The following is a 117,175-nucleotide window of genomic DNA, read 5'->3' as shown; positions in this document are numbered from 1 at the left end:
GTGCCATGTTTGTTTTTATGGAGCTGATCAATATTTGTACCGTTTTTTAGTTTGGAATCTAACAAAACATTGGAGGGGGTTTTTTGGGGGAAGAGGCAGAACATGTACGTCTTAATTGGTCTATTGTGTATATTTCTCACTGGCTGGTGTTTTGATGACAAATTGGCATCACTCTATTAGAGATCAATGAGAAAACGTGGTGCAGCAACAAGGTGCAGTTTTTTTCGACTGTAGATAATAAAGTCACCTCACTTTGCTAAGACCATCCAAATCTCCACCAAATCGCCGTGGATACGAACCTCAACGGCCTGATGACAGATGATACATTGTGTAGCTATAGCTCTGAAAGAGGGAAGATTCAAGAACGGGTGGAGATTTACAGTATGCGAACTGTCCTTTGTTCTGAAGTTTCACACTTCACTTTTATATAATGTAACACCTTCTGTCCGTCTGCCCCCGTCAGATCTGACCCATCCACGTGTCCTTCTTTATTTCACTGTGTGAATCATATTTAATAAGAAACCAGCGTTTGCACTTTCCAAGATGTCCAGACTCTCATGTGAAGAACCGACTGCTGCTAAAATGTGAACCCGTACTTCACGATTTAAGACACTTCAGACACTGATTTCATGTTGCGTTGATCTAAATGAGAAGCAGACAGAGTGAATTTCACACAGACTGTGAAAGATAAGACCTAGATTGAGTTCTCCATTGTAGCGCCAACATGAAAAGCACAGAAAAAAGGAATGATCTGCAGTGACCCGTCTTACTGTCGCCGTCCAACAACATGTGCGGTGGCTTGTTCTCGACACAACACCACCGCGGAGGCGGGAAAACTCTCCTCCACACCAACTGTGCTCGTTCTGCTTCGGAAAACTGTGGCTGAGGACGATGGTGACGATCGCGTCGCCAACGCTTCACTTTTTAATCCTGCGGATTGTTGTTCTGCGAGCTCATGGGAGCTGCCGGCCGTCCGTCCCGAGCAACAGGTGGACCCGGATGAGAGGGAATTACATAATATCCCCCCCATGATTCCCATCAGAATACAGCGTGTGAAGACGGAGGCAGATTTAGATCAGTGTCTTGTTACCATAGATATGTAAGGACCAAATCTGCCATGATTACTGGGCTGATTTATTTTTACTGCAGCGTGGACATTTGAAGTATTATTATGAGTTTTCTGTGAATGTGAGAGCGAATGCTTGTTTGTCTCTGTGTGTTGGCCCTGTGATGGGCTGGCGACCTGTCCATGTCCAATGTCAGCTGGGATTGGCTCCTGCCCCCGCTGCGGCCCTTCATGGATAAGGCCGTATAGATAATGGATGGATGTCCTCACTGTAGAGCAGATGGTGTAATGACTCATATTTACAGCTGGGCGTCTCTAAGAAAAAAGAGAGATGCGCATCGATTTTCTGCTGAAACCGTCCTGCCGCAGCAGTCGGGGAAAAAAGTACAGTGTAAGTCAACACGGGTCGATGACGAGATGGCTCTCGACGCTGACGTTGACTCCGACTGTAAAAAGTCCAGTCCCAGATAGAGACTGTTCTTCTCCAGGAAGTTGAGTTCATTTCATTTTGACGCACGAGAGGAACAGGCCAGGGACGACGGTGACTCCAACAATGTTGACCGTGTTCATGAAGTACTCGGAGGGCAAAGGTCATTCCGGCGGACGCTCGGAAAAACGTCCTCGTCACCCAGACTTCTGTCTCCTTCCATCAGGGAGGAAAAACTGTAGGTCACCCGGCTGCTGCAGACGCGTTTCATCAAAGACGAAGAGAGCGTTAGTGTTTTAATATGTCATTGTAATTTAAAAGTAATGACTCCCACTTTGTCTTATTTTATCTGTGATGTGTGCGCTGGTTTTGATTACCATAAGACCATCCATCCATCCATCCATCCATCCATCCATCCATCCCAACTGGAAAACTCACATCCCTTTTGTCTGCCGAACACAATCATGCTCCAATCAGCGGTAATTACCCCAAAATTAAATATGTTCCTTTCCCTCCTCCTTCTTAAAAGACCTTTGCTTGATTACATTATTCACAGCAGCAGTGGCCGGATAAAAAGGAATCAGCTGTAGAAAAACAAGTGACGGAGTTTTACTGCCACCCGAAGGACGAAGCGGACCAGCACCGGAACTGAGCCAAGAGGAAACGGATATTTCTGTCCTGCTCTATATTGACAACACATAACGTAATAATCAGCGTTTCAATGATTTAACGGCAGATCGGGTTTTTTTGCGTAATCACCACTGATGGGTGGTTTGTGTGATTTTTTTCCAAGATGCCTTATGCCAATCATGTCCAATTCAAACTTCTTGTAAATGAACTTAGATTTGATTTTTGGAAAAATGATTTACGAATCTGAATTTGTGAGGGTTTGTATGTCATTTAAACGGGTGAGTTTATAGGAAATGGAAAATGTGTGGAACATCAAGATAAAAAACAAACAGATTATAGTAAAAATGGGCATGATATTGTTCATAAAGGAGTGAACACACAAGTTGTGATTTTTTTACACTAATCTGTTTTGTTTTTTTAATAATTTTTTTCATTTTCTTTCTTTGTCTGTATAGTTACTTACACACCAAAATATGTTTTAGGCTTCAGACCGATCACTGCATGATAATGTCGTTGTTTTTTCAATAGAATACGTCAAAAAATATGATAAAGAAATAGTCTGTGATCGACAGTGTGGGGGATTTTTCAAATTCTCTCCCAGGTTTGCACAGAAAAAGCTGAAAAGTGCAAAAGTGCAACTGTCGTCCCCCTTTATATCCACTGTAACAGTGTCAAACAGGTGCGCGGCTCTCTGAAGCCGACAGAATAATCGTCTTTAAACTGCTGCAGGAGCATGAAAGCGCAGGAGAGGCCCCGATGGTGAGTACAGCCCTTTCATTCATGACAGTTTTATATTCAGACGGAGGGGAGGGGGAAGGGGAACGAGAGCAAAGGAGACAAATCTGCAGGAAACGCAACAGATTAAGTTCTGCAGTGTGTGTGTGTGTGTGTGTGTGTGTGTGTGTGTGTGTGTGTGTGTGTGTGTGTGTGTTCCCACAGGAGCTGTACACCACCGTTTTACTGCTCTCACACAAAGTGCAGAACATGTTGTATGGTACATAAAATTAAAAGAAATATCTATTTGTTGGCACACAAAAAATAGTAGATTAGCTTGTGCATTTCCACGGCACTGTTGCATAATAACTCAACAGAGACATAACAGTCCTTTACAATCTTACAATGACCTTTGACCTTTGAGATTTACTGAGACAGTGACAGGTCATTTTAAAGGAAATCAGTCTGAGCCGACTGGGACCCATATGGCTGGTTACACACACACACACACACACACGCGCTGCAGGCCCATGACTCAAGGTCAGTCGTAAACAAGCTCCCACCCTGACCTCCCTCAGTTAATGATAAGTACACTACAGGGTCCAGTCTATTACCTGCAGCGACAGAAAGCACCACTCCTGCTCGTACGACTGCTCAACGCCGCCGTCGTCTTCGTCTTCGCCTCCCCCACCGTGCGACACCTCACAGTCTGCACACGTCAGTGCTTGCAGGTGTCAGTGTGTGGCCCGTATATGTGGCAGTGGGAAAAAATCACATTTATCACAATTTATAAAAACGTGAGGATTTGGACGCTGGAAAGTATCCTGGGGTTAGATACTGTCAAAGAAAATGTCAAAGTGTTTGTCGCGTGAAGCTTCAGGTTTCTGCGCCTGCGGAGATTCGGCACAAACTGCTGAATAAAAGGATCTGACTCAAAAACCAGGACACAGTGAAAGTTTAAGTGCATATGAAAGAATGAAGAATATGGAAAAGGAAAATGTGCAACCTGTCGCTAATATCACCAGAAGCCAGCGCAGAAGTCAAAGTTCCACATTTCAATCCATTGTCGTGACCCAGCAATTTAAACATCATCTAATTCATACACTATAACAACGGATCTACTCTTAATATTATGCCATTTTCTTTTGTTGACATTTCATATTCATTATAACTCAATGTAATAATCTATTTCTACAAAAACTGTAAGCAAAACACACACACACACACACACACACACACACACACTGGTGTCTCCGTGGGCAAATTGAAACAAAAAGGAAAGTTCAGTTTTGTTTCTCCCCGAAGCCCAGAAATCCAGGGGATTTGTCCAGTGACTGACAGATGACCTTGTGCGTGTTCGTGTGTGCGTGTGAGTGTGTTTGCCTGTGGATGCAGACGGAGAGATGTTTGCCCTAAATGGATTATCAGTGAAGTGAAGTGAAGTGGGGGGGGGGGGGGGGGGGGGGGGGGGAGGAAGAGGAGTCGGCCCCTCAGGCTCCTCTCGTCTCTTGTTGACTGTAGTTCAGTTCAGCAGCTCTCCTGCTCACAGGATGTTTGATGTCTGTGGTTGTTTCATTTTCTTTTCCTTTTTTTCATGATTTACCTGTTTGAACTTCATCCAAAATATGCTTCAAGATGAGTGAGTGAGTGAGTGAGTGAGTGAGTGAGTGAGAGCGGAGGGAGAAATCAGCAGCTTGACTCAGCTCTTATGCCACCGGACAGGAAACATCCAGCAGACGTGTGTGTGTGTGTGTGTGTGTGTGTGTGTGTGTGTGTGTCCAGTCAGAGGCGTTCCTCCCCTGCCCCGCGGCTCAGGCCTGTCTTCCTGTACGCCTGTTTCCCGGTGTCCCGGTCTAACCTTGGACCTGCTGCTGCTGCTGCTGCTTCTGGCTCCACATCAGCTATTCATAGCTCCGCTTGTTCTCCGGCCTCGGAGCACATCCGTCAGGGGGAAAATGCCACACTTCGCCCGGCCGGCGTAAATAAAAACAGGCCTGCTGGTTTGAGAAGCATGTCTGGAAGGAAATGACAAATCACTTTAGATCATAAACTATAGGGAGCAGTGGTATTACTACAAATAAAAAAAAAAATATATATATATATTTTATGGGAGCAGGGTGGTGGTTTCTCTCTCGGTGCTTAGTTTTTAATGTCACTGCAGCGCTGCACTTAAAGTCGCAGTTATAGAAATATGAATCCTTCCTTTCTACCTGTTTACTGCATGGGGGGGGGGGGGGGGGGGGGCTGCAGGGACTCACTTCACTGTGCTGTAAGCCACCACCTGTCTGCTGCCTGGCTCAAGGGCACTGACGGCAGCTTCTGCGGGAGGTGCCATCTTGTTTTTAATCTGATTAGTACAATATATATATATATATCGAATGTTTTTTTAATAAAATATATATATATATATATAATGATAATAGTAGTAGTTGTAAATGATCATCGAAATGTTAGATTTCGATGATCTTTCTTTCATTTTAAAGAAACAGAAATTACAATATTTCCTAAATCAGATTACAAATCATCACCTAACGGGCGCCAAGGTTTAAATCTGCCTCTTCAGACTCTCCACACACTCGTCTGTTCTACAGCTGTGAAATCTGTTGCACCGAACACGCGCGTCTCTCTCCCTCCGTTTACGCATCCCTGGTCGGAAATGTTAAAACCGCCCCGAAGCGCGTCGAAGCACTGTTGCTCCCCCTCGCCCCTGTGACCGCTGAATGTGCAGCGAGCAGATCCCGCATTACCCCACGAGCGCCGGAGGGGGTTGGGTGGTGGTGGTGGTGGTGCTTGGCCCCAGTAATCAGCGCAAAGTTGAACTTTAATGGTGGAGCGCCGGAGCGTTTTGTAATCGTGACCTTTGGCCTCCTCACAGGCCGGCGTACGCTCCAGTGCCCCGCGGAGACGGGGAGGTGGAAGATCCTGTTTCCTGCCACTTTGTGGTGCCACGTTCAGACCGAAAAGATTAGAGCTATCGCAGCAGAACCCGACGTTGCCCGTGAACACACGTGGTGTTGGTGGTGCAGATGATGACGATGATGACGACGTGTTTGTTGGTTTCCTGCGAGGCCGACGCCAGTTTCTGGAGATATGAGCTCTGGAAAAATGGGCCAGTCGCGTTGCCAGCAGCGTTTGCTCAATTCGAAGAATGAGAACATTCCCCCCTTCTTACGCGCTTCGTCTCTTTGTTCACGGCCACATTGTTTGAACACATATTTATAAAAGATAACCGTGTTGAATATGCTCCCAGAGAGACGGATGCTACGGTGATGCAGGCTTCTTTTCTTTTCATTTTCTGAGTAATTTGGCAGCTTCACTTTACTCAAAGGAATTATTCCACATCTTGGTAAATACACTTTTATTGCCGAGAGTCAGACGAGACGATCTCTGTTGTTCAATATTAACCAGCGGGCTACTGGATGGCTTGTTGCCTCAGCTGCAGGGCTCCTGTTCTCCAGCTGTGACCTCTGACCTCACACTTTTACCTCGGCGATCAATAAATCATAAATCACATTTCTCCGGCCACGTCTCCCAAAAAATTTGCCAAATTTCCTGCTTCGTGGAGACGAGCACTCGACATGCGCGCGCAGTCGCTTAGGCAGCGCTTCCTAATGAGTCACCTCTTATAATGAGTTTATCGCTAATGACTCTTGTTAATAAATCATTTTCTCCTGATGTACATGACTTGGTTGCCAGGTTGTTAAGAAAAATCCCCCCCTCCTCCCCCGACTCAGAACACAACGCGTTGTCCTTTTTATTGCCTTAAAAAACAGACCGATGTGATGAACTATTCACCTCTGACCTCCCAGAATAAAATAAATCCATTTACAAACTACATGCGTTGACGTTGTAAAGATTTTCTGATTATTTGTTTCAAGTGTGCCAGCGACAACTGACCCTAGCCCGATCGAAGTGAAACGCAGGATTAAAAATCGGTATAAAGTCAAAGGAAAGGTAGTTATGTTCACGTTGTGGCCACTAGAGGGCAGCGGTGTGACCCGGTGAGTCCGCCAAGTTGGTGTATTTCAGTGGATTTGCGTATATTCTGTGATGTCACCCTAACCATGACTCGCTCATCGACGATGCGTTGGTAGAGCAAATAAAGGCCCGCGATGCTAAAATAAAAAGCGTTTGTGGCAGTACCTGCTGTCACCGCTGGAGGCGCTGTTTTAGGAAACGGTTGTTGTCGTTTATTTAGATGTACGAGTTGGAGGACCTGTTGCCTTACACGGTGCTGTCAGTTTTAACTTCATGACGACAAGTTTAAGACGAAAAGTTGTTTGTCTCCACTTTAAGTCGCTTTGGTTAGCTCCAAAATTAGCTCTGGTGCTAAACCAAGTCTTTCATTCCTTCTGGCTGCTCAACAAAAACATGGCTCATTTTAAATGATGGCTAGCACAGAGTCTCTTATGTATTGCTCTCATTTGATGCTTTTATCACGATTATGAATGACTTGTAAGCTCATCTATGATTCATCCACCAACTGTATCAATCAGGTTTCTGCTCACCGTAACCCCAGAGGTGTCTTGTGAGGAAAGGAGTGGGTGTAAATTGAAATATCCCTGCTCACAAATCTGCCTCCTGCTCCTCATCCTCATCTCTCTCTCTCCTCCCTGCTCGCCTCTCCTCTGATTAGTGAGCCTGCATGTACCGGTGGAAACACTGAGGCTCTGAGGCTGGTTCTGCCGGAGCTCGGTCCGTGGGAGGGAGGGAGGGAGGGAGGAGGGAGGATGGAGGATGGAGGATGGAGGATGGAGGGAGGGGTCGGTCAGACAAGCCTCTTTCCTCTCTCTAATTGACCGGGGGGGAGCAGAAGCAGCCGGGGGATGCGAGCAGCCACAGACGGGAGAGAGAAGGTACATATATATACTGATATATATATATTTATATATTTATATATATACATACAGCCGACTCAGCAAAACCGCATTGTGATGCTTGATAATAAGCCATTATTGAAACACATTAGGTGGAATATAGATCCATTAGCGTGACGCGTGGTTACTAAGTGCTCTTTTTTGGGGGATAGAAGCGATTTGAGAGGCTGCAGGAGCCAGAGAGAGGAAACAAAAGATAAAGTGTCAATGAATGTTTACATTGTGGCTTCTGCTTATATGACTGTAAATAAAATGCTTGGGGTAGAGCCGAGAGGGGGGGGGGGGGGCGGTGGGGTGCGCATGGATGCTTTTTTCCTTTCTCTCATGCAAACACTTGAGCTGCAGGTGCAAAGTAATGCCAGGGACTCTGAAGTTGCTCGTGCAGCCGCGACTCGGTGAGTTTCATCCAAAACGTCTTCGTTGGTTTATTCTCTCTGTGTTCTGACAGAGAGGCTCCGCTCGCGCGCCGCGCATGGGCTTTCTCTGACCAAGTGGAGGAAATCTGGCTCAAATGGCCGATGTGGAACTGTTCAAGTTCGACGAGCCCGACGCGAAGGTCTGCGGCGGCGGCGGGGGGAGGTCACTCCATCATCATCATCATCATCATCAGCACCAGCATCAGCACCAGCATCATCATCCCGGCGGCGGAGAGGGTTCAGCACCATGGACAGAGAGCAGCCGGAGAGCAGCGCGGCCGGAGGAGGAGACGTCGTTCACGCGAGGTGATGGAGACACGGACGATGTCCGGCTGACCGGGGGGACAAGTCTGCAAACCTCAGGTCAACTGTACGAGGAGGAGGACGAGGAGGAGGAGGAGGAGGTGATGGAGGAGGAGGAGGACATCCCGGAACTTTTCCTGCTGTCCGACGACGAGGACGACGACGACGACGACCTGTCGTCGGGCGACCCGGGCAAGTCGGCGGACTACGGCTTCGTCGTCGCCGTCGCCTGCCTGGTGACCGGCATCTCCCTGGTCGCCATCTCCTACGCGGTGCCGCGGGACGTGCGCGTCGACCCGGACAGCGTGACGGCGCGCGAGATGGAGCGGCTGGAGCGCGACCGAGCCGGCGTCGGGGCGCACCTGGACCGCTGCGTGATCGCGGGACTCTGCCTGCTCACGCTCGGCGGCGCGCTGCTCTCCACGCTGCTCATGGTCTCCATGTGGCAGGGCGAGATGATGAGGAGGAGGGCGTTCGCCTACTCCAAGCGCGCCGCCAAGTTGTACGGCTCCGTCGGCCTGAGGGCGGCGGCAGCCTCCTCCAGTCCGACCGACGAGGACCTGCAAGTGCTCAGCTGAATGTATGGGACGTGCAGGGGGGGGGGGGGGGGGGGGGGGGGGGACTCAGTGCTCCGAGGATCCTGCCCCCCCGATGCCCTATGATCAGGGGATGGAGGAGGGGGTTCAATTCATAACAGCTTTTGCCAGCTGAGGATTTCTTTTGTCGTAGATCATGGGTTCACTATAGAGGTTCACCTTTTCCCAAGTCTGTCTTCATCCAGTCCTCACATGCCCAGCCCACAGGGACTCTAACTGCTCCTTCTGTTTGTGCAGAAAGTCCATTTGAATGTGAGTGATCGTGAAATCCATTCTGAATTTTGACTCCAGGAGTTCAGGCCCACAACAGCGACACGTAAAGCAAAAAAATCCAGTGTTTTGAGATTCTTCAATTTGAAGACATCTCGTGCCAAAACACTTTTTTTTCCCTTTCTGATAACGTCCTCACAGGAATTCACAACTCTTGTTGTCAAGGCAGCGATTCATCTTTTCACGGCTGATCCGGCTGCACTGGCATGTTTTTGCTTCGTCGCCGCGCGAGTGGCCTCATTGAACTCAGTCGAATCTGACCTCTTACACAGTTCACAGACTTTTGATTTCATTTTTAATACACACACACTTGCCTCCTCACGTTGCTGTCCGTCCACCGCGGCTCAACGAGAGGAAAGGGAATTTCAACCTAAGAGTATGAAAACATTGGGAGGCACCTACTCGTTTTTGTTTCATGATTCATACAGTCAACGCCTCATATTAACTCCTACTGAGTTGATTTTTTTTTCACAAAACAAGGACAGTGGTTTTTGTCCGCTACTGGAATCCGACCGGTAGTTGATCTCTTTAGGACCACAATCACAATTTATTTTGAATGTACATACAGTATGAGCATGTTGGTAGATGGACTTGAAAAATGTGAACCTATCTTATATAAACCCAGGCCTATAACCAAACCTAATGATGATGATGATGATGATGTTGATGATGATGATGATGATGATGATGAGCAGCGCACGTCCTGGTTTCCCCAAGTGCCCTGAGACCAACAATTCCTGCGACTAAAAAGCTGCTTCGGCCAATCAGCGTTTGTGATGTCATCACAGAGCGCCACCCTAACCCCTTGACCCTTGACCCTTGACCCCAAACATAACGTCGGTCCCAGGAGAGCAGCCACTTGGGGCAATCAGGACGTCCACGATGAGCCGCACAGAATTATTAGAAAACTCATTTTGAAAAGGTAAAACATGAACTATGCTTTTTATATTATTTCTGTCTTTACATGGGTGGGTTTACCTCATGACGATCACTGACCCGTCATCCGTTTTTCGTTTTGTTTTCCCGCCGCGTCACGGCTTCTGACGGAGCTGCGATCGGTGAGTTCTTGTGCGGTGGTTTCGTCACTTTTCCACCTCGCCAGAAACCGCACTTCACTGAACTGCAGCTGCAACGAAGCCGAAGAGCCAGATCTGGGTTTTTTTTCTTTGTGACAAAATGCATGAATCCTTGGTTGAGACATTCTAGGTAAATATAACTGGGACGAGCTGAAGTGACGCTCGTGTTTGCTCGGATTTGTTCGAAATGAAAAAAGGCAGACGCGTAATACCACAGGAGGTGTAATTAGATTACGCGGTTGAGCGGAGCGCCGACGTCGTGGCGGCTCTGTTTTTAAAAAAACACGGGGGGGGGGGGGTTTGACTGCAGATGTTCGAAGCGCGTGGAGAAGAAAGAGAAGCACAGAGAGAGAGAGAGAATCGACAAAACCCCTGGAGGGAAGCTCTCCTGGTGATTGGTGTTACTTCACCGCTCGTGGGATTTCAAACAACGACAGTGACAACAGCATCACGGGCTTCATTGGAACACCAAGCCACTTCTGGAGTGAAATGTTTCACCAACATCCAAAAAGGAGGGGGGGGGGAGTAAAGGGATCGCCTGCTGCTCGGACAGAAGATCGGAAGATGGACAATCGCGTAATCTCTGAACTGGACGTGCTCACGAGCAGGGTCACGCTATCCTGCACGCGACCTTCGCCTCAACTCTCACCTCGTTCATGTGACTAGAAGAGGTGGAATCAGCCCCGAAGCCTTCATGAAATATTAAGTCGGATATCTTTATGCTAATCGGTCCTTCGGGTCAGCGGTTTACAATCTGGGGGGGTGTTTGTTCGCGTGAAAGTGAAAAAACTCACCTCTCAGAGTAGTTATTCTGCGCAGCCGACTTTTTAACTCCTCCCAAGGGTTAACGCCTGTGAGCTTGTTGAATTAAAGGTGACATATCATGCTCATATCCAGTTTCATACTTTTGATTTGGGGCGACCCCTTGAAAAGGTCAACATGCTCCTAATGTTCAGAAAAGGCGTCAGTGTTCTCATACTGCCCGTTCCTGCAGATCCTCTTTTCACCCTCTGTCTGAAACGCATGGATTTATCTAAGCCCCGCCCCCTCTCGATTAAAAAAAAAACAACCCAGTCTGCTCTGATCGGCCGGCTGGCCCAGTCTGTCGTGATTTGGTCAAACGCTTGTAAAATGTGTGGGAAATGTCACGGCCCTTCAGCAGAACAGATTGGATGGAGATTCTCAGATCGCAGGCGGGGTTTACCCCCCAAAAGAGTCCGACTGTGACGTCACAGTTGGACAGACATCTAAACCAGTTGTTCAGAGGAAGGCTGTAGATATTAGCCAGGCCACAAAATAACCACAGTGTGGTCTTTTTTTCACAGTTTGTGGGCCACATTAATTCTCACAAATAATGAAAAGGTGATGATTGCATAATATGTCTCCTTTAAGTGACATATTTAAGCACCTTTAAGCGTGTGAATTGAAGAGGGTTGGTGTAGCATAGTGAAAGACAAACGCGAAGGTCAGCACCTCTAGATCAAAACCTGCACCGTGGACCGTGGAGATATTCTCCTTTTCCACCGCCTGTTCACTACAATGAGAATTTCTCCCCGTTGACATTAATTCAAGAGGATTCAGCCTCGAGAGACAACGTCGCTCCTCAGTTATGGAGGAGTTGACGTCAGTATACTTGACATTCACCGCTGAAGTGTCGGACACACAACTTATATAATATTTTGACAAAAAACTTTCCAGCCAAGAGGTCCATTTACAGGCAGAAGTAGTCGTCTATTGAACCTGAGCTTGTTGTGATGGGATGACGTATGTCAGCTTCTGTTTCTACAATCAAGAATGAGGCTGTTATTTCATTTATTGCACTATCAATTCATTTGCCAATTAGCCTTTGCACATATTCACATCGGTGAAGGTGGAAACAGAAGATGTTTGGATTTTTGGTTTCTCTAAAAATGACCTTTGATTAATACAATTGGTTTTGTGTTATCTCCCCGGCAACATAAAAGCAAACAATCCAACGACTGCTTCCAGATTCTGTGTCTACTTTAGCCCAACTAGTATATTCTGACTTCAACGGTAAAACTCTTAACCCACGTGAAAGGCATTGATGGACAAAAAATGTCATCTTTTTGTGTTCATGTAGGAGCCACGTCGCTTGTATCTGATCGAGGAAGTAGCTGAGGTTGAGGAATGAGGAAGAGGGTTGAAGCTGCTGGTTTCTTCCTCATCAGGCGCATCGTTAGTGATGTAAAGGGCCCGGGACGCTGCCGCAGCTTTAATTAGTGTCTCCTGTGCTTGTTTAGCCGGGGAACTCTGCCAGACACAAAATCAAACCTGTGATGAATACACACACACACACACACACACACACACACACACACACACACACACACACACACACACACACACACACAGTCCCACGTGAACTCCCAAAACACCAAAGACAATCCTACGCACACGAACACACCGTGAATCGCTCAGGCTTGTGCAGAAAGTGTGTGCGCCTGCAAACACACACACACACACACACACACACACACACACACACACACACACTGACAGACAGATGGACACACACCAAACACACTCTCGACTGGCACACACACACACATACACACACACACAGATACAGTAGTATATAACCCGCTGCCCCCGCCTCTCCCATGAATGGAGTAAGAGTAATCATTCATGGCAGCTGGCAGCAGGAAATGGAATTGGATTGCTGCAGGGGGGGGTCACTCGGGGTCAAGAGCCAGGGTGTGGTTGTGGACACTGGGGAGCAGGAAGAAGAGGGAGAAGGAGACGAAAAGCCTTTGCGGCGGAGCGTCTGGCGGGCCACTTATCATCAGTTGTCATGACCACTCATCCCGCTGAGTGACAGGGCGCCTGACAGAAAAACCCCTCTCTGGGTATATCACACACTCGGTTCTGTTGGGATTCATGAATTAGGAATACGATCGTGTCTCCGGGTCTGAACTGCCTCTCTCCTTCTCTCTTCCCCTCGAACTATTGCCTTAAGTTAATGACTTATTCAATAATGACTCTCGTTACTCCGATGGTTGCATAGCAACGGTGGGCAGATTCGGTCACAGCGCCGCCGAGAAAGAAGGGACTGAGGAGAGCTCCAGTTAAGACGGGGGGGGGGGGGGAATAGAGGAACTTGTGGGGAAATAAAATCATTCTCCATGTCATTTTCTATCAGCTTTACTCATTCAGCTGATAAAAGCCCAAATCCTCCCAAAGTGACACCCTTCTCCTTTTCAAACTGTCTTCCAGGGGGTTCCATCTACCTGTAGGCTGCATCCTGACCCTCTGCAGGAGGAGGGGGAAGAGGGGGGGGGGGGGGCAGATATCTGCAGCTGTCAGCCCGTCGCTCTCCGTTTAAAGGCGAAATCGTCTTCGTTGACCTTGCGGCGACCCCTGAGCTCGGCGCACGAGAAGCGAGAGACTGCGGATTCGGGAGTTCACTGATCCTGTATTTCTCCCACAGCTCCGCCACCATCTTTCCCTTCTCGCCTTCGTTCGTGGCGAATAAGTCGACCACCTGCTGCAGGTTGAGCAGCACCCACGCACTCATGCGACGCCCCCTCCTTTCTTCTTCTTCTTCGTCTTCTTCTTCTTCTTCTTCGTCTTCCGCCATCGTTGTGAAGGAAGAGGAAAAAAGACAACAAGGGACACCATTACCATAGAAACGGGGTCAGCCTGTTGCTACACGGCGGCTCACAGTGGAGTCGACTGGAGTTGGAGACGCTCTCCCTCTGATTCGTCGCTCGCTGGCGGCAGCATGCCACGACGTGTCTGCGCGTGGAACCTGACACGCTCTTTTGAACTCTCTGCGTCTGTCTCCGCGCGTTTCCGCCCCCCCCCCCCCGTCAAAAGCTTCCCCGCTCTGCAGTCAGACGTGAAGCAGAGGCTTCCTCTGAGGAACCTGGGATGATCAAACGTGAAGCGTGGAAGAGTCAGGGATGATGAACAGACGACTTTCGCTGGTTTTTCACGGCGGCGCATAGTTTTTTTTTCGGTTTTCCGTTACTGCGACACACAGACTGCACTGTGAAGTTCTCCTCCTTCATTTCAAGCTGATGTTCTTTTTGCGTTTTATTTGTTTGGTCGCCCTCCTCTCTCGGATTGTGACGGAAATTGTCGCGGTGTAGGGAACATCTTTTCTGTTTGCATTGAAATATTGAATAAACAATTTCTTGAAAAAGGACTGAGTTGAGAAAAGCGTCTCTGGAAAAAAAAAAGGAAACTCTCCTCACTTATTCCATTTTTTAGTCTCGCAGCCCCGGGGTGTAGGTACACATTGTGCAAATGACATATTTTTTATGAAAGTATAATTTGTTGTGTCATTTGTTGGAACATTATGGAATCAGTGAAACAGCCATGAAGCAAATGCTTTGCCTAAAAAACAAAGCGGGTGAACATCTTCTTTTGCATTATGCTGTGTCCACCTCCAGTGTGTGTGTGTGTGTGTGTGTGTGCGTGTGTGTGTGTGCGTGTGTGTGTGTGTGTGTGTGTGCAGGGGGAGAGCACTGACATGAATCAACACATGCAGACAGGTGCTGTAGTCACAGCACATGCCAGTGGCAAAGAAACATAAAAATACAAAAATAGAAATATAAAGTTAAAAAAAAAATCACGTGTGCCACAATTCTTGGTGGAGGACGTTGGCACCAGGAATTTCTTCTGCGGAGTCTTCTAAGACTCAAGGGGACTTGAGTTCTATTTCACACGCATGGGATTGATTTGAAGTGTCCGTGCGCCTTGTGCTGACGTACAGTAGGTGGACTGTTGGTGAATGTGCAATAGAAAAGGGTCAAACCGTTTAATCACTGCGCTTAAATATCACTGAAGAACGACTCAATGAGAATAAACGCGACGTTGTTATTGTCTGTGCCGGGGCCAATGCCATTCACAAGTTTCGCTAAATCCGGATCGTAGAAACCAAAACAACATTTGCTCCATCGAACAGAGATGCATCGTCGACATGTGAACACTTTGTAAGAATCTCTCTCGGAGAGAGACAGAGAGAAATAAAAGAGATACGTCTCTGTCTGTGATTCCACTGAAAAGATCTCTCCGCCCCTTGGGGGGCGGTGACGTGACGGGAGGAGGGTGAATGAATCTCGCAGCAGGAGAGCTTTGCTTTACCTCGTCTCTGATTTATGCTGCAATTTGTCCCGGCGTGCCAGGTTTTTCATATCTGCACAGATAGCACCTGAGCGAGAGACCATAAAACGGCTTTCTTGCAGAATGCTAATTCCGCCGGAGATGTTCTTGAGGACTGCTGGGGAGGAGTTCTGACGTTATTATTATTATTATTATTATTATTAAGACGTCATGTGTATTGTTGTGTCTCGCTAAAATAAACAGAGTTCTGAGTTTGTCCTAGCTGGCTTCAAGGCTTCACATCAGTTCTCTCTTTTTCTTTTTTGCAGAACTGTGTAAAAGTCAACACTCCTCTCTCCTCTTAGGATGGATGTTCCTGTTTCTCTGTTTGATCCACAGACAGACGTCACTGTGAGCAGTTTCCATGTATGAATCACTTTCCCCTGACAAATAGTCCGCGTGAAAACTTTTGGCAGTGTGTTTTTTGGATAATCTAACGTAATGGACGCTGACTATCTCCAACAAGGATGTGGTTGGTTGGTTGGTTTATTGGATGGTTTGTTCCTTAGTTAGTTGGTTGGTTTGTCGTTTAGTTAGTTGGTTGGTTTATTGGTTGTTTGGTTGGTTTATTGGTTGTTTGGTTGGTTTATTGATTGGTTTGTCAATTAGTTAGTAAGTTGATTGGTTGGTTTGTTTGATTTATTGATTGGTTTGTCGCTTAGTTGGTTGATTGGTTGGTTGGTTGGTTGGTTGGTTGGTTGGTTTATTGGTTGGTTTGTCGATTAGTTAGTAAGTTGATTGGTTGGTTGGTTTATTGATTGGTTTGTCGGTAAGTGGGTTGGTTGGTTGGATTGTCGGTTAGTTAGTTGGTTGGTTGGTTTATTGATTGGTTTGTCACACACACACACACACTTTATTTAGCATTGCACAATTATTATATATTTTTTTTACATTTTCCCCGATTTCCCCAGGGAATAATGCATGGAATTGAAATGTCCCTCACCTGAGTTATTGACAGACAGACAGACAGACAGACAGACAGACAGACAGACAGCTAGATAGAGTCTCTTCTAATTAAGACTTGTGTTTTTGAGCAGAAGTCTGTGAAAACATTTCAGGTTGCACAACAACAACAACAAAACATTCTTGGTTCTTCGGTTGAATCGTGCCGCCTGTCATTGGATTCAGATCAAACTCGGGTAATTCACATCTGTGTCATGAACAAACACATGGCGAAAAAAATAAATACAAAAAATAAAAAATACATGGGCTCCCGAACACTGCACCTTGTTTTCTCCTCCTTTTTGCGCTGAGAAAATAATGAGCACTCACGCTGAGCGGGAGGCTTCACAGACGGGTTCAGTCCCAGGTTCCTGCCTCCGAGTCCCTTGTAGTGCACATGACAACTCTGCGCTCGTCGCCTCTCTCTGATCTGCATCCTGCAGCAGCGGAGCTGCCACATACATATATATATTTTATTTTATTCCAACCCAGTCAAGATGATTTTCTCTGCTGTGTGTGTTAAGTATTTTCTTTGAGGGTTTATCGCAAGTTTATTGGGATGATCAGATATAAGCTGAGCAGATTATAGTGTTTCATTTCAGAGATGTCAACAAGAATTCCCTCTCCGATGGAGAATTAAAAAACCCTTACTGGAGATTTGATTTTGCAAAACATGACACATTTCACTGCTTGTAAAGAAACTTTCTACTGAGCCTGCTCTGAATAATGCGTCCAAAGCTGTTTTGTGTGTGGTCTATGTTCAATATCTGACAATGAGCCTTCAGAAAAAATTGGAGCAAAAGGCTTTTTAACACACGGAGGGAATGAGTTGGAAATGTGACTAGTGAGTTTGTATTTTCCCATAAATATCGGAATCGTGTTCTCTCTTTCATTTCTCATCCACAATTTTTTTTTGTCCACACCACAGACTTAAACACAGATCTTTCCGTCTCCTGCGATCCGCCGGTGCTAACTGGTGTCTGTGGCGGATCACGCCACACTACTCCGTCAGGTTTAACGTCCTTCCTCACACGTGCGCACATGTAATATTCATATGGACTCGTAGCGCGAAGGCCCACAGTAAATGTCGACGGACAGTACATTAGCGGTACACTATTGATTTCACGCATCAGCGTAATTAACAAAGAGTCCATTATGGGGAATATGGGCAGGCCCCTTTTCATGGCCTACTTTGTCCACACGTGGGTCCGATTTTACAGGAAATCTGCGAGATGACATATTGTTTTCGCCACAAATGGAGCCAAAGCTTTCGCAGGAGGAAGGTTCACTTCTAACGTACTCATTTTTTCCCCCCTCTTTAGTATGAAAAAAAGAGAGAACGCATCACCAAAGGAGCAGCTCTTGGAACGGGGCCGACAAAAAGCAGCTAACGTGGTGTTTGTGTCAGGACGAAACGGGGGCGGGTCTTATATTTTTGTGAAATCCTGGCGCTGAGACAGAAAAGGCACAAGAGCCGTTTATATTTTCTAGTTTGTCCTGATTAAATTGCTTAAAATAAGAAGCCGGCAGAGTTCACCGAGAGAGGGATGGAGCCCACAGTGTCTTACATCCTCTGTCACTCGGGGCTTGTTCTGTATATTTTCAGGCCTGGGCACTGAGACAAAGTGCCTCAGCACTGTTGCCTGGTGACTGCAGCACTGTGCCGGCTGCACCCTAACAAGCCGCTGGCCATCGCCAACAGTGTACAACAGGAAGCTGTTTAGAAACTCAATGGGAAGTTCATTTTTGAAGGGGGGGGGGGGGACAAGCTGTTGTTGCTGCTGTTTCACTCCCACCTCTTTACTGTCCAGAGCATTGGAACTTCAGCAGCAAACCACCTGGTAGAGGGCAAATCAATCTCACCAGAAGACACGGCGCCACATCTGTAAGTGGATTGTCGCTTTTTTGTTTTGGTCCGTAATCCATCAGCTTCATTCCTCTCCGTTGCCCTTATGTCTTTATTACATCCTTGGCACCTTCTCTAGGTGTTTCACGCTCCAGCTGGCTCCCGCTCTCATAAAGTGGACGTGGAGGTGGAAGGCGGCCAACCGCTCAGATTGAGTCCGAGATTTGTCCTGGACGGACAGAGAGAGAGAGAGAAAGAGAGAGAGAGAGAGAGAGAGGCAACGGGGACGGGTGCCAGCAGAAAAAAGGAACATTCGCTCCCGTCGAGGTGTTTTTAGTGCGGCCGTTGGACACGAATAAGCTCTTCCATGGAGAGTTCATGAGGGAATTCATTGCCTATTCGAAAAATGAAAATGTCTACACTCAACTGGAGCCTTTGAGAAAACAGAAAGTGATGAGAGAGGAGTTTTTGAAAGTTACACTGTATATGCAGAGTTACTACCTCCATCATTTAACTCTTGAATGCATTATACTCGTTCAGGTAAGGCCAAATGTCCAATGGGTCCAAAGGGCACACGTGTCCAAATGTTTGACCCCCCCAAATTTTTTCGGGGGATGTAAGCTGCCTTTGTTGGGAGGCAAACGTTACACCAATTCATCGTTTCATGGTGTATTTCTTTGTATTTTTTCAGAGTATATCTGCCTTCATCCAAAATCAGACACACTCTACACACTGCACCATGTCCCCGGCTGTCTGGAGGGATAATAATCTAAATCTGTACTACAGCTTTGGAGCTCTAAAAAACAATTGTACATTCATGGAGCTGGAACACAGAGACACAGTGACATTTTAGGGGCTATTTAGGGGTTTATTCTTTAATTAATGCTGCTGGTTCTCAAAAAATTATCTAATCCAGGAACAAAAAACCTCCACTACAGACGGAGTTAGCAAGGACATTCATATAGCACACAAGGACAATCTATCAGTTGTTTAAATAACTTCAATTTAACTGTGATATGAGTGACTTTGTGTCTGTTACAAGTTTGTGTTTTCCTTCTTTTATTCAGATCCTATTCAATTATTATTGTTGTTATGATTATGATTATTATGATTATTATTGTCACTATTCTTATTCTTAGTATTAATTATTATTATCATCATTATCATTATTATCATCATTATTTTTTAATTTTTTATTATGGTTATTATTATTCCTATTATTATTGTTATTATTATTAATATTATTCATATACTTATTATTATGTCTTAGCAACCCCGGGGGAAAGAGATGACGTCTCAGGTCTGTACCTGTCCTCTGGGTGACGTCACACGTCTTTGTTCTGTTGTGTTTTGTCAATAAAGTTTCTTATTGAAGGCGAGCAAAGATGGCGGACTACGACTTGACAACCAAAATAGCACATTTTCTGGACCGGCATTTGGTTTTTCCTCTCTTGGAGTTCCTGTCAGTGAAAGGGGTACAGCTGTTTCTTGCGTCGTATAGCGACAACTTGTGTCGTAGATGTTTATTATTTCATTTTCATACCCCGGAAACGCGATAATCCGCCTCAACCGGCTAGCTGGCTAGCAGTCACGTCAGTTAGCATGTTAGCAAGCAACTGAACTCCTTGTTAATTTCAGTCCGTTACTACTAAATGTCGCTGTAACGTTAATTTAAGAGGCAGCGAGACTAATGAAACAAAAAGAAAATGGCGTCGTTGTTGTGTTCAGGGTTTGGCCAACGTGGCTGTTACACTCGTTGCTATACGTGTTAGCCTTGAGCTTTAGCTTAGCTGCTAGGATTAGCTCATAGCATTCAAGAGGGACGAGCAGCATCCATGTTAACAGCAACGTAATGAAATGGGAAATTGATCCTGCTCTCTTTTATGAATTAACAGCTTCGTGTCTGAGGTAACGAGATATTCATCTTGTTAATTAAGAAAATGCAGAAAAATAGAAATATGACTATTCTGCTGTTTTGCCTCGTCTGTTTATCTCGTTAATTCAGAGCTTCTAAATGAAAACCTTCCTCAGAATCCTACATTATATAAAACTCGTTTATTTAGAAACGAACGGGTAAAACATTTTTTCATCCTCAAGTGAATACATCACTCTCACCTTGTCTGTGATTCGCTCATCGTAAACGTCACTTCCTGGTTTCTGTGCAACTCTCTGGGCATTTAGCTGCATGTGTCATAGGTGGATTTTTATGATTATTATTTAATTTTGTGATTTTTTTTTCACAGATCTACAATGAGAAGGAACTTCTCCAGGGAAAGCTGGACCTCCTCAGCGAAACAAACATGGTGGATTTCGCCATGGATGTCTACAAAAACCTGTACGCAGACAAGGAAATCCCACACTGTGAGTAACAACCTGCTCTTAGGAACATTTATTTCAGCATATAAAATTATCAGCATATAAAATGAAGAAAACAAACAACCCAATATTTGGTGTGACTACCTTCTGCATATAAAACATCACTGGTTCCTTCAGGGAAAGATCATTATGACTCCGGCTGAATGTTTTGGCAGGATAACTTGTGTGATTGATAAGAATGTAAACATCAAAAGTGCCTAAAGGTTTTGCACAGTACTGTAAGTAATGTATATCACTTCATAGTAATAAGGTTGAATAATAGGGTTACGTTTTTTTATATATTTATACCAATTTTTTAAAGCTAAAATGCCAAACACTCACAGGTTTCAGCTTTTTAATTATGCACATTTTCTTTAGCTAATAGCAAAATGAATATCTTAATCCAGGAGTGCTGTTAAAACGAAACAAATTTCTCACTCTTCTGACATTTTCATAGACCAATCAATAAATCACGTAACAGAAAATAATCAGCGCTCATTTGATGATGGATATAATTAATTGTTAGTTGCAGCATCATCTTGGCCACTTCAGCTGCTTTATACATCAAAGGAATGTGCACTGTAGTTATGATATCTAAAAATGAATCTTCCTGAGATTGGTTGGAGTAGAAGTGCTTACTTTGGCGGCCACACACACGTTACCAGCTTTTGAACTCTTGGTTGTAAGTTGTTCATTTTTCCACCATTAAAAAAGAAAACTATAAAGCAGAATGACCATACCATAGTTTCTTTGTAGCTGTGTGTTATGGAAATTGAAAAAAATGTGTGATGGAATATTTTGTGTCGCAGCCTTGAGGGACAAGAGAAGCTCTGTGGTGGCTCAACTGAAGCAGCTCCAGTCAGAGACGGAGCCCATTGTCAAGATGTTTGAAGACCCGGAGACGACTCGACAGATGCAGTCCACAAGGTCAGAACGACTCTTTCTCTCATATACTCTCCTTTCAATATTATAGTACAGCTGATAAATATTGATCTGTTTCTTCTTCATCAGAGATGGGAGGATGCTGTTTGACTACCTGTCAGAAAAACACAATGTAAGTTTTTGAAATGTCAATCTTGTATTCACACGATTCCTCTTTTTGCATATAAACAAAAACTGGGCAGCTTTTTAATCTCGTACGGTGGGTGGCACAATGTGTGTCTTTGTTACCATGACAACCAGCTGCCGCTGAGAGCCGGCACGGCTGTTATCAAATCTCAGAATCATGAAAAAAAAAAAATCCAACGACATTGTATACTGTTTTTTAATTTAAATTCTCATTTTTTATTTTTTTGTATTTCTCTAGTTTCGTCAAGAATACCTGGACACGCTCTACAGGTACGCCAAATTTCAGTATGAGTGCGGTAACTACTCTGGGGCTGCAGAGTACCTCTACTTCTTCCGCGTCTTGGTAAGAATAATCACATTTTAGCAGAAAAAGTGAAGTATGAAAAGTAATTTGAGTTTTTTTTCTCTTTTCTTTAGAAATGTGATTTTTTTTTTTCTCTTCCAAAATACCACGTGGTCAGTCTGCTGTACTTGTTGCTCTGTGCTCAGGTTCCCTCGACGGACCGGAACGCCCTGAGCTCTCTATGGGGGAAACTGGCGTCCGAGATCCTGATGCAGAACTGGGAAGCCGCCATGGAGGATCTCACCCGACTGAGGGAAACCGTCGACAACAATGTAAGAGGAGTAAACTTAGTTTGAATGTTGCAAGTGCTTTTGGAAACCATGTAGTGATCACGTCTGTCTGCTTCAAATTGATCTATATAAGCACATAATTATTATAAATTGTAGTAGTTACAATGTGAACCCACTTTCTGAGAATTTGTCTTATGCATGCATCACTTTCTATCATCCACTTTTTTGATCATCTTTTTATTTATTTTATTTTTTTCAGTCTGTGAGTTCTCCGCTCCAGTCCCTCCAGCAGAGGACCTGGCTCATCCACTGGTCCCTCTTCGTCTTCTTCAACCATCCCAAAGGCCGAGACAACATCATCGAACTCTTCCTCTACCAGCCTCAGTGAGTCCATGTGTTTTCACCACAATAGCGAATATAGTCCGATAAAATAAGACAAAAGTATAAGATATATATATATATATATATATATATACACACACACACACACACACACACACACACACACACACACACACACACACACACACACACAGGCTTTACAACTGTCATTCCTTTTATTGAATTCCTTATGTTAGTCAAGGTCATGTGTGAGAGGAGTGGCCTTCAGTGTAGTAAGGCCTTTAAATTAATGTATTGTATTTTTAATATCAGGTGTTTAACAGCATTAATTAAAGATTGCTCAGCTCCTCTATGTGAGAATATATTTCTTATTTCAATTTCTTTCCTTTGGAGTAAAAAAAAGACAGATGATGCCCAAGTCCGTTGTGATGGCAACCAAACGATGGCGCTACTGTTTTTTTTCCTTTTGCATTGTTCAGGTACCTGAACGCCATCCAGACAATGTGCCCACACATCCTTCGCTACCTCACGACCGCCGTCATCACCAACAAAGACGTGCGAAAGCGCCGGCAAGTTCTCAAGGACTTGGTGAAAGTCATTCAACAGGTAAGATCAATTATCAAGTGTCAGAAGAGTTCATTCTTATCTCATGGGCCTGGAGCGAGTGAATAAACGGCGCAAAAATAACATCTCGCTCCCGCAGGAGTCGTACACATACAAGGACCCGATCACGGAGTTCGTGGAGTGTCTCTACGTTAACTTCGACTTTGACAGCGCCCAGAAGAAGCTCAGGGAGTGCGAGTCGGTAAGGAACGGCTTCTTCCATAAGTTTCCCCCTGCTTGACAGTGTGTGTTCGTCACGGTCCACAGGCCTGAATCGCCCCCCGTACGCAGTTAGCCGTCTCCAGGGACTGAGGGGTAATGTGAGGCTTCTCTTAGCCGTGGTGCTCTGATCTCCTGAGACCCAGACATTTAACTTTGCAGCTATTCAGCCTCAGCAAATCCACGCCTGGCCTGATTTGCTGGCGCTGGCTTTTTTTCTTTTTTCTCCTGTTTTCATTTTCAAAGCAGAGGAGCTGTCAGATTTTGAAGCCTTGGTTGCCTCCTCTTTAGAAACCCTTCGCTGCAGTTTTTTTCGTAGTTGTGCCCGGGGACCACTTCAGGCTCTCTCGTCAATTGGCTTTTTAACCACTCTCGTATGAATGTGTGCAGTCTACAGTGAGGGAGCCCTCAGCTCGGCTGTCAGTTAAAGAGTGTGAGCACAAGGATGGAAGAATGAAGAACGTTCTGCTGTCGTGGACTTTAATGATCATGAATTCAAATTTACACATTTTGTTGCTTTTCTTTTTTCTCCTAGAGATCAACGACTTTTTAAATTACTGTCTAAACATCATCACATGATGCTTTTGTTTAGTTGTTAAGTAGTAATATCACTCTTGATCACAGATATGAAAGAAAAAAACGAATTAGTAGTATTTCTGGATTATTGTGGTTAGATTGTGTTTATCACAGCAAAGCACTGAATAATTGGATTTCTTACACAATGATGTTGCCACATCTTTCACATCCTGAGACACTAATGCTATTCCCACATTTAAGCTCCTCTGGAGATTTAAAGTGGCCAAACATCCTGATTGATGTTTCTGTGATCGCTGCTGTAAAACACACAGGTAGAGGCTTCACAACGACAAGCCTACACAACTCGGATGTGGTGATTTGCTCTGTGGTTCCACGTTTTCTTTAGTATGATGGAGAAATGTGTTCACATCTTGGTGTGTAACAGTCCATATTATTATTGCTGCAAAAACATGTCTTATGATGTAACGACCAGTTTGCCGTCTCTCCGCCTCAAATCATGTAGTTTCTGAAGCAAACTCAAAAAGCACAAGTTCTATTTTCATGAAACAAATTTTTATTTTTTTTTAATTTGTAGTTTCATGGAAATAATTTGACTCGGCCAAGTTGTGAGTAGCTACTTGTTTTTTTCTGGAGTAAAACCCATGTGGGATTTTTTTTTTTTTTTTTTAACTTTGCAGTAACATTAATCAGGAAGTGAAGAGGTGCCACTTGATAATTTGCCATCTTGAAATTGAAATCTTTTTCCTTTTCTCTTTTCCTTCAGGTTCTCGTGAATGACTTCTTCCTGGTCGCTTGCCTTGAGGACTTCATCGAGAACGCCCGCCTCTTCATCTTTGAGACATTCTGTCGGATTCATCAGTGTATCAGCATCAGGTACAGAAACTTGTGAAAGGACAAGTCGCCTTAGAAGATGAGGAAAAGCTTTGAAAAGATCTTTTAACATTGAATGATTGATGTTGTGCAGTTATTTAACTTCACGGCGCTCCCGTCTCAGTGTAGTCAACAGTAAACTGTAAAAACTTTGAAAGGATGTTTACTTTTCTGAAATGCCTCCTGCTCCTCCTCCATCGCTCTCTCCCGTCAGCATGCTGGCAGACAAACTCAACATGACGCCCGAGGAGGCGGAGAGGTGGATCGTCAACCTCATCCGGAACGCCAGGCTCGACGCCAAGATCGACTCCAAACTGGTGAGGCTCCGCAGTCGCTGATCCACCTTCAGTCAGCTGAGCTTCACGTCACTGATCCTGGCGTAAACAGGCTTCACAGGACGACTTACTTGTGTAGTAATATGGCTTTGTCAGTTTATTTCTTCCTTTCTTCAGACTCAAAAACTTAACAGTATATGAGACCGGTGAGCATTAATTAGGCAGTTTTAGATTAAACAATTTTGTTTTGTTTCCCAGGGTCATGTGGTGATGGGCAACAACGCGGTGTCGCCATACCAGCAGGTGATCGAGAAGACCAAGAGTCTGTCCTTCCGTAGCCAGATGTTGGCGATGAACATTGAGAAGAAGGTTGCCCACAGCAACAGGAATGAGGTAGACGGAAAACACAAAGCTTGAGCTTTCATTACAAACATGTAGCCGGGTTACGTATTCATGAGCTGCCTGAAAACGACCAGTTCGAGGCTTGATTCATTTTAATTACATCAATAATTCTAGTATCAGTTGATAGTGTTTGGATCCACAGGCGCCATTTCCACATTTGTATTTAAAGATAGATCTGTGTGGAAATACTACATAAGAATACGTTTACATTTTAAAAATGAATATTTTCTCAATCAAAATGAGCGTTTTATCTCTGAATCTGAGGTAATCTCCTGAAAACGCGTATCGCCTGACCATTAACGTTCACTGAGCCTGCCACTGTAAACAGGAAGCAGACTGTCTACCGGCAATTGGTTGTTTAGTTACAGAAAATACTGCGAATGAGAAACAACAATGCGGAAAAGTAAGATGAGGGATTTCTTTTCTCGGACTGACGACGAGTTGGAACTGTTACTGACAGGAAGTGTTTACATGTGTAGTCGAGTCGTGACTGAAAAGAACCAATCAGGAAGTGAATTTAAAGTGACTGCGTCATCGTCGCCAAAGGTCTCAGTTTTTTGTCCGTCCGTACTCTAACTACTATGTGGGTTGCGGCATTTCCAAAGTTAAGTGTTTCAGGCACTCGAAAACCCCAGAGTTGTGTGGATGTAGCCTCAGAAAACTGCACATTTCGTTTGATTCACATGATTTTAATTGCAGTGCTGAAAAATGTGGAGGTAGTGTGTGTTTGTTTTAGTCCCGTCACTCATTCTGATCTGGAGGCTGGCAGCTGTGTTCAGTCGGAGGACGTCTTAATTATGGAGCACGTCTCTGTTCGTCGCCTTCATGAAGTTTCTTCTGACACTTTTCTTCTCACGTTTGTTTCTCAGACTCCGAACTGGGCTGCTCAAGATTCGGGCTTCTACTGAAATAGAGACGTCAAGAGGAGGCAGGTGGCTCCTGGGATGTTGTTTACTGCTTTTATATTGTATTGAAGAGTTTTATTAGCTTATCCATATTTATCATAAAGTTTAACTTTACTAAAAACATAAGAGAGGGAGGCAGCTGCCCTGATTAACTTATTATTATCCTTCATGATGCTTCATAGATATTTATATTCACTTTCCTTCTCAAAATCTATTGTGAATCTGGTTATTTATTTTAACATTAAATATTTGTAGCCTCATAGGAAAAACTGATCTGATTCTTCTTTCTTTATTATTATTATTCGACCACTAGATGGCGACGTTTGTCAATTTTGTTTTAGTACAGCTGTCTGCTGAAAGTTTTCAGCTGTGGGGCGAGGAGTTATGGTAATTATTCCTAAAATTAAACTCATGAAACTTTGTGTATCGGAGCCGTAGTGTAAACCCAACAGGAAGTCCGCCATTTTGAATGAGATGTGCAATTTTGACCCATCAGAACCCCAGATGACTGTGAGGGCCTTTAACGCTGCTTGTAGCTTTAATTTATTAATTCAGTGTCTGAATTTCATATTTGTATTATTTTTCATAAAAAGGAAGAACAGACAGATGCAAATCTGACTTGTACATGAAATGAAAAAGGCCTGACCTGATGAAATTGGATCAAAACTCACAAGACATTATTATGCCTCGGTCACAACCTTGGATGAATTTCAAGTCTCCAAAAATTCTATCGTAACCCTGTTCATTGGAGGTTCTTCTTTTTTTCTTCTGCTCATACAGTTAATATTTCACCTCACCTGATTATTTTTTTTTTATATTGAATGATGCTGCGAAGATTATTCAGCAAATGTTTGACTTAAATACGTAAATGTGCAGTGAACCAACAGGACATAAAGTACAGACTGGGTTTGTTTTAAAACCTGTTGGGTAAATAGTTTTGGTCTATTAAAGTGTCTATATGTTCTCAGCTTGTTAAGTCTGTGTGACATGTAGCATGTAATCTTAAAAGGGCTGCTGGGGTTTTTTTTTGTGTCATGGCTGTTAAATCTTAAGAAACTAAAATAACGACTGTGAAGGAATGACAGGCAGCTCGAAGACTAGAAGAACACACCTACACCGCCTGGAACTGTCATTACACAACATTTCGTCCGGCAGCTGTTCAGGTGACTGAAGGTTTATACCAGCCGCTGTAACTCTGAGCCACTCCCCCAAACTCTTTCCTTATGCACACACGCACACGCACACGCACACACGCACAGAGAGAGAGAGAGAGAGAGACTTTTCCAGGACTCTTTAAAATACAACACACACGCCCATGCTGACACACACACACACAAACACACACACACACACACACACACTCTCACACTCTCACACTCTCAGAGCTGACGTGGGCTGAGGTCTGAGCAGCGCTGCTTCTGGAACAGCTGGTATCCATCTGCGGTTGCTGTTTCTTCTTCCTGCTGCCGTTGAAGGCACCGTGGCTTCTCCGCCCTCCCTCCCTCGTCCGTGAGGGCCCCCCCAAAAAAAAACCCCAGCCGGCCCTCTGCAACCCATTCACGTGCTCTGCAGCAGCAGTCGCACTCAGGACGTCTGACTGACTAGATAGTGCTGACACAGCCTGCAGCATGGATATCCTGACAGCCTGGGCCGTCACCAACCCGGCAGTGGCCCGGCTCCTCTGGGTCCTGGCTCTGGTGCTCGCCACCCTCCTGGTATGGCTCCTCTTCTGCTGCTGCTACGGTGGGAACCAGAGCTCCTCAGCCCCCCTGGAGAACTACTTGGCAGGTAGGTGACACCCACCCACACACCCTGCCATGCTGACACCATCCCCCTCCTCCTTCCACAACAACACTGATGCTTCTTATTGTGAAACCTTCAACTCTTTGAGTCAGGCTCAGTTTTACCAGGAGGGAACTGCTCAGTGGGAAAAAAAAGTCAGTTTGTTTCCTTCCCCAAAACTGCAGGATCCACATTTTCCAGAAGCCGCCAGCTTCGTGTTGGCTCCGGCTCCGCTCTGTGGTTGGAGCAGTCACTTTTTTTCTTTTTCTTTTTTTAAATGTGCCTTCCACCCATGTGAGAGGGAAACAATGGGTCTTTCATACTCTCAATACAATAAAAACATTTTAATACGTTCAGCAGGCTGCTGTAAGCCCAACGCGTACTTTTTCCATCTAAAGCAGAACATGAATCTACACTTTCCTGCTGAATGGGAGTGGAATGATAATAAATATCACCTGTGAACTGGTGACGTGACGTCACGGCGTCGAGATGCTGCGTCACGGCGACCGCCATGTCCCTGCAAACTACATGTGGATACAGTGAACAACGATTTATGACTTCTCTGTCTTCACAGCAATATCATTTTTTACCACTGTGACAGTTGTTGAAATGACGATGGTTGATCTTTGGAAATGGATGTGTTGTTGATTGAAATGTGTTTGTTGTTTCCACACAGTGATGGCAAAGCACTCCAAGTCCAAAGCTCCAACTCAGGTGAGAAAAAAATCCATCGCATGAGAGCGACTCGCTGTTCTGCCAGTTTTTTTTTTAAAATGGACATCGTCCTCGACTGCAGGAAGGAAAAAATATATATATGTATATATATATACATATATTACACAAGCAAGTTCTCACGTCGGCTTGTAATTCCCACTTCTGTCTTTAGAGGTCCTCCCTCACTTGCATTTGAGTGAAGCAGTGAGCTGTGCTGAATAAAATCAACTGTCACTAATTCACAAAAGTACTGAAACCATGATTTTTTATTGGCATGATGATCACATGTCTCTGCCTGTGTCTGGAATATAAGTTAAACCTTGTCACATTTTCACTCGGGCCTGTTTCGTCAATGTCACACAACGAAGGGTTGAGATCAGATGAATCAGGACGTCCCTTATGAACAAGGTTTGATGCTTTGAAATCAACACAGTGCCTGGAATTTAGATCCTAAAACAGACCAGCAGTGTTTCAAACTTCCTGCAAATCATGGTCAACCACTTTGTGTGATTTCAATGTCACAACCAAATTTCATGGCAACTCAAAAAACCAACAGTAGCCAAGACATTTGACTGAAAACCCACAAATGTCAGCTTGGTTGTGGAACGCGGCGGTCGGTGGGTAGCCATCGTCAGGGGCGACATTTCGCCTGCAACATTTAGGAAAGTCACTGCTGCCGGTGGTTGGTGTGATTCATCCTGCGGCATATCCTGTTTTTTAAATACTTGATGTCGTTCCCTCAGTAATAAAGGGAAGTGCTGCCTTTTAATGTTTCCATCCTCTTTATAAACACAAGAGGAAGTGGCTTTTAGGTGACGGACAAAACAAACATTGTTCAGCCCAGTCCTTTGGAAAACTTAACAGAAGTTGTTTTTTTTGTTTTTTTCCCAAATGAAAAGTGAAGCTGCAGGCGACAACATGACTCATCCGCAGTTAGCACAGCACGCAAATCACAAGCTACTTAAAATTGAATCTCCCTGTACCCCCTTTGTCCCATCTAGTGTAATAATCTGTGTAATATCATCTCCCGGCAGCTGCGGCCTTATCATGAGGATGAATCCACGACCTAAGTGCAGGCCGACTGGCTCTCTGTGACCGTAACTGGCCTCGCTCTCTTGTGTGTTTTGGCCCAGTCAGTAGTAGTAGTAGTAGTAGTAGTAGTTTGAGAGTGTGTTGTTAACGCAGAGGAAGAAGCACTGTGCAGCCCCTTTGTCAGCGATAAAGGTTGGAGAGTCTCTCTGGAAACTGCTCTACGCGCAGAGAGTGGGGCCCTTTGTCTGGCCGGCACTTAACCCGCCGAACAAAAGGTCCATTTCCCCCTCGGCTGCAGACCAGCGGACTCACAAAGAGACATGTGAGGTCTGTGGCTGGAGAACGGAGCGACACACATGCAGGGGAGCGCAAGTTATCAGGCCGTCCGTCGCCCGTTGTAAATCATAGTGAGTAGGAGAACCATACGGCAGATCTACTAGCTGCGCCATGAGCATGCACTTCTCCACGAAGGAGCAGGGGTGTTAGGGATCGGACAGGAAGACCACGAGAGGCTGTGAGAAGAGGCCGGGGAACATTCCCGTCGCGATCGGCGTCGGCCGGAGGTTCAGAGGTCACCGCTGAGCTGAGCGACGCTGCGTCTGCACGTTTCCATGTTCGTGCAACATGTGAAATGGATGATTTCATCGTGATTGCATGAGATTTTCAGCCGGATGAAAGAAAAGGCTTGTGCGTTTTTCTTTGACAGTGAAAATGTCCCTCAGGCATTCGGTCATCTTTAATTTATATATATTCATATGATATAGAACTGGGGCTGGAGTTTACTGTAACACTGCTTTTTAAAACACTGCGTTCCTCAAATCTCTTGACTGCAGATACGAAGAGATGCAACTTTATTCATCCCAAAGGAAAAGATTGACACTTCAATTAATGCTACGTGAAGTTAAGCTTCAATATTAATATCTGTGGATGTTTTCATCTTTTAGGGTTATTGCGTTGAGGCGTTGCTACTGGTATCGAGGTTAGGATTATGATTAAAAGTTCAAGTGGAGAAGGGAGGTAATGCCACTAGGAAATTTAAGATACTCATATTGAATTATTGGGATCAATAGATCTACCAGGACACAAGGAAGGTCGTCCAACGGTGAAGACCGAGTTTATGAAAGTGGGAAAGCTACGGGAGAATGTAATGCTTGTGTCAGTCAGTAAAATGCCGCAAGAAGTAGGATTACATGAGAAAAGATTTCCCTTCCCACTAGCTCCCACATGGTTATTTCCTCGTGTGTCATTATAGTTTCATATTCAAGAGAAAATAAGGGAAAAGGAAAAAGAAGCCGGTAGGATGGAAGAACTGGATTTCCCAAATTGTTTTCCAAGATTTAAATAATAGTAAAGCAAAGAACATGTTTACTAGGAAGCCTCTGACCGTGTGTGCCAGAAATCAAAACCTGCTCTTCTATAGTTGTTGACATCTGTAATTAGAGAGAGAACTCCTTGTTTGTTGCTTAAAGGTAAGCAACAAACAAAAAACATGAACTAACCAAAGGCAGCGTGTCGTTTCAGAGGAAGAAGAAGCCCAAGGAGAAGCCAGCAGCTCCGGTCCGGTCAGAGGAAGCGCCGCCGCCGCCCGTGGTGGTGAAGGAGTCGGTGGCCCTTGGACACGAGCCACCGGGTCCGGCAGTGAGGAAAAGGAAGAGACGACCGGCCAGAGCCGGGATGGAAACTGTGACCGAAACACACACGGTGAGGAACATTTCTACTAAAAGGGCCTCGTTTCCTGGCTTGTTGTGGCCACAGTTTCCACTTTTCGTTGGGTTCTAAATAAATCAGGTTTGGGATTTGACAAAGATATTTAGATTTGCACTGGTTGTCAAGGTATGAGCCTTTTATTTATTTTTTTAAATGTTCCCAATATTGTGTTCAATTTATTCACTGTGTCTGTGATGGAAGTAATGACTTTTACCCGGGTGAAAAGAAATGTACTTGTCCCTTTGTGTCTTTTCTCAATATTACAATTAATACAAGCTACGTAATATACATATAAAATGTGTTGGAAAGACTTTAACTGTGTTCATATTTTTGGGGGGGTCTGTTAAAAGCTAAATGTTATTTTCCCATTTTAGATAGAATCATTTTTAATGTAGTATTCAAGATGCAATCTGAATGCAACTTAACGGTGCCACGTGTAAGATCTATCAGCAGAAATGGAAAAATAATATTCAGAATTATATTTTCATTTGTGTATAATCACCTGAAAATAATTTTTTTTCTTACCTTAGAACATCATCTTCTATTAAGGCCGCCATGTTTCTACTGTAGCCCAGCATGGACAAACCAAACACTGGCTCTATAGAAAGCGTTTCATGTTTTTTATGTCACCTGAAGGCCACCGTAGGTTCTCCATGAATGGGGAGGGGCCAGGGGAGGGTCATCCAGTTGGTTGCAATATGTAACTTCACCGCTAGATTCCACTAAATCCACAAATCATCTTCATAAGCATCTCATAAACTATAAAATATAAACGTGTTCCCTGGAAACAGAAGTCGGTTTCTCTCATTACATCTGTCATCATTCTGTTTTTCCCACACCCAGCCTCCCTCGGAGGAGGCCTCCACCTGATGTTTTGCTGCCCACCGATTTGGGCTGATTCACTGTACATACAAAAACATATTTATGTTTTATTACCACAGCAAGTGAACATGTCTAAACTGACCCGAAGTCACCTTCACCTTCCTCCTCCTCCCTCTTTGCCCTCATGAGGCCACTTGGCACTGATCAGATTAAACCTCCTGCGGCACAATGGGCACAGAGCTGGCACAGAGTCCAGGACTGATGGCACGCAGCGTTTTGCGAACACAAGAGTGGGCTCAGTGTCGGACTGAGGCCCCCCACCCCCCAAATCTCCTCCGTGCCCATCGATTCATCCTCCCGAGTGGGAGACTCATCACGTAGTGCGGCCCACACAAACAGTCAGTCTGTCGTCCGTGCTATTTGGATTATGTAACGTCTCAGCATGACCGTTTTTAATTTGACTCGGTACAACTTGGTCCCGTTTGGAGTAAGAAAAGACTTAAAAACCTGGAAAACACGAAACGGAATAAGCGAGAGGAGAGTAAATCCAACAGATTTGCAAAGTGCCACAGAGGTGAGGCATCAGAGGAAGAACATCATACATGACTGAACTTTGGAAATGTCACTTTTCACATTTCAGAATTGATTGATAGATTGTCAATCATAGAAAAAAACTTGTTATTTTGTTCTTTTTTTAGTTTTAAGACTTCATAATGACAGTTGTATGACAGAGGAGGGACACATACTGTACAGGACGGCATTTTAATATCACTTTCTTACATTTCAGAATTGACCAGATATTCATAGGTACATTAATCATTTCAATCATCAATATATACACGAAGCATAGAGGGAAAATTAGCCAAGTTTAAGGTTTTTTAGTTCTTTTTTTGGTTTTTGTTTTAAGAGCATCATAATGACATTTCTGTATATTTCAATGAATAAATGCTCAACACAAGGTCCAGATACATTTTGCAGTAGAAATACAGAAATACACATATAGGTTAACTTTTTCCCAACACCAGCTGACAACATCATTGTAAACGCTAGTGGTTCCATTCAACCCCTTAAAAGGAAGGATCCTCTTGAGCTGGCTGACTTCAATCTGGACCGACACAAACTGTAGTTGTTAGAAATGACAGCTCCCTTTTTGAAACTGTGTCTTAATGTACATCAATGCAATTGCAGATATTTATGGCCGTGTCACACCCCCCATTTGTTTCCACTTTGTCCCACGTGATGATGCTGAGCTCAGCAGCATCCTAAAGGTGTGGAATTTAAGAAAGTGTGTGTGTGTGTGTTCGCGCGTGCCTGTGTGTGTGTGTGTGAGGCGGAGGGGAGGGAGGATGAGAGGGAGGGAGGAGGGAGGAGAGGAGAGGATGAGAGGGAGGGAGGAGGAGGAGGAGAGGAGGAGGGGAGGGAGGATGAGAGGGAGGGAGGGGGGAGGTATTCTATGCATGGCTCGCGGGGCTGAGGGCGCACAATTCCTCCTCCTCTCTCGACTGGTCCTGCAGCCCGGATCGGTCCGGGTCGGACCGGATCAACATCCCTGCACCCGGAGCCTGGATTCCGCAGGACGCAGGCGCGACCCCCGCTGCGCACGAGGAGGAGGAGGAGGAAGAAGAGGAGGATGATGAGGATGAGGATGGTGATGATGAGGATGGTGGTGGCTCTCTCTAAGTTTTGAGCGGATCTGTACACGGGGGAGAATCGCTGCAAAAAAACACAAACGGACGTTTCCGATTGGTTGACGTCGAACCAAACAACAGCGCCAGCGGTCACGGATAGTTTTGGCGTGAGTAGAGATCATTTTGTCAATATGCACGTTTTGCCGCATCGCTGACGCTGTTTACCACATGATGTAGTGTCGGTACAGAGAAGAAAAAAATACACCTGCAGACTGGAAGTCATCCGACTACAACCTTGTGAGAGTAAGCGCTGGTTGTCTGGGGCATCATCCGAACAGCAGGTGCGCCCGTCGAGTCTCTCCTCACTGCGGCGCAGGTGCGGCGACGCAGCAGCAGCAGGACGGGACTGGTTCATCCATGACCTGATGATCCTTCACATCCTCAAGTCCATCAGTCCAGAGGAGAGAGAGAGAGAGAGAGACACAGAGACAGAGATGGAGATGGAGAGAGACAGAGGGAGAGAGAGAGAGACAGAGACAGAGATGGAGAGAGACAGAGAGAGAGAGAGACAGAGATGGAGAGAGAGAGAGAGAGAGAGGGAGAGAGACAGAGAGAGAGACAGAGATGGAGAGAGACAGAGAGAGAGACAGAGACAGAGATGGAGTGAGACAGAGAGAGAGAGAGACAGAGATGGAGAGAGAGAGAGAGAGAGAGAGGGAGGGAGAGAGAGAGAGAGAGAGAGAGAGAGAGACAGAGACAGAGATGGAGAGAGAGAGAGAGAGAGAGAGAGAGAGAGAGAGAGAGAGAGAGAGAGAGAGAGAGAATCTGCCCAGTGTCATGGGGGGAGTCAGTCACTGGGCAGAGTCTTTTCATTCCAACACACACACACTCAACTTTCCTCCATGTCCAGGTCTGGCAAGTTTCAGGAGGAGCATGCTCCCTATTGCTCTCCGGGGTTGCCTGGTAACTGTACAGCTGGAGCCCTGATGCTTTCAGCATGCATGGATGGAACCTCTGCCCCCCCCCCCCCCCCCCCCCTGAAGTATTTATACTTCTGCTCCCTCTTTTCCTGCAGACATGAAAGTCTGAGTCCCCGGAGGCCGAGCTGGTGTCCAGTGTTGGCTGACGCGTCCAAACGTGGCCAAATGCCCATGACTCCATTTGGATCAGTCAATGATCCGCCCCATGCAGGAGGATCCATATAATGTGTCACCGCTCCACTTCCAGAGGTGAACACTGACATCATAGTCAGGAGAAAAACCTCCGCAGGGGTTCAGGAATAATGTGTCATCATGTGCAGCAGCTGTTGTGCGCGCACACGTTCCGTTTCCCACTTTCGAAAGACGCTTCGCGTCAGTCGGACACTCGGGCAAACAGATAATCCGGCCCTGTGACGCGGCGACCGCATTTGGGAAGTCGCAACCTTGAATGTGAGCTGTAGCTGATGCACTGTGGTCGTTGCTCTCGGGACTCTGGGTCCCTGCCTGCTGCCGTCCAATCATCGGAGAGGCTGCGGGGCCCGGCTGGCAGCCGGCGCATCCTGTGGAGAGCATCCTGTGAGCTGGATGGTGACTCGGCAGAAAAGAGAGGAAGCCAGTGGGAGCGTAGTGACGCTGCTCGGCACCTGCTCCTGCTCCTGCCTCCTCCCCAGCAGCAGCAGTGGATGAGTCGGTGTTTCTTCAGACGACAGTCTGAGCACGGGGCTGCAGCACGGAGCTTTTTGCCCCATAACCGCTGCACATATGGATCAGATGTCTCGAATTATTTCTGGGCAATCAATACTATCATTTGCGTAAATGTACTCGTTGTAATCTGCTTGACTATTTACATTTTCTACACTTTCCGAGGAAAATCTGGTACTTTTCTTACTCCCGTGCGTGTCTCTTGACAGGTGGATTTACTTTATACTCTATTAAGATTCTACATTCAAACACATGACGAGTTTAGAAACCGTTCAACATTAGCTGAGTGCTCTTTGAACTTTTGGCTCGGAGTTGTAGTAAGTAATTGTAATGGTTAATTAATTATCTCCATCAACTTTCCTCCACGAATCCTCTCTCATCCCCTCAGTTTCATCCTGTGAACCTTTGCACAACATCCAAAACCTCCTACGTTGAAAATCTTTTTCACTGTTTGAGCTGTTTTTTTTTGTTGCAAGTTCACGTTTTTTGAATCCGCTCATTTGTGTCACAACCAGACCATGGAGGAGGCGCGGGACAAGCCCAAGAGGAGGCCCCTGGTGCGGGCCGCGTCGGAGGAGACCTCCAGCGACCTGCGCTCCGTCACCTGCTCGCCGTCCCGCGGCGACACGCTGCCCTGGAACCTGCCCAAGCACCAGCGCATCAAGAGATCCAAGTCGGCCTCTGGGGACGTGCTGGACCCGGCGGAGAGGGCCGTCATCCGCATCGCAGGTACGAGAGTCCGCGCACTGCTGCTTGCGTTATCCCCCAGAGTTTCTTCTCCAGCTCCACCGCTCGTTCACTGTCTGAGTCGGGCCTCGGGCGATGCGACCCGCTGACTCAGCGCCTTCCTGTGGTGTCAGGTTCAGATCGTCCCTTCGGTCCACAAACAGCAACACTGACCTCACCCCCCCCACACACACACACACACACACACACATTTTCTCCTTCCTCCCTGGTTGTCTCTGATATTGATTCGATGGGGTGGGGTACTGCAGGAGTGTTATTGTCTCTGCTTCGCTCCCTCCACGGGCTGTGATCCGGCAGCTCTGGTGATGACAAGTGTCCGGCTGGTTTACCGTGGTGCCTCCGGACATGAGCAGGGTCCCATCAGATTTACTGGATGAAGGTGACTTGTGCCGCGGCGACGCTGGCGGCCTGATTCATGAGCTGCCGTTTTCTAATCTCACAACAAACATGCAAGTTTTATCAGACAATATTCTAATCATGTCAGGGGCGAACTTGTCTTGTTTAAGAGAGACAGTATTATTGATACGGGGTTCAAAGTGTTGTGTAGTTTGTGACTTGGTGCTGCTGCGGAATATCGCCGCGTCTGCCGCTCGACAGACGATGATGATGAATTATTCAGCGCTGCTTTCAGCGCGTGCGGTTTTTGTCAGAATCTTGAGTCGTGGCTCCATTATTGATTTTTTTTAAAAATACAGTCTGCTTGTGTCAGCAGTGTCGTATCTACTGTGCGGGATATATATTTTTGGGGGCCCTGTGGTGCCCCGAGAGAAAAGTGCATGGGTTTTTCCCTGATGCTTCTTCTGCCACTTTCAGCTGTTTCCAAATTATAGATATTGCCCAAAGATAATAGATACCAAACTACAGTTCATGTTAGTCATCCGACTAATGATCCAGGACAGAGGGAGTCTGTGCAGTAATGGACTGTGGACACCAGAGGACAGTATCCAGAGATAAAGTGCAGAGGAGCGCGTCCTCCTCACTGTATTTCTGCTCTCAGTGTATTTTCCATTCATTTGACTCCATATTGGGGATTTGTAAACTCGTCTATATGGATATTTTTTTGATTTTCTGAGATTCGTGATCACTTTTTTGCATCTGCGTTCATGTGCGCTTGAACTTAGATCCTTCCTACATTCAAATTATGAGGCAAAATTTGTTATATGATATATATATATATACGATGAAGGTTACGTGACGTAATTTCTTTTCAATGTACTTCAGGTGGATTTGATTCAATCTCTACACTAGATTTTGTACTTTCTTTACTAAATTTGGGGCTTTTTTATGACGGCACTGTAACACACAGCTACTGTTCTCTATTTGTATCTTCCTTTACTTCTCTTACCTTCCGACGAGGAGGTTTATGTTTTCACTCCTGCCCGGTTGTTTGTTGCAAAAACTGCTGAATAGATTTCCACAAAACTCGCTGGAATGATGGGACATGAGTCAAAAAGGAATCCATTAAAAATTTTGCAGCTAATCTGGAAAAAGGGGGCAGATCCAGGAATTCATTAATCACTTACTTTAACATTAGATTGGATTACTTTTCCAAATAAAAATCCAGATCTAGTGGATTTAAATGTGGGTTTTTTAAGGGGACTGTTGAACCTTGGCAGATGAATGAGCTCTACTGAGTGCCTTTTCAGTTTTATTCGAAATTGATTTCACCATTTGAAAAATGAACTGAACATAAAAAAAGCAGCCTCGTCACGGAGGGAACAGAAGACAAATTTGATTCGATCAATGCGAAGGTTAAAAAGATGCTCATGCCTCATGTCACTCATCACAGTGACAGTAATTACACTGACACTTCAACAGTCATACTTTACTGCCTGGCACTGAAGGTGAAACAGTGATTACCCTGATATATAACCGTGGAACACATTGTCCCTGCACCGACTGCATTTCAAGCTGTAGTTAGTATTCAGGCCCAACGACCTGTAGGGAAGTAACCAGGCAAGGTCACAAATCAGCGGCTACACACAACAAACTGTGACTGAATAGTGAGGGAGGAGGAGGAGGAGGAGGAGGAGGAGGAGGAGGCGGCGGCGGCCGCTCCTTCCTCAGATGTGTTGTTGTTCTAGCAGAGGACATTAGGCAGCAGAGCAGAGTCTTTAGTGTGGTGGCGATGTGAGGGACGGCACGTTGGCACCGCCGTCTGTCACTGGAGCCGAATTCAGAAAACAAAAGCAGCGAGGTTCGTATGTCGGAGGGACACCACCTGGTGGCTGACAAGAGGGAGATTCAACAGTGTATATAACGGAGACGAGCTCCTCCGTGTGATGAGAGGAAAATCCAACCGTAACCATCCCGGTAGTTTCACTTTAGATCTGAGCGGTCCGCTGGTTTCCTTCCTTCCAGTTTGACTTTCTGTTGTTGTCAAGGTGTCTGTCACTGTAGCTGCGAGCTATTTGTGTCCATTTCAATCCAAACAAGCCACCACTGATACTTTTTTTTCTGCAGCCTGACCGTAATTACTCTGATTGATTGATCATTCCAGGGCCAAGTTCCACAAGGGTTCCGGTTAGGATTGACCTGAAGTCAACGCTGCCCTCGGTGTGGTGGTGTTAATGTCGCGTTATTAAGTCGTGATTGAAAGTGTAACCTCTTTGTCACGCCGGAGATTGATGGAGTTTTCCAAAACCTCAGCTGGAATCTGTGATCCCTTCCAGGTTCTAACTCACTGCTTGAGAAACGCTGCGCTCCGTCGCAGATTTTGCAAGTTGCACATTTTTTGCTCTGGTGTAATACTCTCCCGATGGCTGAGTAATCACACAGTCCCAGAGGTGTGAGAAAAATGATAAGGCGCACAAATGTGCTCGGGGGCTGCGACCTTATCTGCCACAGTTCTGTTGCCTCTACGGAGAAAAATTCTGATCTCATCAACACTGGGGAGAAACTTTACTTGAGTAAATTTCCTCTGAACTCTTCCTTTTTTTGCTTAAGATAGTGAAGCTGCAGTTTTTCTAGACATCCTGACTTACTAGCGTCCCCTGATTCTTTCGTGAGGGTCCGCGAGCAGTTTGAATGTAATCGTAGATCTTGGCGGTGTGCACCGAACCTTCACACCCCTTAAACTCCTAATAAATGAACTACTACTAATACAGTACCTTGCATTCATTTGCAGCACTGTCGGAATCTCGATTTACTCGTTTGCCAGATGCTTTTCTTCAAAACTGACTTAATACTGAGCGACAACAATCCGTACAGTAGGAGACCTTGAAGTAAGAAGTCCAAGGTGTAGGAGATCAGGCAGACTGCACCGAGTGCTAGTTGGGTGCGTTAGGGTTTTAGAGGTGTTAGGAGAAGAAGTTTTCCTGGAAGAAATGACTTATCAAGAGGTTCTTGGAAATACAAAGGGGTTTCCTGCTGCTCTGACAGCGTCTGGTGGCTCGTTCCACCATCGAGAAGAGTCTGGACTCTCTGGTCGCGCTGTTGCCAAACGTCAGTGAGTTGACTTTGATTCGGACGGACGTGGATAGGGGATATGGACGAACAGCAAAGTGACATGAGCCTTTTTTAGGCTGATTGAAGACGAGATGCAACCGTAGACTGTGTATGAAAATCGACGTAGTCACCGGGTTATCGGAAATTTGAGACGACGAAGAAGTGCCTGAAACCTGTATTCTCGGTGATGTCCAGTAGAGGGCGACGCCACTGGTTGCTTCTATAGAAGTCTACGAGAAAGTGTCTCTACTCCTCACTTGACTCAGTTTCACTTTCTCCACTTCAGTGTCAAAAGAAACCGAGTCTGTATGAGAAAGCGACAAAGGGCAAGATGTCTTGTTTTGCATGAACCTGACACGTGTGCAATTCTTAAGCAAGAGACGTTAAATATCCAAATACCATAATGGTGCATCAATATGAGGAAGTGCCTGTATTCTCTGGAAAGACCAGCAGAGGGCGACTCGATGTCGGCTTCTATAGAAAATAACTCTACTTCTCACGTGATTCATAACGTCAGTGAACATTTTCCTGAGCAGTTGATGGTTCAATCTCTAGTTTCAAGTCTTCTCCAACACAGCGTGATGTTCATTTTGTGAATTGACCTCCATTTACAGTCAAACAGACCACGATCGACGGTCGATGATTGACAGCTGGCCCGTCCGATGGTTTCCGGTGATGGTTTGTTTGTGAAAGAAAAACACAAAGATGGAAGTTTGCGTCAGTCCCCTGTGAAGTGACATTTCAGTTCTTGGTTTTTTCCAGTAAAGGTCACACATGATAATTCCCCTGCAGGATTTTCAAAAGTTCTGTCTCTAAGTCTCAGCTGTGCGATCCAGCACTCATCCACTGTTTTTGTCCCAAACTGAAGAGGTGTGGTTCTCTGGCATCAAAACCTTTCAAATCAAATGTGCCGTCATTCAGTTTTGGGAATACGACGTCACTGTGAGGCGAGCGTGCGCCGTGAGTTCCTCTTTCCAACGCTGTGGATATAGAACAGGGTCCACTTGGGTTTTTTTTGTCTTGCCCCAGTTGTCTCCTGCGGCAGGAACTCGAATAACCCCTCACAAGCTCTGTCATTTGTTTTTTTCACCGGGGTAGCCATGTGTGTCTCTCTATCTGGGGTGGAGTGTGTGTGTGTGTGTGTGTGTGTGTGTGTGTGTGTGTGTGTGTGTGTGTGTGTGTGTGTGTGTGTGTGTGTGTGTGTGTGTGTGTGTGTGTGTGTGTGTGTGTGTGTGTGTGTGTGTGTGTGTGTGTGTGTGTGTGTGTGTGTGTGTGTGTGTGTGTGTGTGTGTGTGTGTGTGTGCGTGATCCACTGCTCTGCCTTATAACTGGTATCTATCTTTGTGGCGTACACTCGCCTCTGTGCCTTTAAGAGGAGGGTTTGATATGAGTGTATGTGGGTATTTCTCAAGCAGAGGAGAGAGGGGAGTGGTGGTGGTGGTGGTGGTGGTCTGGAATGAAACCTACAGCTTCAGTGGGAATACCGTGACTAAGTGTGGGTGAGGCAGAAGGGTGGGGACAGACAGATAGGTGGGCTGACAGCACCGAGGGTACAGAGAGTCAAAAACAAAAAGGGGGTGGGGGCGGGGGGGGCAGGAGGAGGAGGGAGCACGATGCCAGAGGAAAGTTAAAAGGAAAGTTTGCAGACAGGAGAGAGGAAGGTACCAGCCAGGCCATGTCCATGTTTCAACCGGGTCAGCGGCTGCCAGAGGAGCAGGACTATGTGCAGGCGTACGAGAGCGTCAGAGAGAAGTATAAAGGTAACAGACACACACACACACACACACACACACACACACACATGATGAGGGCGCGAGCATGTTTGAATGGGAGGTGTGTGTGTGTGTGTGTGTGTGTGTGTGTGTGTGTGTGTGTGTGTGTGTGTGTGTGTGTGTGTGTGTGTGTGTGTGTGTGTGTGTGTGTGTGTGTGTGTGTGTGTGTGTGTGTGTGTGTGTGTGTGTGTGTGTGTGTGTGTGTGTGTGTGTGTGTGTGTGTGTGAGAGAGAGAGAACCTGGATGACCTGCCAACATTAATTGGTTCCATATTGATTCACACACATTTGTGCGATGTAGAGAGAAACAGGAAGTGCAGGGTGATGTCTCCGCTGGTCATGACATGGTGGCGGGGTCAGATGTGGCCCGACACCTTTGTTGTTATTATAGTTGGAGACGTTCGAGGTGACGTGTGTCTGTGAAGGGAACAATGTCTGTCTGAAGTGAAGGAGGCTAAGATGATGTTCGAGCGATGGGCGACTTTTGTACCAATAAAAAACAGGAGAGGAGGCCTTGTCTTCCCGTGTTGTTTCCCCAGATCTCCACTTCGCTCCCTGAGCAGACTCCTGGGATTCGCTGAGAGGAGGCATTGGGACATTTGGCCTTTGGTCTGCACAACCTCAAGATGTTCCTGCGGGTCATTACTGTAGCTCGCGGGTCTGAAATTGAGTACCAACCCGCCGTGACATCACCCGTTGGTTTGCGAACTGCCGTCGTGAAGCCTGGAGTTTCATTAGACCAGCGCCACCTTGTTTTTCTTTTGGAACCAGACGTAGGAGCAGGGGGTGGGTCTGATTGAGAGCTCCCCCACCTACACCTGCAACCATGCGCCGATTGGACGGTACCAGCTGTCAATCAAGCTGTAACCACGCTCCGTTGCATACGGTGCAATAATTTACAAAATGAACATCACGCTGTACTGGAGAAGACTTGAAACCATAAACTCTCCATAAACTTTAAAGGTTATAAATCAAGTGGGAAGTAGAGTCATTTTCTCATAGACGTCGCACTTCTTTCTACGATCCGTGGAGTCGCCCTCTGCTGGTCATTCCAGAGAATACAGGCTTTCAGGCACACATCTCGCACTTATCGCTTTTCTAATACAGACTCTGTTGCTTCAAAACATTGGAATAGAAAATGATCCGTCAGGCCGCCATATTTGGTTTGACTCACGACTGCACCGGTCAGTCTCTCGCTCTCAATGTGAATTGAAGGCAGGTGAGTTACAGCAACAACTGGAGGAGGTTTGGGTCGAGGACACCGGCGGACGGGGGCCTTTGGTTCCGATTGTCGGACACGAGTGAAGACGCAGCCATCTGTTTTTATTTTCGTGTGAAGTATTGTTGCTGACAAGCGACACGGATGTTCAGCAAAATCTCTGCATAAAAATAGGTTGGAAATTAAAAACCAACTCATAACCGTGGGGCGTAACCTCCACCCCTCGGCTGCAACAGGACCCCTCAGGACGAAATGGGCCGAGTCCTGGTTCTCGGTGCGATGGGAACCGAAGCGTTCCTTCCAATCACAGCGGTCCAGTCGTTTTCTTCCCATGCGGCCGCCTGCTGTGGCCCGTCACTGTGGGCAGAGCTCCTGCTGTGTCCCTGTGGCACCGGTCCGATGCCAACTTCTCACTTCCTGCTGCTCTCTCTGTTGGGGTTTTTTTTTTTTTTGACTTGAAGCATGTTTATTTGAGACGAATGTTCCTCCAGAGTAAAGTCTGAGAACCCCCAGGTGGCCCCGGGCGAATGAAGGAGGCGGGGCGAAGGTTGGTTTTCATCAGCCGTGAAGCCGATGTGTGTTTTTGAGCTGAAGGCGGGTTTATTGTCTTGTCAGCCCTTTTTCTGCTGAGCCATTGTGCCAGGTGATGTCAGTAGTGTAAACCGTGGATGTAAATAAAGATGGACGACGCGTCCTCCCACGTCATGTGTCACTATAGATCGACTAGTGTTGGAACATGAGAAGCTCCGCTTTGAATACTCTTTAAATACACTTTCTCCGTCGGTCGTCATCGTATTCTGGTCCGACACTTAGCTTGGTACGTTGGTTGCAATAAGTTACGTGATGAGAATTACATCTCCGACTGCAAGTGTTGTCCATGATTGTCCAATGTTGTCTTTCAGCGTTCGTTCCTCCTTCTCACGGAAGTGCCCGGAAAATCAGAAATAGTGAGGCAGGAATATTGAGAGAACTCAGTATCATGACTATCATGACAGTATCAACGACCTCCGCTCACTGCAACAACTGCAACGGCCTCGTCCCGGGCTCACGTGACCCGTTACTTTCTAAAGGCCTGAGGTGAGCGCAGCCTCAAGGATGAATTCTTTTGAGGTCAGTCGCTGGTTTCACTGTGGAAAAAGAAAAATAATCCCGGAATGTGTTTTCAAAGTAGAATACTTTTGTGCTTCAAGATGAATCTATGATAAAAACAAATTTAAAAAAAACACTTTTAGAACTTCAAGAGGCAAATTCCCTGTTTCGCCAAAGTTTTCCTGCAAATATATTCAAAGTACAAAGGAAACTGACATTGAAATAAAAATGAATAGACGAGTGAAGCTCTCAGGTGAACCTTCGTCAGGGTTCACGGGGCAATGGGAGCAGCTTTTGTGCCGATCTCATCTTTGTGTGTTTGCTCTGTAAAGCGCTTGTTCCTCCCACAAGGTGGATTATAACTGTATGTCATGTCCCACTCCCTCTTTTTAAACACCCTGGAAATAAACCGGCACACGGGCAAACGTGCAGCTACAGCAAGACCCCGTCTTCGCACTTGAACTCTGCTTTGTGTGTGTGTGTGTGTGTGTGTGTGTGTGTGTGTGTGTGTGTGTGTGTGTGTGTGTGTGTGTGTGTGTGTGTGTGTGTGTGTGTGTGTGTGTGTGTGTGTGTGTGTGTGTGTGTGTGTGTGTGTGTGTGTGTGTGTGTGTGTGTGTGTGTGTGTGAATACCGTCTAAAAAAGGGGTCCGATGAGTTTGCCGTGCGGAATCGCTGCAGAGGCGGATCTTCCCCTCAGAGAACCACCCCTCCACCCCCCACCCCACCCTTCCCCACCCCTCCACACTTCAATTCCAGTACTTGTGTCGGATCAGTTTCATGCAACTTGACCCCCCCATATTCAAAAATAGTAATAGTCGTCAAGGTACTGTGCACACAGATACACTCAGATCAGGAGAATTATTCTGTTTCCGTTCCACCTGCTGCTTGCGAAAAAGGGACAAAACAAGTTTCCTTGCCGTTGCTGTTTCATAGAAAAGGAAACGTCTCTCAGTTTCCCCTCGAGTGTTAGATGGAAAAGTTTCAGCCCTGAAGTATGATTTGATCTTCATTAATGAACAGGGTGTTGTTGCCGTCAAGGCCACTTACTGTACGTATTGTTTCAGGGGCCTCTCGGCGTGTGATGACCTCCCCTGACAGAGGACACATGCTCGTACATTATCTCCACACATGTTCACACCCACTCTCCGTCCCACAATGCTCCGCCAACTGCGACGGCTCGTCGTACTGTTGGCGGTCCAGCGGCTCGTCAGGCTGCGGCGCGATTCTTCGCACTCGTCCGCTACTTCGCACGAGCTCGCCAGACGACCTGTTTGGTCTCTGTTTGCTCACATGTGCGGCTGAAACATACTGTGTGTGTGTGTGTGTGTGTGTGTGTGTGTGTGTGTGTGTGTGTGTGTGTGTGTGTGTGTGTGTGTGTGTGTGTGTGTGTGTGTGTGTGTGTGTGTGTGTGTGTGTGTGTGTGTGTGTGTGTGTGTGTGTGTGTGTGTGTGTGTGTGTGTGTGTGTGATTGGATATGACTGTATCCACATTGTCAAGTGTATCCCACAGTTTGGTCCGTCTTTCAGAAACTAAGAAAAAAGTCTTCATCTGAAGGGTTATTCTTTTTTTTTGTTTGCTTAACTTTATGACTACTTAAGAATTTACAAAAACTCAATTAAACCGTAGAACGAGTGCCAGGTCTGTGTGGGAACCATAAAAGTTGGCAACATTTCATGGGAATACATCCTGGAGTTGTTGAGACGTTCTAGTCGCGGACCAACAGACGGACCAGCATCACTGTCAGGGTTTTATATATATATATATATATATGTGTGTGTGTGTGTGTGTCATCAATTGTTGGATTTGAATGGATTTGCTGTTCTTCGGCGACGCGCTTCTTCTCGCGGGCGGCCTCTCGTCACATCTGTCGGTGCTGCACAAAAGGCCCGAATGTGCCTTCTTAGAAGGGACGGCTCGAGGGGCCCCTCGGGAATCATTCTTCCTCATGACATATTCTGTGAATTCCTCCCGTGTTGGGTGTCTTCCTCACAACAAGACCCCCTTTTTATTCCGTCTCAGGGACGACACACACACACACAAGCCGTGTCAGTCTGGAGTCGCTCTTGTTCTCACAACACATTTGGAAATAAAAAAGGAAATGCTCTCCACGACCATCTGACGACCCCCCCCCCCCCCCCGGCATGACCTCCCGACCCCTGTGGTCGAGAATCGCCGGGTTAGATGACGGAGAGAAATTTGCAACTTTTCTGATAATCGACGAATCATTTCACAGTAGAAGAAAAAATGCAAAGGACTTTCCCGACTGTGAGAATTTGCTGCCTCTCCTGGTTGTACAACATTTCACCTCGTGTTGTCTGAAGCAGTGATGGGACAGATATCCGTTGTTGTTGTTGTTTTCTTTTAATATTCCAGGGTGTGGCAGGAGCAAACAGGCTATTCTGAGCCGCTGACCCGAGTGGTTTGTCGTCTGTTTTGTGTATCTGTGCGAGGACGGGCTGCAACAACTGCACATGGAGTTTGATATCACTTTCGAAAGAGGGGGGCGGAGTCAGGTGGCTCATGGCGCCAACGCAATGACATTCAGCAAACGAAAACTTAATTCGCCCTTCATCTTCTCAAATACTTCTGAGATCAATGGTACAAATTATGCGGTTCTCGCGGAGATGAAGGGGACTTTTTGGATTCTATTCCAGGGACGAAAAACATATCTGAACATAAAATGTAATTTGGCCTCAATCTAATTAGGGTCAGTTGGGGTAACGGGCGATATTTCAAACATGAGCGATGATCACGTACATTTCTCGCTCATCTCCGATCATGGCACCGAAACATCTGGCGTCCGGCCGAGAGGTGAATTCTTTTGGGGGGGGGGGGGGGGGTTTCCGCACGGTAACCGATTTCGGCACTCTCGCAGAACAGGAAGCGTCTGAACGTGTCTAGAAAACGGTGCAAAGTCTCGTTGCTGCATGCTTTGTACATCTTTGAACTCACATCATTTATGATCTTTGGTATGTCACGGTTTATTACAAGGTGCAGAATGGGACGCGTGCTATTAATATTCGAGTGTGATGTCTTTATTTAGCCGATGTTTCAGGTGTGTATCTTCTTCCTGTCAACAGTTGAGGATGCAGTTGATCTTTAGGTATTTGAGACGCAGCCAGTTCCGAGTTTGCGGCATTGGAATAAAAATGTGCCGATGCCAAACCATAGAAAAATATGCTTTGAGCTCACAATGGCTAAGTTTAGTATTTGGACCCTTATTGGATTTAGCAGCAGCGTCGATGGCAGGACAAAAGGATCCGTACGGAAAAGCACATGCCGACTCCTCTGCGAGTCCAAAACGACAGCGATATAATATTCGATTAAGACACAAAAGAAGCGCTGTGGTGTGTTTTTGTGCCGTTGAAGGAATAATGAATCAGAGAAGCTTCTCAAGATATCCAAGATAATTTGATAGACTTTGATCCAATATCACATTCTTGTTTTAAGTCACAAGCGTTTGCTAAATGATTCCAAATTTCTTTTCTTTTCTTTTTTTTTTAAACATATGAGCGTCTTGCTGTCGTCAATTAAACGGACTAATCTCAGACCTCGTTGCCAAAACACTGCACTCGCTGCTGCTGCTGCGGCTGAGACTGGATCCGATCCACCTTCGGCCTTACATGCATCCATTGATTGTGTATTGACTGGACGAGCGAGCGACCGATCGATCGATATCCTGCCTCCCTGAATCATTTCTTTCCTCCAGCACACGCGTCTGTTACACGCCCACGGCTTGAAAATGTGCCGACGTTGCGCTTCCATTTGTCCGGCGGCATGAGCGCCGTTTTCTCACACTTGACCTCGTTGTTTCGGGCACGAGAGCAAGATGAAGGATCTGTGTGTGTGTGTGTGTGTGTGTGTGTGTGTGTGTGTGTGTGTGTGTGTGTGTGTGTGTGTGTGTGTGTGTGTGTGTGTGTGTGTGTGTGTGTGTGTGTGTGTGTGTGTGTGTGTGTGTGTGTGTGTGTGTGTGTGTGTGTGTGTGTGTGTGTGTGTGTGTGTGTGTGTGTGTGTGTGTGTGTGTGAGGCAACAGGAGATTTGGGTCAGGGCTCAGTTTGGTTTCCGTGTGGATATAAACAGTGTTGTGTCTGAATTAAAACCAGACCACAATCTTCCCCTGACCTTGACTCCAGCACTGTGAGTCTGAACATGACCGGAGAACAGAGTGCGATAATGCTGTAGTCACTACAAGGGGATCTGTGAATATTTACACTACTAACACTGTGCCGGTTCACAATACACCCGTTTTGAAAAAGGGCCAATTTTTTTTCGGGGACCCTGGAGGCAGAGACACGTTCACCTCTGTCCGCAGACTCACTGCCCCGCCCACGATGCTGCAAAGAAGGCAGCCCGTTAAATTCATACTGTATTAACATTTAACATGTCGCGGCGTCCAAATCGCACCCAAGGTCGACACTGCACTTCTTTGGGCCTTCGACGAACACCCGCGCTCGAGATCCGCGAGCCACAGACAGGGATCGACGTAGTCGCTGGCTTGTTTTACGTTTGCAGTTGAGCACATGGACATTAATTCCAGGAGACGGGGGTTCGTCCCCGCCGGGCGTCTTAATGTCACACCGAGCGGCTCCTCTTGTTGCACTGACAGTGACGGAGGAGCTCCGAGGAACATGATGCTGAGTCACCGTCGTGCTGATGCAGAACTCAGACTTCAGCGTCAGGCTATTTGAACCTTTTACTCAGACAAAACACGCGCGACGTCACACTCTCTGTTTCTTGGCCGCTTGGATCCAGCTGTATGTACTGTACTGTTGTGATGGGATGTGATGCTGCAGCGTGACTGCTATTGGCCGAGGCGCCCCCCCCCCGTGAATCACCGCGAGGATGAGAGACGGGACGGCATCAGGGAGGGATAGGAGGGAGGGAGGGAGGGAGGGAGGGAGGTGGGCTCCTTGCTTTCACAGTTTCTCCGCTGACAGGATTTGTGTGCAGCGAGCGGGGGCAGCCGAGAGAGAGAGAGAGAGAGAAAGAAAGAGGGAGTGAACGAAAACACTGAGCTGCCAACTCCTGTGGCAGAGGGAGGGAGAGAGAGAGGAAGGGAGGGAGGGAGGGAGGGAGGGAGAGAGGGAGAGAGAGAGAGAGAGAGAGAGAGAGAGGAAGGGAGGGAGGGATAGAAGCAGCCCGCCGGGAGCCCAGAGACATTTCCATCCTCCGGTGTGGCGTGTTTTGGTGCCGAGTCGACCTTGAGGAGCTCACACTCGACTGTCTGCAGCCCGAGGCGGTCGCGAGGGGGGAGCATGGATTCCGCGAGGTCCATCCAGCACGAGATCAGCTCTCTCAAAGGTACACCTCCCGACTTTCTGTTTTCGTCAGATGCTGCTTGCTCACACATCGGCATCCCCGCGGCTCTTGCAGGGCCGCCCCGCTTACCCCCGCACGGTTTCCTGCCCGGTGCGGGGAAACTTCCTCTCCGCGTTATGCTGCAGATGTCCGGCTGAAGAATCCGAGTTGAGCTGCGAATGTTTCAGGGATTGTAATCCTCGGTTTGGTTGGCTCACTCGTGGATGAGAAAAAGGAAATGAAAAGCTTTTGTGTTTTCCCTCTGGCGTGGGGGTCGGTCCAGGGGTCAGGGGGAGTCACTGTGCTGGGACGGTGTGTTTTTATGAGATGCAGTGGGAGGCTGCTGCAGCATGCGGCACGTTTTCAATGCGTCAGCGCCGGGAGATGCAGCGTGGGGCTGCTGCTGCTGCTGCATCGCCGCGGTAACGGATCCGGTCCAAGTGTCGCTCCCTGCCCCTCGGTCAGTAGGGATGGGGGATAACCTGGTTCCTAGTCACCGCGTGGTTCCCCCGTGCTGCGCGGTCCGGACGCAGCGTGGCTCCATGTTTTTGCTCTCACACTGGTGTTTACATCGGCGATGTCCCTTGAAGGCGTCGCACCTCTGGACCTCAGCGTCACCGAGATGAGAAACGCAGCGATGCCGCAGCTCATTTCGTTTGCAGGTGCACTTCAGAGCTCAGGTCTCTGTTGGTCAGAAGCTGTCGCATTCACAATCATCGTTACTTCCTTTTCTTATCAGTGCCTGATTCAACTTTTATTTCTCTTTTTTCCACTATTTTAGACGGTGACGTTTCTCGTAAAAAGCCAAGACAGATAAAGACAGTTCTGTAACCTCCTGAAGGCCTTCGTAACATTTTATTAACCTTATTCTCTAATATTTAAGTTAATATTAATCAATTAGGTTTTTGAAAAGATGTCGTTTTGGTCATTCAATTTTGGGGTATGACATTTTCAATGATGTTTAAGAATTTGAATAATACTAGAGCCTGACCAATATGGTTATTATGGTTATGGGCTGATGTCTTGTTTGGGATTAAAAAAAATTCAGATTCCAATATATCAGCTGATACATCTAAAAAAATTGGCAGTCATTCCTAAGATGTCGTTATCAAACGCTCATGACAATGACATGTCAATGAGGATCAATATTGTACAGTTTAACCATAAACCTTATTATAGATAAAAAATAAATTAAAAGAAAAGCACGAACACAACCAAACACATAGAACTTGAATTAAAAAAACAAACATAAATCCAAATCTTTTTTTGTATTGTTGGGTGCGTAAAGTAAAAGTTTGCATATCACCGATGTGTCTGTGTAAGGTTCACATTGGCACTCGACATCGCTGTGGTTAATTGCTCAACTTGCCAAGTCAGACATCCTTCAGGCCTTTTTCATTAGTCCCTCATTAGTTAGACAAACTGAGCAAAGTGCAGTTTTCTTAAATTGGCATCCGCCCAGTAAGTCTGTATCCGCAGGGCATCTTCATTTATTCCCGATCCTCTCGTCGTCGTCGACGCCCCGCAGGAACCGCGCTGCGCGTCGTTCCACGGTCAGACGTTTACTGACCGACATTTACGGACGCCTCAAATTTGGGAGCGTCCGAGCGAGGCCGCCGGGGAAAGTGACTCAGCCCCAAAAAAAGCAGAGGGGCCTATTTTTAAAAAGCTCCACATTCTGTGCGGAGCTGAGGTTTTTGCTCGGGCCTCTCCCACTCTGAAAAATGTGGTAACTCTTTTTGGACGAGGCATTTTTTTTAAATCCTGGAGAGGGATCTGAAGGAGCAGAGGCCCAGAATGTCCGTCCCCCCCCCCAGGAGGGCGGCGGAGACAAAAGCTGCCTCGCTCCACTGAGCGCTCCCAATGGAGCTCGGTCAGACTCGGTTCATTTGTAAGCCCGTCGTCACCTCCGGACACATTTGCCGCAATTGTCCCGCTTCCCGTCAGCTGCTTTGTTTTTCAGCCGCTCGGCGCAGAATCTGCTCTTTGAGCGCAGGAGCCCGTTTGATGATCTTTCCCGTATGTGTTGGGACACGCCGGAGACGCGGTTGATCAGCGGCCTATAGTGACCTACAGTGACCCGTCGCTGTTCCCCCCTCTCTGACTACCTCCCTCTACCAGCCGGATCTGGGTCTTGACCCACATATGTTAAGCTCATTTTCAGGCTTGTGCAGTTTTCCGACAATAAAAGCTTTTTTGTAAAACTTTGCAGGAAAGAAAATCCAAGGGAAAGCTGCATTTGGCTACTGACCATTTGGATCAGAAATGTTTCACTGGCATGAAGGATAATGACCCCCCCCCCCCCCCCCCCCCCCCCCCCCCCATTTCTCTTTTTTTGATGTTCTTTAGTTTCCAAACTTCTCATGCTGCTGTTTAAGGCTGCGACTACGCCGCCGCCCTTTAGTTTTCAACACCTTTTGTCCGCACCACTCCGGAGAGTTTGTGCCAAGTATGGAAACGCAGCGGGTCCCCGGCATCGGCGCACGGACGGGCGGAAAACGGAGACGTCTGGGCACGAGGACGCAGCCGCCCGCGTTCACTTCCTGCTTGCTTCTTGTCCTCACGACTCAACTTCCGGCGTCGAGGGCCAAGCGTTGGACACAGCGACCGTCAGCGAGAGTTCCACCTCGTCGTCGTAGGTGGATCTTCCGAAAAACAAGCAGCCAACTGCAGATTAGCTGCGATATCCAGTTCAAAGGAAGCCGAGGGGGCAGGGGTCGGCGCACTTGACCCCTGGGCGGTGTGGCGTTACGGGAGCGGCGGCCGGCGAAAGGCCCGAGCAGCCCTCCGACATTTGGCAGGTTCACCTCGTGAGATCTGTACACACACACACACACACACACACACACACAAGTGTGAGAGCTGTTGCCTTCAGATTTAGGTCAAAGGAACAGTATTGTCGCGTCACTATATTTTCTGATTATAAGAAATAAAGGTCCGTCTATTTCAATGTGCAGCATCAGAATCAGCGTTTTCCTTTTCCTCCGTCGCTGCACGTTTTTTTAAAATGGGTTCTCGCTGGGTTTGTAAAAATCTCCATGTATCTCAGTGCAGTTGTACGTATCAGGTGGCTTCATTCATCTGGTGTGTGTGTGTGTGTGTGTGTAGGATGTTGCGGATGCATACTGTACATCCTGTCTGTGCTCCGTGCTCGGCGACCACGGGGCTCGTGTGTCACTCTGCCCGTCAGTGCTCGGCAGCTCTCACTCAGATGCCTCAGCCGCCATTTGAGCCGCAGGAATCGCGGGGCGGACGACCGCGTGTCACATTCCTCACCTGTTTCTGTCCGGCCAGGCGTGTGATTCACTCCAGATGGGAGAACTGGAAAGTCTCCGTTGGGTGTGTGTAGAGTGTTCACCCTCGAACCACATGCACAGACGGAGACAGAACATTTGTTAAGTTGTTAAGTTTGAATCTATATTTTTACAATGGCTTTCATGGCTACGTGTATGTCTTTAACACATTTTCTACCTTTTAAGGTCAATAACTGGTTCAGTTTTATTACTTTCTAGAGCTGCAACCGTTTATCTAATAATCGACTAGATTAAATTAATCGCCATCTATTTCGATAATCGATTATTCGTTCTTATCAATTTTTTTTGTCAAAATTCCCTGATTTCAGCTTCTTAAACGTGAATATTTTCATGGTTTCTTTGCTCCTCTGTGACAGTGAACTCAATACCTTTGGTGTGTGGACAAAACCAAACATCATCTTGGGGATTTGGGAAACACGATTGACATGTTTCATCATTTTATGGACCAAGCAACGGATCGATTAATCGAGAGACTAATCGACAGCTTAATCGATGGTGAAGATGATTGTTAGCTGCTGCCCGAGTTCTTTCCAGCCACATCAGGCTGCTGTTCTCGGCACGAGTTAGCGGAGAGAGGAAAAAAAGACGATTAATCAAAAATCCAAAAATTGAATAAACAGAACAATTTAAGGACTAAAATCCCTCAAGTAATGGAGAGTTTTAATTTGAGGTATAATGCCTGTCAGTCACGCCGGGTGACAGATTTCGCCCCCGTGCTCCTCGGTGAGCGGCCTCCTGCAGTAACTCAGCTGATGTGATTACATAATGTCATTAACCTCAGGGTTCCTGTAGTCCGGGAGGGGCGAACCACCCCGGTAATTTGACACATCCTCTCCCTCCGTCTAATCCTCCGCCCGCTGGGACGCAAATTACACTCGCCACGCCGCGTTATGACAGGGGGAGTGGAAACAGGTGGTGGTGGGGGGTCACTCTTAAAACCACCTGTAAGATGGAAGGAGGTCAAATCACTGCAGCGTCTCCGGTTCTGCCGGAGTGTTGCCAGGAGAGGCCAGCAGGTGGCGCTGTCAGTGAAGCAACTGCAGGACCAGAATCACGTTAGAGGCCTTAATGAGCCTGCACAGAGCTTTTTCCCATTACAACGGGCTTCATTATGGTTCCACTGATTTGATTCCTTGTTCCCGCGGTCTGCCAATTAACACCGCGAGAGACGTTTTTCTTCAATTAGCTCTGGAGCTGTTGTAGCCGTTTCGCTCCAAGTTCCTTTTTTTTTTTTAAATGCCAATTAAATGTTAAAGAGTATATTTTCTTCTTTTCGGAACAAGCTGCATTCTCGCCCACCGCGTCTTTAGCCTGTGCTTCTTCTTGCTTTTGTGCTTTCTACTTTGTCAGTGCACTAATTATTACTTAAGTGATATTTACAGACCTGCTGATGGAGCTCGGTGCCTCTGCAGCTGTCACGATGGAATGTTACCATATTCCATGAGGCTGAAAGTAACTCGAGCTCTGCCTACATGTTATATATATATATATATACCGTGTACTATATTTTTTCTTTATGTAACTAGTGGTTACATTCGAGCAGCGGGACTGACGTTTAAGTTTGTCAGTAATTGTGAGTCATAAAGCCCTCACCCTTGTGCCGCGCTCTGCCCGGGACTTCTCGTGGCATGAGACGAAGCTATAAAAACCCGCAGGAGCTGTTTGTTTCGCCCAAACCCTCTCGCCGCAAACGAACAAAAAAAACGGCCAACGAGCGCCAGCGAGACGCCCCCGCTGGGTTCGTAAACGAAAACACGCCCTTTGCTTTGCGGGCTGCGGGCGAGCTCGTCGTTACCCGGGCGCACTTCTTTCTCATGCCGGTGCAACGAGGATGGGGACATGTGGACGGAGTTGAGGGGTCGTTTATTTTAAAGAAGGCCCCTTTCACACCGTCGGCGGTGGGTTTATGAGGAGGGCTCTGCGAATGGCATCCCACGTATTTCATGCTGACAGTGGCCTCAGAGTCTCCCCTGAACCAAAGAGGGTTTGTGGGACTCTGCCAACGGGGTCTTCTGGTGGTCCGCCATTGAAAAAACACCATTGTTGCGCCCCGGTGGACGCATCGCCCATCACCCCGGGTGATGTAACACCCCTCTCACAAGAGGCTGCAGTTGTTGACAGAGCGTCCTCTTCGACTGGCAGTTCAGTAGTTTAGCACCTATGAAGATACTTTTCTTTACAGTCTGACAACTGGGGTGCTTTAATGAGGCCTCGCTGAATCCGCCAAGAGAAATGGGAACACTGGAGTCAGTCAAGTGTAATTATGTATGTGAGGTGCTGTCCAACGCGGGGGGCAAGACGGAGGCACAATCAACGGCAAACATCTGGGCTTATTGTTATATTATACTGCGCATGACTGATTACTCCCTGATCTATTTTTCGAGTTCTAGTTTTTTAATCCGTGTTGTTTGAAAGTCGTCGCATCCCTGCGGTCGCGTACAAATACCAAAGAAGCCAAGGAGTCAACTTGAAGAAGATACTTCGCTGACAGCGAGTCGCAGTATAAAACCCCATTGAGCATATTAAACGGTATCAAAACATCCATAGGAATTCACTCCCACAGCATATGCCATTCCTCCGCCGTTGACTGGAATGTTCAGTATGTTGTAAACAAACGTCGCTTGGCCGATAGAAGACAAAGAAAATGTTGCTTCCAGCGAAGCTTCTGAGTTGTGGCACGGTGCAGAAGTGTAGTGGGGAGATCAACGGCGCCAGATACTCCAAAGTTTTGCTCTGGAATTTATCTTCAATCATGCAGGTTGGATGTTCCCAGGGTCAGGTTTGTGTTTTGTAGACTGGAGATTAAAGTGTGTGTGTGTGTGTGTGTGTGTGTGTGTGTGTGTGTGTGTGTGTGTGTGTGTGTGTGTGTGTGTGTGTGTGTGTGTGTGTGTGTGTGTGTGTGTGTGTGTGTGTGTGTGTGTGTGTGTGTGTGTGTGTGTGTGTGTGTGTGTGTGTGTGTGTGTGTGTGTCTGTCTGTGTGCGCCTGTCTGTCTGTCTGTGTGTGTGCCTGTCTGTCTGTCTGTCTGTCTGTCTGTCTGTCTGTCTGTGTGTGTGTGCGCGTGTCTGTCTGTGTGTGTGCCTGTGTGTGTGTGCCTGTGTGTGTGCGCGTGTGTGTGTGTGTGCACATAGTATGAAAAATCCCTCTCTCCAAGATAATGTCAAAACCAGGCTGCGCCCACTTCGTCCTGCCAGTTTCTGCTATTATGATTTTCTTTTTCTTTTTTTCATCTGAAAAACGTTTTGAAGGTTAGCTGAGGTTTTACGAGGTTCATCACCATAAATCTGTGAAAATGAATTTTTATCATCTGAAGCGCTCTGAAGGTCGGCTGAGGTGATGAAGCCGCCGAGCGACTCCCACTTCCTGGAAGAGTCCCGTCTGTTTCTGCGGGTTGCCAGCAGCAATGCTTTCGCCTCTGACCACCGCTCTGGCCGGTTGCTGTACTCACTCACATTTCTACCGTGTGTCATGTTACCATGGTTACTGGAATTCCTGGCCAGCCACGCCCTATCATTTTTGATGACTCACGGTCACACCAACTCTCATGTTCCTTCCTCTTCTGTTGCCATGGGTTAGGGTTAGGTTTCCTCTTAATCACACGACGCTCTCGTGATCTCAAAGTGGCAAAGTGCAGTCGTCCATTTCTCCAACTCCCTTTTTTTTTTTTTAGATCAGCAGCCAAAAAATGGAGTTCTATTAGATTTTGCACCGCGCAGCGTTTTAATCCTTTAAATGCGTAACATCATTTCTGTCGACGCTGCAGCAGCTGCTGCCTCTTGATGCGGTTTTCTCGTAACAAAGGCTCAAGTGTTTTGTTTGTTTTTGCCAAATCACGGTGAGCAGGTCGCGGCCGCGTCCATTAGCTGCTCAGGGAGTCGGCCATTTTGGGCTCGGTTGCACCCTCAGGACGGCTGCAGCCCTGAGTGGTTTGTGCGGAGGGAGTGGTCCAACTGGTTTGTGCCGCTTTGCTTTGTCGTGCCCGGCGGTCATTCGAAGATTGACACACGACGTGTCTTCCTCATACGTAACATGCCGCGGGTTGTCGCAGGTTCAACTTGACATTTCCTCCTTGTTGAAATGGCGACGTTCGCGTCTGGCTCTTGCAGTCATGAAGGCGTGAACGCAGGTTGAGGGGCTTGAGATGCTTCCTGAGCCACACATTGGGTGGAAGTGTGAGAGTTGCAGGATATAGTCGAGAGTTTATCACCGCGCTGGAACGCGGAGGAACACTCGGCCTGCCAGCGGAGTTGAATGGGTCTGTTTTAACGGCGGGCCACCGTCACCTCGACTTGTCCGCATTCTCTCGCCCTCGGACCGCCTCCGCCATGGCGATGGGCTTTCATCGCGGCTCGAAGGCTTATTTTATTGACACCCTGGGCAAAGGTTGGGGGCGAGTGGAGCCGTCGTTTCATGGCAACAGCCAGTTCACACGGGAAAAGCCGCTCAGGGCAAGTTGCCAGCGACGCTATAGGATCAAGGAATCGTTGACCGCAGAGAGAAGGGGTACAGATTGTTTTCGTTCCTCATGGCCACCTGAGTGTCGGTTTGTGGCAACCGAGCAAAGAGTCTGCAGCCGCCGTTCCGTTTGATTCGGAGCCACAGGACAGGTAATGAGGAGCACGTGGAACTGGCAGAACGCCCTTCGCCTGGTATGATCTGCAGCGGAGCCTCGTCTGGGTGCTTGTTCTACTGTGCCGTGCCTCAGAGGGGCGGGGTGATCCGCGCAAAGTTCACGCTGTCAATCACTAGAAGGTAAAAGGTTTTCGATACGGCACATCCTATTGTTTTTGTGCACAGTGGCGTGGCGCTGTCTTCATTCGACTTGAACCTCGACCCCGTCCTCAGCAAGCCCACCGCCTCCTCCGCATACTTCTGCTCCCGTTACGAAATGCTGCTCCCAGCAGAGACGGGAAATCGGTTGCACATCCATTGTTGTTGACGAAGAACGGGGAGTGAACAGGCCAAAGGTGATTTTTTTTTTGGGAACTGTAAAATGGTATCGCCAGATGTGGGGCGGGATTTATTCCTGATATTAAAGTTAGGAGAAAGACAGTTAAAATAGAGCAGCTGTCCGCCGACACATGCAGGGAACTCGCCATCCCCTGCAAACGTTTTTTTCCGGACCTCCTGTTTGGGAGCTTGACGAGGGCGTGGTCACCGCCCTGGCCTCCATGTTGCGGTTCCGCCGTCGGAGGTTGAGCAACAGAGACTCAAAACACAGGCGCGATTGTCTTCTCCCCTCGATGGGAAAGAGATGACTCGATGGCTTTTTCCACTTAAAGGTTCTGCAGGCTTTGGCTGGTTCGGGGATGTGAGACGTGAGCTCGGAAGGGGAAAAGCAGCGGAGACCTGAGATTATGGACTGTCAGTTCTCTCGCAGTCGCCAACCATTCCTCGAACTTTCCAGAAGACGTACATGAATTCTCTGACACGCCTTGAGAAAGGGAATAGCGACTTTGACAGTTTATTAAACGGTGCGACCTTCATCAGTTGAACACACGGAGAGTGTTTTTCATTTTGCACCCTTTGCTTTTCGTTCAGTCACATGTTAAATGTCCTCCGTCGCTCGCCGCGGCTTCCCCCTGTCGTGTGCGGCTCTGATCTGATGGTGGTTTCCTATCAGGCCTGCCGATCGTGGCTTGTGGAAGCACGCAGCCCACTTTCTCAAACAGGAGGTCACTTGTGCAGCGGCTTGGCTCTCGACGAGATACCGCGGTTCAATGTTATCTGGAAGGGGGAGAAAAAAAACGTGTGTCTTTGAGCTGATGTGATGATTGTGTGGAGATGTTGTGGAAGGACCTCAGGGCGACGAATCGACTGGAGGCCGTGGGGCCTCGGTGAGGCGGCTCCAGTGTGTCCATCTCTGTTGGGGAAGACCGATGTTGATGATGACTAGAAAGATCTTCGCGACCCCCCCGTCCGTCTCATCTGCCCGTATAGAGACTATCTGGGCGTTGCTATGGGCGCCGCTTTCGCGAGGCCGGGCGAGAGAGGGATAATTCAATCTTCTGATGACACAAGCGATGGCCTTGTCATTTTCCATACGGCTGAATAACGTCATACGGACCAATTAGGTGTCGTTTTAACTGGATTATACCTGCGGTTTAGCATCTTGATTAAAAAGATGTATTCATGTTATTGTCTGTACAACGTTCAGTGATAATTGTGGGGAGATTTTTACAAACCAGGGATTCACTTATTCTGGATTCTACATATCACAAGGCAACTGATGTAAAGAGACAAACGCGTAAAACATCCCGGCAAATATTACATTACATTATCAAAATTACACTTTGTAGATATTAGTTGTTTTTTTTCTGATGTGGAGAATTCAAGCTTCAGATGAGGCAGAAAGCATTTAAATCGAACCTACACACTGATGTCAAGTTATTAATCTTTATATCTTACATATATTTTCATCCATTCCCTGATGTGAAGGTGTGAAGGCGTGGCAGCGTTCGAGGAAAATGTGCGCGTGTGTGTTTGCGTGTCACGGAGTTTCAGGTTATTAAAAAACTGAACTTTTATAATTTTTTTGTTTTTTAATCAAATTTTGCAATGGGTCAATTTGACCCGAACGCCACATAAGGGTTAATGTTTGTGCTCTCACTCTTGTATGAGCATTGTCATAGATAATAATAGATATTTTTTATTGAGCCACTGAACATTGGAGGTTTCACTTAACATATCATAGACGGTAAATACAAGACACATTTCTTGCGTTTGCATTCAAATGACCGATGGAGGTAATCCTGCCATCTGCTGGGGGAGAAGTTTCCCCCTTTACGCTCTCTCCTTTTCACTGCGCTGCAAATGATTCACATGCACATCCTGTTTGTTTCGGATGCAGAACCACCCAGGCAGGTTAGTCTTCCCACCGTGTCGCCGACCGGCACGTGCAGCACCTTAACAGGTCGACTCAAGTGAAACGTTGCAGCTCGTGGCAGATCATGAGCCTGTCATATTCAACTGCCGCGACTGAATAGCGCTCCATTGTCCAGGGGCATGAAATGTGACTAAGCGGAGGCTGGGAAATGTGAGTCCGATTAAGCCACGCTCAGCTTTTCCTGCCCGCGCCTCCGCAAGAAGGGGCCAGACGAGAACATGTGGCAGTTGCCACCTTTCGTCGGCCCCCGTCAGTGTCTCTTGGCCCAATGAACACAAACTCCGACATTTAAAAAGACAGCGCTGGGTTTGAATGGAACACGGCGGGCCGCGGCTCGCACACGCTGACAGATCGACGCAGATGAATCCCTCCAGAGACTTCATGGAGGCTTTGATTCAGCACGGCCAAGGTAGGGAGCCCCCCACCCGTCACCGGGATCACTTCTGTCTTCTTACCAAAAGGTGTCAGCACAGAAGTGCTTTTGCGGAGGAGCTCGTCTGCGTGTGGAGGGGACCGGAGAGGATGGGGGCGAGGTGCAGGGTGTGTCTCCCTCTCACCGCCGCTGTATCAGATAACGGTGCCGGCGGAGAGAGCTTCTGTGTGTCGGCGATGAGGCGGCAACACAGACACGTTTTGTAGGTATTTTTGCGTACGATTTCTTTGTCCCAGATGAACGGCAAGTTTGTATTTCAGAGGGACGACGACCTTGTGCCGGATACCACCCACGCTGCCCGGCAGTGTCTGGGATCATGTTCCCTGGTGTGAACTCTGGGGGAGTGGGGGTGTGGAGGGGGGGTCCCGAGGGGGCCCGAGGGTAGGACCAAGGCCTGGCTCCTCCACGTCTCCCCCCCCCCCCCCCACACACACACAAGATAGCTCGGGGTGAAATAGCAGAACCGAGACACATTAGTCATTTTTTGGTGTGGGGCTTATTAACTGTGGGATTGATTAGATTATACAGTAGTCTGCAGAGAATGTCAAGACAAGTCCAAGTTGTTAAAGCGGCTTGATCGGATCAAAACGCTGAAGGACGTTCAACTCGCGCTTGTGTAAATTCAAAACATGTGGATGCTCGTGTTCGATGAGCTGCTTCTTGCTTCTTCTTTTTTCGCGCCCCCCCCCCACTATAAATCACTTAAACGCTCAACTAATCGAATTGGTGCAAAACCTAATCGCTTGATCAAATACATTTTTTCCTCCGCACAGTTTATCCTCAAGCGTATTAATGAACAGGGAATCTGGAAATCATAATTACAGTCGTGAAAAGATGAAGAAAATCCCCCCCCCCTCCCCCCCCAAAAAAAAGGAAGAAGCACAACATCTGTCCGAGGCTGCTACTGTACAGAAGTGTGTTGATATGACTCACGCGCCCGGACAATATATCGCGCGGTTCGCTTCGTTACACGGGCTCAGTGCTCCGTCCTGTTCTGACTCGGAGTCCGAGGCGATGCAGTGGCCGTGCAGTGCGATCCACATCCTGTGGATATGTGGACATTGCTTCCACAGAGACGCCTTTGTTGCAGCAGCAGCAGCAGCTTTGCTGGCAGAAGTCATGTTTTCCGCTCTTTGTATAAAAAATCCTGCCCCCCCCCCCCCAATAAAAAAACCAACGTGAATGTGTCCCCATGAGATGCTGTTTCCACTGCCGAGGAGGGGAAAAAAAGAAAGAAGCCACAAATCAAATCAAACTCGCGTTGGTGTTTTCACTCCCCAGCCGAGCCTCCGGTCCTCTGTCTCTCTCTCTCTCTCTCTCTCTCTCTCTCTCTCTCTCTCTCTCTCCCCTTCTCCTTTTTTTTTCTTCTTCTTCTTTTCTTTCCTGCCTTCTTCTCAACACGCCCCTCTGGTTTTTGATCGGAACGTAGTGTCGTGGGGTCAGATCTGACTCCCCGGCACTTGGGGTTTTTTGTTGCTCTAAAAGTTGTGCAGACTCTGCGTGAGGATGGACCTGTGCTGCTGTTTGTGTCGAGGAAATCAAGACGGTAGGTCCCGTTCGTGGCTTTTGTTTTTTATTGCATTGCGGCTTTTAGTCTGTCGGCGCAGCCGGGGGATGCTGCAACGGGAATACGCTGGGTGGACATTTTTCCAATTCTTGCATTTTCCGTGCCCCTTCCCGAGGACAGGGCCACTCCCAGCATCCGTACCATCCGACAGGACGGTCGGGTGGAAGCATCTCTGACGTGCCCTCCGCTGCTAAACCTTCTGCTGTAAAGGGGGATGTTTGTCATTGAGGCTTCAAACTCAGAGCCAAATTGATTTTTTGAACTTAACAGGCTGTACTGTGTGTGTGTGTGTGTGTGTGTGTGTGTGTGTGTGTGTGTGTGTGTGTGTGTGTGTGTGTGTGTGTGTGTGTGTGTGTGTGTGTGTGTGTGTGTGTGTGTGTGTGTGTGTGTGTGTGTGTGTGTGTGTGTGTGTGTGTGTGTGTGTGTGTGTGTGCAGAGCATGCATCACAATATGGGAATCATTGAGCTAACACATGGCATGTGAGGAAGAGTGGGAGTGGGCCGACTCCTCCCACGGGGTGGGGGGTGTTGGAATGGAACTTTTTTTTTTTCTTCTTCCAGACATCTGTACACTGCTCCCCTGGCTTCAGGCCCAATGCGCTCCACTCTCCCCTGCAACTAATTCGCCAAGACTTTTATTTTTTTGGGGGGGGGGGGTTTGGTTCGAGAACCAGAACGAACCGCCAGCTCATGTAGAACCAATGAGCCTTTTCTTCTTCTGCGTGGCGAGTCCACTTCTTCCTTCTCACTTCAACTCCTGGTCTTCTGGAGGCACATTGAGATTTTTCTTTTATTCCATCATACTGAACCGTGCTATTGTGGTGTAGCGTTCTGCATTCTGCATTCTGCGTTCTGCATTCTGTGTGTATAAACTGTGCTCATGCCGTGCGGTGTCTTGGTACGGCTTCTATTTCTGCTCGTTTCATGGAGGCCGGTTGGCGTTCTGCGCGTGGCCCCGTCTCCGGTTGCCGCACAGCATTTGAAAGTGACACCGGTTTCTTCCGCACGCCATCTGATGTTCTGACAACAACGGAGACCAACACTCCTGTAATGTAATGTAATAGTGTGATGTCTCAAAAAGTGTGAAATCCTTTTTGCAGTTACAGCTGGACTTGTGAGGGACGATCTCATCGCGCGCCAGGGGCTTACAGTTCTCGCAATAATCTATAGTTTAGCGGGTGAAGTTAATTCTAAAGGAGTGTTTCTTTCATCCTGAGAAGCAGACATTGAAAATGTCTGAATCGTTCTGGTTTCAGGGCGAAAGTTCCCCTCGAGGCTCCTCGCTGCTTTAATGACAGAGTCCGTCCAGAGGGAAGAGGAAGAAGCACTTTATGATTTAAGGGCAAACAAAAAAAAAAAAGAAGAACGTGCTATTGAGGAGATTATGAAACGGCAGAGAACAGTATGTAGTTAAATCGGTTTCTGGGAAGCTTCTCGTCACCGGTGGTGCTGTCCAGGCATATGGGAGCATTTAGCATTTAGGCAAATGTGTGTTGAAGTTACATAATGAACGGATAGCGAGTGGGCGATTTCTTCTTTTCTTTTTTTGCGGGGGGAAAAATAAAGTGGGCAAGTCGTGGCTCCAGTACATAAACGTTTGGAGGAAGGGGTTTGGCCTTGGATGATCTCTCACTCGTAAAAACAAATAATTGAAGAAAAAAAAACCACGATGGAAAAAATGAACTGCAAAGAAAAGAAAATCCCACGGAATGAATGAGTTGGAAACTTTGACTCGGGCTCGAGGAGGTTAGAGAGTCTTGCTTCTTATCATCTGTGTGTGTGTGTGTGTGTGTGTGTGTGTGTGTGTGTGTGTGTGTGTGTGTGTGTGTGTGTGTGTGTGTGTGTGTGTGTGTGTGTGTGTGTGTGTGTGTGTGTGTGTGTGTGTGTGTGTGTGTGTGTGTGTGTGTGTGTGTGTGTGTGTGGGCCTTATATATTATTAACTCCTGCAGATAGGCTGCAGCAAGCTGGGGGGGGGCAGCGAGCCAAGTTCCTGTATTGGGACGAAACCGGTCGAGTGACTTGGAAGAGGATAAAACTTCTTCTTTTTAAAAAACAAAAAGAACCCTGTCAGATTTGCAAAGAAGTAGATCCAAAGACGGGTGAGAATAGAAATAGAGAAGGAAGAGAGGAACTGTAAAAGGACAGGGGAAAGGGGCAGGGAGGGAGGGAGGGAGGGAGGAGGGCACCTCCGCCAGAGGAGTGAGTCACAGGGAGGGAGGAGGGAGGAGGGAGGAGGGAGGTCTGCTCTTTCGTTCGTCTCTCCGTTGTAAAAAGCCGTGGACAACTTGGCTGCAGCGCTTGTTTTTAAAGTCCGAGATGGCACCACACCCCTAGGCGCTCCCCTCCCTCCCACCCTCCCACTTGCCCCCCTCACCTTTCACCCACCACCACACCCCCCCCACCCCCACCGGCCCGCCCACCTGTCTCCCTGGACTCTCCACTTTTGCACCAGGCCCGATGCCGGCAAGCCCCCCTGGAAATGTGTTCCCGGCCCTGGTGGCTCTGGGCCACGTTGTCACCTTGATCGTGGTCTGGCGGCTGCGAACACGCAAGAAGGAAGGTAAGAACAGGCGGGCAGTCGCTCTGCGCACTTCCCAGGAGATCGCACGAGCTGTGTTTGAAGAGGAAAGGCAGGTCAATGTTATTTTCCCCCGTGCAAATAGTCTCTCGCCGGCTGTCCTCGTCCGTCGTCTCTGCTCTCTCTCCCTCTCTCTCTCCCTCTCTCTCGTCCTGTGAGGTTTTCTCTTGTGGCACTCTTCCCCCCTCCTCTCACACACGTCTCAGCTTCCCGTGGAACGGAGATGTCGACGTTAACCCTGTAAATGCTGACTGCGCCGCGGTGACGTCAGAGCTGGAGAACTCTGGGTCCACAGGGGGGGGGGGGGGGGGTTTGATGTGCAAACCCCTTCAGCATCAGCTTTGGCTCTTTTCTTCCTTTCCCCCTTTAATCTGACTTCTGTCTTGGCTGGCGTGCCGGGGCACTTCAGGGCGACTTGACAGGGGGGTTTTTGCGTCCCCTCCGACTATTCCGAGTATGTTAACGACAGCTGTGGTTTTGGTCCTGGAAGAGTTCGGGAACTCGTTGGGCCGGTTACTTATTGGAAATACTTCTCGTCTGGAAATGTCACGCGCCGTTCATGTTGCTGCCAGTGGGGAAAACAATTACTGCGTCCGACCCACCGGTGGGCCGAGAGGTAACCTTCAGGCACCCGTGGCTTTTGTGCCTGAGGCCTGTTGACACAGCTCGCCGCGATGGCGGCTGTCGACGGCCACACCTCTGCGTGCCACACACACACACACACACACACACACACACACACCCTGCGGCGGATTAGCGGATGACAGCCCGCAGGTGCAGATAAAAAATATTAAAGAGGAACCGGTTTCGCCACCCGGGACTGATACAATCGGGTTGAACTCGCGATAGACGGCGAAGAATTTGCCCCGAGTCATCCTGCTTGGAGCCGGTCGTACGAGAAAAAGTTCCTCAAACGATCCGCAGCGTCTTTAGAGTGTTGGTTCGTTAGGTGAAGCCAGGCTATCACTCCCAGTTGTCTTAGTCACGCGGCAAACGCGCGCCCCGTCCCATTTCAAAGGAAGTCGAGGACGCGCCTTTCGGCCGATAAGCGGTGTTTTCACAACAGTGACCTGCCCGAGTTTGTTGTGACAGGCCGGGCTGACTCTCGCGGCGATGACAGTTCCTCAGAAGACTTTCTCCTGAAAGGGAAAACACACATTGCAGAACAAAGCCCCCCCCCCCCACAAAAAAAACCCGACAACCAATAGAAAGAAGGGATTTGTCCGACTGTAGCTGTTCTGTAAAGTGTGCACAGGCCGGAGCGCTGATCAAACAACAGGTTGCCCTGGGAGACTCATTTGACTGGCAGACTGGAGGGCAAACATGACGTCGCACAAAAAGAGAAAGAAAGTGAGCCGCGCGCTATCTCCGCCCGTCGGTCAATATTCAAAGGGTTTTGCGTCGGAGGAGATCGGCTTTCAGCTCCGCTCCTGCCGCAGTGCGGAGCACATTCCCCTCGTCCAGGACTCGCTCTGTGCTCCCGACCACGTGCACCTTGGAGCAGAGGAGAGAGGGCGGCCGTGGTCAGTGTCCACATCGCAGGTCCATTGCAACTCAAACATCCGTCGGAAGGACACGACTCTGAGTTGAGCTGCAGGTCGTCCTGGCGCGGCCAAGGTGCCTTTGACACCGCGGGGAAGGTGGAAGTGGGTTAAAAGTGATTTTCACCCGGAGCCAGGTTTAAAAAAAGCTCGCCGCCGCACATGCCGGCCGGCTAATGGCGGTGAACTCGACACCGGGGACCGTCGGTGGGCCGCGTATCCTGGATACAGTCATAACACACTGGGGGGGAGGGGGAGGGGGGGGGGAATCATCACGCAGATCCTCGGGACCTTTTTCCGAAGGAATCTGAGCTCTGTGACACAGAGTCACTTACACAAAGTGATTATGTGTCTCTGTGAACCCATGGACGGCCGGCGAAGTTCTGTTCTGAGGCGAAGTTAAAGCCGCCACTGTTCCTCGGCCACGAGACTTTCCTCAATGTTTTTTTTCTTCTCCCCTTCGTGTGAGGCTCTTTGAAGAAGCAGCGGCCTTAACACCGATTATGTCCAATCCGTTCAGGAAGCCACACCCAAATCTGCGCCGGGCGTCCGCGCGGACCACCAGGCGCCTCGTTCGAGGCCCTGCAGGATTTTGGGTCGGATTTCGTTTTGGGGGGCACGCGGTGGATACGGCTGTGACTCACTTTCCTGTCCACTCTCACTTGTGGCAGTGATTGCAGACTTTAGGGAGGGAGGACAGGCCGCGCTGCTGTAGCTGAAAAGTGGAAGAAAAGGAAAAGCACAAAAAATGCCATCGAGTTGAAGGACTGGAGCGTCGAAAAACAATGCACGCCCACCGTGTCGCCACATGCCCTTCACAATAGCCAGCCGCTCTAGTATTAGTCGGCCTTGTCGTCTGTCGTACAGTACAAACAATACTGTACGAACGACACCGGTGCAGACAGACAGACACCGGTGCCAAGGTCATCGTTGGATTAAACAGATCAGGTATCATGCGGTTGTTTGAAGAAGCAAACCTGTTCTTTTAGACACTGAACAGAAATATTGCTCTTGTGCACAGATGCACATTGTAATTCTGCTAATTGTAGATCTTTGCTCTTAAGATAATTCTTAAATAACTTTTGGTACTTTGCTCTTGGAATATAAAGCTACATGTTTGTGCTTTTGTGGTCACACTTACAGTCATTTTTTTCTCCCAACTTCTGGGTCACTATGTTCCGACAGGGAATGTACAGACGGTTGTTCCATTTAGTCACTGAAGTCTCAGAGACAGATGTATACTACCCCATAATAAATGGCATTTTATGGCCCTGACATAAAACGTATTTACAGTCACGGGGGCTCGTTGTTCGTTGTTGTTGTTGTTGTTTTGTGCCTTGGCTTATGAAAATAAGCCAGAACCTGCTCGTGAATGTGAACTATGTGAGGAAAAAGAAAGAAGAAAACAATGCTCCTCTGTTGAGTTATTTATTACCTACAGCTGCTGTGAATGTGGCCGGAAAGTGATGTCTTATCAGACCTGCAGTGCAGTCGCACTGTGCCAGACGACAGAATAGAAATGAAAACGTCAACGTTTATTCTGCTTTGCGTAAAAGGGCCGGGGGGGTTATGCAATCATGGGAGAGGCACAGACATCACACATGTAAAAATAGGGACATGGCGTGCAGAGTCCCCAGGAGTGTATGTAACACTGCTGTGTGTGTGTGTGTGTGTGTGTGTGTGTGTGTGTGTGTATTTTGGGGATGTCCCTCCCTGACGCGCTGCAATGGCACATGTCGTTATTACGCACTACGCATAGAGAGATCGGCAGGAGGAGGACGCACAGCGGCGGACAGTTCATTTCACCAACCAAAACAAAAGGGGGCTGGACTTGTGGCACAGTGCCTGCAACCTGACACGACCCTCTGTTTCTCTCTCTCCCTTCTCCCCATGTGGCTTAGATTGAGGAGAGAGAAAGAAAGAAAAAAAAGTTTTGAGGGCTGGTTCCACACGCGAGTCGGGGGGCGTTTTCCCAAGAAGAGTCTGGCGCCTTTTTACGCGCGGCGGCACAAACACACACCGCGCGGATGGCCGGAGCGGAGGACACGATGCGCGCCGCTGCTGCTCCTGTGCCGCCCCGCCGCGGAGGCGTGGACTGGGAAATGATGTATCGACGAACTAATTACATCCACGAGATGCGATGCGAGGACGTGGGCTCGCATCTGTACAGCCGCATGTGCTGCGCAGGTAAGGTCCGGGCGCGCGGCTGGAGCGCGCGTCTCCATCTCTCGCGGTCCGTAACAGGAGGAGGAGGAGGAGGAGGTTCTGGTGGGGAGGGGCTGCTGGTGTGCTGGCAATGTCGTTAACCGTTTCCCTGCCTCCGCCGCAGTAGCAGCGAGTCCAGAGGGTCAATGGAGTGCGCGTCGAGGTCTCTGAGCAAACTTGTACTGTTGTCATTAAGTTATGGTTTGACTTGTAGCAGTCGAAGCAAAGAAAAAGTATTGCACACGAGCATTAGTAATAAGTGAAAATAATCTCCTCCTCTGCCGCATGAGCCAATGGTCATGTGGAACGGAGATGGATTAATTGTGTGACAGAAAATTAAGCCCTAACAAATGTTGATGGTTATTAAGTGGTTTGATTCATTTTTAAGGCAAAAACTTAGACGTCAAACTGAATATGTTTTTGGACCAAACACACAATTTGAATGTGTCAACTTCAAGGCACATGAACTTTTGATTAATATTTTTAAAATAATTTTCTGACTTTGGATAAACCAAATAATCATTAGAATAAAGAAACGGATCACCCGCCACAGCCCTGTTGTAACGTTCAATGTTGTGTGTGTGTGTGTGTGTGTGTGTGTGTGTGTGTGTGAGTGTGTGTGTGACTCCACCCGAACATGCAAAGTGAATGTAAACAAAACACAACTTGCTCTTTGTTGACTCTCTCACATCGCCCCCTGGATGTGAGACAAAACATTATCTGTCAATTTCTCTGATCTTTTTTTTTTTTTTTAAAGTGCTGTGAGAAATCCCAAATTTCTTTTCTTTCCGTCCAGCAGTCAGATTTCTCCCGAGGTTTGAGGCCAGTCAGAACCGCTCCACTGGAAACTGTGTACGCTTGACGGACTGGCAGCTTCTGTGTGTGTGTTTTGGCTGCGTCGCCATAGCAACCGCTCTCACAAATCAGTTTTTTCTTTCCCACAAATGAAAAGTGACTGTCTGTAAACACGAGTCTCCGGGGGCCGAAACCTTGGACTTTCTTCACAGTAGCCTGAGCTCTGATTAGATCAGAGGAAAGAAAATCTGTCAGCTGCTTAGTTAGACATTAAAGTTGATCTTTTTTTATATATATATATATATATATATTCAGACTTTTCTCACATTCTGTGCTGAAGCCTCTCCGACAGCAGAGGGAGACAAACGAGCGTTCAGAGCAATCTCATCCTCCCCTTTTTTAATTGGTCCTGGCTGTCACATCTGCAGATCACTAATCAGGCAAATATCCATTCCTTCATATTTTCATAACCAGTAGAGTATGAACCCCATGTGGAGCTGATTATCTTTCGTTCTTTCGAACACAAACTGCCTGCAGATCATGCTCTTATTGCTCAAGTCTGCCGGAGCCTTCTTTATTTATCGATGGGAGGACAGAATGTGGGCAACTTAATGGGCAACTTCAAACGGCCACGTTGCCCAATAAATATCTGTCTCATTGCTTCAATGTGTTCTCGGAGTTTATCGTCCATCTGCATCTCCCTTTTTTCTTTTTTTTTTCCTTTTTCCCTACAACCACTTGAGTATGTTTTTGGAATAAATTTCCACACACCCAATGATAACAGACAGATCTTTGTCTTCATGCTCTCCGCCCCCCCCCCCCCCCCCCCCGCTTGATCAGCCCCCATAATGCCCTGCGGCGGCCTCCGGCGTTTCCCCACCTTTTGCGAACCATCCAAGATTCATACCATCACCCCTCCATCATAAATCCCCAACCCCGGGGGGGCCTGCGGACCAGATGACATCCCCGCGTTGATCGACACGCCCCTCGCCGACGCTGCGGGCTGTCACTGGTGGCCGTGTTATCGCAGAAAGGCGGCTCCCACCCCCCCCCCACCCGTCTGCGAGCGGGGCGGGGGCGCACCCTCGGCCGGAATGCATACCTCTCCCTCTGTCATTGTAAATCTCCTATCAGCGTAAATCCGAGTGCTCGGGCTTATCGCTGCGTGTTATCGCCGCAAGAGAAAAGGAGAACCACGCACACAATACTGCCCCGTGTGCACCGAACCGGCCTGTGGTTGATAACGGCTGATAGGATTACTCTTTAAACGCAATCATGGCATCAAAGAGCTTGTTCCCCCTTTGTGCCACTGTCTGCTGGCGTCATTGGAACAAATTCAGTTTGGTTTTTTTTTCCCTGCAGTGTTTCGGGGCCAAAGAAGCACAAATGCATTCGGGCAAAGGAAAAGCAATCGCCCCCGAAAATTCTCCAATTTGCTCTTCTGCACAAATTCTGCACAACTTCTCCCGACTTTTTGAATTTTCGGTAGTTTTTTGCCAAGAATATTCCAATTTTGTGTCTAGTTTTAAAGACACCGAAACAAAACAATGAACTGCGTTAGTCACTTTTTAGTCATTTATCTTCCTATTTTTTTTAATTGTAGGTTTTCATTCCTAGTTTACACGCAGCCTGCAGCATCGGGGGCTGGGGGCTGGGGGCTGGCAAGGTGTGTTACATCAGCGGCTTCCATCTTCTCAAGTCCCGACAGGCCGCCTCCCTCTGCTGGCATCCCAAAAATCTCTCTCCTTTCACAGTGTTATGTCAGCATCTGCGCGGACAACCGATGCTCCCAAGGGTGAAAGGTGTCGCAGGTATTCAGGCGCTTCAAGCGTTAAGGGGCTTTTAAAAAAAATGGTATTTACTGCGTGGAGAAAAAAATGTGCAAACGTATTGTTTTTCTTTTTGCCCCTCATGCACAGAGACGCACACTGTTCAGTCAGTCCACACAGTCAGCGACAATGGCGGCTCTGTGTCCGGCGTAATGTTCTGCCCGCAGCGCGGTTACTCCGTGAAAGCCCAACTCTTACTGCCTCTTTGTCTTCCTCTGTTTCGTTTGGGTCCACTTGTGGTGCCGTCCTGGACGGACAGACGCTTTTTTCATGCGAGACTGGGCAATGCATCAGAGAAAAAAAAATGATCCGAATCAGACGCTTCAAATAAACGCTCGGGCCTCGCAAGATCGTTCTCATGAAGGAATCTTTAAGTGCTTCTATTCTTCCCGCCGCTGGAGTCGCTCCAGTGGAAGGCCCGCTCTCCCTCCTGCCGCCTCTCGTGCACGGAAACTAAAAAACCCCGGTACGAGTTTGCCTCTTGACCGTGTGCTGATGGAGGAAGAGAGGTTCATGCTCGGGGGTTTTCTTCTTGTTGTACCATGTGCAGAAATGCCTGAAGGCAGCAGAGTCCTTGTGTTCAAGAACAGACTGTTCACTAGCTTGACCTCTGAACCCTTTTTCTTTACGATGATGATTTCCCAGTTGGGCTCCATGAACCTGTCGTAGGTAGTTTACCTGATGCTTTTGTCAAAAGTGACTAGGAGCACAGTGTGAATTGCTTTTATTTATTAAAAGCTCTCCAGAAGAACGACCAGCCATTGGTTCGCATTCATTCATGAAAATGAACCCACTTTTGAGAATAAAATTTCTTTTTTTGCCGGACGGCGCCGCAGTTTTGAGCCGGAACACTCCGGGTGGTGCGTTCAGGTACCAGATTTAAGAGCAGCTCTTAAAAAGAAAAAATATGGGAGCGCACATCCTCGCACACATCAGGCTTGCAGCTGCGTTCTCATGCAACGATAATAAAAAAGGGAATCCAACTAACATTTATGGTTTGGAATTTTTTGGGCAGCAATAATGTAATAAGTACATATAATCAACTGAAACATACAAAAAAGTCTGAGACGTCAGTGTGTCTGTGAGGGTCTTTGCTGGGGCTCAGCGAGATACTGTAAGTGGAGGCGGTGTCTCCCCCGTCTCACAGATGGCTCTGTGGTGAATGACAGCCTCTGACATTGAAGCCCGCAGGCAGGCATTTTGCAAGAGCTGGTGAGAAGAAAAAAAAATAAAAATAGGAGCATAGACAGGGCGGGAAAAAAAAAGAAAAGAAGGGCGGAAGACTCATGTTTATCAGCTGCATTGGTGGCTTGAACACACCCACTCGACTGCAGGAGCCTTCGCGGCCACGCAGAGTTCCAGGTCCCGCTCGACCTGCAGAAGTTCTTTTGTGATCACTGGCTGAACGGCGGCACGGCGATGGAGCAGAGATTCAGGAACTACTCCTCTGACAGTGTGGCTAGTGACGGGGTCTTCATAGAGGACCTGCACTACCAGGGGATGCTCAGGGCCACGGACCACAGGAAAGGTAGAGTTTGTCCTACTTGGTTTCCAGGATGCTGCTTCTCGGTAGTTTTAAAGTCGTCGGTACTTTTGCTCTGGCTGTTCTTTATTCAATTTTTTAAGAAAAACAAATGTAACGGTGGTTTAACGCCTGAATTTGTGCGGAGTCCGGTTTTGTCCGTGCTCGTCCCTCTGCCAAGCCACTTCGTGTGTCATCGATGTTCCTCTTTTTATTGGTCAACTGTGCCAGACACCCATTCGGCAAGGACGAGCAGACCGAAGAGAAGAAATACGTTTCACTTCTCGTGCGAAATTCTGATCTGAATCGTTGCAAAGAGTAGTTTATGGGGAAAAAAACTTTTTAAAGAATGACATTGTTCCTCAAATCATAAGTCAAGTCAATGCATTTTTCTTTTTTGTTGTTAAAGAAATTCAAAACTATCTTCTAAACATAGTTTTTTTAAATGCAATAATCAGTCGCAAAAAAAATCTAATATAAATATATAATTAATATTAGTAATACAATTTGCTAGAATATTTCAGATACTGATATATCCACCAATAGATGAACTGTAAAAATAAAACTGGCAATGATACCTTAGATGTCTCCATCAATTCATTATGTCACAGAAATGTATTTTAGGATTGATATTTTACAGTTTACCCATTAACTTCATTGTTAATTAAAAGAAAAAAATGCAATCAAACATATAAAGAACTTGCATCAAGGAATTAAACATGTCCTTCTTTAACGTCAAATGTAAACTGAAATGCACAAGTTTTCATATTACCATACATAAATGCAAATACAATTGGTCTTTGCAAGTCTGTACTGATTTCATCAGTAAACCGTACTGCATTTGAACGCACCGCGATGATCTCTCAGGACGACCTGATACAGTACGTCTCATCTCGAAAGTTTCTCTGGCTCAGAGGACAAAAAGATAAAAACATCTCAAGTCTGTAGCTCCAGGCTACGGGAAAGAAAACAACCTCAAGCCAAACAAACACATTGTTCGCAGCAGGGATCAGTGAAGTTTGCTTTTTCTGCGTCGGGTGATTTCACCGGTCTGAGTTTAAGGAATGTCACGAGCAGCGCTCGCCTTGATCCCATCACAACGTGAGACAGTGAACGCGTCAACAACAGGTTGTTGTTGGTTGTTTCTTCCTGCAGGATTTAATCCCAACTGACGAATCCTTCAATCACCAAGTCTTGCTCTGGAGCTTAACCTCAACTTCTCCGTGTAGTTGTCTGTGACTCACCGACCTGATGCCACCCTGACCTGGGCGCCGGCACCACGGGGCGTCGCCTCCGCCTTTTTTTTTTTCTTCTTTCCTCTTTCCCTGTTCCCCTTTCCATGTTGTCACGACTGCTACGCCAGCTTTGATCACAATTTTCTCAAATCAGATAACGCAATCAAGCTCCTCACAGTGTGTGTGTGTGTGTGTGTGTGTGTGTGTGTGTGTGTGTGTGTGTGTGTGTGTGTGTGTGTGTGTGTGTGTGTGTGTGTGTGTGTGTGTGTGTGTGTGTGTGTGTGTGTGTGTGTGTGTGTGTGTGTGTGTGTGTGTGTGTGTGTGTGTGTGTGTGTCGAGGCCCACAATGGCTTCGACTGTCTCCTCGGGTTTTTGAAAATGTGGAATCTTAATCACTTTTACTCCGAGACAGGAGTTTTCTCGCCTGCTCGCCACTAGGGGATGAAATTCCAGGGTTCTTTTTGCTTAAACGCAAACGTCAATAGGTTTAGGGGGAAAACATTGCAGAGCATGTCATCACACCGTAAAACCAAAACAGCAAAAGTCTTGCAGGACAGGACATGTTGCTGCAGAGGTGCGAACCTCAGATGTGATTTACTGGTCCCCCCACCCCCCCGACATGTACGACACCTCTCTGTTTCTGGTTTTGACGGACACGTTTTAAATCACGATGGAGCTCAGGTTCCCCCCGGAGTCACCGGCCGCATCTTCTGTCTCTCCGACTTCGTACGTCACATGAGGAGATTCTCGTTTAATCTCGCTCCAAAGTACAAAATCATATATATATATATATATATATATATATATATATATATATTTTTTTTTTTTTTTACTGCCGAGCATCTTCTCAAGCGGCTTTTATGGGTTCAGGGCCCTTCTGAGGGCTGAGGAGATAAATCTTAGTGGAGAGGCTGTCGGCTCTCTTCTTGGGGCAGAACAGCAGAAAGAAATCTGTTGATGTTTAGCAACACAGTTCATGCTTCACGTCTTCTCTCGTGTCCTTTCTGCAGACGAACGGGACCGAGTCCAGAAGAAGACCTTCACAAAATGGGTCAACAAGCACCTGATGAAGGTAAGAACCGACTCTCACTAACGCAAACAGACGCACATTGGACTTGATTGTAAAAAATCTCAGCAAATCCAGCACAATCTCTGCTTCAGTTCACCTGGGAGCATATTTTGAAATATCAATCGTTGCTTTTGGCAAAAGGAAGACGTCCAGATGTCCTTGAACGACCCTCAAAGGGTTTTTTTCCCCCCGTTTGAGTCGAACTCCAGCGGTTTCTTTTGCAATATCTGAAATGAAGTCAACACTGTCCGATCCGACTGGGTCTCACGTTAGGGTGAAAGCAGATAATCTGCAGACAGGAGGCCAAACGCAATCCGGTTCTGATTCCCTAAAGCGAACGTCTGTGGTTAAAGGCGAAAAGCATCCCCAGATGGCTTTTCTTCGCACGTTCCCAATCCACGGCACGCCGCTTGTGTTCACCGCCAGGCCGCGCTCGGCCCGCTCGGGTTTCACATCTGGCTTCCAGACCGCCGGCTGAGCGGCTCCTCGGGGCTCCGCGGGGGGGGGGGGGGGGGCAGGAAGCTCCGTTGCAAAGGACGAATTGAATCAAATTTAAAAAAAGGAGAAAATAACCATTTGTCTCTGTCTGATGTCCGGCGTCTGCCTGTTCTGCCTCTTGTCCCTCTGTTCCGTGCCTGCAGTTTTTTGTATCTGCTCACATCTGATCTGTTTCTTCTCTCCATCCTTCATCCTGTCCTCCCATCCTCTTTCCCACCAGCACTGGAAGGGAGAGGTAGGTTCCTGTCTGTGAGCAGAGTGCTGAGTGGACACGTTCGTTCCTTCCCGCATGCCTGTGTTGACGTTCCCTTTTTAACCTGAGCTTCCTTTCGGCGCGCTAACCTCTGACCTTTCGTTCTTCCCACCTCAACACTGCGTGGGTTTTTTTTTTGTAGAACTGTAAGAACCTTGTCTGCAGTGCAACTAGTTGTTACTTTCCTTCCAGGAAGGAGTTACTTTCCTTTTATTTTAGTTGTAGTCGTAATTTGCGGCTCTGCCCAGACTTCTCTGGAGTGTTCACTTACGTTTCCGAACCTCCGAGCGAACAGCCTCGAATACCTTCGTCTACCGCAGATCATCTAACCCGTTCGTGTTCCCTCACGTGCCAAATATCACAACCCAATCGTTATGATCGCCAAAACTATTCAAATGAGAATCAACGCTCAAATTCGTTTTCCCATTCTATTCGCCGACAGTGACTCCAGTCCCTCGCTGTTTACATTCTTCCCTTTAAGTTCTTCCTTTCTCTAATTTTCTTTTCTGTCAGTTAAGTTAAGTTCAGTCAAATGTGATTGTGTCCCATGTGTAATTTCCTTGCTGCCACTGCTGTGATTCAACACTGACGCTGACACGATGGGAGCGACCGAATGAACAAAAAACAAAATGTCCCCTCACCAATCGATGCAAATGTAACAACTGGAAGAAAGCTGACGCGTGTCTCCCGTCTCCCGTTTCGCAGGCGCAGAGACACATCACCGACCTGTACGAGGACCTCAGAGATGGACACAACCTCATCTCCCTGCTGGAGGTGCTCTCCGGGGAGACACTGGTGAGCGTCGGCGACTCGGCGCCGCCCCTTCTCCGAACCCTTCCCCGTTCTCCTCTCCTCTCCCCTCCCCTCCTCTCCTCTCCCCTCCTCTCCTCTCCCCTCCTCTCCCCTCCTCTCCCCTCCTCTCCTCTCCTCTCCCCTCCTCTCCTCTCCTCTCCCCTCCTCTCCCCTCCCCTCCCCTCCTCTCCCCTCCCCTCCCCTCCTCTCCCCTCCCCTCCCCTCCTCTCCTCTCCTCTCCTCTCCCCTCCTCTCCTCTCCTCTCCTCTCCTCTCCTCTCCTCTCCTCTCGTCTCCTCTCCTCTCCTCTCCTCTCCTCTCCCCTCCTCTCCCCTCCTCTCCTCTCCTCTCCCCTCCTCTCCTCTCCTCTCCCCTCCTCTCCCCTCCCCTCCCCTCCTCTCCCCTCCCCTCCCCTCCTCTCCCCTCCCCTCCCCTCCTCTCCTCTCCTCTCCTCTCCCCTCCTCTCCTCTCCTCTCCTCTCCCCTCCTCTCCTCTCCTCTCCTCTCCCCTCCCCTCCCCTCCTCTCCTCTCCCCTCCTCTCCTCTCCTCTCCCCTCCCCTCCCCTCCTCTCCCCTCCCCTCCCCTCCTCTCCCCTCCCCTCCCCTCCTCTCCTCTCCTCTCCTCTCCCCTCCTCTCCTCTCCTCTCCTCTCCCCTCCTCTCCTCTCCTCTCGTCTCCTCTCCTCTCCCCTCCTCTCCTCTCCTCTCCCCTCCCCTCCTCTCCTCTCGTCTCGTCTCCTCTCCTCTCCTCTCCTCTCCTCTCCTCTCCTCTCCTCTCCTCTCCCCTCCCCTCCTCTCCTCTCCTCTCCTCTCCTCTCCTCTCCTCTCCCCTCCTCTCCTCTCCTCTCGTCTCCCCTCCTCTCCCCTCCTCTCCTCTCGTCTCCTCTCCTCTCCTCTCCTCTCCTCTCGTCTCGTCTCCTCTCCTCTCCTCTCCTCTCCTCTCCTCTCCTCTCCTCTCGTCTCGTCTCCTCTCCTCTCCTCTCCTCTCCTCTCCTCTCGTCTCCTCTCCTCTCCCCTCCTCTCCTCTCCTCTCCTCTCCTCTCCTCTCCTCTCCTCTCCTCTCCCCTCCTCTCCTCTCCTCTCCTCTCCCCTCCTCTCCTCTCCTCTCCTCTCGTCTCCTCTCCTCTCCTCTCCTCTCCTCTCCTCTCCCTTCCTCTCCTCTCCCCTCCTCTCCTCTCCCCTCCTCTCCTCTCCCCTCCTCTCCTCTCCCCTCCTCTCCCCTCCTCTCCTCTCCTCTCCCCTCCCCTCCTCTCCTCTCCTCTCCCCTCCTCTCCTCTCCTCTCCTCTCCTCTCCCCTCCCCTCGGACAGACTTCATTTGTTCCGTCGTATATCCGTTCCCGTGTGTTTGTCGTAACTTCAGCTGTCCTAAAAGCTCTCCGGGTCCAGTACGGTCTCCTCGTCTCCACTCTCGCATGTGTTGAATTTGACTCCTCCGCAGCCCGGTGGACATCTCCGCACAAGGCCGGGGTTGTGCGCACTGCTCCGCGTGGCTCGGCCTCGGCGCCGGTCTGTCGGGAACGCGCCCTCCGGGTGCTGTAGCCTCAGAACACTAATTTTCATGATTTGCTTCCATCGCGTAACCTTTTTCTGCACTGACTTGTTTGACCCCCTGTTTTTTTTCCTTCCCTTTCTCTAAAATCCTGTTTGCTGACCTTTGCCCTGACCTTTCCCCCCCTCCCCTCCCCTCTGCCTCTGCCTCCCTCTCTTGCGATGCTCTCGCTGTGGTAGCCGAGGGAACGTGACGTTGTGAGGAACGTGCGGTTGGTGAGTGGTGCCTGGACTGTGGCTGGCCGCCCCCCCCCCCCCCCCCCCCCCCCCTCCCCCCCCCAGCAGGTGGCTGCTGGGTTAATGCATGCAGACAGTCACACTTCCTGTTTTACTGTCCCTTGTGTCGAACATCGTCCTCCTCCATTTGCCCCGAGCCTCTTTCTCAGGCGTCATGAGTTAGTATGCGAGGGAATAGTTGGTCCAGATGCATGGAGACTCGACTGTGACTGTAAGGACACTCTGGTGTAGAGCTTTTTTTTATTTATTGTGGAGAGTAGTTTATAAATATGTCGTATGAATTTTTACAACAAAAATTTTGTGTAGGGGCTGCACGGTGGCGTAGCGGTCAGCGCTGTCACCTCGCAGCAAGAAGGTTCTGGGTACGAATCCCTGTTCAAACCAACCAGGGCCTTTTCTGTGTGGAGTTTGCATGTTCTCCCCCGTGTATGTGTGGGTTCTCTCCGGGTTCTCCGGCTTCCTCCCACAGTCCAGAGACATGCAGAATGGGGTTAGGTTCATTGGAGACTCTAAATTGACCATAGGTGTGAATGGTTGTCCGTCTCTGTATGTGGCCCTGCGATAGGCTGGCGACCTGTCCAGGGTGAACCCCGCCTCTCGCCCAATGGCAGCTGGGATTGGCTCCAGCCCCCCGCGACCCACAAACGGATAAAGCGGTAGAAGATGGATGGATGGAAATTTCGTATAAGTGGGAAAAGGCAAATCCGGTTATTCTGCTGTATTTGTCCTCGATATAACTTTCTTAGTTAAAGGACCATACCGTACATCCATGTAGAATTCAGTGTCGTCTGCATAACAACAAACTTCTCAGCACAAACTTAAAGCACTCTCACATTTTTCAAATCTGGGTAAGATAAATAGTTGTGCACCCTTTTATTTTCTCATCACTCCACAGCTTCATTTACACGGTGGGATGTAGGTCTGTTTGAGACAAAAGCCTCTCCGCGTTGGGATTCTCCGGACATCGCCGTCGTCCGCCTTTCGAGAGAGAGCGGGACAAATAATCTTGACGCAAAAACCCGCGCAAGTAACGCGATGCGAAAAAAATTCCCCTCGCCTTTGGTCTGAACACGAGACCAAGATTCCCACAGTGTCGGACATTTTGGATTAGTCAATTTTCGTAGATGCTGTTTTTGAATCTGAAAGTTTATGAAAAGGTATATCTCCGACATTCTATGAAATAAAAACATGATATTCCCCCAATGGTTCATCCATAATTTGTAGTCTCTGTCAATACCATGTAAAAACACCGGTATGGTCCTTTAAACTGACCCCTGTGTGGGGTCAAACAGGAGTTTCAAGTTTTGGGTTCCCCCTCACCGTCCTGAAAGCAAAAAGCCAACGTTTTCGCCCCGTGGGTCACCGACGCATGTCACCGCCGTCGCTCCCCGGCTACGAATCGCCAAATGCTTATGGGGCGAAAATCCAAGACATTGTTGAGATGCTAAAAGATGTTTCATAAGGTGCAGGGAAAAGTCGATACAGTAGAGACGATGAGCGACGATGGGCTGAGAGGGTTGTTTATCATTCATCATCATCACGCTTCCGCCTGCACACATCCTGGCTGGATCTCGAATGCATCTCCGGGTCACGTGCAGTGTCTACGGGTCACATCTGGTGACGGCTCTGGCACCAAAACGCTGTGATCACAACCACGCCGAATTTGAAACGCCCACTTCAAATTTGCTGTCTTAAGTTCCCCGCACAGTAGAGTTAGATCTTTCTTTTGAAATCACAGAAGGTCGCTGCCAGAAACACCGAAACACCTCATTACACGGCGGCTTCGCTGCTTGTGCCCGTCGCTCGCCCACCGACCCCCCCCCCACCCCCCCGCCCCTGCTGACGTCCGCTGTTGTCTCGTTCTCTTGCAGCCGCGGGAGAAAGGACGGATGCGCTTCCACAAGCTGCAGAACGTCCAGATCGCCCTGGACTTCCTCAAACACAGACAGGTCGGTGACGGAGAAGGACGCGACTTGTCGCGCGCGTTCACACTCGGTGCTGCATTTTGACTCTGTTTCGTGTTCAATTCACTCAACCAACTTTTCGCTCTCAGGTGAAGCTGGTCAACATCAGGAACGATGACATCGCCGATGGAAACCCCAAGCTGACCCTGGGCCTGATATGGACCATCATCCTCCACTTCCAGGTAAACGCGGGACACTTTCAACGGCTGCTTTCGCTTTAATCGCGGCAGCGAACATAAACTAGGAGATTAGGAATTCAAAAACTTCGGCCTAAGAACAGCCGAGGCGTATTTCCTGAGCTACGTGCAGTGTTTATCTTTCTGAACCACCCAATCACACCGGATCAGATTCCTCCGCCGTATGACTAACGTGCATTTTTCCGACGGTTTGCTTTCATTGCAACCTGGCGACTTTGCTTCCGCTGCAGTCGGGAAAAAAATCAAAGTTTCCTCAGTGGGCCTTTATCGTCATCAGCTTCCGTTCAAGCCTCGACGTTGACACAGCAGTGACAGTTACGGCGCAGCGTAGCCCAGAGTCCGGCCGCCAGTCATCTCCGAATGGGCTCCACTGGACATTTGGCAGCGATTGGCCTCTTGTACTCAACTACCAAGCGTTCGTCGGTGGGCGGATGTGTTTGTCTGACTGATTGAATGTCCGCTCGGCAGATGGTTTTGGTGCAAAGGGAAAAAAGGAGTGGGAGTAGCCGGGGGTTCTTTGATGCCGCCATTTTTAATGTCGGGATGCGGCGGCGGGATCCTCTGACTCATCCCCTCGCGTGTGACTCAGTGGTTCCCATGGGAAAAGCTGCGGCTCGGAAAAACGAGTCAAACTTCGCAGGCCGCGCTCTCCGGCGTTCCAGTTTTTTTCCAGTAGATTATATCTGGCCGGGCGTTGGTGTCGTGTAATGGGGACATTTTGTTCAAGTAATAAAAGCACCAACATCCACGTGGGTCCGCTTCGGACCACATCAGGCGTTCCGTTATTATCACCTCCAAACAGAGCCCCTTGATCTCTTTGTGCTTTTGCGCCACGAAACAATGGTGGACTTCCCGCCGAGCTCCCCCGGGTGCCGCTCAAAGTTTACCGATACACAGGTCCGGGCTGGGATTCTCTCGGCACTTGTTTAAAACGAGAAGAAAAAAAACACAGAGGCGGAGGGCGAAAGGGCGGAGGTCCCTCTTTCCACTGGGCCTCTGAGTCACTCGTTGCCCACGTCCACAGCGAAGGGGTTTCCCTTCTGGACGGAAAAATAGCAGCAGGAGAGCAATGCCTTTCTTATGTCTCCTCCACCCTTTCCTGCAAAAATGATCCCTTCTGCTGTGACTCATCACAAAATGGCCACGGTGGAAATCAGTTGTGGTGAGGGCTGCGTTTTCATCACCTTATCGCTTGGAAACGCCAAATAGATGTCGCAGCTGTTTCTTTCGGTCCGACTGGAGCGTTCTGCATCCAGACAAGTCGAATGGTCAAACAAAGTAAAAACATACAAAGTCAAAGGTTTTTTCCTGCGATTGCTGCTTCTCCTTCTCACAGCGTGGGACTGGTTCGCAGGACCAGAACAGAGCCCTTCTCATGAGCACCGTTCGTACGTCTGATTATAGACACGGCACCGGCAGCGACGGGCGGAGGAGACTCCACACTGCGAAATCAGAGCCAGTGGAATTCACGTTCCACAACGTTCGACGTTTTCACCTTGAAGAAGATTAAATGTGCCGTTTGTTCTAGTGTCCATGCCAACCATTGGTTTTTGAAAGCGCCGCGTGCCCCGTGACTCACAGTTCAGTATCGCAGGCTCCTGATTAAAAAGGAATTTGCCTCCAACGGTCATTTACAGCAGCCCGGGTACTTAGGCAAGATTTAGTGTTTTCTGGGAACGTGCAATTGAACGTTTTTTTTTCACATCAGTGACTCATAAATGAGGCTTTACTTCCTTTTTCTGTCTCGGCGGAGTTTTTCTGTTTCTCTCCAGAGCCGTGACTGTGATGGGTTTCATGTGCGCTTGGAGAAGGAGCGCCCGGTTGTTAATTTGAGGTCTGAAATGTGACTCATCTCACGTCCACAAGGAAATTAGTGTTTGTTTTATGCCCCTTCGAACAACACTTCACTTATAATCAAAGAAAAAGTCATATGGGGCGAAACTTTTAATAAAAGACATCTGTTTACATCAGCTTCATTATTTGATATTTAGTAAGAAGTCATCCGTCTTGATCAACCGTTACCACCCTGGTTTGAGTCCTCCACTGTCCGTGGAATCCGCGCCGCTGACTCCGTCTTCTCCCCCGTCAGATCTCGGACATCCAGGTGAACGGCCAGTCGGACGACATGACGGCCAAGGAGAAGCTGCTGCTGTGGTCCCAGCGGATGGTGGAGGGATACCAGGGCCTGCGCTGCGACAACTTCACCACCAGCTGGAGGGACGGCAAGCTCTTCAACGCCATCGTGCACAAGCACAGGTGAGACGCGGACCGACTCACGGCGGCCGGGGGCGAGGTTCAGGGGCGCCGGGTCCCGCGGTTAAAACGGACGCTCTTCTCGGAAATGGCAAGAAAGGATGGGACAAAAGATTTGAACTAGACACTATAATACAATAAACTACATTTGTAAAACAGTCCAACATGATTGCTTTACGTGAAAATTGTTGAAACAGGATTTGAACATTTCAGGGACAAATAAGATAAGGGAATAAAACGACACGGTGCTAAAACATTAAAAACACAACATCAAAACAGTAAAATAATAAGAAAACAGACAACGCATGTATGTACTAGGATGAATAGAACGCTTTTTGGAAAAAAAGGGAAGGTAGTCCCAGATTTGAGGAGGTTATCTGAAAGGCATGTCGGTGTGGGAGTTGTTTTCCAACCACACACACGTTTCCTGGTTAGAGAAGCTCGGCTGGACTCGGCCTCACGTAACAGTCGGACGTGCATTTCAATGCCGCCTGTTTCTTTGGTTCGAGAGCAGGAATGCAAATTGCATTTTCCCCCACTTCGTTTCACCGCAGCACTCTGGACTTGTCAGGACAAAATGTTTCTTTCTTCTTTTTTTTGTCAAATCAAACCTGTCAGGCTTGAATTCCTCAGTTCAGCACTGACCGTTCTTCTGAGCGCGGGTGGAGCCTGAACTCCGACGGGGGCCCACAGGAAGCGACCGCTGAGCCGTGTGTTTTGGGTGGAGTGCCACTTAAAAGTCTCCGAGTGTGTGTGTGTGTGTGTGTGCGTGCGTGTGTGTGTGTGTGTTCGCACAGACAGAAACCAACCCCCGCAGGATCATCACCACACGGCACAGGAAAATAACACGTAGAGCTGCAGTTGGCATCGCTCTGGTGTGCAGATGACGGGGCGTTGCCTTTGACAATGTGGGTGTAGCACACTGCAGTAATAGTCTGAGAAGAGGGGGGCTGCCCTGGAGGAGCGCTCACTGGAGGCTCGGCAGGTCGCAGCAACGCGCCAGTACTCCCGGCACTCCGCTGTGGATTCCTTTCCTCGAGAGCTGCAGACATGCAAAGGGGACGGCGGAGGGGACGTGTTCACTGAAGACGTTCAGCCAGAGGAGGATTTAAACACGAGCGGGATAACGTGCGAGGAGGAGGCCGTTCCCATATCCGTACCGAAACCCTTTTTTTCCTGTCGCCGTCTCGACTTCAACCACCGCGACGATGTTGAAGCTGAGGCGCAAGTTCCACTCCAAGAGGCGCCTGCACAGCGCGTCCAGCAGCACGGCGGGCTCTGCCAGCGACCTGGACGACCGGGTGGTCATGCTGTGCGAGGACGTGCCGGCCAACGGGAGCTCCTTCGACTCGGGCCGCGGCTCCCAGAGCCCCGGGCAGCGCTCCAGCCGGGGGTCCCGCGGCGAGGAGCGCGAGTGCGGCCCGGAGGCCCCGCGCGTCGTCCACCTGAGCAGGGAGCGGTCGTCCAGCAGACAGGCCTGCTACGCGGAGCGGGAGCGGGACCCGGCCCGGCCGTACAGAGAGTACTACATCCAGAGAGTGGTGGAAGTGTACGAACGCTTAAAATGTGCTGTTCTTGCAAAGGCTTCCTCGGCTGTGCAGAATTTTACTCAATAATCTCTGCACCCTCAATGATAACATGCATACGTGCTATTAAGTTCCCTGCAGAAAGGGGGAATTTCAATCTTCCCTGCGAGTGAGGACTCTTGTTTTTGCTTGCCCTCTCTGGTATCTCTGGAGCCGTCTTATGAAGCAACTCGCCTCCAGCAACACCAAACGTGAAATATGCGAGATTCCATTTCGTACCTGCCAGCCGTCAACGTTGAATTATGACTGGCAGGTAAAGGACTGTGTCAGGGCGAGTCATTTGAGAGTAATCACTTTCTTTTTTCTCTCCCCCGTGTCCGCAGGCCCACTCTCATTGACATGAGTCAAGTGTACCGACAGAGCAACCAGGAGAACCTGGAGCAGGCCTTCAGTGTGGCCGACCGAGAGCTGGGCGTCACCAGGCTGCTGGACCCGGAGGGTGAGACCAGTCGTCTCCGAAATATTCCCTTCAGGGACGATGTGTTTACTTTGGTCTTTTGGCACATTCGCACAGAAGGAGGTTTCCAGAAAAGGCCTTTGAGATGCAGTGTTTATGATCACAAACTGCAATGCACAAATCTAATACATCAGTGACATACAAGTTGTTGTTCTCTCCCTCTCCAGATGTGGATGTGCCCCATCCAGATGAGAAATCCATCATCACGTACGTCTCCTCGCTGTACGACGTCATGCCCCGGGTGCCAGACGTTCAGGACGGAGTCAAGGCCAACGTGAGTCCGACTCCTCTTCCCCCCCATCCGACCGCCGTCATGTCGTTATGAGTGTTACGCAGCAGAGACAAGCGATGGGACGATAACGCACATCTGCCGAAGCAAACGTCTCGCTGTCAATTTGTCAAGTTTGCACATTTCAAGATAGGTTGACTTCACTGGCTCCCGCTCGAAACCGGTGGAGACGCAGGTTCAAGAGCCGGTTCCCCGTTGGACGGAGAAAGTAAAAAACGTCCTCCTCCGGGTATCGAACCTGAACGCGTGTGCCTGTCTCTGTGCCTCAGGAGCTGGAGCTGCGTTATCAGGAGTATTACGAGGTCGTCACCGTGCTGCTGCAGTGGATCCGACACCACATCCTCGTCTTCGAGGAGAGGAAGTTCCCCACCAGCTACGAGGAGATCGAGGCGAGTCGGCCGAATTAACGGCAGTGATGCGAATGGTGATGCTGATGCTGATGCTGATGCTGATGATGATGATGATGAAACCGATGTGTCTCTTTTTCTCCATCTGCAGATTCTTTGGCGTCAGTTTCTGAAGTTCAAGGAAACGGAGCTGCCGGCGAGGGAGGCCGACAAGAACCGCTCCAAACACATCTTCAAGTCTTTTGAGGTGAGGCGTCGTGAAAGTCGAAGGACATTTAAAGGGGGACATCTACTGCACAGTCTATATCTTTTGTGATTTGGGCCAAGAATCCTTAAAGTTAAAGTCATTAATATATTTAACCGAGACAATTTGATTCCGGCCTTTCCTGCAACTGTTGTCATTTAAAAAAAATAACAATCTTAGTGTAACACAAGGCAGAATTTACAGCTGTATCCTTTAAAATGTGATGCCGTCCATTCTGGGATCCAAACCTTTAGGACAAGGGTCTAACGAGCCGACATTCTCACAATCGTCTAACTGCAATGAGCCGTGTGGTGGTTTCTGACTTGGCAGGGTGCCGTCCAGGCGGGTCACGTCAAAGTGCCGCCGGGTTACCACCCATTCGACGTGGAGAAGGAATGGGGCCGCCTGCACGTCGCCATACTGGAGAGGGAGCGTCTCCTTCGGACAGAATTCGAGAGGCAAGTGGGGCCGCGGAACCGGAAAACCTCGTCACATGCTCCCGTTACCAAAGCTTGACTTTAAAAAAAAAAAAGACTGAGTGTGACTCAGTGTGACCACGAGGATGACTCATCTCCGAATGATGTTAGGCCTATTTGGTTTATATAAAAAATGGAACTGAGGTGGCTTTGTGGTGGTCGGGAAGTAGAGAAAAAAATAAACATTCGGGCAAAACACATGACAAGTGTGCCATCGCCACGGCAACCAGAACACGGCCATTTGATAGTTATACTTATAAGCCTGTCTTTTTTTGGAGCTCACATGGTGGACAGGGGCGTAGCTTTTGCTCTTGGATCTTAACAACACTCGAGAAAGTGTTTTTGAAAGATCATCATCTCTGCTCGAGAGGACGGTCAGAGCTCAGTCGTCATGGCGTTTATGAATCATGGATACGATTATAAGTTTCTTTTCCGCCAAACAGCAGAGTGAGTGTTTGTACATTTTTGCCACTTGACTACAAGTTCAGCTTCAATGACCTCTGACCTCCCTTCCTCCCCTCTGTCCCGCTGCAGGCTGGAGCGACTCCAGCGGGTCGTCAGCAAGGTCCAGATGGAGTCCGGGGTGTGTGAGGAGCAGCTCAACCAGGTGGAAACTCTGCTGCAGACGGTAAAAGACACGGAACCTCCAAAGATCCGATGCAGAATTAATCGTGGCCGCATGCAGCGCTGTAATTTCCTTTTTTTTTTGCGCAGGACGTGCGGATGATGAGCGCAGGGAAGCCAGCGCAGCACGCGGCGGAGATGGAGGCCGATCTGGAGAAGGCCGAGGGGATGATCCGCTTCCTCTTCAACGACGTTCAGCTGCTCAAAGATGGACGCCACCTCCAAGCTGAGCAGATGTACCGCAGGTGCGGAGCAAATAATCTCTATAATCGAACTCTGCAACATTTCAAATGACAAACATATGTGACATTACGGATGTCTAGCGTTGGATTGATAGAGACCTAAATGATTAGGCAAATATAACGAACGCTGTCACTAAACGTCCGAGCATTGATTTTTGTAGAGTGTATCGTCTCCACGAGCGGCTGGTGAACCTGCGCAGTGAGTACAACCTCCGCCTCAAGTCCGGTGTGACCACCGCGCAGATCCCCATGACGCAGATCCACACCACGCAGATCCACACCGCCCAGGTCCTGCAGCAGGCCCCCATGAGGGTGCGGCCCGAGCTGGACGAGGTCACCCTCCGCTACACCCAGGACCTGCTGGGCTGGGTGGAGGAGAACCAGCGGCGCGTGGACGCGGGCGAGTGGGGGAGCGACCTGCCCACGGTGGAGTCGCAGCTGGGCAGCCACCGCGGCCTGCACCAGTCGGTGGAGGAGTTCCGCGTCAAGATCGAGAGAGCGAAGGCCGATGAGGTACGGACAGTCGAGAGGAGAAAATACGTTTTTGTATATTTTCTAATGTGGGCATGTAAGACCAGTCCTTAGCTGACCTCTGACCTCTCCTCCCGCTCCAGAGTCAGATCTCTCCCGCCAGCAAAGCTGCGTACCGCGACTATCTGGGAAAACTGGAGCTGCAGTACGGGAAGCTGCTGGTGAGTTACAACACACTGGATATCAAAATAAAAAAAGAGAAACGTACGCAATAAAAAAATAAAAATGACTCGTCTTTCTAGTGAAATGACTCATCAACGAGTCGAGCCCTCTTCCTCTTTGCGACGAGCACATTTCAGTTATTGCCCAAAGCAGCTGTTGACTAATGTCACATCCGCGTCATTCAAACCAGTTGCCTGTTTCAAACCTGTGTCTAATGCTGCGTTCGAACCAAACGGAAAAAAAACGAACGTAAGAATAAAAATAAAATACGAACAAATTAAACTAGAAACAACTGTATCGTGAGAAAAACAAGTGGGCCTTCGGTCGAACCGTGAATGGAACCGTGATGAACGTCTGTCCAGTCCCTCGGAACGTTCCCCAACGCCGGCCGTCTGTTTGTCGCTGCAGAACGCCTCGAAGGCTCGCCTGCGCTCCCTGGACCAGCTCCACGCCTTCGTCACCGCCGCGACCAAAGAGCTGATGTGGCTGAACGAGAAAGAGGAGGAGGAGGTGAACTACGACTGGAGCGACCGCAACACCAACATGGCGGCCAAGAAAGAAAACTACTCGGTACAGTAACAACGTGATGTTCTGATAAGTTCTACCCCACAGTGCTCGCCGGTGATGCGAGTCCGGTCCGTGCTCTCGGACTGACAGCTGTGTGTTGTTGTTGTTGTTGTTGTTGTTGTGGTGGTGGTGGTGGTGGTGGTGGGCAGGGTCTGATGAGAGAGCTGGAGCTCAGGGAGAAGAAGATGAACGTCGTCCAGACCACGGGAGACAAGCTGCTGAGAGACGGACACCCTGCCCGGCAGACCATAGAGGTAGAAGCCGCTCTGCTGCGACAGTTTCCATGCGCACACATTACATTTAACAATCTTAATTCAGAAGGAATAGAATATTTCTCCTCCTCCTCATCATCAGTACTGCTCTCCCCCCCCCCCCCAGGCCTTTACTGCAGCTCTGCAGACTCAGTGGAGTTGGATCCTCCAGCTGTGCTGCTGCATCGAGACCCACCTGAAAGAAAACACTGCCTACTTCCAGGTCTGTTGACACACTTTATTATATTTATTCATTTTTATTTAATATGGCCAGAGAATCGATGGAGAGTTAATTACGGATAAAAATCTGCCAAGACGCAGAACCAACAGATTCTTCAAAAGTATTTAATTTTTTACCTGCAATCTGCCTTTTTATATTAATATTTATCAAATTGTTTTTTTATTGTTTTTGTTCGGTTCGACAGTATACGCTTGCTGTACAAGGAATTGCCCCTCGGGGATAATAAAGATATCGCCGCAACTTTCAATTGTCTCCTCTTCTTCTTTTTCCCCGTCCAGTTTTTCTCCGACGTGAAGGAGGCGGAGGAGCGGATGAAAAAGATGCAGGACGCCATGAAGAGGAAGTACACGTGCGACCGCTCCATCACCGTCACGCGGCTGGAAGACCTGCTGCAGGACGCAGCCGTAGGTTTCCTCCATCACTGTCTTGTTTTTGCGTCGTTGTTTCAATCATTCAGAATACCACTGAAGGGTACAGTCCTATTGTCCAGGCAGGAAACTGCAATTTCCCCGGAGATAAACCTACAGATTTTAAATCCTAACTTCACAACAACTGTTTTCAGTCTCGATTTCTAATACACACCCCCGCACTTTCTGTCGGAACGTTCTCCGCAGGACGAGAAAGAGCAACTGACGGAGTTCAGGACTCACCTGGAGGGCCTGAAGCGGAGAGCCAAGACCGTCGTCCAGCTGAAACCGCGGAACCCCACCACCCCGCTCAAGGGCAAACTGCCCATCCAGGCCGTGTGTGACTTCAAACAGATGGAGGTGAGCACTTAGCACTGTTAAGAGCGCGTGGATACAAATCAGGCAGCCCGCTAAACTCTTGCGCAATCCTGTTCTCGAATCCTCGGAACCAGATCACGGTCCACCGGGGGGAGGAGTGCGCCCTGCTGAACAACTCGCAGCCGCACAAGTGGAAGGTGCTGAACGACACAGGCTGCGAGTCGTCCGTGCCGTCCATCTGCTTCCTGGTCCCGCCCACCAATAAGGACGCCGTGAACAGCATCGCCGGGTGAGCTTACATTTGAGTTCAAATTAGAAAAACTAACAAAGTCACACATGGCGCTGATCTTCCTCCCACGTGTGCCTGCTTTCCTCAGACTGGACGGGAACCTCCAGAGGCTGCAGGCGACGTGGCAGACGATGTCCGTGGACATGAGGAGTCTGATGTCGTGGCAGTACCTGATGAGAGACATCCACATCATCAAGACCTGGAACGTCACCATGGTAACAGCAGACGGCCCGAAAACATGAACATTATATGAATCGTTTTTGATTTATTCTCTGATATTCCTTTTGAAGAAGTCAGACACTAATTACTTGAGTTTTTTTTTCTTCTTTTCTTTTTTTCCTATTTTATCGGCATGTGGAAAATGAGGCTAAAAATCATGTAGGTCTGAACTAGACATGAGACAATACTTTACCTTAGGAGTGAATAAACTGTAAATGATTTATTTAAATTTATAATTTCTGTGTTTATATAAGCTTTTATATGATTTAATGTAAAAAGAGTATATATTCACTTCACATGAGATTTATCTTGTATAATTGCATTAAGCTATTTTAATTTCGTTCACCACACTTTGTTCAATTATACTTATAACCATATATTATACTTGTACATCCATTTGTCAATGCATGGGCTCAGTGTTGTTTGATTCGACACGGGCGGTTTCGTAGGTTTCCTCATTTTAATTTCTACTCTTACTGACTTGTATTTTTATTGAATTTTTATGAATCGAGGCGCAGCTTTGTGCGGAACTAGTGTTTCCATGACGATTGCTATCCTATCCTATCTGCTGCAGTTTAAGACCCTGAGGGTGGAGGAGTACCGGCTGGCGTTGAGAAACCTGGAGCAGCACTACCAGGACTTCCTCAGGGACAGCCAGGACTCCCAGATGTTCGCGGCCGAGGACCGAATGCAGGTGGAGTCCAACTACAACAAGGCCAACCAGCACTACAACACGATGGTCAGCTCCGCCGAGCAAGGTGCGTACTACCGCTGCTGTAATTGGCTGTCGAGACATTTATTTTTATTTCAAAATTGTCAGTCGGACCAAACAGTTTTTTCTCATTGGATCATTTTGTGTTGACATTCAGTCGTGGTCATCTGTGTGTGAGTTGACTGTTGGGTTCATGTTTCAGGCTTTGTGCCGCCCAAGACAGGTAAGGTGCTTCGGTTCCAGTGGCAGATGTGTAACAGGAGCTTGTGATTGGCCGACCTGTGTGTGTGTGTGTGTGTGTGTGTGTGTGTGTGCGTGTGTGCGTGTGTGCTTTCATGTCTCATTTCACTCACTAACTCAATCAGCTTCGTCATCCTGACAGATTCTTTTGATATTCCTCCTCTAACTTCACTCACGTCACTCCTAGTTGCGTTCTTGTCTCTGTGCACGTGTATCCGTGAATGATTTAATAAATTAACCACCGTAACGCTTAATCAATATGGAACCAATCACAATCGCATGAAGGAGTAAATTTGATGAATTCACAAATCACACATACACGTTTTACTAAAGTCCAAAGTAGTTTTGTCATATTGTTCATTTAAAGATGTTTTTTCAGTGAAAAACAACACAGTATAAATGATTCTTCAAATGTCACTATTAAATTAAAATCCATTGTACAGTACATTTTAGGATAATGCTGTTTATTTATTCAGTCGTTCCATTGTTTGATATCACAAACTATATCTAACAATATATCTAATAACCAACTCACGCATACAGAACGTATGCCGCTTGCAAACAGATTTAAATATACACATGTATGTCGTGTACACATTATATATTTTTAAATCAACCAGGCGAACAAGACGAGTCCATGTGCAAGACTTACCTGACGCAGATCAAGGACCTCCGCCTGCGGCTGGAGGGATGCGAGAATCGCACGGTGACGCGCCTCCGCCAGCCCGTGGACAAGGAGCCGCTGAAGGCCTGCGCCCTGAAGACCGCCGAGCAAATGGTACGGTCGCGGAAAATCCAAATGTGTCGTGTGAAACCATACGGCGAACAGATCAGATGCAGGTACAAACTTGTGTCAGTTTAAACCTCGGTGTCACTATTTTTTGTCCCACACTCGACGGCAGAAAGTGCAGTCCGAGTTGGAGGGCCTGAAGAAAGACCTGACCTCCATCTCCGAGAAGACGGAGGAGGTCCTGGCCTCCTCTCCGCCGTCCGGCTCGGCCCCGATGCTGCGCTCGGAGCTGGACGTGACCCTGAGGAAGATGGACCACGTCTACGGCCTCTCCACCGTCTACCTGGACAAGTGAGGGGGCCCCCTTGACTCTCGGAGCGCTTCCTCGTTCATCTTACAGCGGATTTGTTTTTCTTTTAAACGACGTGAACCTCTTGATTTCAGGCTGAAGACCATTGACGTGGTGATCAGAAACACTAAGGATGCAGAGGACACTCTGAAGAACTACGAGACTCGTCTGCGCGACGTCAGCAGCGTGCCGGCCGAGGAGAAGGAGGTGGAGGACCATCGCAGTCAGCTGAAGGTACTGCCTCTTTTTCACTTTGCTCACATCTACAATCATTGCGAGCACATTGCTCCGTCTTGAAGACCTGGTCCTCTTGTCCGACAGTCGATGCGTGCCGAAGCGGAGGCCGACCAGGTGGTGTTCGACCGCCTGCTGGACGAGCTCAAGAGGGCGACGGCCATCAACGACAAGATGACGAGGATCCACGGCGAGCGCGACGCCGAGCTGGAGCATTACCGCCAGCTGGTCAACGGCCTCCTGGAGCGCTGGCAGGCCGTGTTCGCCCAGACCGACGTGAGGCTGCGGGAGCTCGACCTCCTCGGCCGCCACATGAATTCGTACCGCGAGAGCTACGAGTGGCTCATCCGGTGGCTCGGTGAGGCGAGGCAGCGGCAGGAGACGATCCAGGCCGTGCCGATCGGTGACGGCAAGGCCCTCAAGGAGCAGCTGGTGGAGGAGAAGGTACGACACTGTGAGAGAAAGGGGAAAGGGTAAAAGAAGGAAGAGTCATTAAGCCCCCTGGTGGTCACTTTTGATCGCACAGATTCAGAAAGAAACCATCAAATCCTCTTTCTTTGCTTTAGTTACTTATGAATTTGAGTTAATGTCTTTATAAGAATGAAAACAAGACTTGCAGCCGTAGCTTTTCATTTCTGTTCTGACAGAAACTCCTGGAAGAGATCGAGAAAAACAAGGACAAGATCGAAAGCTGCCACAAGAACGCGAAAACTTACATTGATTCCGTTAAGGTTTGTGATAATGTGATCATCTTTACAAGTGAATTGTATTTGAGTCATTTTTTTCAGCTGGACTTCAAGTATTTTTTCTTCCCTCCTTTTTTTTAGGATTACGAGTTCCAGATTCTGACCTACAAAGCCCTCCAAGATCCGATAGCATCGCCTCTGAAGAAACCAAAGATGGAGTGTGCGTCTGACAACATCATCCAAGAGGTACAGTGGAGTGCAGCTGTGCCAGCGGTGGTGTGATGATCGTCACCTGGCCTTGTTAAAAACTTAAACAATAGTTTGGCATTTTGGGAAAATCTGTGTTTAGCTTAGCACAGAGACTGGATACGGGGGGGACCTGCTAGCCCGGGTCTGTCCAAAGATCAAATAAGAAAGTGTCAGTCCTCATTTCACAATTTCACAAAGCTTTATCATCACTGTGACAAAAACACATCTGAAATGCCTTTGACTGTAAATTACATAATCATGTTAACTTTATTTGTTGTCAAAGAAAGTAGGGGAAAGTAATGTATATTTTTCAAATTAGATGTCGAATAAACAATGTGTTGACTTCTTTCAGTACGTGACTCTGAGAACCCGCTACAGCGAGCTCATGACGCTCAACAGCCAGTACATCAAATTCATCCTGGACACGCAGCGCCGCCTGGAGGACGACGAGGTAATCACACACGCTCCGGAAGAAATTCACTAACTGACACACAAACAACATGTTTGGGAGAATGATTTGTCACAGCTAAATATTGGCACTCTAACGCATGAGTCTGCCCCCTCGGATTCGAAACCTGTTGAGGATGCCGAGAGGATGCGGCGGTGTTGCAGCACATCACATCGCCACGACGATATATGTCTCTCATTCCCCCTACTCTGTGTATCTAGTCAAATCATGTGTCCGATGTTCTAACCTGCTCAGCTGCTTGTCCAAAAGTTCTTTTAATTTTGTATCTGCTTCTTTATTTCCTCTTGAAATCACCCACACTCGTGATTTGAAGGTTTCCGTTCGGCCACCCTCGTTGCTTTCTCCCCTTTTCTTCTTTCTTTTCTAACTTTCTATTGTGTTTGATCCTTTCGAACCTGCCCGCCCAGTGCTTTGTCATGACGAATGTTAATCAGGCGCTTGAGAGACGAAGCACCAGGTATTTAAAACGAAGAAGACCCTCTCAGTTCACGTCATCTGCATCTCAAACCCTTGTCTGCCGTCGAGGGGAAGGTTCAGCATTTTTCTTTTGGAAACCTTTTATGACTGAGCTCATTTTCAGTTTATTAAGAATTCACGAGCAATGTCAATATCAATCATTGTCCTGATTTTTGCTTTGCTTGGGTACTTTCTATTTCTTTAAACTTTCTAGAACATTTGCAAGATCTTTCATATGTCCCTGTTGTCTTAATGTGACATACAGGAAATTTTACTTTTTGAAGGGCTTGTTGTGATGTTAGACAATACTGCTGACTACAAGCAATGATCATTTCTACTACTGATTCATCTGCAGATTTTCTTTAATTTTTAATTCATCGAACGACCCTTTAGAATCACAAACAAAGAATATGCTCCGGCGTTTTGGTTAATAACAAAACACATTGAAAACGAAGGACTGTAAGTACAAGGAGAGGAGCAGTGATGAAAAACTATACAATAGGAGTAAATATTTAAAAAATATAAGTAAATATATGTAAAAGTACATACTGTACAGTGAATGAAACAGGAAAAATGATTTTTGTTTTGTTCATCCTAATCTATAAAAAAAATATTTAAAGATATGATTTTTTTTTCCTCACAATTTTTGCTTGAAAAATAACTGAAACTCTCAACCAATGACCAAAATAGTTGCTGATTTCTCCTTTTTTGTTGTTGCTGTCGACGGGACCAAAACTCGACTAGAAATCAATATTACAGGTTTGCGGAAAATGCTGAACCTTCCTTGCAGCTATCAATCACCGTGCACCGAGCCACTCTTAGTGGTCGAGCTCATCTCTTGATGTCTGTCGTGTCTCTTGTCAGAGTCGGTTCTACTTGACCTTGGATTCACGTCTGAATCCAAGATCTCCCTTTGTGTCGTGTGTCATCATGGACTCAGGCTGTGTTTGCTGCATCACTTTGCTAATTGCCGCTGTGTCGGTATTCTGGTTACTTACACTTCAAATCCTGCCTCGCTGTGATGCGAATCCACAAAATCTTTATTGTTTTAATCACTGTACTGTTTTTTTTTGTTGTAGTTTCAGTATATTCCCACTGCGCTTAATACTTTTTTGCATGCTGACTATTATTTATTCCCTACTTCATCCACTTCTTCTAAAGCAGTGTGCAGAGACTGAGGAGGGACACAATTTGAATATTACATGCACACAAATCGCTGCTATTTATAGTCCACATTGCATAATCTGTTTTGTATTGGTCGATTAAAATGCCTCGACTGCATGACGTCAAAGTATAGTGCCGTGGTGTGTTGTGAAGTCAACTGTCGTTCTATGTGCCATACACTGAATAAACATGACGGGCATTTCCCAAAACAGTGTTAACCCTTAGTTTATAGAGCTGTATATAGTTTTGTTGCTGTAGCTGTAACATATCCACATGTATTTACATTTTTTTTTTATGTACCTACATGCTTTATAACCACTTAGACCTTATTCAATACTCTAGCACCTCTAACATGCTCTCGATTGTCTTTACTCCCCCTCTTCGCTTCTACTAATACAGAAAGCTTCTGAAAAACTCAAAGAAGAGGAGAGGAAGAGGATGGCGGAGATCCAGGCGGAGCTGGATAAACAGAAGCAGCTGGCCGAGGCTCAGGCCAAATCTGTGGCCAAGGCGGAACAAGAGGCGCAGGAGCTGAAGCTGAAGATGAAGGAAGACGCCGGCAGGAGGCAAGACGTGGCCGTGGACGCCGAGAAACAGAAGCAAAACATACAGCAGGAGCTGCATCACCTGAAGAGTCTGTCGGAGCAGGAGATCAAGTCCAAGAATCAGCAGCTGGAGGAGGCGCTGGTCAGTCGGAGGAGGATCGAGGAGGAAATCCACATAATCAGACTCCAGTTGCAGACGACGATAACGCAGAAGACCACGTCCGAGGCCGAGCTACAGAAGCTCCGAGACGCGGCTGCCGAGGCCGAGAAGCTCAGGAAAGCTGCTCAGGAGGAGGCCGAGAGGCTTCGCAGGCAGGTCACTGACGAGACTCAGAAGAAGAAAAATGCCGAAGACGAGCTGAAGCGTAAATCTGAAGCAGAGAAGGAAGCTGCCAGGCAAAAGCAGAAGGCCCTGGACGACCTGCAGAAGTTCAAACTGCAAGCGGAGGAGGCGGAGAGGCGCATGAAACAGGCTGAGGAGGAGAAATCTCGGCAGATCCGGGTCGTGGAGGAGGTGGCGCAGAGGAGCGCTGCCACACAGTTGCAAACCACGTCCATGTCATTCAATGAAAAGGCGACGAAACTCGAGGAATCCCTGAGGAAAGAGCAGGGCACTGTCCTGAAGTTGCAGGAGGAGGCTGAAAAACTCAAGAGGCAGCAAGAGGACGCAAACAACGCCAGGGAGCAAGCGGAGAAGGAGCTGGAGACGTGGCGACAGAAAGCTAACGAGGCTCTCCGCCTGAGGCTGCAGGCTGAGGAGGAAGCCCAGAAGAAGAGCCAGGCTCAGGAGGAGGCGGAGAAGCAGAAGGTGGAGGCGGAGCGAGACGCCAAGAAAAGGGCCAAAGCTGAAGACGCGGCACTGAAGCAGAAGGAGAACGCAGAGAAAGAGTTGGAAAAACAGAGGAAATTTGCAGAACAAGTAGCTCAGCAAAAGCTGTCCGCAGAGCAGGAATGCATCCGCTTGAAGGCCGACTTTGAACATGCCGATCAGCAGAGGGGCCTGTTGGATAACGAGCTCCACCGTCTGAAGAATGAGGTGAACGCGGCCGAAAACCAGAGGAAGCAACTGGAGGACGAGCTGGCCAAAGTCCGGAGTGAAATGGACGCCCTTCTGCAGATGAAGACCAAAGCGGAGAAGGAGACGCTGTCCAAGACGGAGAAGAGCAAGCAGCATCTCGAGTCCGAAGCGTTGAAAATGAAACAACTCGCGGAGGAGGCGACCAGACTGAGGTCGGTCGCCGAAGAGGCAAAGAAGCAGCGGCAGGTTGCGGAGGATGAGGCGGCGCGGCAAAGAGCCGATGCCGAAAAAGTACTCAAGGAAAAACTGGCTGCCATCAACGAGGCAACGCGTCTGAAGACTGAAGCGGAGATGGCCCTAAAAGCCAAAGAGGCCGAGAATGAAAGACTGAAACGGAAGGCGGAGGACGAGGCTTATCAGAGGAAGATGCTGGAGGACCAAGCCGCTCAGCACAAACAAGACATCGCAGAGAAGATCACACACCTGAAGAGCTCGTCTGTCTCTGAGCTAGAGCGGCAAAAAACCATCGTGGATGAAACTCTGAGGCAGAAGAGGGTGGTTGAAGAAGAAATCCACATCATCAGGATCAACTTTGAGAAAGCGTCGAAAGAGAAGTCCGGCTTAGAGTTGGAGCTGAAGAAGTTGAAGGGCGTCGCGGACGAAACTCAGAAGAGCAAACTCAGAGCTGAGGAGGAGGCGGAGAAACTGAAGAAGCTTGCAGCTGAGGAGGAGAAGAAAAGGAAAGAAGCTGAGGAGACGGTGAAGAGGATTACCGCGGCAGAGGAGGAGGCAGCAAGACAATGCAAAGTGGCTCAGGAGGAAGTTGAGCGCCTCAAACAGAAGGCCGCCGAAGCCAATAAACAGAAAGACAAGGCAGAGAAAGAGGCGGAGAAGCAGGTCGCTCTGGCCAAAGAAGCCGCTGAGAAACGCTCCGCTGCAGAACAGAAGGCTCAAAACGTCCTCAGTAAGAACAAAGAAGACAGTCTCGCTCAGGAGAAGCTGAGAGACGAGTTTGAAAATGCCAAGAAACTTGCACAAGCGGCGGAGAAGGCCAAAGAGAATGCCGAGAAGGAGGCCGCCCTGCTCCGTCAAAAAGCCGAGGAGGCCGAGAAACAGAAAAAAGCGGCAGAGGATGAGGCGGCCAAACAGGCCAAAGCTCAAAAGGATGCAGAGAAACTGAAGAAAGAAGCGGAGGAGGAGGCCTCCAAGAGGGCAGCGGCCGAGGCAGCGGCACTGAAGCAAAAGCAGCAGGCCGACGTGGAGATGGCCAAGCACAAGAAGGAAGCAGCGCAAGCACTCAAACAAAAGTCTCAGGTCGAGAAGGAACTGACCGTGGTCAAACTGCAACTGGATGAGACAGACAAGCAGAAGGCGGTGCTGGACGAGGAGCTTCAGAGGGTCAAAGGTGAAGTTAGCGATGCCGTCAAACAAAAGGCCCAGGTGGAGGACGAACTGTCCAAGGTTAAAATCCAGATGGACGAGCTCCTGAAACTCAAGCTCAAAATCGAGAAAGAAAACCGGCGCCTCATGCAGAAGGACAAGGACAAGACGCAGAAGGTGCTTGCAGAGGAAGCGGAGAAAATGAAGAGCTTGGCAGAGGAAGCAGCCAGACTCACCGTGGAGGCCGAAGAAACGGCCAGACAGAGGAAGATTGCCGAGTCGGACTTGGCTGAACAGAGGGCACTTGCGGAGAAAATACTCAAGGAGAAAATGCAGGCGATCCAAGAGGCGACCAAACTGAAAGCGGAGGCCGAGGAGCTCCAGAAACAAAAGAACCAGGCACAAGAAAAGGCCAAAAAACTCCTCGAGGACAAACAGCAGATCCAGCAGCGGCTCGACAAGGAGACCGAGGGCTTCCAGAAATCGCTGGAGGCCGAGCGAAAGAGGCAGCTCGAGGTTTCAGCCGAAGCAGAGAAACTGCGATCGAGGGTGAAAGAGCTCGGCGACGCTCAGGCCAAGGCCGAAGGGGAGGCTCAGAAATTCAAGAAACAAGCCGACGACGCAAAAGCCCAGCTCCAGAAGACGGAGAAGCAAACCACCGAGACTGTCGTGCAGAAGCTGGAGACGCAGAGGCTGCAGAGCACCAGGGAGGCTGACGACCTGAAGAAAGCCATCGATGACCTTGAAAAGGAGAGGGAGAAGCTGAAAAAAGAGGCGGAGGAGCTTCAGAGAAAATCCAAAGAGGTATTGTGACCTGAGCTAACATTCACACAACCCTCGCAGTTAACACGATTCTGCAAAACACACTAACCACACACAGCACGTCACATTCAATGTAAATTGCAGTGTCTTGAATTGACATCCAGCAATTTATATGAACGAAAGACATTGCTTGAGAATTGAAATGTTCACAGTAGCACATTAATCTAATTATTTACTTTCTTGCTGAGATGATGATTAATACATCCCTAATGTCTGAATATTTACTGTATAGTGATGAGAGTTATATTGATTGAGTGGCAAGAAAGCTATTTCTGTTTAACTATTGAAATATTTCTTTAGTGCAATTATTTGAGCAATGGGTCATTGATTATTGATGTCCTCTTTTTTCCCAAACAGATGGCAAATGCCCAACAAGCACAAATTGAGCAGCAGAAGGTCACGCTTCAGCAGACTTTCCTCACAGAGAAGGAAGTGCTGCTGAAAAGAGAAAAGGCCGTCGAAGATGAGAAAAAGAGGTTTGAGAAACAGCTTGAGGATGAAGTGAAGAAGGCCGAGGCTCTCAAGGATGAACAAGATCGCCAGCGGAAGCTAGTGGAAGAAGAGAAGAAGAAACTTCAGGCCATAATGGATGAAGCTGTGAAGAAACAAAAAGAGGCTGAAGCAGAGATGCAGAACAAGCAGAAAGAAATGAACGTGCTTGAAAAGAAAAGGCTTGAACAAGAAAAGCTACTGGGAGAGGAAAACAAAAAGCTCAGAGAGAAGCTTCAGAATCTTGAGGTCGCCTCCAAACAGGCTGATTCAGAAACAAAAGACACTGAAGTCCAGACTGATAAAGTCCCTGAGGAGCAGTTAGTTGCCATGACAATGGTGGGAACAACAAAGAGTGTTTTCAACGGTTCTGTTGAAGTGGACGGACTGAAGAAAGCTGGGGAATCACCTTTATCATTTGACGGAATAAGAGAGAGAGTTCCGGCTGAAAGGCTCCATGACATTGGTGTCCTAACCAAGAAGGAGTTTGACAAATTGAAAAAGGGCAAAGTATCTGTGCAAGACCTCGGAAAGACTGATAAAGTTAAATCTTGTCTCAAGGGTCAGAATTGTCTTGGAGGTGTCTTGACTCCATCTAAGGAGAAAATGAGCGTCTATCAGGCCATGACAGAGAACAAGATTACTCCCAACACCGCCACAATGCTCCTGGAGGCTCAGGCAGCTTCTGGTTACATCGTAGATCCGGTGAAAAATAAACTCCTCTCGGTAGATGAGGCTGTTAAGGATCAAGTAATTGGACCTGAGCTTCATGACAGGATGCTCTCTGCAGAGAGAGCAGCCACTGGCTTCAAAGATCCATACACTGGAGCCAAAATCTCCGTCTTTGAGGCCATGAAGAAGGGACTCATTGAGAAGGAGCAGGCCACCAAATTCCTAGATGTACAGCTAGCAACCGGTGGCATCATTGACCCAATCAATAGCCATAGAGTACCCCTGCAGACCGCCTACAAGCAAGGTCAATTTGACGCAGACATGAACAAGAAGCTCACAGATCCCAGTGATGATTGCAAATTATTCATTGACCCCAGCTCTCAGGAGCAACTGACTTATAAACAGTTACTGGAGAGATGCACCAAAGACGCAGAGACAGGCCTGCTGATATTACCAGTGACCGAGGACGCTGGTCAAAGTGAAAAGTACACAGATCTGGAGACAAAAGAAGTTTTCAGTAGGTCAAACGTCATTGTGCCTTTTGGACGATTCAAGGGGAAAACTGTCACCATTTGGGAAGTCATCAATTCCGAATATTTCACCGAGGAGCAAAGACGAGAACTGATTCGCCAGTACAAGACAGGCAAGATCACAGTGGAGAAGACTATCAAAATTGTCATCACCGTTGTGGAAGACAAGGAGAAGAATAATGAAAACGTGTTAAATGGTTTGAGGGCTCCAGTTTCTCCCAATGAATTGTTGGAGTCCAAGGTCATTAACAAAGACTTGTTCAACAAGTTGAGCAATGGCAAGATAACAGTTAAAGAGATATCTGAGATGGAGCCTGTAAAGAAAGCTCTACAGGGAACACCAAGCATTGCTGGGCTGTTGAATGAAGCAACCAAGGAGAAAATGCCCTTCTATCAAGCTATGAAGAAAGAGTTACTGTCACCAGAAACTGCGCTGAACCTTCTCGAAGCTCAAGCAGCTACTGGTTTTGTAATCGATCCTGTCAAAAATGAGAAGCTCCCTGTTGATGAAGCTGTCAAATCAGGTCTTGTTGGCCCAGAACTGCATGAACGCCTTCTGTCTGCAGAGAGAGCTGTCAGCGGCTACAGAGATCCTTATACAGGAAAGAAGGTGTCTCTATTTGAGGCGATGAACAAAGGCCTCATAAAGAAAGACCACGGCATTCGTCTGCTGGAGGCACAACTCTCAACAGGTGGAATTATTGACCCTGTTAAAAGCTATCGCATTCCACATGAGGTTGCCTGCAAGCGTGGATATTTTGATGAGGAAATCTCCAAGACCCTGAACAAGAGCACAGACGAAACAAAAGTCTATTACGATCCGAACTCACAAGAGGATTCAACCTATGCACAGCTCATGAAAAAATGTGTCACCGACAAAGAAACTGGCCTCCCGTTGCTTTCCCTCTCAAAGAAGGCTGCAAAGCCAAAAGAAGAAAAACAGATTACAGAAGCTAAAACAAAAGAGGCTTTGAATCAGACAGGTATGGAGCTGGAGTATGGACCTTTCAAAGGAAGAAAGGTCACAATTTGGGAGATCATTCACTCTGAATACATCACTGAGGAGCAAAGAATAGAGCTTATTCGACAGTACAGAATGGGGCAGGTGACCATTGAAAGGTTGATTACGATTGTAATAACGATGGTTGAGGAAAAGAAGGACAAAACAAAGGAAAGCGCCTGTTTTGAGGGCCTTAGAGCGCCAGTCACTGCCAGCTCCTTACTTGATTCCAACATCATTGACAAGGCAACTTTTGATCAGCTTGAACAGGGTAAAAAGACACCTAAAGAAGTCAGTGATACTGATGAGGTCAAGAAGTACCTGCAGGGCGCAGACCGCATTGATGGTATCACTATGGAAGATTCAAATGAGAAGTTAAGCATATATCAAGCAATTAAAAACAATGTTTTACAACAAAACACTGGACTTGCACTGCTGGAGGCCCAAGCTGGAACTGGTTTCATAACTGATCCAGTCAAAAATTTGAAATACTCTGTGGATGATGCTGTGAAGGTTGGAGTTGTTGGCCCAGAGCTTCACGAGAAACTTCTCGCAGCGGAAAAAGCAGTGACAGGATACAAAGATCCATATACAGGCAACAAAATTTCTCTATTCCAAGCCATGAATAAAGAGCTTGTACTGAGGGAGCATGCCATTCCTCTCCTGGAGGCCCAGTTTACTACAGGAGGGATCATTGATCCAGTCAGCAGCCATCGTGTTCCCAATGATGTGGCCATTCAGCGAGGCTTTTTCAGCAAACCAATGGCCAAGACCTTCAATGAACCTTCAGGTGACATTAAAGGCTTCACCAATCCCAACACCAATGAAAGTGTCACTTACAAGCAGTTGCTGGAGAAATGTGCAAGAGATGCCAACTCTGGTCTGTGCTACCTGCCTCTGTCTAAAGCTGAGGCTCTTGCTCCAATCGAGAAATCATATGAGTACACAGAGGAGCAAGCCCAAACAGATCTAGCCAACACTCAAATTGAGATCCCACACAAGAGTTTCGCAGGAAAGAGTGTGACCATCTGGGAAGTCATGAACTCAAACATGCTTCCAGAAAAAGAGAGGCACCGCCTCATGGAGCAGTATCGCTTGGGGCAAATCACAAAGGAAAGAATGCTCGTCATCATCATTGAAATCATTGAACATAGAGAGACACTAAAGTTGGATCAGAGCATGTCCTGCGATGTCATCAGAAGAAGAGTTACTATTGAGGAGCTTTACAATGCTCGAATTATTGACTTGCACACGTACAACCTCCTGAAACAAGAAAAGATGACTATTCGTGAGGCCATGGAAATGGACTCAGTGAAACAGTACCTCTTTGGCACTGGTTGTATTGCTGGAATTATGTCAGACAGTCCACCAAAGATCAGCATTTACCAGGCTATGAAGAGTGGAAAGATTCAACCTGAGGTTGCTTTGAATCTCCTTGAGGCCCAAGCAGCAACAGGATTCATGATTGATCCAGTCAAAGATGAGCTTCTAACCGTTGATGAAGCTGTGCGCAAAGGGCTTGTGGGCCCTGAACTTCACGACAAACTTCTCTCTGCCGAGAGAGCAGTCACGGGTTACAAGGATCCATACAGTGGAAAAGTGATTTCGCTCTTCCAGGCTATGAAAAAAGACCTGATTCCTGAGGATTATGCCTTGAGGCTTTTGGAGGCCCAGAATGCCACTGGCGGGTTGATAGATCCGGAATACTACTTCCGCCTCCCCACCGACGTAGCTACGCAGCGTGGATACATCAATAAAGAGACACTAGACAGGATTTCTGAGCCTACTGGGGATGTGCGAGGATACACTGATCCAACAGCAGATGAGAAACAGTCCTATGCCCAGCTACTGAAAAGATGCAGAGTTGATAAAGAAAGTGGTTTGAGGCTGCTCTCACTGGCAGACAGAAGACTCCTCTTCAAGGGTCTCAGAAAGCAAATCACTGTGGATGAGCTGCTTCGTTCACAGATTATCAACCAAAAGACATACAACGAACTCACCGAGGGTTCCATTACAGTGGAGGAAGTCAGCAGAGACCTGAAGAAATACCTTGAGGGCACCAGTTGTATTGCTGGTGTCTATGTAGAATCAAGCAAAGATAGGTTGTCTATTTATCAAGCCATGAAGAAGAACATGATCAGACCAGGAACTGCCTTTGAGCTCCTTGAGGCTCAAGCCGCCACAGGGTATGTAATTGATCCTATTAAGAACCTTAAACTAAATGTCACAGAAGCTGTGAAAATGGGTGTTGTCGGCACTGAGTTCAAAGATAAACTCGCCTCAGCTGAACGAGCTGTCATCGGCTACAAAGACCCTTATTCTGGCAAAATCATCTCACTATTCCAGGCAATGAAAAAGGGACTCATTCTAAAAGACCATGGCATTCGTCTGCTAGAGGCTCAAATTGCCACCGGTGGAATCATTGATCCGCAGGAGAGCCATCGATTGCCAGTTGAAGCAGCATACGAGCGTGGTCTCTTTGATGAGGAAATGAACGAAATCCTCACCGACCCATCTGATGACACAAAGGGCTTCTTTGACCCCAACACTGAGGAAAATCTTACCTACCTACAGCTGATGGAGAGATGTATGATAGACCCAGAAACAGGCCTTGCTCTTCTGCTGTTGAAAGAAAAGAAGCGCGAGAGGAAGACATCGTCCAAGTCCTCTGTTCGTAAACGCAGGGTCGTCATCGTCGATCCAGAGACTGGTAAAGAAATGTCCGTGTATGAGGCTTACCAGAAAGGGCTTATTGACCAGCAGACATATATAGAGCTTGCAGAGCAGGAGTGTGAATGGGAGGAAATCACCATCACCTCTTCTGATGGAGTTGTGAAATCCATGATCACTGACAGGCGGTCCGGTCGGCAGTACGACATCGATGACGCAATCTCACGGGGTCTGATCGACAAGTCAGCTCTGGATCAGTACAGAGCAGGAACTCTGTCCATCACAGAGTTTGCAGACATGTTGTCTGGAAACATGAGTGGTGTCAGATCACGTTCTTCCTCCTTTGGCTCCTCTTCCTCCCACCCCATGAGCCCAATGCCTTCCATAAAAACACCAGCAACCACATGGAATGATCCAACAGAGGAAACTGGCCCTGTGGCCGGGATACTAGACACAGAAACACTGGAGAAGGTGTCCGTCACCGAGGCCATTCACAGAAACCTTGTGGACAATATAACAGGTCAGAGGTTGCTGGAAGCTCAGGCCTGCACAGGAGGCATCATCGACCCAAATACTGGAGAGAAATTCTCTGTTGCGGATGCAATGAACAAAGGGCTTGTGGATAAGATCATGGTGGACCGCATCAGTCTAGCCCAGAAGGCCTGCAACGGATTTGAAGATCCCAGAACAAAAACCAAAATGTCCGCAGCCCAAGCTCTAAAGAAAGGCTGGCTCTACTACGAGGCCGGACAGCGATTCCTGGAGGTCCAGTATCTCACTGGTGGTTTGATTGAACCAGACGCTACCAGCAGAGTCTCTATAGATGAGGCTGTGAACAAAGGCACCTTAGATGCACGCACTGCACAGAAGTTACGAGATGTGAGTGCGTACTCAAAGTATCTCACATGCCCTAAAACCAAGCTGAAGATCTCTTACAAGGATGCAATGGAAAGAAGCATGATAGAAGAGGGCACCGGTCTACGACTACTTGAAGCCTCATCTCAGTCCAGCAAAGGCCTTTACAGTCCCTATAGCGTCAGTGGGTCAGGTTCCGCCAGTGGGTCACGGCCTGGTTCCAGAACTGGATCCAGGTCAGGCTCAAGAAGAGGCAGCTTCGATGCCACGGGATCAAGTTTCACCACAACCTTCTCCTCGACGTCCTACAGTTCACCAAGCTACGGCCGTCGATACTGATGAGCTTGAGGAAAGGAAAGGATACACTATAAAACCACAGTGCTCACCAGATGCCTAATTCTCGGTGGAATAAAGACTAAATTTATTCTGCTCTGCATGTGGTCGTTACAGTACTTTTAATATTTAATTTTCTACAAGTTGCATCATTTGATTTTTGTATATTTCACATTAACGTTTAGTTGCGTCTATGCTATCTTATCAGACTTTACCACGCTGTAAGCACTTAAGAGTATGTAACAGCAAATTTTTATGTCCAGTATATATCGCAAACGTGTACACGATTTTTTTTGTCTAATATCAATCCTTCCACAATATTGAATTTGTCGATCTAATTGTTTAAGAGAACACGTAACAAAAGCGGGTTAAAGAAAGATAAAAAAATCCACTCTGCAGAGCAGAATAAGGAGTCTCCCGAAAGATGAGTTACACTAAGAGTGTCTGCTTCAAGAATGCCAAGCTTCAAGATCTTTTCTCTCCACTGCCGCATATACTCTGCCAATATTGGAACTCCACTCCATATTCCCAATGGTCTGTCATAAAAACCTGGAGTTGCAGCAACATGCTCACCTTGTCAAATGAACTCCCAAAGAGCAAACTCCCGCAAATGGAATGAATATGTAGCCTGTTATGATCCATCAACACCATTACTGGACATCCAAGACAAACACATGCAAGTCCCCGCCTTTTCGCACACGTCAAAAAGGTACGTAAAGAGACGAATTACCTTTGAATCCATTGACGATTATGTTTTAATTTATTTGCTATCCTGTAGCTGCTTTCAGACATGAACTGAACTCAGGACGTTATGCTGAACTTTTCCGGAGAGCCTGTTTGTGAGGATTCAGCAAATGTGGCTCCAGACATTTTAACGAAACGATCCGGACAAATCTCTGCAAACTGCGGAAAATGTCCAGAAAATCCGGTTCATGTCTGAAAAACAGTTCATGTTTGTGCCATTTCGTATCTTTGAAGTCCTAAAGTTGAATGTTTTTTTTTTTCCCCCTTACTGTTTTGCTGCTCCAGGTATCGTCCTCACGGTTCATCTCTTTTCTCAGATGTCTTCCAGAGACCCGCGGCATTCATTTTGGAAGTGTGACCTTTTACTGCAAACACTATAATCATTTTATGCAACTTACTCCACTCGCCATGTTCCATTAGTTTTTATTTTAACAGTGGACCATTTTTAAAAACGTGCATTCATAACCATGAAGTCATTTAAAGGCCTAATCTACGCTTTGTAAGTGCCTGCAGAAAATACTGTTTAACACTGTATCGGGGTTGTTGAATAGCATAAAGGTGGTTCAGCGGTCACACTGTAAACTGACTGTATGCATGACCGAAGGAGCAACGCTACTCATATCTGTATGATTACTGTGTTATCAGGTATAAGCCATTTTACTGTCCGACTACAGTCTAACGTTAAAAAAACACTAACAGTTCTATAATGTGTGGTTTGAGTGTTTTTAACAGCTACGATTTGCGTTATTTGAATGTTTTTTCTTTCACGGACAGGTAACGTATGTATATGTATATGTATATCGACGATTATATAGAGCACTGTTTGCTGAAAGCCATTAATAATCTTCGAGAAAAATGATCTTCAAGCTTTGCCAGCGGACCCAGTATTAGTATTTCCCAACACACAACATACTTGTTTTGGAGCTGTATGGTTTTATTTTTTTCGTACTTTTATCGTGTATTTCTGCTTTGCATGATTTACTAACCATTTACAAGGTGCAAAAAAAAAAACAACAACACCGAATAGTTGTTATATTCATCATAAAGCTTTTTGTTTTTTTCTGTTGTTTTGCGTTTCGAGAGGTTTGAAGGATGTATTTTAATGAGGGTTGTCGAGCCTCGGTGTATTTATAATAAAATGGTGACAAGGAATTTTATTGTAACACCTTTATGGCTATATGTAAATAAATATGGAAATGAAATATTCCCTGTCTGTCATGTTGTCTTTAAAATCTGATATGATCTTTCAGATTGTATGAGATGATTAGATTATCATTCTAGTTTTCAATCAAAACTTCCATTTATCTAGCGTGACTGCATTTATTATACACTGCCATTTTTGCACAGATGTAATCACACTGCAACCTTTTTTAAATTCTATATTTTTGCGATTTTCACACTTGTATTTCTTATATATATATATATTATTATTATTTTATTTTTTTTACATTAGGTTAGGTGTGTGTTGTGTGACTGATATACCTGCTGCTGTAACACCGAAATTTCCCAGTTTGGGGTCATTAAAGTTCACCGATCCATCTATCTATCAATCTAACGGCACACTGTACATCAGCTCTTGATTGGCGTCTTGGTTATGGGCCAATTGAAATCTGTCTGCAAGTGATTCATATAAGACACAATGGTCACAAACTCACCACAGAGGTCATCGATCGCACTCATGTCTGTCTCCAAACTTCAATCGGGGAGGAGGGAGTCCAAGAGCCCCGCCACCACGGGGTGCTGGTCCCGCAGGAGGGCCACGGGAGGAGCTGTCCCTATCTGTCAAGTTGTATTTCATCATCTGTGGTGACGGAGACAAAGTCAGGGGATCACATCACACACTTATGATCCTGAGGCATGAATGACTGTCTGAGCCCAATGTCACAGCAATTCATGACGCGGCAATATATATTTCAACCTCACGGTGGCGCTAGAGGGAAAGTCCCCAGTTCATTCTCTGGGAATCATGAGTATCTGCACAGAGTTTAATGCTGATCCCTCTGACAGTTGTGGAGGTTACGAACTAAAAATTAAAAGAAAAAAAAATCTTGGGGCCATTTTACAGTTTAACTATAAACATTATCATAAATAACTATAAATAAAAAGAAAAAACAGATACAACCAAATGTACAGAACAGTCACTCTGGGAAAATAAAGAGTCAGAGTGGGAGTAGACGGTACAACACACACAGCGACTCAGTTCCCTTAAGATCAGATAAAGGGGTTTGGATCTGGCCAACAGATTTGGTCGCACAATGTTTAAAAAGAAAGAAAGAAAAGGAAAAGAAAAGGAGTCCCTGTCCCTTTATTTAAAAGGGACAGTGCAATTTCATAAAACACATGATTACACATTGTTTAAAAAAAAGCCAGAATTAGCCAGAAGGCTAGAGAAGTTAAATTTTGAGAGCTTGGTTAGAAGAACAGAATGATTTACTCTATCAAATGCTTTCCTGAAGTCCAAAAAACACCGCCCCTACAACTCCACCCTTATCGAGAAAGAATTTTATTTTCTCGATAAGGAGGAATGTAGTCATTTCAGTGGAATGCTTAGATCTGAAACCAAACTGCACGGCGTGGAGAGAGGGGGAGCTGCTGTTTAAGTGATGGACAATCTGCTGTGCCACCCATTTTTCTGCGATTTTGGAAACGGCCGGAAGAATGCTTTCCACATATTCAATTCAACAGAGAGAAGTGAATACATGCCAACCAGAGCCAGTACAGTATGTAACAGTTTCTGTATCCAAAGAGACACGATGTGCTCGTCTGAGGAAGTTCACAACTTCAAACAGGTTTTTTTCTGGCATCCGTGACACGAGCCGCAGCTTCAGAGGATCTGTTTTTCATTTCACCAACGGCTGAAGCTGCTGTGATTCCCCTGAAATTGAAAACTGTATCCAACCAGAAACTAATATTTATATTCTTACATCATTAGACTATTAAAAGTGAATGTTCTAACATGTAGGCAGCATTTTTAACTTCTTGTACAAGTTTCTGTAATACAAGAGGCCAAATGAAAATGTTTTGGTTTTTAAGTCGTTTTTAATTTTTTAACTGGCATGGTATTGTTTTTCGCCCCTTGTGTGTGTGTGTGTGTGTGTGTGTGTGTGTATGTTTGTGTGTGTGTGTGTACAAAATAACTCAACAACGCACGGGCGGGGAACTTGGTGGGAATTTTACTTGGGAGTTTATCTCCAGATGATTACGTTCTGGAGCTGATTGGTCAAAAGGTCATAGGTCAAAGATCTACAAAAAATATTTTCTGGAAAAACCCCACATTTCCCAAGATGTCTGCGCAAAAAAAAATAGAGAGACAATTCTAAAGCATAAAATGATTTCCCATCACATGATGTCATGAATATGCGTTAATAACAAATGCATTTTTCCTATGTCTATAGGACTATAGACACGACCTGAAGCCTATATAAAGATTGAAAAAACTATTTATGCTCATAAAGTGAGAATGACGTCCTCATGATGCCACTACAGAATTATGCAATAGAGTGTTGAAATGCATTAGCTTTCATAACCAATGAGTTGTTTAGACTAACAAATCATCGTGTGGCATGAATGTGGTAATATAACGTTATGAAACCGGACTGGTGTGTATACAGACCACTCACCCTTTTGAAACTTTTCATTAACATTCAGAAGATAGTGGTTCCCCGATAGCTTTATATTCAAGGCGCTGCATTAGGCGTAGTGTCAATCTGCTCATCTGACTCCGGACATGAAATCGAAATGCCTGTAATGACAACATTACAATGATCATGCACAGCGGCACCTTTATATCTCGCACTTCTCTCATTTCCTATTGCAAAAGAGCGAACGAGCAGACACTCGCAGAGGCGTGTTCCTCGCACGTAGAAAATAGTCATAGAAAAGATAATAATAATAATTGACAAGTGCGCTTGAATACATCTGTCATCCCCGTCTCCGTGCGGTGGCAGGTTTACAGCAGACAGCAGTTCAACACCCCGGTTTCGCCCGACAGCCGGGCATTTCTGACACGTGTAATGAGCGGGCTGGCGGGGGCTTCGTGTGCACAGAGAGGGAGGGAAAGGCAGGGGCGCGTCTGCGATAACACGGGCTGAGGAAACCTGTCCGGCGTGGTCGTGGAATGCAGGCCGCTCCGCATCCTGGCCCGGATTCCATCCATCCAACGTCTACCGCTTTATCCATTTTCAGGGTTGGGGGGCGGAATCCTTTTCAACAGTAATGAGTTTTCCTGAGAATTAGTGAACAAGACTCTTCTCAATCTCAAAGCTCAAACTGAGCCAACGAATGATCTCTTAAACCGCACAACTATACTCGCCTGAGAGTGGGCGGTTGGCAAGATTCAGATTTCAGATTTCAGACTGGCACCTTTGTGCAGCCACATTTTCTGTGCTGGTTCTGACTTGTTCGGCGGGGGGGTGGGGTGGGTGGCGGGCGGGGGGATTGGGTTTAGGATCAGAAAGAGAGAGAGAGAGAGAGAGAGAGAGAGAGAGGGGGAGAGAAAGAGTCTCACAAAAACACATAATCTCAGCAATTTATTTTCCGAGACGCTTCCAAGGTAAAGTGGACGGAGACTAATGAGGTGGGGCCGGGCTGGGGCTGCCGTCAGAGCCGAGTGAACCGGGTGCGGTGGCTGACGTGAAACACGGACAATGGAAACACTGTGAAAAGGAAGAAAGAAAAAAGAAAAAACATTCCTGGCCTGCCGGCTCGGTCGCAGGCAGACCGGGCGGGAACAGGTCCTGAGCAACATCCTGCTGGGCCCTCGAACAATGTGGAGAGCTGAAGGGAGAAGTGTCGTAAACATAAGTGGGCAACGACAGAAATATGAAGAGATGAGTGCGAGGCTGGAGTCTTTTTAAAGGACTGCCCGTCCTCTGGTTGGAAGTCAGTGGGGAGTTTTTTGGTTTCTTTGAACTGCAAAAACCAAGTTTGGAAATTTGGCATTTTTTGTTTTTTTTCGTAGCGGAATGATAGAAGTTGAAATCTTTTTCTTCTCACTTGAAACCTGGGAGCGACGCCAGTTTTCACACCTGCCCGTTCGAAGCAGAGAGCAGGCTCGGTCGGTTTGGGGAAAAGTTGCAAAGACCCCCCCACCCCCCACCCCAACCTCTTGGCTGAATACCCAACAAAACCTTTCCCAACTCTCAGGCTGTCTGAACAACACTGCTGAGAGTGCAAAGGCTTCTGTGCGGGAGTTCATCTCGGTTTGGTGCAGCCGCTTCGGTGTCAGCGAAAAAAACTAAAAGAAATTTCATCTGAATACACCTCTCATGTTTCCCCTATCAATCTGTTGTGGTCACTGCGCATCGCTGACGCCTGCATCCCGAGCGCCACAAGACATTTTGTGTTTGGACACGTTCAATTTTTTTTGTTCAGTTGGTGTTTGTGCAGCTCTTTCGAAAAATAACCTGGATTGTTTCAGGACTCTTCGAGTCTCTGGCGGCGAAGTTGCAAGTTATGGACGAAATATTAAATTGCTGTTGATAAGTTCTTCTGAATATGACACGCCGTAGCTTTATAGAAGCGGCCGCGTTCGGCAAATTCAATACCGCGACCTCGTATCTTCTACGTTCAAGATTCATATCGACAGAGTCGGTCTGGCAAACATACTAATGTTATTATTATCTGATTGTCATCATCTTCAGCAGCAGCAGCAGCAGCAGCAGCAGCGATTTTCTGGATAAAGTGCAAACGGGAGAAAACCATTTAAAACCTGTCTATTACAGCTCCGTGGAAGAAGGAAGCGTGTGTGCAGAAAATAAAGTGAAAGACGCAAATGGCTGAGCGACAGAGTCACGGGCGCGGCTGCGTAGACCTGCCCAGGATCCGGAGTTGTATAAAACTATCACTGGGTAGAGATAACACGCGATAGCACACTGATTTAGACGCAGCAACTTTGCGTTTCCCAAAAAAATCAGACTGATTAACTGGCCCACCAGCGCTGTTAAGTGTTATCAGCTTGTACTTCAGCATTAAATCAAACAAGGTCCTTTTTGTGCCAGAGTATATATCATCAGCCGCAGCATTAGCAGTGGGTGTGGTTCACGTTTGATCGGACAGCCGGTGATGAGCGGCAGACGACTGTGTGATCAGAATGAGAGGGGATTAAGAACACGGATGAGAAAACACAGACTCCCTCTTGACCTAGAGTGTGTTATGGCAGAGAGGGAGTCGTGCAGACGCGACGTGATTTAATGTTCAGATGAAATGCCAGGGAATTACACAACAGGGGCCAAAATATATTAAAAAGATAAGACGAGATCGCCCCAACGACAGCATGAGTACGAGTTTGAAAACAAATAGAACCGCATAGAACAAATAAGACATTGCAGACATATCGGCGGGAAAAATCACCTTAAGTGACAGAGGCGTCGTTAGGTTTTGAGTTTCCAAAACTCCTCTGTTGTCAATTCATTGTGATGATCTGCAAAACTAATTAATTAATATGTTGAATAGCTTCTGTTTGTCGTCACAGTTGTGTTGCATTAGTTGCATTATATTTCTTATTTAGCTCATATACAGTATGTGTTAGACACTGTATCCGGTTTGGGTCAGAGATAAGATCATTTAAGAAAAATGTGTATTTGTGGTATAAAGCTGCACAAACGTATGACTTGGTGAAAGTGGTGAGTGTCACTCAACATGCAAAGTGTGTGTGTGTGTGTGTGTGTGTGTATCTAGTCTGCTCTGTTGTTTCAATGAATCACAATAGTTGAGGTCTATTGCGAAAAGGTTGCGTCACTCGACAATTGCGTAAACCTAGAATGTGGTCAGTGTTCGCTCCCATCCCTGTCAGCACCTGGCTGACTTTAAATATTAGCTTCATCGGCGCTGGCCCTGCGACCTCTCAGGAATGCGCTGATCCCAAGCAACCCAAAGGTGTTTTTACATGCAGTCGAAAAACCTTGCCCCCTTCGCCAATCTTCCTGTTCTACAGAACCGCTTAGCGGCCACGCCCCAGCTCTAACCGATGCGTCGCGAAATCTGATGATGTTTGGAGATAAATATGACATTGTCATATCCAGATGAGGAAATCACTCGCGGTGGCCAAAAAAGGCATTGACTCGATTGGATTTGAGGGTGTGTGCGTGAATCACTGCGCACCCGATTGACATTTGATCGGTTTCATCGTGTGTCATTTGCTCACTCCGGGAACCGTTGGGTTTCGAATAATATTGAGTTAATTAGACGACCAGTCAAACATTAAACAACGCGGAGCGAGTCCTTGAGACTGAGCTGTATTTTTCTCGCACACCTTGATCCAGAAACTGTCAGAATTGCTGAATGCGGCAATGGGTTGATTCAAAGAACTATTTCAGGCTGCTGTGGCTCCGGAATGTACCACCAAATTCTGGGCCCTATACATAAGCAGTCTCTGTTTTTTGAAATACATAGCTCACAAATTACTCAGAAAACACTAATTGCAGGCTTGCCAGGCCACCCCCCCCCCCCTTGGGTCGGTACGACTCGAAAAGCCATAGTCCCCTTTCCATTGATTTTGGAGCACAAACCAGGAGCAAATCATTTTTCCAAAGAGCCTTCTCTTTTCCAAAGAGCTCTCACTCTTCATATTGTGCAATTACTTCACCAGGTGAAGCTATCGGTTGCACAAAATGTTTTCTTCCCAACTGTTAGTCACCGATCGACGATGTCATTGAAACGTGACTAACGTCTCCGCATCTGGTTTTTGCAGCCAACAACAGATGGTCTCTGTACAGGTTGTGTTGTTTTCTGACGCAGTTTAATTTTTTTTTTTTTAATTGACGCAAAAACAACAAAAAAAAGCCAGTCTGACCTGACCCAGGCGTTTTGGTATTCTCTGTTGAAAACCTGCCAAATCTGACGGAAGCTCGGTTCTCTGGAAACACGGGGCATCTGGCTCTGCTTGTCACAGAACTGGCTGCTTAGATAAGCAAGATAAGTTTGCACAAAAGTTATGTAGGCCATACAGAGGGGTGTTAAAGGAATTACAGGAAAAACCTGAAAAATGAATGGTGGGACACGGTGACCGTCACTGAATGGTTTGACGAGTATGATAATGATGCGAGGTAAAAGCTGTGGCCCCCCTCAGTCACCAGATCTCAACTCACCTCACGGCTAATGAGGGAACATTGTTTTTGAAAGAATGGTTTCAGACTTGTACAATCAATACCGAGGCACAATGAAATGCTTATCTAAGTTTTTCCCTTAATTTGCCCCCTGTCTGTACATTGTGGATAGATGAATAATTAACTGAACATCAATAAAAGACCCCAAAACATTTGACCAGACCTAAGGTTTATGTTAATGTTTGGTTACGCGATTGTCATTTTTTATTGAATCGCCGCGACCTTTAGTACAGTTAGACGTGTTCAATTTGTTCGCCGTTATTGTTTTAGGGCACAATAGAGACGGCTCTCAGGAAGTCAACAGGAATTCCTGGTATCTCGGGCTTCAGTGCAGGGATCTCTGCGGCCGCCGCTGTGACACTTTTTGAGTCAAGGAGGCTGTTCCTGTGGACGGGGTGGGACTTAACAGCTTGACCTGCTGTATATCTGACAAGTGAGCAGGGAGAGCTGCCTCTGAGATGGTCGGGGAACTTCAAAATCACACAAGTCTCTCACAGCAGCTGAGTCAGACTGCAAACCGGAGCAGCTCGGAGCTGGGACTTTGCTGCATTCCAGGACACTCAGGTAAGAGCAGTTGATGCTTTTTTTTGTTTTTTTTAGCGCTTTGTCTGAATGAGTGTTGTCACATAATATGTGTTCAGGATCATGAACAGGTCTGTGCAAATCGGTCGGTTTAAAAAAAAAAAAAAAGATTGGTGATGGGGAATTCAGCATTTTGTTCCATTTGTCTCTGAGCCCTAAAGAAAAAAGGATCAGTCGTCTCAAGGAAAAGCCCCTTCTTCCCGAGAGGCTGTGACTGAATCCAGAGTAAAACCACAGAAAAAGTGAAGAGTGTGTGTGTAGGCTGCGCTGATCGGCCAACACCCCTCTGATAAAAGGGAAAACCAAACATTCCTCGCCGATTACCTTTGACCACTGTTGAAACCACAATGTTTTACACAAGTGAGGCCAGTAAAAAAAAATTATAATCTACAAGTCAACATTGTGTCTGTGTTAACAACTCCGCAACTCCAACAATACTCAGTGGCCTCATTCATTCCTCTTTTACTTTAAATGAAACCCTGAGGGGCAGAGCAAAGACCTCATTTACACTGTGGCAGCTTATCTTCCGATTTCTCTTTCTCTTTTTTTCCTCCCAGCTAGAAAACCAGACGGTTTGTCACTCAGACAGTTTCTTGGCTGTGTTGAAGCTACGGTTAGACAAATCCTGTAATCTCTTCTGACAAATGCGTCAAACCTGAAATCAGTCAAAGTCATTCACTTTTGTTCTACTGCTGTAAACCAGTGACAGTCAATCCAAAGAAAAATTCTAAGCAACACATTATATTTTTCTTAATAACTATGAAGGTATTTTAAAAAGTCGATACGGACACTCATGACCATTTGAATTAAGAAGTGATGTCATTATAATTGGAGCTGCAATGATTACAGCTAATTGTGAAGCAACAATTTAAAATTGATTATTTGCCAAAGTCCTTTCTCTTACAAAAATGCCAAAGGCTATAAAGTTCCATGGGGCTCACACACTGTCTTCTCCTTGCTCAACATTTAAGTAAATTGAAAAATGTTTGGGTTTGGGACTGTTTGTCAGAGAAAATAAGACGTATTGATAAATCATCTTTGGCTCTAAAACACAGAAATTTCATTATTTTCCAATGTTTTACGTAGTAAACCATTAATGAGGACAATAACTGAGATTAATTGCATCCTAATCAGAATTTTAACTAGTAGTATATACCAAGGTACCTAAACAGACCAATGCAAACCATATCAAAGTATTCTGTCACCAGCAGTGAAATTAAAAAACTTATTTTTGCCAAGATGAAATTGCATTTATGTGTTTATAGCCTTTATCTACTTCAGGGAAGGAAATTGAATTTGCCAAGGTACTAAAAGCATCTGCACAGTAAATAAAGATGTTATATTATGCAAACCGCTGTCGGAACTATGAAGCTTCATGCAGCTAATGCAGGCTATTTGCATTTATGGTATGATAAGCAATCGCACAAGTCAAAGTGGATGTTCAACAACTTTAAAAAAAAGTCAAACATTAACAAAGTGGGTGGCAAACTCAAACACAACATTGTGCAGAGATACCGCTGCACCAGATGACTGCTGCCATTGTGCAAATGTTAAAAGCTTCAGTCTATTTTATACTGGCAGACGTTTCTTTGTTTTTAGTTGACCTGTAGGTTCTCACAGCCGTGATGTCGTAGCACCATCGTGACCTTTTCGTTGTTGCACTGTGTTCGGTGAAAAACAGTTCACACCTTTATTCCACTGGGATTATGAATGACAGGGGAGCACTATTTTTAACTGCAAGGTGCTCACAGGCTATTGTGAAGAATGCTTCAAAACCCGATATCCTTCTCGCGCAGTGAAGCTAATTAAGGTGGGGGGGGGGGGGGGGGGGGGGGGGGGGGGGGGGGGGGGGATTATTCCTGAAGAAAGTAACAAGTGGAAATACCTTGTCTATGATCCAAGTTTCCCCTCTCCGTTGAGTATTAAAACAGAGAGTAGGTTTGGGAGCTTCATGGTTGACTCCCCCTCCGCACCCTGAAACTGATTACAGTCACTCTTACAGCGGCAATGACATCATGTCAAACAATGCCAGTGACCTTTCAACAGACTTATAATGATGAGGTTTAAAGGGTTAAGAAGGGCATCGTTTTTGTGTTTCCAGTAATTCCATGTATGTTGTTGCAACACAGGGCATGTGGCTGTTCTAGTTCTGAAGCATTATGTCATAACGTGCCAAAGGAAATACTGTACATGGTGCTCGTGACACATGTTTGTGATCTTCCAGAGGCCAATTTCTTTTGTTATTGTGTGCAGGGGAAATTGTATGAAAAATTTAATTCATCAAAGAATTACAATATTTCTTATCCATGTGCACCAAGAACTTATGCATGAACTATGTACGAAGAATACTTGGAATTAAGGTGGATAGATTATGTAATATAGAACAAAGGTTTCAATTGGAATCTAATCCTTGTAAATTTGTCTTTGTTGATTTCTGTCTTTGTTGTTAACTACTACTGCTATTAAAAATCTAGGTAAACAAACTGGTCGAGTGAGTATTCAGAGTACACAATAAAAAAAGCAGACAGTATATAATAATTACAATGTCAATCATGAACATATTTGTGAGGAGAGTTGACAAAGACTACATTTATTTTGCTTGCCTTACAGTATCTCTATAAGGGCGAGGTTTTGAAGGCTGAGCGCCTTTGGCCTTTATCCTGGATTTTGGAACTGCCCGGGGCGTGGAAGGATCTGGGGCTGCCCAAAGACCCATAGTGAGACTATAAGGTTTGTTATGAAGTTGGAACACATACCATGTATTGTAAAACCTCATCGGTGCAATTAAAGTTCAGATCATT

The 117,175-nt window shown here is 47.3% G+C and overlaps 4 protein-coding genes across 20 annotated transcripts in view; all 4 read left to right on the top strand.

The window, feature by feature from the left end:
• The first annotated feature begins 8,164 nt into the window (after positions 1-8,164).
• Positions 8,165-9,011, top strand: LOC118292097 (transmembrane protein 74). Its single transcript, XM_035620784.2, has one exon. The coding sequence runs from the start codon at positions 8,226-8,228 to the stop codon at positions 9,009-9,011; it is 786 nt and encodes a 261-aa protein (XP_035476677.2). The 5' UTR covers positions 8,165-8,225.
• A 10,637-nt stretch (positions 9,012-19,648) lies between these two features.
• Positions 19,649-27,447, top strand: eif3eb (eukaryotic translation initiation factor 3, subunit E, b). Its single transcript, XM_035621311.2, has 13 exons — positions 19,649-19,765; positions 20,534-20,651; positions 21,455-21,572; positions 21,657-21,699; positions 21,952-22,056; positions 22,203-22,328; positions 22,546-22,670; positions 23,108-23,234; positions 23,332-23,433; positions 24,751-24,860; positions 25,072-25,174; positions 25,391-25,525; positions 26,404-27,447. The coding sequence occupies exons 1-13, from the start codon at positions 19,676-19,678 to the stop codon at positions 26,440-26,442; spliced, it is 1,341 nt and encodes a 446-aa protein (XP_035477204.1). The 5' UTR covers positions 19,649-19,675; the 3' UTR covers positions 26,443-27,447.
• Positions 27,448-27,783: 336 nt separating this feature from the next.
• pleca (plectin a) lies at positions 27,784-106,893 on the top strand. Of its 13 annotated transcripts, XM_035621287.2 has the most exons (37): positions 27,784-28,227; positions 28,898-28,935; positions 31,489-31,668; positions 36,322-36,535; positions 74,292-74,353; positions 75,807-75,896; positions 79,548-79,625; positions 79,730-79,822; positions 81,927-82,093; positions 84,000-84,115; positions 84,301-84,407; positions 84,692-84,811; positions 84,921-85,016; positions 85,344-85,471; positions 86,024-86,117; positions 86,204-86,358; positions 86,517-86,868; positions 86,970-87,047; positions 87,457-87,618; positions 87,765-87,869; positions 87,994-88,089; positions 88,386-88,511; positions 88,722-88,874; positions 88,967-89,121; positions 89,210-89,336; positions 89,915-90,098; positions 90,255-90,275; positions 90,913-91,070; positions 91,195-91,373; positions 91,467-91,605; positions 91,693-92,049; positions 92,253-92,336; positions 92,433-92,537; positions 92,893-92,991; positions 95,029-98,376; positions 98,752-105,652; positions 105,973-106,893. In XM_035621287.2, exons 1-36 carry the CDS (start codon positions 28,068-28,070, stop codon positions 104,947-104,949), a joined length of 14,124 nt encoding a protein of 4,707 aa, XP_035477180.2. In that variant the 5' UTR covers positions 27,784-28,067; the 3' UTR covers positions 104,950-105,652; positions 105,973-106,893. The 13 variants fall into 13 exon arrangements, with proteins under 13 accessions (XP_035477180.2, XP_035477181.2, XP_047186121.1 ...); XM_035621288.2 differs by lacking the exon at positions 90,255-90,275; XM_047330165.1 differs by lacking the exons at positions 27,784-28,227; positions 28,898-28,935; positions 31,489-31,668 and adding an exon at positions 34,191-34,291.
• Positions 106,894-114,212: 7,319 nt separating this feature from the next.
• eppk1 (epiplakin 1) overlaps positions 114,213-117,175 on the top strand; it is a 19,087-nt gene continuing 16,124 nt past the window's right edge. For 3 of the 5 annotated variants that reach the window (XM_047330162.1, XM_047330164.1, XM_047330163.1), the window contains exons 1-2: positions 114,213-114,356; positions 116,985-117,104. The gene's annotated coding sequence lies outside the window, so the exon portion shown is untranslated. The remainder of the gene's footprint in view (positions 114,357-116,984; positions 117,105-117,175) is intronic. The other 2 variants (XM_047330161.1, XM_047330160.1) reach the window with 1 other exon arrangement.

Source organism: Scophthalmus maximus, chromosome 22 (assembly GCF_022379125.1).
Source record: "Scophthalmus maximus strain ysfricsl-2021 chromosome 22, ASM2237912v1, whole genome shotgun sequence".
Lineage (NCBI taxonomy): Eukaryota > Metazoa > Chordata > Actinopteri > Pleuronectiformes > Scophthalmidae > Scophthalmus > Scophthalmus maximus.
The sequence above is the reverse complement of the archived record's forward strand: the minus strand, read 5'-3'. Positions and strand labels throughout refer to the sequence as shown.

What these genes read in the sequence shown, in the direction of transcription:
- pleca (XM_035621287.2), top strand. Translation starts at nt 28,068, where the DNA reads ATGGATATCCTGACAGCCTGGGCCGTCACCAACCCGGCAGTGGCCCGG. An exon ending in AGTCCAAAGCTCCAACTCAG is followed by an intron (nt 28,936 to 31,488) that starts GTGAGAAAAAAA and finishes GTGTCGTTTCAG; the next exon opens with AGGAAGAAGAAGCCCAAGGA. An exon ending in GTGACTTCAAACAGATGGAG is followed by an intron (nt 88,875 to 88,966) that starts GTGAGCACTTAG and finishes CCTCGGAACCAG; the next exon opens with ATCACGGTCCACCGGGGGGA.
- LOC118292097 (XM_035620784.2), top strand. Translation starts at nt 8,226, where the DNA reads ATGGCCGATGTGGAACTGTTCAAGTTCGACGAGCCCGACGCGAAGGTC.
- eif3eb (XM_035621311.2), top strand. Translation starts at nt 19,676, where the DNA reads ATGGCGGACTACGACTTGACAACCAAAATAGCACATTTTCTGGACCGG. An exon ending in TCTACTTCTTCCGCGTCTTG is followed by an intron (nt 22,057 to 22,202) that starts GTAAGAATAATC and finishes CTCTGTGCTCAG; the next exon opens with GTTCCCTCGACGGACCGGAA. An exon ending in CCAAGATCGACTCCAAACTG is followed by an intron (nt 25,175 to 25,390) that starts GTGAGGCTCCGC and finishes TTTGTTTCCCAG; the next exon opens with GGTCATGTGGTGATGGGCAA.